The sequence below is a fragment of the Antennarius striatus genome, chromosome 4 (genome assembly GCF_040054535.1).
Source record: "Antennarius striatus isolate MH-2024 chromosome 4, ASM4005453v1, whole genome shotgun sequence".
NCBI classification, from domain to species: domain Eukaryota; kingdom Metazoa; phylum Chordata; class Actinopteri; order Lophiiformes; family Antennariidae; genus Antennarius; species Antennarius striatus.
The window spans coordinates 25,813,754-25,956,483 of NC_090779.1; the positions used below are offsets into that span (position 1 = coordinate 25,813,754).

The 142,730-nt window shown below is 48.3% G+C and overlaps 8 protein-coding genes, 1 long non-coding RNA gene and 1 other non-coding gene across 11 annotated transcripts in view; 4 read left to right on the forward strand and 6 right to left on the reverse strand.

The window, feature by feature from the left end:
• Positions 1 to 5,751: 5,751 nt before the first annotated feature.
• cav1 (caveolin 1) lies at positions 5,752 to 14,691 on the reverse strand. Its single transcript, XM_068312465.1, has 3 exons — positions 14,498 to 14,691; positions 13,316 to 13,483; positions 5,752 to 7,461 (listed from the first exon to the last, which is right to left on the reverse strand). Exons 1-3 carry the CDS (start codon positions 14,531 to 14,533, stop codon positions 7,117 to 7,119), a joined length of 549 nt encoding a protein of 182 aa, XP_068168566.1. The 5' UTR covers positions 14,534 to 14,691; the 3' UTR covers positions 5,752 to 7,116.
• Positions 14,692 to 15,839: 1,148 nt separating this feature from the next.
• On the reverse strand, positions 15,840 to 19,549 carry cav2 (caveolin 2). Its single transcript, XM_068312466.1, is given in 4 exon segments — positions 15,840 to 17,431; positions 18,021 to 18,199; positions 18,326 to 18,418; positions 18,420 to 19,549. Coding segments are annotated over 4 exon segments (480 nt in total). The 5' UTR covers positions 18,477 to 19,549; the 3' UTR covers positions 15,840 to 17,280.
• A 16,566-nt stretch (positions 19,550 to 36,115) lies between these two features.
• On the reverse strand, positions 36,116 to 43,713 carry tes (testis derived transcript (3 LIM domains)). The gene is made up of 7 exons (XM_068313790.1): positions 43,516 to 43,713; positions 41,915 to 42,000; positions 40,745 to 41,243; positions 40,272 to 40,670; positions 39,313 to 39,528; positions 39,077 to 39,235; positions 36,116 to 36,873 (listed from the first exon to the last, which is right to left on the reverse strand). The coding sequence occupies exons 1-7, from the start codon at positions 43,540 to 43,542 to the stop codon at positions 36,685 to 36,687; spliced, it is 1,575 nt and encodes a 524-aa protein (XP_068169891.1). The 5' UTR covers positions 43,543 to 43,713; the 3' UTR covers positions 36,116 to 36,684.
• A 1,959-nt stretch (positions 43,714 to 45,672) lies between these two features.
• Positions 45,673 to 49,046, forward strand: cpa5 (carboxypeptidase A5). Its single transcript, XM_068312489.1, has 11 exons — positions 45,673 to 45,738; positions 46,074 to 46,155; positions 46,231 to 46,365; positions 46,436 to 46,546; positions 46,675 to 46,776; positions 46,862 to 46,963; positions 47,037 to 47,147; positions 47,278 to 47,368; positions 47,957 to 48,156; positions 48,232 to 48,316; positions 48,548 to 49,046. The coding sequence occupies exons 1-11, from the start codon at positions 45,677 to 45,679 to the stop codon at positions 48,733 to 48,735; spliced, it is 1,269 nt and encodes a 422-aa protein (XP_068168590.1). The 5' UTR covers positions 45,673 to 45,676; the 3' UTR covers positions 48,736 to 49,046.
• A 190-nt stretch (positions 49,047 to 49,236) lies between these two features.
• On the reverse strand, positions 49,237 to 51,958 carry cep41 (centrosomal protein 41). The gene is made up of 11 exons (XM_068312488.1): positions 51,878 to 51,958; positions 51,443 to 51,506; positions 51,296 to 51,343; positions 51,128 to 51,189; positions 50,871 to 50,937; positions 50,556 to 50,700; positions 50,189 to 50,343; positions 50,039 to 50,106; positions 49,848 to 49,962; positions 49,570 to 49,773; positions 49,237 to 49,449 (listed from the first exon to the last, which is right to left on the reverse strand). The coding sequence occupies exons 1-11, from the start codon at positions 51,908 to 51,910 to the stop codon at positions 49,325 to 49,327; spliced, it is 1,086 nt and encodes a 361-aa protein (XP_068168589.1). The 5' UTR covers positions 51,911 to 51,958; the 3' UTR covers positions 49,237 to 49,324.
• Positions 51,959 to 52,484: 526 nt separating this feature from the next.
• Positions 52,485 to 72,534, forward strand: poc1b (POC1 centriolar protein B). The gene is made up of 12 exons (XM_068314084.1): positions 52,485 to 52,619; positions 52,937 to 53,021; positions 53,104 to 53,272; positions 53,387 to 53,572; positions 53,657 to 53,764; positions 54,628 to 54,743; positions 54,874 to 55,016; positions 55,102 to 55,170; positions 55,253 to 55,405; positions 55,479 to 55,919; positions 70,599 to 70,892; positions 71,018 to 72,534. Exons 1-12 carry the CDS (start codon positions 52,605 to 52,607, stop codon positions 71,174 to 71,176), a joined length of 1,938 nt encoding a protein of 645 aa, XP_068170185.1. The 5' UTR covers positions 52,485 to 52,604; the 3' UTR covers positions 71,177 to 72,534.
• Positions 54,579 to 67,501, reverse strand: LOC137594537 (uncharacterized). Of its 2 annotated transcripts, none has more exons than XR_011035260.1 (3): positions 66,891 to 67,501; positions 66,088 to 66,144; positions 54,579 to 54,709 (listed from the first exon to the last, which is right to left on the reverse strand). It is a non-coding gene; the product is annotated as an uncharacterized lncRNA (long non-coding RNA). The 2 variants fall into 2 exon arrangements; XR_011035261.1 differs by lacking the exon at positions 54,579 to 54,709 and adding an exon at positions 59,685 to 59,984.
• Positions 72,535 to 79,884: 7,350 nt separating the features above from the next.
• Positions 79,885 to 83,258, forward strand: dusp6 (dual specificity phosphatase 6). Its single transcript, XM_068313826.1, has 3 exons — positions 79,885 to 80,622; positions 80,700 to 81,134; positions 82,045 to 83,258. Exons 1-3 carry the CDS (start codon positions 80,223 to 80,225, stop codon positions 82,356 to 82,358), a joined length of 1,149 nt encoding a protein of 382 aa, XP_068169927.1. The 5' UTR covers positions 79,885 to 80,222; the 3' UTR covers positions 82,359 to 83,258.
• A 41,636-nt stretch (positions 83,259 to 124,894) lies between these two features.
• Positions 124,895 to 124,966, reverse strand: trnae-uuc (transfer RNA glutamic acid (anticodon UUC)). The gene has a single exon. It is a non-coding gene; the product is annotated as a tRNA-Glu (tRNA).
• An 11,061-nt stretch (positions 124,967 to 136,027) lies between these two features.
• The window catches only part of si:dkey-106n21.1 (solute carrier family 23 member 2), a 26,883-nt gene continuing 20,180 nt past the window's right edge, over positions 136,028 to 142,730 (forward strand). Inside the window, exons 1-2 of the mRNA XM_068312954.1 lie at positions 136,028 to 136,199; positions 141,474 to 141,623. Of these exons, the coding sequence (XP_068169055.1) occupies positions 136,128 to 136,199; positions 141,474 to 141,623 (222 nt within the window). The 5' untranslated portion in view covers positions 136,028 to 136,127. The remainder of the gene's footprint in view (positions 136,200 to 141,473; positions 141,624 to 142,730) is intronic.

Here is a 142,730-nt window from a genome sequence, read left to right on the forward strand (position 1 = left end):
ACCAGATTCAGGCCTTAACGGGTCCTGATCGGTGTCCACTTACTATTGACCAGCTGTAGATTATTAATCCCTGTCGGGTGAAACCAGGATGATCCAGGTATCACTGGAGAAGGTCTCTGCTGGTCACTGGTGGACTGAGGGAACTGACTTGTTGTGGCGCCCTCTGCTGGCGGTCAGCTGAACAGACTGCAGGCTGGTAAACAGGAAGTGAAGATATTGATCGAGGGGGGGGGGTCAAACTCATTTCCACTGAGGGCCACATCAGCATCATGGCTGTCCTCAAAGGGCCAGATGTAACTAATAAATGTAACTACTCCTTAATATTATTACTTATTCAAGTTACAAACATTACATTTGTAACATGAATCCTTTTAATCTGTCAGGTTATTAAACCCACAGAACTCCATCAATCCATCAATCAAGGATCAAACTATCAATCAATAAAGAAAAATAACATCAGACACAAGTTAGGACGTTAACTTTGTTTTTTGTCAAAGTTAAAATAGCCTTAATTAATGCATTGTGGGAAATGTAGTTTTTGGTCAAAGCACACTTTTGACCTATTTTTTGGACTCTAACCTTTTATGCTCTTGCGGGCCACATAAAATGATGTAGAGGGCCACATTTGGCCCCCGGGCCTTGGGTTTGACACATGTCCTCTAGACAGTACATAGTGGTGATCAGGGAGGGGCTGCTCTTAGTCTCGAAGGGGCTGTTTCTGTCCGGTGGGGGTTATTTATGCCCTGAAGCGTCGATACTGACCCCGGTTCACCGCTGACCAATGACAGTGAAGCTTGATTGATGCTCCGGCTGCTTCAGTCCCTAAATGGAGTTTTTACTCCTCATAGATGGAGGGGGGGTGATTAAATCAGCTGTTTGTCTCCAGAACCAGACATCGGATCATAAAGCGTCAGATTAAAGACCTCCAGCTGGTCATCCTCCAGAACATCTCCCCCTCCATCACCAGAGCTGCTGGAGGTCCAGGGTTGTTTCAGATGTTTCAGACGCTGTGAACTTCATGACCCGTGTTCATCTGGTGGAGGAGACTCAGCTGTGAAACACGTCGCTCTGCTTTCCGCCCGTCTCCAGGCAGACGTTAGCGACGCCGCCGGCGCTCCTGGTGGGATGGATGAAACCCTGAACCCCAGCCAGAAACACCCGTTTGACCTGGAGAGACACCCGTTAGAGAACCTGACCTTCAGGGGCAGGTTCGTGACCTTTCGCTGTTGTTTTTCAAACGGTGAGCTCTGATTAGCGAGGCGTGGCACGCGACTCGTGTTCACATTAGCACGACACAAACAGGAACTTCTTCCTCCAGCTTCTCATTAGTTCTCCTTTTGAAGCCTGACTGACAGTTACATTCCTCCACAGCCTGCGGTGAAGGTCCCCTGAACCTGTTGGGGGGGTCGCTGCTACGGTTTGAACCATTCAGGCGTCTTTAATCATGGTGCGTTCTCCGGCCCCGCCCACCCGGGAGCCTGTCAGGGATGATGAATGAGTCACGCTGGCAGGGCTCTAGAAACTAATTAGCACAGGTAGAACCACAGGTAACAGCACCGCCGAAGGGCTGCCGTGATTGGCTGGGAGTTGTCTGCTGACAGACTGTCAGGATCAGAACACAACCCCCCCAGAGACGCAGGTTTGGAGATTTATTTCGGTGTTAACGCTGCAGACTCCACCCGATGGTTCCCATGACGACCCCTGAGGGACGACCTCTGAGTGATGTCACCACCCTCTGGTTTGACTGACAGACGTGCGTTCTGGATGATGAGGGTCACGTGACATCATTGTTGGCGTGGTGGGCGTGTCTCCTGCTGGTATTGGTGGGTGGGGCATCAGAGCCTCCATCTCCCACCACCAATAAAAACCGTCCTCTGGAAGGGAAATCAAAAGATTATAATCTGGTCCATGACAGGAAATGGAATCAGCGACCCGCAGACCCGCACGCCGTCAGCAGGGCGGCGCCGCGGCGTCGGTATCGGCCCATCTGTTCTGACGGCGTCGGTATCGGCCCATCTGTTCTGACGGCGTCGGAAGCGGACGCTCCTCAGACGGTCCCGTTTGTCCGACGGCCGTCAGCCTCCAGCGATGAAGACGAGCTGCTGAAGCGTTCAGAAGGTCCCCTGATGAAGACGAAGTCCACAGATTCGCTATAAATAGAACCCCCCCTCTGTGTGATGTCACTTTAGCAGGATGAAGTCTCTGACCTTTGACCTTCATCACTGAGCTCCTCCCTCTCCTCGTTCCTGTTGATTCTGTTCTCGCCGCGCCGTCTCGTCTTCAAGTGTTTAGTAGAATCAAGAGCTGAGAGACGCCGAAGACCCGACGGAGTCGACTGGACCCAAGAACCAGCTCTCTACTGGTACCGCCCACATTACTCTTTACTGGTACCGGCCACATTACTCTCTACTGGTACCGCCCACATTACTCTCTACTGGTACCGCCCACATTACTCTTTACTGGTACCGGCCACATTACTCTCTACTGGTACCGCCCACATTACTCTCTACTGGTACCGCCCACATTACTCTCTACTGGTACCGCCCATATTACTCTCTACTGGTACCGCCCACATTACTCTCTACTGGTACCGCCCACATTACTCTTTACTGGTACCGCCCACATTACTCTCTACTGGTACCGCCCACAGGACACTCTACTGGTACCGCCCACAGGACACTCTACTGGTACCGCCCACAGGACACTCTACTGGTACCGCCCACATGACACTCTACTGGTACCGCCCACACGACGCTCTACTGGTACCGCCCACAGGACACTCTACTGGTACCGCCCACACGACGCTCTACTGGTACCGCCCACACGACGCTCTACTGGTACCGCCCACATTACACTCTACTGGTACCGCCCACACGACGCTCTACTGGTACCGCCCACATGACATTCTACTGGTACCGCCCACATGACACTCTACTGGTACCGCCCACATGACATTCTACTGGTACCGCCCACATGACACTCTACTGGTACCGCCCACACGACGCTCTACTGGTACCGCCCACACGACGCTCTACTGGTACCGCCCACATTACTCTCTACTGGTACCGCCCACACGACGCTCTACTGGTACCGCCCACACGACGCTCTACTGGTACCGCCCACATTACACTCTACTGGTACCGCCCACAGGACACTCTACTGGTACCTCCCACATGACACTCTACTGGTACCGCCCACAGGACACTCTACTGGTACTGCCCACATGACACTCTACTGGTACCGCCCACAGGACACTCTACTGGTACCGCCCACATTACTCTCTACTGGTACCGCCCACATGACACTCTACTGGTACCGCCCACATTACTCTCTACTGGTACCGCCCACATTACTCTCTACTGGTACCGCCCACACGATGCTCTACTGGTACCGCCCACACGACGCTCTACTGGTACCGCCCACAGGACACTCTACTGGTACCGCCCACATGACACTCTACTGGTACCGCCCACAGGACACTCTACTGGTACCGCCCACATGACACTCTACTGGTACCGCCCACAGGACACTCTACTGGTACCGCCCACATGACTCTCTACTGGTACCGCCCACATGACACTCTACTGGTACCGCCCACACGATGCTCTACTGGTACCGCCCACACGACGCTCTACTGGTACCGCCCACACGTCGCTCTACTGGTACCGCCCACACGTCGCTCTACTGGTACCGCCCACAGGACACTCTACTCCGTTGCCATGACAACAGTCCCCTGGTGAGCAGCAGAGATCATCCAGTGAGATCAGGGGGGTGACATCATGACGACAGAGGTCCCCCTCATGCCTGAAATAAACCCCCCCAGCTTTAAAAACCGGCGCCTCTAAAACACAACGGAGTGTTTTTGTCCAACAGTGAAAACAGTGAAAACACACTTAGATGAAGCACAAGAAATGGAAGCGGTCTAATGATCCGTGCTGATGGAGCTGATTGAAACAGGAAGACGTGCAGCAGCACACGGGACACGTGTGGAACACAAACCCACCGTCACGCTAACACAGAGAACACGCCGGTGTGGTGACCAGCACTCACCACCATCGTGAACAAACACACTTCAGGAGCAGAGATCTCCACAGAACATCTGGTTCCCTCCAGACCTGTCAGGATGCCGTCAGCAGAGATTATAGTGGAAACAGGATGAGGGATTATGGGATTATATGTGGGATTATACGTTAACAATGTCGGTTGATTTCACTATTTGTTCTACGATTTAGATTGGAGTCAGCACACGGATCAGGGCGTGTTCAGGAGGTGTGGTGGATCAGTGCATGGTTCTGTTCTGAAGGTGAAGCTCTCATCATGTCTGCATGTTCTACCTGCATCAGCATGTTCTCCTGTCCTCATGTTCTCCTCCTGTCTTCATGTTCTCCTCCTGTCTTCATGTTCTCCTCCTGTCGTCATGTTCTCCTCCTGTCTTCATGTTCTCCTCCTGTCGTCATGTTCTCCTCCTGTCCTCATGTTCTCCTCCTGTCTTCATGTTCTCCTCCTGTCTTCATGTTCTCATGTCTGCATGTTCTTCCTGCATTTGCAGGACCCTGCCCCCATGATCTGGAGGACCAATCATCCAGCATCCATGTCCGGTCTCAGGTAAACGTGATGTCATCCTGGAGCCAGCAGAGGAACGGCTGCTACACATTTTTACTGTTTTAAGTATTGAAAGCATGTTTGATCCTGTCACCGGAGCTCATGTGCACTTCCGCCTTTCGTCACTAGAGGGAGCTGTCGTCTCGTTCAAAAGAGCTGAATGTGTTTCAGTGTGAAATTGGGACAGGTGAAGCACTGGTGGTGTGCAGTGTTTCAGCAGAGGAACAGCTGGGGGTGGGGGCAATGGAGGCCTGAGGCCTGGAGGGAAGCCCTGCCAACGGGAGGGGGGGGGGGGGTTAGGATTATATTCAGGGTGGGGGCCAGGATTCAGATGCCCTCAGACAGGTGACATCACCCAGAGAAGCTCTGATCTAATGGCTAGCACTAACCTCTCACCATCAGGTCACCGCCATGACCTCATCAGTATGATGGTGATGATGATGATGATGATGATGATGATGATGATGATGATGATGATGATGATGTCGTCTGTGAGGACCTATCACAGCTGTCTTTGCCACAGCACTGCAACGGAATGGAAATTTCCCTGTGAGTTGTGTGTGTGTGTGTGTGTGTGTGTGTGTGTGTGTGTGTGTGTGTGTGTGTGTGTGTGTGTGTGTGTGTGTGTGTGTGTGTGTTTCAGCGTGACTGTGTTTTCCTGTCCTGTCAGACGTGTCTCCCTCTGGGTGTAGACTCCAAGCGCTCCTCAGGTTAAATCCTGACGTCTCTTTTTTAACGTCAGTATTTTATAACTAATAAAACTATAAACGTGTTTTATTTTGAAGGAAAGGTGAAAGTTCAGCATCAACAAACACATTTAAGGAAACACAACCTTCACGTTCATTTGTCCGAATACTTTTGGCCACCAGAGAGTCCAGAGCCGCCCCACCCTTCTGTTTGTTTGGTAACCATGGCGACGCCGTGCCAGCAGGACGGGCACGGGGGGGGGCTCTGACGGGCCCAGATAGGAGCGTTATTCTTTCCTCTGCTTTAGGGGGCGGGACTTCCTGTGCAGATGAATGGGGGCCACAGGCGGGCGTGGCCCCGGATCACCCGACCATCAGATCTGCTCTGATTCAACATCACAGGAGGAACAAACGGCTTCTGTTCACGAGGATCACGTGTTACACGCAATGACCACACGCCACACGGGATTATATTAACTTTAATGTGCTCAGCGTGACGTCGTACAGAAGCAGGAGGAAAATATGTCCTATAAAAACATCACCGTTAGAGGCTCAGGACCCCCCCGTCCAGAGAACAGGTGCTCAGGTGTGACCCCCCCCTGGCTGAACACAGCAGGTAAACTAAAGGTGACCGAGTCGAAGCAACACCCTCCCACCCCATCGCAGAAGCCCCACCCAACAATCTTTGGGGAGGGGGGGTATCAGCTTTCCAGCATCGTGTCCACAGTGGAGAAGTGGGGCAGCAGAACGAGCTAACGGGGGCAAATGGCAGAGGAAGAAAGGGGGGGGGGGCCAAAACTGATGAACAGAGGAGAAAACAAATGCCTCACATTGTCCAGCTCCAGTGCATTAACCCCGCGTTAGTACCCCCCACCCCCCACCCCCGGGGTAAGAGGGCGCTCAAGCACAGCAAACAGGAAGACGTCCACCTGCCCCGCCCCAACAACACTTACCCGACGGACGATGACACTTACTGCACCGGACGATGGCTGTGCCCCCCCCCCCCCCCCCCACAGCACATACAGGTGAGGTGACCCCCCCCCCATGTTAATGATGGTGTCTAAATGCAAACAATGATGACAGGGGTAATAACGAGGTGATGAAGGTGGGCGCTAACGCACAGCGTGAGGCGATGAGGCGGGCGTGGCGGTGGGGGCGTGGCAGAGGGGGCGTGGCTTTGGCGTGCGTGGTGGCAAGCTGCTGGCGAGGCTTTGGCGGGTGCATGCAGGAATGAGGGCAGGTTCAGTGTGTGAGACTGCTGGACATCCAGGTGAGGGTGGGTCGGGGGGGGCAGGCGTGTTGGGGCAGGTCGGAGGTCACGGGGGGCGAAGAGGAGCCCGTCGCCGGGCCGGTCGGCCCGTGGCGTTGTTTGGTTTTCGCTGAGTCAGATGGCATCTGGCCGAGCTCAGGCTTTCTCTGTGAATTCACCCCCCCCACACACACACACACACACACCCCTGCCCCCCCCCCTCCACCACATCCCACCCCCCTGCCCTGAATAACGGCTCCAAAACAAACACAACAAGCACCAGGAGACGGCGACACCCCCGAATCGATCGGTGTGATCGACGGCTGCACCCTGACAGTAAGGAATAACACAAAAAGGGGGGGGGACAAATCCCTGGAGAATGACCTATGACCTTGGATTTCCTGTGCCCACCCGATTGGCTACAGCGGAGAGAAACGCATTTGACGTAGAGGGCGGGGTCAGGTGCAGTGTGACCACGCCCTCTCACCTCCAACCCAGCTCCTTTGTGAAAGTCTCTGTTCACCTGTGAGCTCCGCCCCTCCCACCCCCCTCCCGGGCCCCTCCCCCTCCCCCTCGCCGCTACACCATCTCCTTGGACAGGCGGATGCGGATGTTGCCCAGGCACCGCCCCATGGCCTCGTACAGCGGGTCCAGGAAGGTGTGCACGCAGATGGAGTAGACACGCCCCACGCAGTGGATCTCGATCAGGTAGCTCTTGATGCAGGGCACCACCGCCCAGATGTGGATGAAGGACAGGATGGCGAAGAAGACCCCCCAGACCAGCGCCAGGGGGATCCCCACCAGCGCCGTCAGCAGGCGGTAGCACCAGTACTTGGTGACGGTGAAGGTGGTGAAGCTGGCTTTCCACACGCCGTCGAAGCTGTAGGTACCTGCAGGCTCAGCGATCACGTCCTCAAAGTCCACCTGGGGGGGGGGGGGGACACAAACACTCAGGACATCAGGACCAGTTCTATCAGGAGAAAACATCTGGAGAAAACATCTGGAGAAAACATGTGGAGACGCTCGTCAGGGGTGAAGGGGCACTCAATACGGAGCAGGTGGGCGGGGTCAGGTACACTGTTTACAAATAAAACAGGAAGTGACAGGGGGCGTGGCTAATGTGCTCCCAGGAAGCTGCTGTAAACACTCGCCATGTCTTCATTTGGAACGCTGCGCTCCACAGGAAGTGATGCGTTTCGTAGCCACTTTAATACAACAGTCAGCTTGATCCGACAGGAACATGTGTATGTATGTACATGTTTACATGTTTACATGTTTACATGTTTACATGTTTACATGTTTACATGTTTACATGTTTACAGTTCCAGGATCAAACACTCTCCATCTGATCAGTTAAACATGTTGGGAACTCATTTGTTTTCTCATGTCGGAAGCAGGACCCCACAGGACATTAGCTTAGCTTAGCTTAGCTTCTATAGCTTCTGGAGCTCCATTTATAGGAGGACGTGACATTAAGGGCGAATGTTTTTATATATTTTTATATAGACTAAACTAATTACAAGCTAACCCCCCCCCCCAGAAGTTTGACCTGTCATTAGATTTAACAGCAGCTTTCATGTGATGCAGTAAAGCGTCCTGATGAGACACACGAGGTCTTTAATGAAACCCACCAGAGCTCCTGCTGCTCTTCATTATGAGAGGAGATTAAATCTTTTTCCGATCCCAGACGTGTTCTTTTGGACCAGAACCCTTCAGTCGCTCCAACGTGGTTCTGTTCTTAAAGCAGCAGCTTGTAATCAGATTCCTTCACGGTGAGCCGGAGCTCTGCTGCCTCAGAATATAAACGCCACTCCGACCACAAACCAGCAAAGAGCGTCACATTTTTCCATCGCTACGAATCCTGAAGCCGACCCAGTTTCCAGAACCTTAATGGAGACTAAATGAAGGCCTTCAGAGGGATCCAACCAGAACCACAGCGGGGCTGCTCCGAGGCAGGACTAGAACCAACACCATCATCATCATCATCATCATCATCATCACCAGCTGAACACACACCATGGTGAACCCGCTGGTGAACGTCAGCTGAACAGAACATCCAGAACTTGTTCCTCCAGGGTTGATTTGAACGCTGGAGTCCCGGGGTCAGCATGTGACCGGTTGTCACGGCAACGCTATTATTGAGCAAATAAGGCGATGTGCTATTTCCAGAGCGCTATCTCCAGGCCCTCAGCGCCGCTTGAATGGACAAAGTGCCCCCCCCCCCGGAGGAGGGGTCAGAGTCCACTTCACTAATGGGCTCCTGTCGGGTGGAGGGTTTGATTCTGGACAGGCGTGTGATTGGACGACAGCCGGGAAGTTTCTGCGTGTATGAAGGGTCGTTTGCATTTGTTTCCCTCCGTATTCAAACTTTATAACAATTTGCATGACCTTTGAAAGAAAGAGGGGGGGTCCATCAAACCTCTAAATGGAAAAACATCCCAGAATGCACTGGGATGCTTGTGTGTTTGTGTGTGTGTGTGTGTGTGTGTGTGTGTGTGTGTGTGTGTGTGTGTGTGTGTGTGTGTGTGTGTGGTGGGTTGCTGGAAGGGATTCCCTTCCTGCTGGTGTTTTTTTGAAATGGGCCACACCCCCCCACACACACACACACAGACACAGACACACACACACACACACACACACACACACACTCTCCTTTGCCTCAAACGACCCCAGAGTGTCAACAGCGTGGAACCGAGGCAGACAGGAAACTGTTGACTGATGGTTCGCGGCAGGAACAGTGATGTCAGCCTGATGCAATGGGGGGGGCAGTATGTTGGGGGGTGGGGGGGGCACAGTGTTAACCTGTCTGCTAGTTAAAGTAGTTAAACACTGGTAATGAGACGTTAACGTCACAGCAAGACGTCGGTTCTCGTCTCGGGAGACAACAGAAATGGAACGCCCCCCCTGATGTCACCTACACACACTGATCCATCACACTGATCCATCACACTGATCCATCACATTGATCCATCACACTGATCCATCACACTGATCCATCACACTGATCCATCACACTGATCCATCACATGGATCCATCACACTGATCCATCACACTGATCCATCACACTGATCCATCACATGGATCCATCACACTGATCCATCACACTGATCCATCACACTGATCCATCACACTGATCCATCACATTGATCCATCACATTGATCCATCACATTGATCCATCACACTGATCCATCACACTGATCCATCACACTGATCCATCACATGGATCCATCACACTGATCCATCACACTGATCCATCACACTGATCCATCACACTGATCCATCACATTGATCCATCACACTGATCCATCACATTGATCCATCACACTGATCCATCACACTGATCCATCACACTGATCCATCACATGGATCCATCACACTGATCCATCACACTGATCCATCACATTGATCCATCACACTGATCCATCACATTGATCCATCACATTGATCCATCACATTGATCCATCACATTGATCCATCACATTGATCCATCACATTGATCCATCACATTGATCCATCACACACTCTAAGGTTTGAACTGAACCGGTTTAACTGGAGCCGTTCAGCTTCATGTGCTTCTGGTTCTCACTGAAAATCTGGAACCGTTAAAGCAGCAGTGAAATAAAGAGTTCCATTTTAACACTGTGTGTGTGTGTGTGTGTGTGTGTGTGTGTGTGTGTGTGTGTGTGTGTGTGTGTGTGTGTGTGTGTGTGTGTGTGTGTGCTTCACGAGGGTTTATGGAGGTCATTAAACTGCATTCTATTCTGACGCTGGAAGGAGATTCTGACTCAGAGCGGGGGGGGGGACGGGGGGAGGAGAATGGGAGGAGTGGGGGGGTGAAAGCAGGCGGTAGAGACGTCTGTCATCAAGAGAGGAGAGAGTCAGGGGAAAATCTGAAACTTTATGAAATCAAAATTTGGTCCTTTGCTTCAGTTTCAGTCGGTTGGATGCAGAGCAACAGGTTGGATGCAGAGCAACAGGTTGGATGCAGAGCAACAGGTTGGATGCAGAGCGACAGGTCGGATGCAGAGCGACAGGTCGGATGCAGAGCGACAGGTTGGATGCAGAGCGACAGGTCGGATGCAGAGCGACAGGTTGGATGCAGAGCGACAGGTCGGATGCAGAGCGACAGGTCGGATGCAGAGCAACAGGTCGGATGCAGAGCAACAGGTCAGATGCAGAGCAACAGGTCAGATGCAGAACAACAGGTTGGATGCAGAGCAACAGGTTGGATGCAGAGCAACAGGTTGGATGCAGAGCGACAGGTCGGATGCAGAGCGACAGGTTGGATGCAGAGCGACAGGTCGGATGCAGAGCGACAGGTCGGATGCAGAGCAACAGGTCGGATGCAGAGCAACAGGTCAGATGCAGAGCAACAGGTTGGATGCAGAACAACAGGTTGGATGCAGAGCAACAGGTTGGATGCAGAGCAACAGGTCGGATGCAGAGCAACAGGTCGGATGCAGAGCAACAGGTTGGATGCAGAGCGACAGGTTGGATGCAGAACAACAGGTTGGATGCAGAGCAATAGGTTGGATGCAGAGCGACAGGTTGGATGCAGAGCGACAGGTTGGATGCAGAGCATCTACATCTACTACTACTACAAGTATTACGACTATTACTACTACAATTTCTGCTACTACTATTATTACTACTACTACAATTATTATTACTAATACTACTGTTACCAGTACTACTAATACTACTACTATAACTATTACTACCACTACTATAACTACCACTACTATAACTACTACTACTATTACTATGACTATTACTACTACTACTATTACTATAACTATTACTACTACTACTATTACTATAACTATTACTACTACTACTATTACTATGACTATTACTACTACTACTATAACTATTACTACTACTACTACTATTACTATAACTATTACTACTACTACTATTACTAAGACTATTACTACTACTACTATTACTATAACTATTACTACTACTACTATTACTATAACAACTACTACTACTACTATTACTATAACTATTGCTACTACTAGTATTACTATTACTACTACTACTATTACTATAACTATTACTACTACTACTATTACTATAAATATTACTACTACTACTATTACTATAACTATTACTACTACTACTATTACTATGACTATTACTACTACTACTATTACTATAACTATTACTACTACTACTATTACTATAACTATTACTACTACTACTATTACTATAACTATTACTACTACTATTACTATAACTATTACTACTACTACTATTACTATAACTATTACTACTACTACTATTACTATGACTATTACTACTACTACTATTACTATAACTATTACTACTACTACTATTACTATAACTATTACTACTACTATTACTATAACTATTACTACTACTACTATTACTATAACTATTACTACTACTATTACTATAACTATTACTACTATTACTATAACTATTACTACTACTACTATTACTATAACTATTACTACTACTACTATTACTATAACTATTACTAATATTACTATAACTATTACTACTACTACTATTACTATAACTATTACTAATATTACTATAACTATTACTACTACCACTATTACTATAACTATTACTACTACTACTATTACTATAACTATTACTACTACTACTATTACTATAACTATTACTACTACTATTACTATAACTATTACTACTACTACTATTACTATAACTATTACTACTACTATTACTATAACTATTACTACTATTACTATAACTATTACTACTACTACTATTACTATAACTATTACTACTACTACTATTACTATAACTATTACTACTATTACTATAACTATTACTACTACTACTATTACTATAACTATTACTACTACTACTATTACTATAACTATTACTAATATTACTATAACTATTACTATAACTATTACTACTATTACTATAACTATTACTACTACTACTATTACTATAACTATTACTACTACTACTATTACTATAACGATTACTACTACTAAACCAGTACTGCCCATCTTTCCTGCTGCTGGTTCTTCACCACGTGGCTCCTCTCTCCCCTGATGCTCACTGCAGGCATTTAGGGAGGAGCAGGGAGGGGTGAGGGGGGGGGTGAGCGGGGGGGCATCAGGGGGGAGGCTCGGGGTGTGGTCAGGGATATCCCCTCAGACTCACCAGCTCCTGGTGTGTTTCCCTCCTGTTCCACTGAGTCCAGGCCTTCAGAGCGCTGACCCCCCCCCCCCGTCCCACGCAGTGAACCGTTTGACACGCTACCCTCTGGAGGGGGGGGGGTGTCACGCAGCTGCGCTCCCCGCGACCAGCGGACGCGTCAGGTGTCTCGCAGCGCACCACTCCTCGTTCCGCGGCCTCACCCTCCGCGGGTTCTAACCAAATAAACAGTCGGTGTGTGGTCCGAACCGGAGCCGCTCCGAACCGGAGCCTCTGTGTTCCCACAGCAGGGGGGGGGAGCGTTCCCCTGACGCGGGGCCCGCTCGGCTCCTGTTGGACCCGCAGACGCGGATCTTTTCCTAATAGGGTCACGGAGTCTCTGCAGGAAACGTCTGGATCCACGGCGCGTAAAGGCGCCGCGGTGCGCTCCTGACGCGCGTTACGCACCGCTCTGACACCGTTTGACGCACTCCGCGTGGGTTTACCGTAGAGGTGACGTCAGTCCAGACCGTCCGACAGGTACTCCCGACCCGCTGCGGAACCGCCCGACGCGGACCGAACCGACCCCCGGTAGCCCGGACGGGCTGAAGCGGACCTCGGGTCGGACTCACCTTCACCACGTCGTCGTTGATGCGCTTCGGGTCCCGGTTGACCAGGTCGATCTCCTTGGTGAGGACGTCCTCCAGCGCCTTCTCGTTCAGGCTGTCGGTCTCCATGTCCTTGTTGTTCGGTTTGTAAATGTTCCCCTGTTTCCTGATGAACGGAGAATGCAGGAACTCCTGTCGGGACCGGAGGCAGAGCAGAGCGTCAGGAGGAGTGTGTGTGGAGTGTGTGTGTGGAGTGTGTGTGCGCAGCGCGCTGCGAGCTGAGACTAGAGCTACCAGCCTGCCCCACACACACAGGGATGGGTCTAAACCAGCAGCGAGTCAAGCACCACACCCCTCCATCCAGCCGCAAGGGGTCCTCACCGCCCGGACGGAACACACACACACACACACACACACACACACACACACACACACACACACACACACACACACACACACACACACACACACACACACACACACACACACACACACACACACACACACACACACACACCCTCACATGACGCGCACCGGATTTAACGGCAGGGCGACGCTCGTTAAAACGCGTGAAGGCGCACATTCCAGACATGAACCCGTTCTCTCGTCAGGCTGGTTCCACACACGAAGAGGTTATTTTGGGCCAAACTGCAGCTTTCGGTCTATCTGTGGTCTGATCCATCAGGGCGCGTAAAACGTTCCATTTCTGTCCCAAGACTTAAAGCTGTGCGTAAACCCCCCTCCCCCCGGTTCCGGTAGTCCTCCTCTGCCCTCCGGACACTTTTCGATCTCTACTCACAAAACGGATTATTTGGCATTAAATCCAGTCCCGGGTGTCAGACTGAGACCTCCTGACTCAGACTGATGTCGATCTTCTGGGGGTTTTTGCGTAATTACGCACGGAAACATCACCAACATGGCGAGTAAATAAACGCTCCGGTGCGCGTTTCAGAGAAGTTTCGACCGGTGGAACCTCTCAGCGGTGTGCGAACGGACATTCAATGGTCCCTCACCCCCCACCCCCCCGCGTCTGCAGGAGGTGAGTGCCGCAGAAAAGGAGCGCATTGAGCATTGAGAGGCTCCGGAAGTGGAAAACATTCAGATCTCCTGAAGCTGACGCGTCACGATCGGACCGGGGCTGAAACGGGACCGGGGCTGAAACGGGACCGGGGCTGAAACGGGACCGGGGCTGAAACGGGACCGTACCTCTGGCGCGTCCCCGTCCCTCAGTCCTCCTGTCATGCTGTCCTCACGTTAGAACGGATTGACGCGGTGAAACAGACTGAATTAGAATCTAAGGAGGCGTGTGGGGGGCGTGGAGGCAGCCGGGCACTCAGGGGCCACCGTGGAGAGATAATCCCGGCCCCTCCCGTGAACGTGACTGGAATTTAATGCCGGTGCCGTGAGGGAAACCTCCGGTGTTCCCTCGGAGCCCACAGCGCGTCTGGCCGTCACCTGTGAGACCGAGACGGGGGGGGTCACCGTGGAAACCGCTCGGCAGGAGGGAATGTGACGTCATCTCCCACCAGAGACGTGTCAGAACTGGAGTGGAATGAATTTATCTGTGGGGGAATCAGAGAATAACGAGTGTTTTGTTCACTGGAGTGTGCGCGTTAACGGGGAGCGGCAAGGTGTGGCTGTTTACCGACCTGAGCCCGGTGGGGTGGGGTGGGGGTGGGGGGTTAAAACACATCAACATGTTTTTATTTATTCCACCAGAGGAATCCTGGCCCACATCACGCAGATTAAACTAATATTGACTCCTCTGGATTAACACCCGGGCTGGTGCTGGTTTTATGGGCTGGTTCGGTTTCTTGACACTCACCTCTGATGTGACTCCCCCCCCCCCCGCCCCAGCTGGCACTCAACTGTTTTCATCCACGGGATGTGATTGGAGGACTTGTTGGCTGCGTCTGGGTGCTGAAACCCACCGGGTGTCCCTCCATAAAGACTTGTTTTCACACCATTTAAAGGTGGTGTTGGGGGGAGGGGGTCACTTGATAAACCCAGGAGGTCTCCCCCCCTGCAGCACCAACCACAGGTTAATGGATTAAACCAATGGCAACTTCTTCTGTTGAGGCTGGACCATGGGTTCAGAGGTTCCACTGATGCTGAACCTCCAGGCTGCACCAACAGCTGTCAGACCCTCCATGACATCATCACTACCCCCCCACCCAGGGGAACAGACTCTTTCCGTGTAAAGCACACGTATGAGCAGCTCTGAGTGGTCACATGATGGTGATGGTTCTGAACCGGTGACAGAAACACAACCGACCAGTCAGGTGGGGTCAGGTGACATCACCTGATGACATCACAGACTGTGTGTTTAACTCCGGGGACTCTGAGCCAATAGGAATCCAGGATGACAGCAGACAGGAACGAGACGAGAAACATCCACAAGCAGCGACGAGTCAAGAAGAGCAGAATCACCTGTTCAGACAGCAACCTGTAGTAACCATAGCAACCATAGTGAAGGAGTCAGTGCCAGTGTCACTGACTCTGAGGCAGCGAGACTCCTCCCCCTGATGGAACAACACCACGCCACACGTCTGCAGAAACGTCTTTATTGAGTTCAGGACACGATCAGTTTGTACCAATCAGCGTCTAGAGATCAGTCATGTGACACGGGTCACATGACAGGAAGAAGAGTTCTGGCCTGAGCTGAAGTTTATTTACACCCCATGAATAAAGGCTTTAGCCACGCCCCTTTGATTCCTGATGGATAAAACTTTAGCCACGCCCATTCGATTCATTATGGTTAAGCTTTAGCCACGCCCCTTTGGCTCCTGACTGACGGAGGCTGAAGTCGAGCCAATCTGCACAGGACCTGATTCACACCTGCTTCCTGTCCACACGTCCCCCTCACCCCCTCCAGCAGCGTGTTCCTCTCATGTTGGAAACACTCGCCTCTAGTGCCTCACTCAGCGCCGCAGCAACAGATTCCACACGCCACCGCCGTCTTTAGTTCACTACTGGGTGTGATCACGCCTCAGCGTCACGCCTCAGCGTCACGCCTCAGCGTCACGCCTCAGCGTCACGCCTCAGCGTCACGCCTCAGCGTCACGCCTCAGCGTCACGCCTCAGCGTCACGCCTCAGCGTCACGCCTCAGCGTCACGCCTCAGCGTCACGCTTCAGTCTCTCCAAAATCATGGAGGCACCTTCAAAAAGAACCAGGTGCTAGCACAACGCTAACACCTGGACACTAACACCTGGATGCTAACACCTGGATGCTAACACCTGGATGCTAACTCCTGGACACTGACTCAGCGAGGTGGACGTGGGACGTCTCTGTAGAAACGCTCCACAACACAAACGGCTAGCCTGGAGGCTAACAGCTAATGAACCAGAGAATCGACTCAGGTGTGATGTCACTGCATAAATAACTAGGACCCTCCCCCCCGCTGGTGCTCAGCTGGTTAGTTCAGGAGCCCGTTAGCTTAGCATCATGTTAAAGCTAAAGGCCGTCACTAGTCAGCACGGCAGCACCAAAGCTGCATTTAAAAAAGTCTGTTAAATATTCATCTATGCCGACTCCGCCCACTTCGCTCAGCATCAAGTTGAATCATTTAAAATATATAAAATATATAAAAAAGCAGAAATATTACATCCTTAGCAAATCAGCAGAATTGCGTGAACAATAGCAACATGCCGCTAATCAATAAGATCGAGCTAATCAATAAGATCAAGCTAATCAATAAGATCAAGCTAATCAATAAGATCGAGCTAATCAATAAGATCAAGCTAATCAATAAGATCGGAGGGGTGACTGGTGGAGCACATGAGCTGTCCGTAAAGCCCCAGACAAGCCCCGCCCATCAGTCCGTGTGGCGGAGGTCTAATGGGTTCACCTGTTAGCGTTAGCGTTAGCTTTGCCTCATTGTTTTCTCAGCGTTCAGGCCTGTTGGTGACCTGATGACATCACTTCCTGGTTGACTTTACAAAGAGTTCATGTGCCCCCCCCTCACCCCCCGTCCTTCAGGCGTCTTCATCAGGTCTCCAGCATCTTCACGCCGATGGCGGACAGGCTCCGCCCCGCGCTGCGGTGCAGCGGCACCACCAGCTGGTCGATCAGGCCCCCCCACACCTCCCGGGCCGACCGGACCGCCATCAGGACGGACCGAACCAGCGGCGTCAGCAGCCTGGGGGAGACGGGAGGGCGTTAGTGCACGACCTGCAGGTCACATGGGCAAACAGTCTGCTCTCGACCAATCACGGTCACTGTCTGTGACATCATCAGCCTCCAGCTCCGCCCCCCGGTCATACTAAAACTGTTGATGGAAACAGAACATTTAGGCTCCGCTCTCTACTCTACCCATGAACCCCTGGGGGGTCTAGTTTGAAGACTCCTCCCCACAAAGGTGAAAGGTCACACCAACCTGCTCAGGTCAGCAAACAGCCCCCCCCCCGAAGGAATGCCAGCTATCCGGCGCAGGGCGCGGGGGGTAGCCTGTGTTCAACATTCCTGTCTGTCTTCCGTTCGGCTTCATTCCGTTCATAACGGGACCGAAGGGCTACCGGGAGAACAGCATGACGTCATTACGTCCGCCAGAGGGGGGGGTCCACAAGTGTAAACGTTATAAGGCTTCAAAGTGACGTCACAGAGTCTGGTGTGTGTGTTCAGTGTTAGACCCGGTGCCTGTGTGTGTGTGTGTGTGTGTGTGTGTGTGTGTGTGTGTGTGTGTGTGTGTGTGTGTGTGTGTGTGTGTGTGTGTGTGTGTGTGTGTTCACCACACGTGGACGCAGCTGATGACGGCGAACCCCCCCCAGCAGCAGCGCCCCCGGCCGGCCAGCAGCCGGTAGAGGCCGAACCGGAGCAGCTCGAAGGCGGCGTGGCTCGCGACCCACACCCGGTCGAAGCTGCGCGCGGACGCGGACACCGGCTCCGCGATGACGTCCTCGAAGCCCACCTGTGACGTCACACAATCACACCATCAGCCGCGACTTCCAGGAATTCACGCGCCGACAAAAGTCGTCTCACCGGATTGATGACGTCACGGCGCGGATCAATCACCGTAACAACCGACAAGCTCTACCTTCAGCAGCGCGTTCATGCCGTTCGGGTCGCGGTCCTGCGCCGCCGCGGACCCCCCCCGGTCCTTCGACCGGATGTTCTCCACGGAGAACCCGGAACTCGTCCGGGTCCATCATCACGGGGGTGTCGGTCCGCTCCTTCTCCAGACCCATGTTGTCCCGGCGGAGCGGCGGGTCACGCTGCTCTGCGCGCCGCGATGCGCCCCGCCCCGCCCCGTCCGGTGCGCGGCGCGGCGCTGGGGACACGACCCCCCCCCCCCCCCCCCGAGCGGGACGGGCGGTTCAGGAGCGGAAAACAAAAGTAATGACGCAAAAAAGTAAATAAAGTTTGAGTGGAGAGACTCGCGGGGGAAAGGCAGGAGCTGATTGGCCGACCCGAACCGGAAGTTACATCCTGCATCAAGAACCAGACAGGAAGTTGTTCTCCTCAGTCTGAGGCGTTCATGTGTGATGATGATGAAGATGATGAAGAGCATCATGAACATTACCCTGAATCAACCCCCCCCCCACACACACACCCCAAACGGAGGGAGAATGAAAAACATGTAAAGAAGGTGAAGAACAGACCTGAGGAACACCTGAGGAACACCTGAGGAACACCTGAGGATCACCTGAGGATCACCTGAGTGGCTCGCCCCCAGTTTGCATCTGATTTGTGTGTGAGGCTCAGCGTCGGCCTGCGGTAGGCCGGAGTCCAGCTGGTAGGATGATTGTAGCCCCGCCCACAGCGACAACCTCATTTGAATAACCACCAGGGTCCGGATGGAACCACGAGAAGAGAGACAGAAAACACACCAACACAACAACACACACTCCTGCATGAACACACTGTGTGAGTGTGTGTGTCCGTCTCCACAGGTGATCCACAGGTGGGACGTGACGTGGGTCTAAAGACGCCTCCAGGCTGAGTTCACGTCCCAGACGGGCTGGTCCTGAGTCTGGACCGGTTAACAGAAGGTCATGAAGAGGTCACTGGGAGATGGAAGAACCAGTGGAGCATCTGTGAGCTCAGACCCAGTTAGACCCAGTTAGACCCAGTTAGACCCAGTTAGACCCGGTTAGACCCGGTTAAACCCAGTTAGACCCGGTTAAACCCAGCTAGACCTGGTTAGACCCAGTTAGACCTGGTTAGACCCAGTTAGACCTGGTTAGACCCAGCTAGACCCAGTTAGACCCAGTTAGACCTGGTTAGACCCAGTTAGACCTGGTTAGACCCAGCTAGACCCAGTTAGACCCAGTTAGACCTGGTTAGACCCAGTTAGACCTAGTTAGACCCAGTTAGACCTGGTTAGACCCAGCTAGACCCAGTTAGACCCAGTTAGACCTGGTTAGACCCAGCTAGACCCAGTTAGACCCAGTTAGACCTGGTTAGACCCAGTTAGACCTAGTTAGACCCAGTTAGACCTGGTTAGACCCAGCTAGACCCAGTTAGACCCAGTTAGACCTGGTTAGACCCAGTTAAACCCAGTTAGACCCCATCAGATAGCTTGTCCTCTGAAGGGGTCAGAGGTCACTTCCTGTCCTCTGACCTAACAAACCTTCTGGATCCACTGCAGGATGAAGATCCTGGACCTGAACTGACCAATAGAAGCTCAGCTGCTCCTTCCTGCAGGTGGATTCAAAGCAGGTGACCAGAGCCACATTCCAGGACGTTCCAGGACGTTCCAGGACGTCCCTCCATTGAAGCGTGTGTTCCCTGGACAGGCGTGACTCATTTCATCAGCAGACCTTTGTCCAGGAGTTTCCAGGGGGAACAATGACGCCCCTGCCCCCCCACAGGGATTTCCTGCCGCACCCACAGAACTTCAGGTCTGAGACCCACATCAGCTCACGTGTGTTGCGTGTTGTGTGGCGTGTTGCATGTTGCATGTTATGTGGCGTGTAGTGTGGCGTGTTGCGTGTTGTGTGGCGTGTTGTGTGGCGTGTTGCATGTTGCATGTTATGTGGCGTGTAGTGTGGCGTGTTGCGTGTTGTGTGGCCTGTTGCGTGTTGTGTGGCGTGTTGCGTGTTGTGTGGCCTGTTGCGTGTTGTGTGGCGTGTTGCGTGTTGTGTGGCGTGTTGTGTGTTGTGTGGCATGTTGCGTGTTATGTGGCGTGTTGTGTGTTGTGTGGCGTGTTGCGTGTTGTGTGGCGTGTTGTGTGGTGTGTTGCGTGTTATGTGGCGTGTTGTGTGTTGTTTGGCGTGTTGTGTGTTGTGTGGCGTGTTGCGTGTTGTGTGGCGTGTTGTGTGTTGTTTGGCGTGTTGCGTGGTGCTGATGTGGAGATCCCGTCTCTGGACATGAGTCCAGGTTCTGACCCATGTGAACCTCAGGTGTCACCAGGGCTTCAGGTTGAGTCCCAGTTGGAACCAGATTCTGTTTTTGAACCAGTTTGGGGTTTTGGGCAGAGGGGGCGTGGCCGGCCCCGCCCAGTGGGCGTGTTCCCTCCCACTTCCATTCCTGCGGGTGACTCACTCTGAATTCTTTCCAGTCGTAACGGAGGAAGTTCTGCTCCGGGTCAGCAGCACAACCGTGGTTCTGTTAGTGTGGGTTTGGAGCCAGCAGCTCCTGCTGGGGTCAGGGGTCACACGCCGGGTCAGGGGTCAACAATGTGATTGATCTCCAGTGATGTCATTAGGTTCCAGGCGTGTTCCTTCAACACAGAACAGCATCATGTGGTCACAGAAACCTGCAGAATAAAACACACACACACACACACACACACACACACACACACACACACACACACACACACACACACACACACACACACACACACACAGGTGGAGGCTGTCCCGACAGGCCCAGCGTTCTGAAGACTGTCCCATTTGTTCAGGCAGTGGAAACATTTCTCGACACGCCTGACGTCCCCTCCAACCATTTTCCACCATCACCCCCCCCCCACCTCAGATGGTGTCAGAACGGAGGTGAGGGGGGGGTCGACCTCACGTCAAGTTCAATGTCACAAACAAGCTCATAAAGTGAAGACGCGTCAGAGTCAGGCGTCCAGAAGACGAGGAGAACCTGGACTAAAGGGGTCAAGAGACTCCGCCCTCCTGATGAGGTCAGAGACTCCGCCCACCTGATGAGGTCAAAGACTCCACCCACCTGATGAGGTCAAAGACTCCACCCACCTGACAGAACAGAGACACCAAATCAACCCAGGTGGGGGTTCACACCTGCTGTTCTGACACGAACCAATCAAATTGCTTAACACTCACTGGCTCCGCCCAGGAAGCAGGTCCGGCGCCATCAGGCCCGTTTGCTCCGTTCCATTCCAGAAGCATTCATTCAAACGGTGAGCAGGAAGGGAATGGAACCGCTGACCCCCCTTTTGGTGGGGGGGGTCATGAGCCAGGGGCATTGTGGGTAATGACTTGAGCTTCTTTCTGCAGGTTGTTTGTCGGAGTGAAGCTTCCTGAGCTAAAGGTGAACGACCCCCTCACAATGCAGGGCGGGGCCTGTGGCCGTTAATGATGATGATGATGGGTTTGTGTCCCTCCACTCATGGGGGGGATAGTGGGGGGGTCATTGTGTGGAGCTGAATGGAACCATCAACCAACCCCAGTGGAGAATCAGCACTGGAGCTTTGATCACATAGAAAACTAGTGAAGCAGGAAACGGCTGAATGGCTGTTTGATCAGCCCCCCCACCACACACACACACACACACACACACACACACACACACACACACACACACACACACACACACACACACACACCACCTCATATGTCATCGCTCTGAAGCCCAGAACCAGAACATCAGAGGTTTCTGTCCGAACCAGGAAGCCTTGTTATATAACAGGAGAAATGATTGGTCTATTGGCCGTCAGGGGGCGTGGCCTGATGCACCAGGCGTCGTCCTGCGGATGTGAACCTGGGAAATGAAATCTTCATCAAATCATTTCATGGTTGGTTGTTCATGAAGCCCTCCACCCGTCGCACCAGGGCCCGACAACAACCAGGCTCCTCCAGGTGACACAGGTGCGTTCAGGTGACCCCCGTGTGGTGGATGTTTGAGGGTGGGGTGCCTCGGCGAACGTTTCAGCATGTCGCGGCTCGCTGAACCCCCCACCAAACCGTCCAATCAGTGCCTCTTGCTGAGTGGCACGCCCCCACACGGCGCCCCCCCCCCCACTGAACACGCTGCAGGAATCGGGGGGGAACGATTCCTCAGAACACGTCAAACCTGACCAGAGAAGAACACGGAGCCCCCCCACGGGCCGCCAGCAAAACCAGGATCTAAAGGTCCGAAAGGGTTCCAGCACGTCTGAAACGTTCCCTCAGGCGCCGTTTCACGCTCCTGTCAGAGGGCAGAACGCCAGGAGGCACAGGCGCTGGTCGGTTAACAGAATACCTGGAGGCACAGGTGACTGTTGGATAACAGAATACCATGGACCTACAGATGGCGCTTCTGCTGGTTCTCCCCCTCGACCTGGACCTGACTCAGGTTCTGCTGGTTCTCCCTGGACCAGGACCTGAGTCAGGTCCTGGTCCCTGAAGGAGATCAAACCAGAGCTTCTGGTAACAAACACAGATGGAGTCTCACATTCTTCTTGTCCTGCGTCAGCTCCTCCCCCCAGAGGTAGCTCCACACCTGACACACACATGCAAGGCGTGGCCAGCCACGGAACCACCAGCCAACACACACACACACACACACACACACACACACACACACACACACACACACACACACACACACACACACACACACACACACACACACACACACACACACACACACACACCTCATGGTAGTTTTCCACACAGGCTGAATGATGCTTTCACACAGAGGAGCTTCTGGACGCCGTTCAGAATCGGCACAAAGCTTCTTTTAACGCCGGGGGGGAACCTCCGCTTTAATGATGCTGCCGAGCGGCCGGGTTTCCCCCCCCTGAAGACAGAGCATGTGGTCCGGCCCGTCTGAAACACAGCGCCGCATTGTCTGACAGGACTTTACTGCCTGTTTCAGCAGCAGAAGTTGTGAGACAGCGGCGCAGAGGCTCATCCGTGTGCAGGAATGCTGAGGTGGCGCCGGTCCAGGAACGCTCTTCACGCCGCTCACAGTAGAGAAGGAATTCCTGCACACCTTCATGTTTGCTCTCAGCAGCTCCTGGGGGGGCGGGGGTGGGGTAGGGGGGCGGGACTTAAAGGCTTTGGGAAATAAACCTCAGATCCGCGTTAGTGCTCCTCTTTCATGTCACGATTCAACGCCAAGATGGTTGATCGATTATCAGGATGAGTGATCGATGCTCGGGATGATTGATCGACGCTCTCGGGATGATTGATCGACGCTCAGTGTGACTGATCGACGCTCGGGATGATTGATCGACGCTCAGTGTGATTGATTGACACTCGGGATGATTGCTCGACGGTCTCGTGATGGTTGATTGATGCTCAGGATGATTGATTGATGTTCGCGCGATGGAAACGGACGGAAGCGTTTGATTCTTTGATCAGCTGCTACGACCATCCACCTGATCACCGATATGGATTCACCCCCCCCCGCGTCTGTCACTCAGGTTCGGTTCTGATGGCAGGACCAGAGCCTGGACCTGGTTGGATCAAAACATCCCATCTAGCGGTTGCTAAGCAGCCAACAGGCGGTTGCCATGTTGGGAAGCAACCGCAGCGCCAGTCAAACAAACATCCCTTCTATGAGTCATGCCCCCCCCCGACCCCCCTGGCACTCAGCGGTCCGTGGAGTTCCCTCGCTGAAGCGGTCCGGACTACAACCTGAAGGTTCTCCTGCTCTCATTCTTCTCTCTGCCCCCCCCAACACTGGCCACACTGTTCCCCCCCTCAGCCCTTTCCTGCCCCCCCTCCACCCCCACCCCTTCTGACAAAGCAGCTCCTGGATATTTTTAGGGGGCGGCCCCCCTCCCATTTTCCTTTTCCACCTTGTTCCACAAACGAGCACTGAGACTCAATCCCCCCACTCATGACGCCCGGAGTGGAACGCCCCCCCGCCACCGCCGGCCAGAGTCGCTGTTTGTTCAGCAGACCAGATGAAGCTCCGCCCCAGAGGGGATTCAGAACGCGGCCCCACCCGGGTTCAGGTGTCACGCGTCCACGTTACCCATCATGCATCTCTGTCATGTTTAGAACTCGCTTCAAAAATAAGGTGATCACCCTCAGAACGCACGTCAAAGGTCAGAGGTCACTCAGCCGGAGTGCCGGAGGGCGTGACTCCGCCCCCTGGGTCTCATTGTTTTGTTGAACATTCTGGAAGAACAGGAGTGTAGATACCAGACCACACACCTCCCCTGTTTGGAATGCGGCCCGGGAGGGGAGGCTCAGCTGGTGAGGTCATCAGCCCTCCTCACCGAGGGAAGGGTTCCATTCCGCTCGTCTGGAGCGCTCAGGTGGAACATCCTGGTGTTTAGTGGGACGATGGTGGAAGTCGTGTCCCACAACGTTTAACAATCACCTGCTCTGGTGACCCCCCTGACCCCCCTGACCCCCCTGACCCCTCCGGGTCCGTGTTTCGGCTGCTCCTCACGTCGCTCGTCTGTGTTGTTTGTCTTTGGACAGCGATCCGGTGTTTACCGACCACAGCCAGTAAACACCGGAAACAACCCCCCCACCAGAACATCTGGAGGTTGTCAGTTTGACTCAATCTGATGACATGAGGAACACCTTCACATGTAGTGTGTGTGTGTGTGTGTGTGTGTGTGTGTGTGTGTGTGTGTACGTCCGCCATTGAAGCATTTCTGCACCACCTGAAGCGTTCCTTGGACATTGTCTTCTGAATGTCTGCATCTCTTTTTGCAAACAGGCGTTTGTTGGGGGGTTGGTTTCCTCCCAGCAGCAGATGTGGACCCATGAAGCAGGACTTTCTTCTCCTTATATAGAGACACGCTGAGGTCTTGTCATCAGACACGTTCCACATGGAGTCTGATGTGTTTGTTTGGAGTGTCGGCTATTTTTAGATCTGCTCTTGACTAAAATGATTAAAAAATAGCCCAACGGGTCTGAACATAGAGCTCCGCCCCCACATCCACCAGAGCTGGTGAAGGAAGTCGGCCATTTTTCTGGCCAGATGAGACCACAACACTTCAGTTCCTCCATCAAAACCCAGTGAATCCCCACATTTTCAAGTTAAACAACGGGGTTCTTCCACATTCGGGTCATTTGAACGAACGAAAGTAGAACCCGGGTTGGTTTGACCTCAGGTGTTCCACAGGTTGGACTCGTCGCCGTCAGTGGAGACTAATGTGTCCTCGATGGCGACCATCAGGAGCCGCTCACCTCAGATCAACATCCTCCAGATGCGATGCAGTAATTTAAACCTCCCTGGGCAAACAGAAAAGCATTCTGGGTTCTGTCAGGGCAGACAGAACAGAGACGACCTTCATAGCCGGGGAGACTGGAGGGTGGGCATCTCTGGAACGTTCCATCCTGGATAGGAAGACCGCAGACCAGAGGTGGATGAACATTAGATGAGGAGTCGTTATAGTAACCAGAGATCAGCTCAGGCACACCTGATGAAGACCTCTGTGGAGGAGGAGGAAGTGGGAGAACCAATGAGAACCCAAGAACACCACAGCAGGTCACCTGGACCATCAGCTGGTCAACCTCTGGAACCAACATCAGAAGCTCTGATGAACTCACCAGAGAGGAATCTCACACACACACACACACACACACACACAGACACACACACACACACACACACACACACACGCACACACACACACACACACACACACACACACACACACACACACACACACACACACACACACACACACACACACACACACGTCAACATCGTGCCGGAGTGAGACAAGCCTTCCTCAACATTCCAGTCGGGAAGTGGTGTGAGGCTGATAACGAGCAAATGGGAAGGGGGGGTATAGTGAGGTGTGTGTGTGTGTGTGTGTGTGTGTGTGTGTGTGTGTGTGTGTGTGTGTGCGTGCATCAGCTGTGAAATCTTGGAGAAGCAGCAAAGCGGCGGGGCCGAGGCTGATTACAGTCATAACAAGCAGGAAGTGGATCTGAAGGTGGAACCGGCGGCGTTATCGCGGCGGCTCAGGCCCCCCGGTTGGCGTTTGTTAGAACGAAAACCTGAGGTCAAAGGTCAAAGAGTGGAAAAGCAGTTGAAGGCTGTTGGAGATGTTGGACGCTCATGTTTTCTGATGATGCTGTGGTGTTTCCAGGACCTCAAGGAGCTGACAGATCTGGAAACACCTCCAGAAAGCTCTGCAGGCTCCTGATTGGTCAGAGCTGTCAGGATGTCGTCGCTTCAAACGCTCTGAATGTCCTGCAGAGCAGCTGGCCTCACAGGAAGTGAGGTCACGCCTGTCTTCAGGCAGCTGAGCATCATAACAGTTGGATGAGAGGTGGGCGTCGCCAGCGAGACATGGGTGGGGCCAGCCGGACCTGGTGCCAGTCCAGAGGAGGCGGGCAGAGCTGGTACCGGGCGTCGATTCGACGACGCTCTGCCCCCTAGTGGCCAAAACGGAGACTGAAAGTCTTTCTGATGACAAAAACTTTTTTAATGATATAAATTCCCTGAAAATTTAAAGTCGACTGAAGTAGATGATAGAATCAGGTGCCCCCCCCCTCGCTGTGACACTCATGTAGGGGGCGGGGGGGGGCTTTTCTTTCTGTCACTCCATTAATCAGTCCATCTCTGTCTCTTCTACGCCTCGTCGCTCCTCTCTTCATCCGTCTCCTTCCTGTTCTGCCATCACCATCATCATCTTCATCACTCCTTCATTCCTCTCTCACCCGTTCACCTGGTTTTTATCTGTCTCTCCTTCCATCTTCACACCGCGTCAATGCTAACATCAGCAGACCGAGGATATTTAAGTGTGTGAAGTCCACACACATTCACACACATTCACACACACACACACGTTCTTCCCACAATCCCCTCTGCCTCTGCCTAACCGAGCGACGCAGAGTTTCCTGGCCCCGGTTCAGGAAATTGCCACTCCAAAGAAGGAGGAGGAAAAGGAGGAGGATGGAAACTTAGAGATGGCTGCTGCGCCTTGGATACAATAATAACACACACACACACACACACACACACACACACACACACACACACACACACACACACACACACACACACAGCCTGATATCTGTTATCAGGAGTCAGTGTGGGAAAATGAAGACAAATGAAAAAACATTTGAAGGTCGGCTCTAATTCTTGATCCTCTTCCATGTTTCAGTCATGTGACCTCACCCCCCCCCGACACACACACACACACACACACACACACACACACACACAATGAGCTTTGTTTTGTTTGCTTCCCTTTGGTTTTACCCACATCCCCCTCTGTGCCCCCCCCAGCCGGTGGGACACTGTTAACCTGTGATAAAGACCGGCTGAACATGAGGTGGCATCATGTGACCTCCACCCCCCACACCCTTTCCAAACCCCCCCCCCCATCCTGCTGCCTCTCCTCACCTGTCTGTTATGTAATCCTCCTTTCCTGCTTGTCTTTATTACCAGCCCCCCCCCCCTCACCCACTCTAACCCCCCCACCTCGGTGGAGGTTTTTCCTCTCCGTGTTCCTGAGCGGTGACTCAGTCTCTCCTCTGAACAACTTCTTCCTTTCTCTCCTCCTGCTCGTCTTCCTCAGGCTGAAGCCATGAAGGTCTGACCCCAGACCCAGAACATCTAAACCAGAGGGGGGGGGGGTCAGACTCATTTACACCGGGGGGGGCGGGCGGGGGGGGTCAGACTCATTTACACCGGGGGCCACATCAGCATCACAGCTGTCCTCAGAGGGCCAGATGTAACTAATAAATGTCACTAAATGCAACTTTGTTCAAAACGTTTTTATCAGTTAAAATGGGCTGAAGTAATGCATTGTGGGAAATGTAGTTAATTATTATTTATATTTATTTTTAGACACTCTGACCTTGTATGCTCTTGTGGGTCACATTAAATGATGTGCAGGGCCACATTTGGCCCCCGGGCCTTTAGTTTGACACGTATGTCAGCTGACCTGATTTGATCCAATCGCCGACGCCTGATTGGCTGAGAAGCCAAACTCATTTAATGAAGGGGGGGTGTCTGAATTTGGTGGAACACGCTAAGGCTCACACGCGTGTGCTAGAAGCTCACACACTCTCTCCTCCGGTTGTAAACCGTTGGCAGCCAGTCTCTGCGTCACCATGACGACCCTCGTGCGAGCCTTACATAACGGAACCGCGGCTCCGGGACAAACACGGACGACTCCCCATCCAAAAAAAGACCCGGTCGGAAAGAAAAGCGTCCGGGGGGGGGGGGTTAATGACTGCTCTGTGGTTTACAGCCAGGATTCAAACCAGCAACCGGCGGCGTTCAGAACAGAGGCATGATGGGAAATGTGACAGATGTAAACCGCCGGAGCGTTCAGAGGACACCCCCCGCCGTCACGTGGGGCGTTCCATTGCAGGCGTTGATGTCAGGAGGCGGGGCTTCCTCCCCCACTGGTGGAATGCTGCCCCCCCCCATTGTACTCCGCCTGTCAGAGGAAATGACATCAACGTGAAAACGACCCCCCAGAGATGATTCTCTCCTTACCCTAATAAGCCTCAGTCGGGGGCTTCCGTGGATTGTTACCACAGTGGGGGGGTGGGGGGTGTTGGTGGTGGTGGGGGGGTTCTCTTTAACCTAATCAGGTGGAAACATATCAAACCACAGCGAGGGACGCGATCCCCCCCAGGCGGAAACGACTCGGCTTTTCCTGACCTGATGGGGGGGAGGGGGTGGGGGGGCGTCACGGAATGTGACGAAAGCTCTGCTGTGATTGGCTGGGCCGTCCTCGCTCTGATTGGTCGGGCTGTGATTGGGTGAGGCCTACAGGGTTTCCTCTGGGGGGGGTCATTAGCAGATCAATGGTAGGAACACGGGGCTGTCGTCATCGGGGACACTCTTGTTTTTCTAGTGGTTATTATGGGTTACCAACGGTTTCCATGGATACGACTTAGGAAGCAGGCTGGACGAAAAATAATCTCACTTCTAATAACAGCTGAGTGTCTCTATGGCTGGGGGTGTGGGGGGGGTAGGGTTTGGGTTGGTGAAGGTCCAGCTCCATGGTGGACCATCAGAGCTGCTGGGGGGGTTAGTGTTGGGGTTGGGGCAGCTCTGAAGCTTTGGGTCCTCGAACTCGTCCCTGTGTGGGCAGGTGAGGGTTAAACATGAGGTTCAGGAGGCGGTAGGTAGGATGGGGGGGGGGGTGCCAACATGTGGCCAACCCCCCCCCCCCGGTTAGCTGGCTTCAGGCCTCGCTTTCCTATAAACTGACTTTCTGGGTTGGTTCTGTTCTGTTGGTGATCAAACTGTGGCCTCAGATGACCCCCCCAACCCCCCGCCTCCAGAACGATCTGGAGATGTTCTGGAATCAGACCTCTAGACCTCAGGTGTCCACCACAGCTAGCCATTAGCTCCCGTTAGCTTCCAGGTGAGCCTCAGCTGGTTAACCACCGTTAACGTCAGTGAACCAGCTTCCTGTGTGGGGGGGGTGTCAGACAGGTGTGACCTCAGGTGTCCCACGTGTCGGATCAGGTGTGTGACATGAAGGTCACACAGGTGAGACGGAACCGAGCAGAGGAATGCTGGGAAACACAGCTGAAACAACACGTGAACACACACACACACACACACACACACACACACACACACACACACACACACACACACACACACACACACACACACACACACACACACACACAGGAGGAGCCTTCATTCCTTCCTGGATCCTTGGTGCTGGTCTTTGTGAGCAGAAGGATTTATTAGAACCAGAGAGGCCCGAGTGCCCCCCCCCCCCTCCACACTGAACACTGAGGCTCTGTGTGTGTGTGTGTGTGTGTGTGTGTCCCTTCAAACAGAAGCGTCCATCACACACAGTCACACACACACCTCCCGTGGGAAAACCAGCAGCGTTCCACAGTTTTCCCTGAGAGACCTGATGCTAATTAATGCTAATTAATGCTAATTAATGCTAATTAATGCTAATTGTGTCTGATCCCACCTAGGGAGGGCGGGGCGATCCACCTGAGGTGCGCGGGGCGATCCCACCTGAGGTGGGCGTGAGCAGCTCCGCCTCTCCTCCACATTCCTGCTGGTCGTTCTCCAACAGCCGCTTCTCATCAGCCGTCCAGCTGACGGTAATGGTACGGCGCTCCTCGCCCCCCCGGACCCGCCCAGAACCAGGACGTGAACAGTACAGTACCACCTGGAGACGGGGGAGGAACGGGGGGCGGGGGGGGCGTGTGTGAACACATCCATTCTGTTCCTGTGAGCTGGAGATTCTCCAGCGTCAGCATTGGTCTGTTTGTAGCATGTAGCGTTACATGCTACAAACGTTAGCATACTGTACCCCCCCCCCCAACAGAGGCACCAGGATGTTTCCCGTTTGAAGCTCCTGACATTCAGATTGTTGCCTCCCCAGCGGTCCCCCCCCCCCGGGGCGTCGTTCTGACAGCGCACACGTCTGCCTGGAATCTGGATCAGGGTTAGATTTAATTAAAAGGCGCCGCCGGGGCCTCGAAGGGGGCGTGGCCCGGCGGCACGCCGCTCTGTGATTTGTGCAGCGCTCTCCATGCCTCGAGGAAGTTATGCAGCGGAGAAGCTGAAGGAGTAGAAACACGCCAGGCTCTGCCCCCCACGTCTGGATGTGTCCCGAGGATTCAGAACGACTGAACACGCTCAGAGACCAGAGGCGCCGCTCTGAACCAATCAGCTTCAGCGACGGCGTTCTGAACCAATCAGCTTCAGCGACGGCGTTCTGAACCAATCAGCTTCAGCGACGGCGTTCTGAACCAATCAGCTTCAGCGACGGCGTTCTGAACCAATCAGCTTCAGCGACGGCGTTCTGAACCAATCAGCTTCAGCACACACACCTATCAACAAAATAGATCCAATCATGATCGGTTCAGTTCAGAGCCGATAAACCGAAGCAGAAGTTTGCTGAAGGTCAAAGTTCAAAGACTCTATCTCTTCTGAGGAGAGGTTAAAGGTCAAAGCATTCCACAGGATGGACCAGTGAACTCCAACTCAGTGGAGACACACAGATAAGGTGTGAAAGGAGAGGTTCACACAGGGGGTGGTGTGGCCGATGGACCGAACCGTCCGTCTCTCCTGGACGTGTCCTCTTCCACATGTAACCACAGATGAAAACACAGACGTGAACTTTCCTACAAACACATCATCAGCCGTGGAAATGTTTCTCCAAAAGGAGACGTGTGGATTTTGGCGCTGACCGCAGATAGGAGGGTGGGTGTGGTCGGAGGTCAGAGGTCACCGAGCTGGGCTCTCCGCTCGTGGAATGTGTGAGTGTGAGGAAGGACGAAGGAATGTTTGTCTTCATCGTTATCTCTGGTTTCATATCTGCTGCTCGCTGATCCCATCAAACACTGGAGTGACTGGTTTACACACGTCCTCATGTCCACTGGAGTGACTGGTTTACAGATGTCCTCACGTCCACTGGAGTGACTGGTTCACACATGTCCTCACGTCCACTGGAGTGACTGGTTTACACATGTCCTCACGTCCACTGGAGTGACTGGTTTACACACGTCCTCACGTCCACTGGAGTGACTGGTTTACACATGTCCTCACGTCCACTGGAGTGACTGGTTTACAGACCGCAGGACGGACAAACGCTGGGAAAGTAATCTGGAGAAAAACTATCTGAAAAGCTCCCCGGCTGCAGCGTGTGAACACATCAATAAACATGAATGAACATGTGAGAAAACCACTGTTGTTACGTTTGGCTAACCTCAACCATAGGTTTAACCTAGCCTAACAGCTGACCACAGGATTAATCTAACCTAACAGCTGACCACAGGTTTAACCTAACCACAGGGTTAACCTAACCTAATCACAGAATTAACCTAACCACAGGGTTAACCTAATCACAGGTTTAACCTAACCACTGGGTTAACCTAACCTAAACACAGGGTTAACCTAACCACAGGGTTAACCTAACCTAACCACAGGTTTAACCTAACCACTGGGTTAACCTAACCTAAACACAGGGTTAACCTAACCACAGGGTTAACCTAACCTAACCACAGGTTTAACCTAACCACTGGGTTAACCTAACCTAAACACAGGGTTAACCTAACCACTGGGTTAACCTAACCTAACCACAGGTTTAACCTAACCACTGGGTTAACCTAACCTAACCACTGGGTTAACCTAACCACAGGGTTAACCTAACCACAGGGTTAACCTAACCACAGGGTTAACCGTGTTAATGAATGGAACAGTGACCTAAACTCTTCAGACCGGTAAAACCTTACAGTCTGTCTTTATGGGTATCAAACTGTTTGGCGCTCAGCGGGGGGTGGGGTGGGGGGCGTGACTTCCTGGACTGGGCTGCAGCATGAACATCCTCACAAGAACCTCCTTAGAACCCAACACGCGCCAGAGACACCTCACATGACCCAGGAAGTGAGCTGCAGGGGGTGTTTAACGTTGTTATATAACGTTGTCATGACAACGAGTGTCTAAAATATGACTGTTGAGGCAGCGGTCACTTTGTGAACGCTAAGCCTGATCGTCATGGAAACAGTTCATGGATAAAATATGCAAATGAACCCTGAGGTTTAGGTCACGGGGGTCACAGGGGTCACGATGTCATGTTCTGATGGGAGTTCTGGACGGACCTGGACTGTTTCCATCCACCAGAACACACTCATGCATTTATCAGATGTGTGTGTGTGTGTGTGTGTGTGTGTGTGTGTGTGTGTGTGTGTGTGTGTGTGTGTGTGTGCGTGCATGGCAGCAGGAAAACAATTTAAACTCCAGATGAGCGTCTTGTTTGTGGCCGGGACGGGGAACTCCTTCACCTCCTCCTCCTCCTCCTGCATCCCGCGGTTGAACAGCCTCCATCCTCACAGCGGAGAACAGACGAGTAAAAACAGAAGGAGTGGTGGATTCTCATGACCATACAAGGAAGACTCGCATTCCTGCCATGACGGACTTTTACAGGCTCCAAAACGCCGTTCCTGCTGCTGCCAGGAATTCCTCTGGAGCTGCAGGATGGGATGGAAGGAGGGATGGGAGGAGAGGAGGGAGAGAAGGAGGGATGGGAGGAGAGGAGGGAGAGAAGGAGGGATGGGAGGAGAGGAGGGAGAGAAGGAGGGATGGGAGGAGAGCAGGAGGGATGGAGTGTGTGAGAGGTTAATGAGGGAGGGGGACAGGAGGTGAAAGATGTTTGGGAGTGAAAGGCTGGAATGAGAAGCTTCCTCTGAGAGGCCGACTGGTTTGATGAGGATCTGTTACTATGGTAACACGAGGTTTGTGAACAGAACCTGGACTTAAGCCCCTGGGGGGTCGAGGGGGGGTGGATATAAATAGTCTTAGTTGGTGTTTGGATCCCTCAGATGTCATCCAGCCCACATTAAAGCATCTCTGTGGTCTTTTATTTTGAAGGGTCAGCGTCTCCTGACTCGTTCACCTGCACCTTTAATGACATCATAGATGTCATGACATCATCAGAGCAGGTCAGTGGGTTAATCCCTGTTAGTTTAGAGGGAGACACACACACACAGACAGACAGACACAGACACACACACACCACCGTCCTGCCTGGCACGGCGGCAGAACCCCCTCATTAGGAGCAGATGGAATGCAGGAGGCTCCTCTTCTGACACACACACACACACACACACACACACACACACACACACACACACACACACACACACTGCAGGAACCACAGCATTCTAGATCGCTTTAGTGTGTGTGTGTGTGTGTGTGTGTGTGTGTGTGTGTGTGTGTGTGTGTGTGTGTAGCGTGTCCCTAACGTCACCTGACATCATCAGCATCACATGAACACACACACAACCCAAACCGGAGTGTTTGAACAGGTGATCCGGTCATGTGAGGACAGGAAATGAGGATCACGTTCTGATTGGACGTCGGGCTGCTGACGGGTCGACGCTGATCCGTGATCAGACTCTGACGGAACCAGGTGGGTCTGATGGCGCTGGACCGGCTGCTCGTCCTCCTCCTGCTGGTTCTGGGTCCCTCACTGGCGTTGGGTGTCTCAAGGTTTACCTTCCATCTTGGCCCGTCTGGTACTGGGTTCTGGACCAGAAGCGGGACGCGACCCGATCAGCTGCTGCGGGGCTTGAACCCAAACCCTTCAGCCTCACATCTGAAGCAGAAACCCTTCCCAGTGGGTTCTGCAGCAACAGAACTCCAGGTGTGGGTTGCAGTGCGGACAGTGAGCTCTTCATGTCCATCAACGCATCCAGGAGTAAACATGACGAAGGTGTCCGGGCCTGTGGGGGTTGCTATGGCAACAGAAGCTTCCTGTTTGGATTCCTCAATCAGGGAATGGTCAGCTTCTGGTTCTGAGCTCCTGCCTCCGGTTCCTCCTCATCTTCCATTCCTCTCGCCGCTCCAGGTTTTCCATCTTCCTGAGATAAACTCCCTGACGTTTCCCAGAAGCGTGGATCTGAGCCCAGTGTTTTTTTAAATAAGTGAATTTTTACCTGGACGGCCCGGCGCTGGGATCACTATGTTCTCCCCTGAAAATGATTTCAGCATGAGGAACAAAGACAACCTGGATCAGGAGCCGGTATCTGGCACCTCCATCACCTCCATCACATCTGGAGGATCAGGCGTGGAATCTGATAAGCTCTGAAAACAGTTGTGTTAAACCCACGGCAGCTTTAAATCATGATCTACAACTCTGACAGCGTCTGGAAACATCTCCTGTGAGTGGAGGTAACTCCAACGCCTCCTGTTGGCCAGTGCCAGCAGATTCCTGGGCAATCCCAGATGAAGCCCCACCCCCAACAGCAACATGTGCTGACCCGTGTCACAGCATCTCAGGAGGCAGGTCTGATGGTCCCAGTGATGGTCCAACTTCTGATTGGACTCCGGGTTCGGAACCAAGAGAAAGAAGGAACAGGAAGGTGCAAACGGTGGAGGATGAAGGAAATCTAATGGTGGACGAGAAGAACCAGTGGTCTTCATCTACATCAGACGGGTGGAGACAGACAGGTGGAGACAGACGGGTGGACACTGGACATCTTCTCACAGGTAAACTGTAACTATGAATTGTGGGTAGTCTCCTGAGGACTCCACAGCTCTGGTCCACAAATGCTGTGACCTCATTTGGCGTTCTCCAGCAGGTTGGGGCGTGTTGCCGCTCCATCGTCTCCCATTGGTGCTTGGCTGGGTTGAGGTCAGGCCCCTCCTCCCAAAGATGATGACATCATCAGTTGTGCCTTACATTTTCTATCCTTGCAGTTTTGATACTAAAGCCCCCTAGTGGTCACAGGTGACTCTGCAGCAGCAGGGCGCCAGGACCAGTTCTAGGGACAGGGGGTCGGTTCTAGTCCAGCGAGGAGCGGTAGCTGGGTGTCAGTCCACCTGAGCACTGCCAACGTGCCCTTGAGCACAGAAACCACAAGCTGCTCCAGCGTCTGCTAACAAACCCTCCCACGATTCATCTGTGCTCCCAAGTGTCCTCTCTGACCCATCGAGGAGAAAGACCAGACGCTCTGGTGGATGTCGACACACACACACACACACACACACACACACACACACACACCTCCAGGCTCATGTTGATGGGTGTCATCAGAACAGCGACTCGCTCACTGGTTCTGGCAGCGTTCTGCTTCAAAGAGGGGAAATAGCAGCGCGGCGATGGGCCGCATGCCATTTCAGACAATAGGGCCCTCAGAGATGGAGCTTCCTCTCATTGTGAACCGTTTCCACCGGTGGATGAAAACACACCAGCCCACAGAGCTGGTTTTTCCATCATGGCCGGCCGGCTGCAGTGTTCCCATCGGCGTGACGGCCGGTACGTCACCGGAGAAGGAAACGCAGAACGTTCTGTAAAGTTCTGTTTATTGTTCAAAAAGGAAAATTCATTACGCAGACGGCAAAAATAGACCACAAACGTTTTCCAGTGTCGTTCCTGAAGCGATCCTCAGCCGCTGAGGCCGACCCCCCAGCGACCTGAAGTCCTCCTCAGAATGAACCTCTGAGATGAACCTCCAGACCTGCAGTCTGTCCAGTCTGTAATCCTTACCATATACCAGTGTATACCAACATACACTGGTTGATACAGGTGTACACTGGTGCATGCTGGTGTATCATGGAGTATACTGGTGTATACTGAAGTATGCAGTTATATACTGAAGTAAACTGGTTTATACTGGTAAATACTGGTACACACTGGTGCATACTGATCTTTACTGGTGCATACTGTACTCGTCCTTATGTAGGAAGCTGCAGCAGGTGGTGACATCAGTGTTTGGGGGTTAATAAAGACAATGATCTGAGGGGCAGGAAGAACTGCCCTGAAGGCTGAATGAAGCAGAGAGGAGCTGATTGATGATACCTGATCGGTTCTGATCAGGCCGCTAGTAATCAAAGGTGTCCACAGCTGGGGGCCATCTAGGTCATGGCCTTCTTGCACTCCACTGAGCAGAAGAGTCTGCCCTGCACCACCATGAAGCGCTGGCCAATCAGGGCCTTGCGGCAGGCGGCGCACCTGAAGCAGTCCTCGCTGGCATGCCAGTGGTGCTCGCCGTAGGAAACCCTCTGGACCTCGGGCTCCAGCGCCGTCTGGCAGCTCACGCAGCTCTGAGACGAGAGAGGAAACACGTTTAGCACACGGCGGCTTCGCTGAGTTAGCGTTACGGCCCCCGGTGGGGGGGGGGGGGGGGGGCTAACGATGCAACAACACAGATGTTCAGCTCAGTTGTGGACACCTGAGCCCAACAGAACCGGTTCTGGGTCTGATGGATCAGCGGGGTAAACACACGCTGGGCGGTTCACATTCTCCAGCCTGGGTGGCCGGCTTCCTTCTCCAGCTTCTATCGCGTTCACTGAGAGGTCTATTGTTCTGGGGGCAGGAGACCCCCTGACACCCCACCCACAGACACTGAGTCCAGTTCCAGGACGGAGTCGGGCTGGGACGCTTGAACCAGATTCGCTGGACAGAAATGGACAAATCTGCATTCCCAGAGTCCTGAGGGTGTCTGTCACTCCCAAAGGGACACTCCCACCTCACCAGGTGACCCAAAGCTGGGGGGCAAATCCTGGATATCAGTGTTAGAACCACAGACCTCCTGTCCAGTCAGTCGGGTTCTGAACCGCCCCAGAACATCCAGTAAACAGTCTAAGGGCAACCCGCCAAGCCCCCCCATCAGAGCAGGACCTCCCATTCACGGACTGGGGGTGGTACGTGACCCGTGTTCTCGTTTGCGTGCGTTCTTTCATCTTTCACACACGATCATCAGACAGAGTGTCTCTGGGACGTAAACTTTAAATACACTTCCATTTAACAAAAATATTCACAAGTTTTCCATTTCTTCACTTAAATTTTGAACCCGGAAATCACCGTTATGTTCTGATCTCACCTGAGACTCACCTGTGTGATTCACCTGTGTGATTCACCTGTGTGATTCACCTGTGTGATTCACCTGTGTGATTCTGTCTGATTAAAATCAACCAAACAGCAACACGAGGTCTGAGACAGGAGCTAGACTACGGTCCTGTTGGGTTTGTCTGTCTGTTAACCGCTCTGACATGTCTGCTGATGGGATTAACAGATAGACTGATAAAGACTGATTGATTGATTATTGCCATGCTTTCGAAAAAGATGCAAAAGTGATAATGAGTGTTATCCTGGAAAAAAATCAGAAGTTAACGAAGAACAGAGACAGGTATTACTACAGGTATTACGACAGGTAATTCTACAGGTATTACTGCAGGTATTACTACAGGTACTACTACAGGTATTACTGCAGGTATTACTGCAGGTATTACTACAGATATTACTACAGATATTACTACAGGTATTACTACAGGTATTACTGCAGGTATTACTGCAGGTATTACTACATGTATTACTACAGGTATTACTACAGGTATTACTGCAGGTATTACTGCAGGTATTACTACAGGTATTACTACAGGTATTACTACATTTATTACTACAGGTATTACTACAGGTATTACTACAGGTGTTACTACAGATGTTACTACAGATGTTACTTCAGATGTTACTACAGGTATTACTACAGATATTACTACAGATATTACTACAGGTATTACTACAGGTATTACTGCAGGTATTACTACAGGTATTACTACAGATATTACTACAGATATTACTACAGGTATTACTACAGGTATTACTGCAGGTATTACTGTAGGTATTACTACAGGTATTACTACAGGTATTACTACAGGTATTACTACAGGTATTACTGCAGGTATTACTGCAGGTATTACTACAGGTATTACTACAGGTATTACTACATTTATTACTACAGGTATTACTACAGGTGTTACTACAGGTGTTACTACAGATGTTACTACAGATGTTACTTCAGATGTTACTACAGGTATTACTACAGATATTACTACATGTGTGTGAAGGTTCTTGGTTCACTGTCCACAGGAGAAAATATGAATTAAAGGAAAAGAAAACTACTGAGTGAAAAGTAAAGTAAAAAAAACAAAACTGCATTACATCTTTATTTCTAAAACTTTTTTTAAATGAGGTTTTAACATTTTAATGAAACTAATGTATAATTTTACTCTTTTTCCTTTTTACCTGTACAGTTACGATGTAAATAAAAACTTTAAATTAACAGTGTGTTTAGTTTTTATATTGTACTACTGTTTAAACTCCATCCTTGCGTCTCTTCTACCGTATGTTCCGTTATTGTTTTTGGGATGCATAAACGTCGTGTTGGGATGAACACATTTATTATTATTTACTTTCTGGTGGTAACATGAAGTCTGCGTGACCCCGCCCCCACACTGAAGGCCCTACCTTGGCGTAGTTCCTCATATAGCAGGGCTTGCAGACGGGCTTGTCGTCCTCCATCACGTAGGTCTCCCCGGCGAGGACGGCGTCGCAGTCGAAGCAGCAGAAGTGCTTCAGGTGCCAGTTCTGGCCCTCAGCCTGGGTGTACTCGTTACAGAAGATCAGCTGAGGAGAGAAAGGGGGCGTGAAGATCCCTCACAGCGACACCTTCAGACACAAACCCCCCCCGGCCCCGGCGGCACCTCGTCGCAGCCCCCGCAGCGCGGCTTCTCGCTGTCGCCGTAGTGACGGCCGCAGTAGAGCCGGCCCTTCTTCCAGAAGTAGATCATGTCCACCAGCAGCTCGCAGCAGGTGCAGCACACGAAGCAGGCCGGGTGCCACAGCTTGTCGTAGCCGGCCCGCTCCGCGTACACCGCCGGCTCGCCCGCCGCCATCGGCTGCTGGCAGTGATGGCACGCCTGGAAGAGGAAGCGACAGGGAGGGTGGTTACCGGGACGACGGAGAAGCAGGAAGGCATGAAGATGAAGGCCCGAGCGATGACGCACGCCTCCCGGGTTTCCACCGAGCCCGTGTCAAACGTCACATGACTCTGTGAAGTGGTTTCTGTGGCGGTGGGGGCGGTCCGCTGGAGGTTCTTCTCCTGCTTCTTGTTTGGAGCTCAAACCTTCTTCACTTGTGAGTCAGAGGAACCAGGAATAAATCACCAGACGCCACTAAATGGATGCACATGTGGGGCTCAAAAAACTAGATCCTCACTCGGGACTCGGCACCCAATCAATCTGCAGCCGTGTTGTGGTCTGACGGCGCCCCCTTGTGTTCAGTCTGTGCAGATTAGCTTCAGTCGACATGAGTTTCAGGTTAAACAAGGCAGTCAGAGACGACATCCTGTGACATCTTCACATCTTTGTGCCTCTGGCTTCCTGAACATGTTGCTTTTTGTTTTGTGATTATATCTCATCAGGTCTCAGAGATATGTACCTAAAAATGTCTAAAAGTGAAAATTTGACCTTGACCTAGTTTTGGCAAGGTCATCATCTCATTTCCATCCCCTGTGCTGCCTGAGTCATGTGCTTTTGTTTCATCTTTCTATCTAGAACGGTTGTGAAGATATTTGTGGGATGTAATTAACTTCCTGTCCAATGAAACAGACTTCCTGTCTCCACATCGACTCATCCAATCAGAGGACAGAACAGTTACTTACATAGTTCTGCAGCGCCTGCTGAGCTCTGGGGCCCCCCAGGGCCCCAGCAGTGGTGGTGGTCCCCACAGCACCTCCTGGTCTAGCTGCACCTCTGCTGCCCCCGGCTCCAGCCCCAGATGCCCCCAGGGCCTGGACGCCGTCGCCCGGCTGCCCCCCCGCCTGGACCAGCGGCATGTCCTCCGGCAGCAGCACGTCCCCCACCCCCAGCGCCTCGCTCTTACACTTGCGGACGTACTGCTGCATCTGCTTGACCTCGGCGGGGGTCAGCTCGTGGCACCTGGAGGGGTCCTGGTCGTGTTCGGGCAGCTGGCGGGCCATCTGCTGCCGGCGGTAGGCCGCGCCCTCCGTGCCCGCGATTGGCCGCTTCTCCGGGGGGAGCAGCTCGATGTAACGCATCGCCTGGAAGAAGAACCGTCTGAGTGAAACCAGCGCTCCATCGCCCCAGTCCCATTGGTTCTGGTTCTGTTACCTACCACATGCTGATTGGCTACTGGGGGGGCCCACTCGTAGGTGACGGATCTCATTGGTGCATCTTTGGGGACCGGCACCGCGCTGGTGGAGGTGACGCTGACGGCGAGCGGGACTTTAGTCGCCTTGACAGGAGTGACGCTAGCTGGAGCTAACGGAACCGGGGGCGGGGCTGGTACTGGAGGCGGGGCCAGAACCGGACCCCTGCTGGGTGGGGGGCGTGAACCTGCATCAGCACCGGCCGGCGGCACAGAACCAGCCCCTGTAGAGAAGGGAACCACAGTGGAAGCAGCGCTGGGGGGGACAATTTGCGCCGTGGCGGGGGTGGGTAGGGTGACGGTCATCATGTTGCCCCGGTAACTGGGGACGCCGTCCTTCTTCAGCTTGGCGATGAGCCCCGTGTACTTGGTGTCCTCGAACAGACGCCCCACCTTCTTGTTCTCCTCCGAGTTCATCTGGACGTTGTGTTCCGTCAGCCCACACTTACAGTTACGGCAGATCTTCCTGCAGGCGGAGGGATACGTCAGTGAAACCGCATCTCGTTCTTTACCATGTGTTGGCGGAGGGATACGTCAGTGAGACCGGATCTCGTTCTTTACCATGTGTTGGCGGATGGATACATCAGTGAGACCGGATCTCGTTCTTTACCACGTGTTGGCGGATGGATACAACATCAGTGAGACAGGATCTCGGATTAAAGACGTAACTCGCGTGTTCTTGTGACTTTTGTGTTTCTTTTCATTCTTTAAGTAACTCATACATAATTATACTTTTTTAATATTATATTCTATAATTTAGGGGATTTGGAACTATTTTAAAATGTCAGAACAAATTATTTTATGCATTATAAAAGTTTGACTTCGGAGCTCAGTCCCAGAATGGATCAAACTCGAATTCCTGATGAACGCGTGACTTTAAACTGTGTTTTTATGTTTCTTCCTGATGCCCCTGAAGCTAGCGCTGGCGCTAACACATCAGGTGTGTGTCGTCACACGCCTCAGAGTGTTTCATGAGTGTGTGACGTGTCTGGACAGATCAGCTGCTGGAAACTTTCTCCTACATGTGTTTGTGACTCTCCTGAGGAACCAGGTTCACCGTGTCACCCTCACGTCTTCCTTCTGAACACAGAAGGTGAACGTGTCTGAGTCCCCCTGCTGGACGGAGGCGGTACTGACCTCCAGAAGTGCAGCTCGAAGCCTTCACACTTGTCTTTACATCTCAGGCAGGAAGCGCCGGCGCCAAACTCGTGACCGAGGGTCATCTGGAAACAGAGCAGAGGTGAGCAGCTGAAACCACATCCGACCATCCGACCATCCGACCAACCGACCGCCCTGCAGCGGGAGCGTAGCCCTACGAGACAATTCAAAGTTCACGTCAACATTTCGAGACGCTTTCCGTGACCTCAGATGAATTCTAGCGATTAACACGCCGTTCTTATGCACACCAACACTTCCCAGAATGCTCAGCGTGAGACCACATGACTGTGGGCTGGAGCCGTCCAGGAGGTGGCGCCGATGTGCTGCTGGCCTCTGAACATCTGTTCATGATGGTCTGCTTCAGTGTCACACACCACGCTCCCGTCCTCAAGCCGTTAGCCCAGTTTATGACCATATATGGTCGGCTGTTCGTCGCCGCCGCCGGGACTCCCCCACCACCACCACAAACCCCCCCCCCCCCCCCCCGCCAGGGATGCTTTTGATCCAACAGACACCCACGTCTGAGGAATGCAGGAGTGAAGCCAGTTTTTACCGTCATCTGTCCTACAGGCTGAAGGAATCGACCCACAATGCATCTGGAAACAGTTCGGCTCACCAGGAGTCATGTGACCAAAGAGTAGACACCAACACTATTGGATGACATCATCGGCGTTCGCTAATGTCTGATGGGTAAATATTTACGTGACGCCTGGCGAGCGCCGTCTGCCATCTTGGCTGGAGGTCACGCCTCTCTGGAACACAGCGTCATGACTCAGCACCTCCTGAACCATGAGTCAGCGTCCGCTGGAGGCCACGCCGTCGTTTCGCCCAGCAGAAGGTCAGTTCCTTTAATCGGGAGGCGGTCCCACCGACACAGCATCCTTCCCACAATGCATCTGGGTGGCGTGATGGATTCGATTAGAAACAGCAGGACAGCGGTTCTCCGCCCTCGGACCTTCATCCACGGGTCGTTAAACCAGCCAGGAGGAGCTGAAGGCATGCGGCCCATCCGTCCATCGGGCCGCATGCCAAACGATAACCCTGGTCTGACGTGGTTCTGTCTGATCCAATCAGAGATCCTCTGATCTGAGGTCACATGACTCACAAGTCACGTCTCACCCTGACTCCATCCATCAGACGTCACGTCCTCCGGCTGAACCAATCAGAAACGAGTGACACAAACATGGATTTCAGACAAACCAGGAAGTGTTCGCGTGACGTCACAGCTTCGCCACATCTTGTATTGTTTTACTGAAACGCTTCAGTAGTCTCTGACGTAATGTCTGACTGGTTCTGAAACTCCATTAACCCCTTGTTACCCTACTGGTTCTGAAGCTAACAAGCTAACGGCTAACATCGTTAGCTAGAGAACAAACAACTTATTGTCAACAGGCTGTAACTGAAAGTTCGCTAGTTTTCTGTATTATTAAATTCTGATTTTAGGAAAGCAGGAAAAACATCGTTTTTAAGACCTAAAACGACGGACAGGAACTTTATAAAGTTGCTCGGAGCTCCGGAACGTGTCTCCACCTGCTCCGCTCCGGCACACCTTCTCAGGGCGTTCCCTGAGCACCGCTTACCTTCTTCACTTCTTTCTCTATCTCCATTTCGGGGACTTTTCCCGGGGTCTTTGACTCGGTTCGGACAGGGAGAACAGGTGAGCTGAAGCTGAACCAGCTGTCAGAGCCAGAACTTCTAGAAGACGCCCCAGAGAAGCGGTACGGCAGTCCGGGTCCGGTCAGCGTCGCCTCCGAGGAGCCGCTCAGCGTCGATGGGAAGTTAGCGCAGATCAACTACAAAGCTTCCGGTATTGGCCTTCAAAATAAAATCCTTTACCTTAAGTACGGTGGTAAATGAATCAAAACAAAGCAGATAATAAAAATAATCAGAATTTGTTGGAGAAACAAAAACTACACGTGTCCTGTATTTGACTGGTGTTGGGCATAACACGCATTGAATTGATCTTGGACATATATTTATCGTTTATTACCTTTTATTGTGAAATCAAGTCTCCTTTCATCACGGAAACATGTTTAGTATTTCTCGGTCTTGACTCCGAAGGTTCCGTTGCCTTTTCATTGATTTTTCAGGGCTGTCATTCCCCTACGAAATATTGTCATATTAACCAATGGTAATTAAGAAGGCGGGTCATATACCCAAGGACAACCAATCAGAGAACACTGGAGGAACTTCCTGTCATAACAAAGGACCGTTAATATCGTCGATCCAACCTGCTGTAGCGCTCATTCTGAATTTGTTTTTCATTCAAACAGTTCAATTTTAATTTCCTATTTGATCATGTTAAAGTGTTAAAAGGTTAAAATATTATAATGTTAATATGTTGAAGTTTTAAATCACAAAATCACAGACATACTAGTAGTAGTAGTCAATTCATGGAAAATACTTTGTACACACACACACACACACACACACACACACACACACACACACACACACACACACACACACACACACAGTATTACGTTGTTGACAGGAAACGGGGAATGCAGCCACTTCCGGTGCGCTCAGAGTCACACCCTGTCATGTCAGATCCTTGTTGTCTCTCATGAACACAAAACATACAATCATGTTCTTCCGGTTTCTGGCCTCAAACTTTTCATTAAACTGTGTGTGTGTGTGTGTGTGTGTGTGTGTGTGTGTGTGTGTGTGTGTGTGTGTGTGTGTGTGTGTGTGTGTGTGTGTGTGTGTGTGTGTGTGTTTGTGTGTGTGTGTGTGTGTGTTTGTGCGTGCGCGCGGGCGTCTGTTTTAAGGAAGTGAGTCAGAGTCAGTCTGCAGTCATGACTCACAAAAATACTTGTAAAGAGAGGCTGTGTGTTGGTTACTGTTCATCATTCATCCATCATCCATCCATCCATCCATCATCCATCAATCCATTCATCCATCCATCATCCATCAATCCATTCATCCATCCATCCATCCATCCATCCATCCATCATTCATCCATCATCCATCCATCCATCATCCATCCATCATCCATCCATCCATCATCCATCCATCCAATTGGATGTTTACATTTGTTTCCACATTTAGTCCATAAACTATTTTTAATAACCTCCTGGTAAATAATCAAACTCATCTTTATTCTGTTTATTTTTTATTTCTGGTTCAGTATTAATCTGATTTATTAATCAAATCGATTTGATTAATAAACATGTATTAATCTAATTTATTATTGATTGGTTCTGTATTCATCTGATTTATTATTCACCCGACCCGTCCTTGAATGGGAAGCTTTGTGTTCCACAAACAGCTGATAAAGGTGTTGCAGAGGAAAAGTAAAGCTGATTTTGGGAAAACACCTGCTGTTTGGGGAATTATCTCCCACCTGGATTAAATCCTGAGCTCCTATTGGCCCAGCCGGGGCTTGGCTGATGTTCTCCCTCCAGCGGTGAAATGTCAGGTTTGTGTTGGATTTATTGAGCTCTAGCCGTTAAAGTCAGACTTTAATAAACCTCAGATCACTACATTCAGGTTCTGTTAATCCCAGGTTACCTGTTGAAGGATGAGTTGTGGGATTAAAACCCGTCTGCATCTCAGGTGTGCACATGCAATAACGGAACAGTCCTGACGTCACGCCGAACGGACGCGCGCGCGGGTCGGTATCTCGGTGTGAACGGGACCACCTGTGGACACGCCTCACCTTAAGCAAGTTTCGATCACGTGACCCGGCGCAGGGGCACATATAAACCCGCGCGCGCCCGCCCCCGTCCACTGATCGTCATGAGGGGGTTGATCGCGTTCACGCTGCTCGTGGCCGTTTTCGGCAGGGAGACGTTCGAGGGGTGAGTGGGTCTGTTGGGGGGGTGGGGATCCGGTACCGGACCGGTGCGGCAGAAAGTTTGGAATGACTTTAATTCTCTGGATGGATCAGAAACAGGAAGTCCCCTTTCATAATTAAAGCATCTGCTTTGGTTTGTGTTGAGACTGAAGCTCAGTGGAGTTTATCTCCTCCAGTTCCCATCATGCAAAGCGTTTTGATCAGATTCTGTTTTATTGTCTGTCTTTGAATCACGTCTGGACGTGACGATCCGATAGAACCCCCCAGCTGTTACCCAAGATGCAGTTTCTGCTGCATCTTGGGTAACAGGAAGTGAGGGCTGTGCTTCTCTGGTTGCAGACATCAGGTGCTGCGTATCGTGGGACGGGATGAGGCTCAGCTGTCTGTGGTCAGAGCGCTGGGGGGGGCGGAGGAGCTGCAGGTAAGTCCCCACGGAGTCTCTGTTTAAACGTGTGCAAAATGGGACGCGGCCTCATTCCCCTCTGCTTCCTCCCAGCTGGACTTCTGGACGGACGTGACCCAGGTGGGGTCTCCAGTGGACGTCAGGGTCCCCCCCCGCAGCCTGCAGGTGGTGAAGGATCACCTGGAGAGTCACGGCATCCAGTTCTCCGTCATGATCCGGGACCTGCAGGTGTGAACGGCACGGCCTCTGACCCCACGACCCCCCGGTGCGAGGTGTGATCGGTGTCGTTGTCCTGCAGGCGCTGGTGGAGGAGGAGCAGGAGGAGATGGACGCCGCCGCCGCCACTCGTTTCACCGAGGCGAGAAACACAGACGAGTTCGACTACACCACGTACCACACCCTCAGTGAGGTGAGAACACACACACACACACACACACACACACACACACACACACACACACACACACACACACACACACACACACACACACACACACACACACACACACACTAAAGCTCAGGCTGTTCTGGGCTCAGATCTACAGGTTCCAGGACCAGCTGGTGGCTGAGAACCCCAAACTGGTCTCCAAGCTGACGATTGGCCAGAGCTATGAGCGCCGGGACTTGAACGTCCTGAAGGTCCCTGAACGCCTCACGTCAGACATGTTCACGTGTTCATCAGAGCGCCGCTGACACGCCGTCACTCATCCGTTCTGTTCCTCAGTTCAGCACCGGGGGAACGGGCCGCCCCGCCATCTGGATCGACACCGGCATCCACTCCAGGGAGTGGGTCACCCAGGCCAGCGGCGTCTGGTTCGCCAAGAAGGTCTGGGGTGCTTCTGGGTTCAGACCCGCCCACATTGGTGACATCACTAACATGGAGGTTCTGTTTGGAGCAGATCGTGACCGACTACGGTCGTGACCCCGCCCTCACCGCCATCCTGGACAACATGGACATCTACCTGGAGACGGTGACCAACCCTGACGGCTACGCCTACACCCACAGCGCCGTGAGTGTCGCCGAGGTTTCCACGGCAACGGCAACATCAGGGTTCATCGTCTGTCCCTGTGGCCGTCGTTAAATCATCACTTCCTGCGTAAACAGGAAGTGAAAACATGACGTCATGCTGATTCTTTCAGAACCGGATGTGGCGTAAAACCAGGAAGCCCAACCCCGGGTCCCGCTGCGCGGGGGTCGACCCCAACAGGAACTGGGACGCTGGTTTTGGAGGTAAAGTGTGTGTATGTCCAAACACACACACACCCACCATCCTCAGTTTCTGCTCTGGGGCTGGTTATGAGTCCCTCCACCAGGGGGCGCTCCAGTAACATAAAAACAAAACACCTCCAGCCTGCAGAGGGTTTCATGACCCCCCGCATCAGATAAATATTTCTGGAGACATTCACAATGAGTTTTACTGTTTCCTGCTCTTTTTCCAAACCACATGTGTCAAACTGAAGGCCCGGGGGCCCAAATGTGGCCCTCCACATCATTTACTGTGGCCCACGAGAGCATAAAAGATCAGAGTGTCTAAAATCTTCTTCTTTCAGCTTTTCCCTTCAGGGTCTCCACAGCCAATCAGTGTCCTCCATCTACCCCTGTTGTCTGCATCCTCTCCTCTCACACCAACTACCTTCATTTAGTTACATTTATTAGTTACATTAAGGAGTAGTTACATTTAGTTACATTACATTTAGTTACATTACATTTAGTTACATTTATTAGTGACATCTGGTCCTTTGAGGACAAGATGCGGATGTGTATGTCCCTCAGTGAATATGACTTTGACCCCCGCGCTGTGAACCCTATGGTGTCCAGGACCCGGTGCCAGCGGGAACCCCTGCTCAGAGACCTACCGGGGCCCCGGGGCCCACTCTGAGTCTGAGGTCCGGTCCATCGTGGACTTTGTGAAGCGACACGGGAACTTCAAGGCGTTTGTCTCCATCCACTCGTACTCCCAGATGCTGCTGTACCCCTACGGCTACACCCGCACCCCCGCCAAGGACCAGGCCGAGCTGGTAAGCCCCGCCCCCGCTGTCGACTTCCCGTCTGACTTCCTGTCTCACCTGATGACGCCCCCCCTCCCCCCACAGCACAGCCTGGCGAAGAAGGCGGTGTCTGCCCTGAGCTCGCTGTACGGGACCAGCTACCGATACGGCAGCATCATCAACACCATCTGTAAGTGGCCCCGCCCACCAGGAAGTGACCTCACAGACACTCAGAGGAGCCGATCAGGGTTTATTGATCACCTGTAAGGTGTATGGCGACACACACACACACACACACACACACACACACACATCAAGCAGCAGGTGAAAACAGAACACGCACTAGTGTGTGTGTGTGTGTGTGTGTGTGTGCGTGGATCAGAACCGGGGTGTGTCCTAATGACTGACTGTACCCCCACAGACCAGGCCAGCGGGGGCACCATCGACTGGACCTACAACCAGGGCATCAAGTACTCCTACACCTTCGAGCTGAGGGACACCGGTCGCCACGGCTTCCTGCTGCCGGCCAATCAGATCGTCCCCACGGCCCAGGAGACGTGGCTGGCGCTGATGGCCATCATGGACCACACCCACAAGAACCCTTACTGAGGGGGGCGGAGCCCCACGGGGGGCGGAGCGCCACGGTCAGGATCCCCATGGCAACAAAAAACTGTCCAATAAATGAGCTGAGAAACCTGGTGTCACTTCCTCAATGACTTCATGTTCACTGTGGGTGAGGGGTCGCTGTGGGGTCACTGAGGGGTCGCCGTGGGGTCGCTGTGATGAGCAGCGATCCAGATGCGGGCGTTATCCAGGAAATACTGACTCAGTTCAACTCCAGAGGACTGGAGAGAACAGACAAGCAGCTAAACCAACGGTTCTGATTGGTTCTCATGGTTTCCGATGGGTTCTGATTGGTTCTGAGAGAAGAACCCTTTAACCCTTTAAAGCGGGTCTGGATGAAGGTTCAGGAGTGGTTCCTAGTCAGTTTAAATACTGGACGGACGTCTAGAGCGAGTCTGGACACACACACACACACATATATACACACACACTCATACAAATATATATACATACACACACACACACACACACACACACACACACTAACGCATACACACTACCCTTTATGGTCAGCTTCTTTAAATTAGTGAGGCCTTGACCGTGTGGACGGGGGGGTCTGGGGTGGGGGGGTCTCTTATTTCCAGGGCCTGCAGCTCTGGACGCGGCGCCCCCCCCCCGATGAGCAGGAACTCAGGCGGCTCTGAGCGCCCGACGCTTTGGACCGACCGCTGCTGGACGACATGCTGCTGGACACGCGACCTGCAGGGGACACGCAAAAACACCACATGACACATGTGACACGCGTGAGGCGATGACAGGGGCGTCCTCCAGGGGCCGTTCTGACCGCCGCCCCCCCCCGCTGACGCCACGTGGACTCACTGCTGGCGCTGCTGGGGGTGTAGACCTCCTCCAGCTGCTCCTGGATCTTGTTCAGCTCGTCCGGCGTGAACCTGCACCTCCTCTCCGCCGCCACCGGGGGCGCCGAGCTCCGCCTCCTCCGTGACGCCCCTGGAGACAGGCAGGAGGGGGGGAGGGAGCCCGTGGTCAGCCCCTCCGGGAACTTCTGGGCCACCACCTTCAGACCTGGAGGCAGAGGGTTTCATGTCAGAGTGGACACCCAGCAGGGGGGGTTAGGGTTAGGGTGGGGGGGTCCCCACCTCCAGACAGCAGGAACAGGTTCTCGAACCCCCGCTGACACATGGACGTGGCCACCTGGATGGCCATCCTCTCGTCCTCGTCGTACACCACGATGATTTTCCCTGCAGCGTTTTTCTGCAGGTGGGGGTTAAGGTCGATCCGGGTGGGGGTCTGGGTGGGGAACAAACAGGAAGTGACCTCTGAAGGATACGTATTGCAGGATCTCCTTGGTGTAGGGGTTCATGGTTCGGGCCAGCATGGTGATGGGGAAGCTGGAGGCTGTGGGCAGAGGGGGGGTGAGGTGGGGGGGTCAGAACCGAACACAGACCGGTTGTCATGACCGCACACTGGCGCCCCCTACCGCTGATGATATGGCAGCACTCATACTGGTCCCGGTCCCGGACGTCCAGCAGCAGGTAGGGGCAGTCGGGGTAGGGCGTGTCCCCCGGGTCCGGGCCCCTCGTCGTCTCCTGGGGGGGCCGCTGGAGGTTCAGTTCCCCGACGCCGGTGACGAGGCTGGGGGAGAGACGAGAGGCTGTTTGCACCTCTCCTCTACCTGTGTAGACCTGTGCGGCGGTGCGTTCACACGCCACCTGTGCGGCGGTGCGTTCACACGCCACCTGTGCGGCGGTGCGTTCACACGCCACCTGTGTGGCGGTGCGTTCACACGCCACCTGTGCGGCGGTGCGTTCACACGCCACCTGTGCGGCGGTGCGTTCACACGCTACCTGTGCAGTGTCGACCTGGCGGAGCGGCAGCTCTCCCGGGACTCGGCTGCCTCCTGAGGATCTGCAGGAAGCGGCGCCGGTGCTGACGTGTTGCTGCGTTCAGAGACCGACTCCAGGTCTCCTTCACACGCCACCGACACGCCGTCTGCACCAGAGAGGGACAGAGAGAAACTCTCCAGAACCTGAGCTACAACAACTATGTGAGCGATCACAGATACATTCCTTTAAAGAGCTGACGATTGATTTGAAATGAAGCTGCCAATCCATTGCATTGGTAAATATTCAACATAATATTCCCCTTGGCCGTTCCGTTACCTGCGGGGTCGACTGATTCTCCATCAATAGTCTCATTCAGGCCTGAAACAGACGTTACCTGTAGAATCTGGTGAGAAACACACACTTTAAATGATTGCACGAAAAGGCAAAGATTTCAAAAGTTCAAAGTGAATCCTGGAGTCGGTAATGGAATGTAAGAGCACGACTTTAGTGGATCAGGATTATTGCTGCGTTTGTCGAGTCGCCTCTAAACATAAAGAGAACAGCAGACATAAGAAACTCACATCAGTACTCACCAGTTGTGCAAATGTTGTGACCTTTAACCGCTTGAAGATTTCATCTTTTCTGTACCTGTAGTCTTGAAAATGGAAAATAAAGACCAACAAAACAATAATTTAATCCGTGAACAGGAGGAAGGATTCTGCTGAGTCTGGAGGGCTTGAAGCAAAAAATCCAACACTCACTTTTTTTAATGTCCTCCATTTTCTCCATGTACTTTGTGATGCTGCATCCTGTTGAATGAACAGAGAAGAGCATCGGTCAGGTTACGGAGGTGCTTTTCTACAGGTGTAACGAGCACATCTGTCACGTGACGTGGAGGTCACGTGTACCTGTGTCCAGCTTCGTCTTCACGTGTTCATACTTTGCGTTTCTCGGTGTCCATTTCGTCATGTACTGGGGAGACAACCGTTAGCGTCAGTCAGCTGCACACAGCACAGGCTAACAGGCTAGCCCGGCTAGCCTCCTATTGGGGTCTGTTAATCAGGAGCTAGCAGCTAACGCAGCTAACGCAGCTAACGCTGCTAACGCTGTGAGGCTTCACGCGAGTTGATTCGGTATCGTTAACGGACCGGTGACACTGCTAACGGCTAGCTGTTAGCTACAGTTTGCTAACACTTACAGACAGTCGGTAGTTTTTTCCCCGACCCGACCTGCCCTAACAGTTTGTGACGTTATCGATTAAAAAATAATAAGAATTAAAGAAAATATCGATAACTCAATTTGAGCATTTGGAGAGTAAATTAATGAAATAAACTATTATTTACCTCCGCGCTGCCGATGCCCCGATACAGCGACATCTTTTACCCCGAATCCAAACATTACCGTTCAGTCCTAATGAGCTGAACGCTGATTTGTCACAAATGTTCATCGACCAATCAGAGAGGCGGACACTGGGGAGCTTCTCCTACAGCGATTGGCTTGCTAGTTGCTTAGCAGCGGAAGACGCTACAACGGCTGGGGTGTGTTACATTTAAGGACAACATGGTAAACAGGAACTTTTAAAATAATAACGTTACAAAGTGGTGTTAGAGTAAAATTCAAGGTTGCGTGTGTGTCTGTGTGTATGCATTTTTAATAATCATTATCATTCGAAGGTAAGTCGTCATTATTTGTTAAGTATGTTAACAAATAATGAATTAAAACATCTTTCCGGTGGTCCTTCTTCCTTGTTTCCGTATATTTGTGAATATATCAGCTTCATTCGGTACAGGTGGCGATGGAAGTGATTAACAGGAAGCAGAAATAGCGGTTGTCAATAAATTAATCATTGAAACACAGACACCATTTCTAAAATCAGGTCATGTGATTGCGAGTGTGGAAGATTACGCTGCTGGAACGTGTCCCTGAACGCTGCTTATCTGTGCTCGACTGCTCAGGCCTGAGACGGTTACTAAAGGCGCTCAGTTTGACAGCCATGGAGGAGCCGTTCTGACGGAGGACCGTTCCGGATCGGTTTCCCCTCTAAGGACGCTTATTCCAGCTAGAACCGCCATGGCGTCTGTATTGGTGAGCATAATGCTAAAGCGTTAGCATTTGTGTGTGTGTGTTAGCTTCAGCTACAGTTAGCTGAGTTGTCCCGAGTTTGTTAGCATTAGCCGCTCCTGAGCTAAGAGGATTTAACTCACCTGTCCTCCTCTCACGGCTCCCTTCACGTCCTGAGCGTCACTTAAAGTCACTTCCTCCCTAAGGTTCCTGCTCGTGGTTTCCTGGACACACCTGTGTTCAGTCAGGAGTCCCCCCCCCCCCCGTCAGCCGTCTCAGGTGGATTTCCACTCACCGGTTCAGGTGTTCACGTTGAAAGCGGCCGTTTCTTTCTGTTTCAGGACGATCCGGTTCTGGAGAGACAGTTCCGGGGTCACACGGATGCGGTCACGTGTCTGGACTTCAGCCCGAACCGGAAACAGCTGGGTAACCCCCCCATCTTCACAAACCCACGCGTGATTCCACACATTAATGTCCGATATGATCATCTTCCTCCACCCCCCCCCAGCCTCGGGCTCCATGGACAGGAGCCTGATGATGTGGAATCTGACCACCAAGTCTCACGGTTTCCGTTTGCTGGGCCACCATGACGCCGTCACGGGGGTGGAGTTCTCCCCCTCCGGTCACATGGTGGCCTCTTCCTCCAGGGACAGAACTCTGAGGCTGTGGACGCCCGGGTAGGGTCGGGTCACTGGGGCGGGGGTCAGACGTGGGCAGGTCCAGGCTTCACGTGTGTGTGTGTGTGTGTGTGTGTGTGTGTGTGTGTGTGTGTGTGTGTGCACGTTCCACAGGAAGGGGGAGTCGTCCACGTCCACGCTGAAGGCCCACACCGGCGCCGTGGAGAGCGTGGCGTTCTCCTCTGACGGCCAGCGGCTGGTGTCGGCGTCGGCCGACAAGACGGTCAAGGTGTGGAGCGTCAACAGGAGGGTGTCCCTCTACTCCCTCAACCAGCACACCAACTGGGTGCGCTGCGCCAGGTACGCAGATCCCCCCCCCCCCAGAGGACAGTGAGGGGTTGCGATCCCGGTAACCGTGGGTTACCGTCTCTTCCTTTCGGGCAGGTTCTCTCCAGAGGGGCAGCTGGTGGCGTCCTGTGGAGACGATGGGACGGTCCGTCTGTGGGACACGTCCACCAGACGCTGCATCAACTGCTTCAGTAACAGTGGGGGGTAAGTCATGGAACACCCCCCCCCACCTGATGTTTGATCTGCTGTGAGCATAGATCAAACATCAGGCAGCTGCGAGCATAGATCAGGGGGGTCACAGTTAACTCATTTTCACATCAGCATCATGAGTCCTCAAAGGGCCAGATGTAACTAATAAATGTAACTAAATGTAACTCAGTGTAATGTAACTAAATGTAACTACTCCTTAATGTAACTAATAAATGTAACTAAATGTAACTCAGTGTAATGTAACTAAATGTAACTACTCCTTAATGTAACTAATAAATGTAACTAAATGTAACTCAGTGTAATGTAACTAAATGTAACTACTCCTTAATGTAACTAATAAATGTAACTAAATGTAACTCAGTGTAATGTAACTAAATGTAACTACTCCTTAATGTAACTAATAAATGTAACTAAATGTAACTCAGTGTAATGTAACTAAATGTAACTACTCCTTAATGTAACTAATAAATGTAACTAAATGTAACTCAGTGTAATGTAACTAAATGTAACTACTCCTTAATGTAACTAATAAATGTAACTAAATGTAACTCAGTGTAATGTAACTAAATGTAACTACTCCTTAATGTTAAATAACTGAATTTATTAACTTTGTTCACAACGTTTCTGTCAGAGTTAAAATGGGCTGAACTACTGCATTGTGGGAAATGTAGTTTATTATTTTTATTTTTAGACACTTATTTTTTAAACCTTTAATTCTCTCGCGGGCTGCACTAAATGATGTGGAGGGCCACATTTGGCCCCTGGGCCTTGAGTTTGACACATGTGGCATAGATCAAACATCAGACACACCAGATGGGGGGGTCGTTGGTTCTACCCAGTGTGTTTCTTCTGTTCAGGGATGTCACCTGTGTGAGGTTTAACTCCAGTGGAACCTGCGTCGCCGCCTCGTCCACCGACTGCTCCCTGAAAGTCTGGGACCTTCGGACCAATGAGATCGTCCAGCATTACAACTGTACGTCCGTTACCGTGGGAACAGATGTCAACACATCAGCTTCTGTGATTTCTTTCTATCATGTCTGGTTATGTGCAAATTTTTTTTCCAAAAGTTGACATTTGACCTCTGACCCTTGGGTGTGGTTCAGTCTACAGGTCAGGGATCAACGGCTTCTCCTTCCACCCGTCCAACAACTTCCTGATCGCCGGCTGCACCGACGGCACCGTCAAGCTGCTGGACCTGCTGGAGGGACGCGTGACCTATAACCTCCATGGACAGAAGGTGGCGCCGGTCCGTGCCCAACCAGACCGTCTGAGAGTGGGGGGGGGTCCGTTGGGTGGATCTGCTGGTTTTCATTGGCTCCTCTTCCCTGCAGGGTGATGTCAATGCTGTGGTGTTCTCTCGGGCTGGAGATTTCTTTGCCTCGGGGGGGTTTGATGCTCAGGTGTGTGTTTTGTGTGTGCGATCGATAGCTTGGGTCGTTCATCGGGTCTGTAGCCGCTGACACGGACTCCTCCGTCCACCAGGTGATGGTGTGGAGGACGAACTTTGACACCAAGCCCTACCGGGATGTCCTGCAGGAGCTCAGCCGGAGGACGACCCCCGACCCCCCGCCCCATGTGACCGACGTGTACCCCAGGACGGCCCACCTCCATCATCCGCAGGCTACGGGTATCAAGGTGGGTTCTGGGGGGGTGGAGGGGGTGACGTGTTGTGAAGGAGGACAGCTGGACAGACTCCGTCTCTCCACAGATCACCTCGTCAGTGGCGAGCATCTGCTCCATCAGCCCCACCCGCTCAGGGCGGGTCGTCTCCACCAGCCCCACCCGCTCAGGGCGGGTCGTCTCCACCAGCCCCACCCGCTCAGGGCGGGTCGTCTCCACCAGCCCCACCCGCTCGGGGCGGGTCGTCTCCACCAGCCCCACCCGCTCGGGGCGGGTCGTCTCCACCAGCCCCACCCGCTCGGGGCGGGTCGTCTCCACCAGCCCCACCCGCTCGGGGCGGGTCGTCTCCACCAGCCCCACCCGCTCAGGGCGGGTCGTCTCCACCAGCCCCACCCGCTCAGGGCGGGTCGTCTCCACCAGCCCCACCCGCTCAGGGCGGGTCGTCTCCACCAGCCCCACCCGGTTAGGGCGGGTCGTCTCCACCAGCCCCACCCGGTTAGGGCCGGCCCAGGCCGTCCAGAGCGCCCCGGTGAGTCCAAACCCCCCCACATTAGCATGAGTTTCAGGCTGAAATGAGAAGTTATCTGGTGTGAAATGAGTTGAAATGAAGCGACTGGCTGCTCTAGTGTGTGGTGACCACCAGGTGGCGCCAGGGTCCCAGCAGAGGGTCCTCCAGGAGCTCAGCAGGAAGCTTCACTGTGTGTGAACTGTGTGTGTGTGAGAACAGCTTTATGGGCCTGAGTGGGCCTGCATCCACATGTGACAGGGGCGTGTCTCTGTGGGCGTGGCTGGAGTTTCTAGAATGAGATGCATTATTTAAATGTCCTTTATGTCTTCTCTTGGCTTTGATGTCTCTGTCCAGGTGACTGTTGTCAGCATCCTGACGCTCTGTAGCGCCTATGGAATGTGTCGTGACTCTTTGAGCAGCGTTTGACTCCTGGTCTTTGACTCCTGGTCTTTGACTCCTGGTCTTTGACTCCTGGTCTTTGACTCCTGGTCTTTGACTCGTCGCCTTTGACTCGTGGTCTTTGACTCCTCGTCCCGGTGGAAGTCCTTCCCTTTCGGGCCCCGCCCTACTTGTGTTAGTGTGGGAGGAAACAGAGTGGGCGGTCTTTAGGATGAACAGGTTGCTGCAAACTGGTGGGCGGAGCTAGGGACCAGGTGGGCGGTGGCGTGGGGAGACGTGTGGACCATGATGGTCCACTGGGGCCTGAACCCAGTGGGTTCTGCAGGTTCTGGTCCATCTGGTCTGAAGAAACTTAACCTTCATTGTTGAGACGCGATGAAGACGAGAGAAACCAGACAAACTGGACCTCAGAGAAGAACGTCACACGGGGGGGGTTAGTGTAGACTCAGACTGCTGCTCTTCATCCTCCTCCTCCTCTGCTCTTCATCCTCTGTGAATGGCCTCGGTGATGCTGAATGAAAACGCAGCACTCGGTTCCTGTGAGAGATCAGACAGGTTGTGTGTGTGTGTGTGTGTGTGTGTGTGTGTGTGTGTCGGGGGGGCAGGAATCCACGTGCCGATACCGGGGAGCAGCCGCAGCTCTAAGAATAGACTGGAGTTCTGCCTGTTTGACTCGCTGCACACAGTCACACGGTTACACACACACACACACCACGCTCCTGCAGCTCATTACAGTGTGTGTGTGTGTGTGTGTCATGTCCAGGATGGGTTTGAGTAGCTGGTCTTGCTCCAGCCATTCACCACTTCGCCATGGGTGAAGTAAATTCCCGATTGGCTACCAGGTTTCTAGCCTGTGTAGCCTCAGTGCCGTTCTTATTTTTACGGAAAAAAGGCTAAAACTTAAAATTTTGTCGCTCGCTTTTTCCGCTAGCGAACGGCGCTAGCGCCACTATTTCGGCATGCCGACGGAAATAGCCGAAGTGACCCGAACGCTCCCGATCATTAAATATGCACTGGGGTCATGACCTCCTCTCGTCCAATGAACAACAAATAGATTGTTTTTTTACAAGCTGAACCCGTGAATTGGTGTAAGACAAGGTGAGGACCATCGATCAAAAGAATCCAGTGTTTTCTAGTAGAGTTTGTGTTAAAGTCCTCATTAATAAACAAATGGTGAATGCTGAGGGGGGGGGGGAGTGGAGACAGACCGATCAGAAGGTCAATGAAAGATATTATCAATACTTGTTTGTAGTCTTAGACTTTTGTTCCCTCTGACCAGCAGGAACTAAACTCTGTCATACCAATGGTGATGGTGGTGGTCAAAGTTAAAATGTCTCCTAGTCTCAGTAAACTACCAGTAAACACTGAGTAATATTTAGTCTGACTGTATCTTCAGAGTGAATGAAGTTTTCAATGGTTGAATCTCACATTCATTCCTGCATCAAGTAGGACAGAAATAAAGAGAGTTCAGCTCCAGCTGCTGGCTTTAGGGGGTTTTTGGAGGGAAACTGAACACAAGATTTTGTCCTCAGAATGCAGGAAAACAACCCCATTTTCAAAAACACCCCCCTGGACTCCCCCGGGGGGGGGTGTGCCCCCCACGCCCCCCACAACGAGCGTTGGTGGTCAGCGCTGCACCCCTGTCTTGGACAGGGTCTTTCTGTGGTTCACTCAGTTCTCTCACACTGAGCTGCAGTGGTTAGTCACCAGCTCCTGGTGCTAGACCAGAGTAGGGACCCCCCCCGTACTACTCCTCCTGTCGGTTCACATTTTCATTAGTGACCCCCCCCCCATCCATGTCCCTCCTCCTCCTGTTGTATTCCCCCCAGCATCAGAGCCCCCCCCCCCAATGATGGGAGTGTAGGTGGGAGGGGAGGGACGGGGGGTGCTACTGTCCTGAGGTGGGATGGGGTCCCCCCCCCATCCTAGTGACCGTCCTGTTCTAAATTTAGCTCCAGCTCTTCTCTTCCTGTTTCCTCATTGGCTGGAAACATGACGCTGTTAAAGGTGGGCGTCGCCCGTGGGCGGGGAGGAGAGGCACCTGGCCCCGCCCCCATTAGGGAGGAGGTTGTTGGTTCTACAGTGGTCATGTGTTCAGAGTGGAGTCAGGCGGGGGCTAAGTGTGTGGGTCTTTAAGGGGGGGTTAGGTAGCAGAATGTTAGATTGGGTTTCCTGCTCCATCTCTGGTGTCCCCACAGACGTCCACTGTGACGTGTGTGTGTGTGTGTGTGTGTGTGTGTGTCTGTGTGTGTGTGTGTGTGTCTGTGTGTGTGTGTGTGTGTGTGTGTCTGTGTGTGTGTGTCTGTGTGTGTGTGTCTGTGTGTGTGTGTGTGTCTTGGCATTGCATATCCAGTTTGACGGTTGGACCAAGTATTCCTGTTGGCTACACACACACACACACACACACACACACACACACACACACACACACACACACACACACACACACACACACACACTCTCCATCTTCCTGTGCAGGAAGTTGAGGATTGGATGGCCGGAGGTGTAGATTCCAGATTTAAGAGCTGAACACGAGTGACACGACGGAAACGGGCTAAAGATAGCAGCCACTGGGGGTGGGAGGGGGGTGGGGGCACTTTCACCAGGACAAGGACTCCCAGAGGCTGCATAACACACACACACACACACACACACACACACACACAAGAGTCCGTTACACACCAGTGAACATGCTTGAGCGCCGTCACTGAAAGAGATTCTGACACATGTATTTATAGCAACACACACACACACACACACACACACACACACATATTTTCAGGCTCTTATTTCTATACATTGTGTGTCATACAGGTCAGTCGTGTCGGGAGTCGTCATGGAAACCACACACATCCCATAATGCTGTTTCCCCTTCAGTGTCCTTGACGGCGGTAAACGTTCACAAACCTGATCTTCCTCATCAAAAATGGAGCAGGGGCAAACCTCATCACTAATGCACCAGGATTCTGCCCCCCCCCACCCCTCCTGTCACCCCTGTAACTCCGCCCTCACCTCCACCTGATGTAACCCTCACCTGTCTGACCGGGGGAAGGGGTGGGGGGGACACACGACCTGGTTAGATGTGATGGTTTAGATTCTCTAAATGTAGGAATAAATAATAAATACTAGTAGCAGACATCACCTGGAACACAGGTGGGGGCTTCCAGGTTCAGCATTCCACTGGCGGCTCCAGGTTCAACCTCCTCAGGTGTGTCCCCCCCGTCCCCCCCCAGGAACACCTGAGGGACACTCCAGGACGCGCTGTGTCCTCCTCTGCTTCCTGTCGTCCCCCCCGGCGGTGAGAACGTGTCTGATGGAGGGCGGGGGGGTTGTGTGAGGAACCCGTCACTGGGGGGGTTCAGTGGTTCCTCACCTGGGTGCCTGGTAGTGAACTTGTTACTGTGGTGACGGCTCGTCATGTGACTTCTTAAATTTTAACCCCTTCACACTGACTGTCGAGCAAAGAAAAGAATTGATCAGAAACGGGTTGAGTGTGGATCACACGTGTGAGATCGTCACATGTATGTGTCAGTGGCATGACAAGGGGTTCTAGTCTCAGGGAGCACCTGGAGCTACTTGGAGGGGGGGTTCAGCACCGCCAACAAGGTGAAGATCCGCTGCTTGACTTCTAGCATCTACCGACTGAAGACGCTTTAGTCACTACTGTAGTTACTGTAGACAGTGTCCCTGAGGAAAAGACAGGAGACAGAGCTGGAGGTAGCAGAGATGAAGATGCTGAGGTTCTCTCTGGGAGTGACCAGGATGGATAGGATCAGGAATGAGTCCATCAGAGGGACAGCACATGTTAGAGGTTCTGGAGATAAAGTCAGAGAGGCCAGACTGAGATGGTTTGGACATGTCCAGAGGAGAGATAGTGAATATATTGGTAGAAGGATGCTGAGTTCTGAACTGCCAGGCAGGAGGCCTAGAGGAAGACCAAAGAGGAGGTTTATGGATGTAGTGAAAGAGGACATGAAGGTAGTTGGTGTGAGAGAAGAGGATGAGAAGACAGGGCTAGATGGAGGACACTGATTGGTTGTGGAGACCCTGAAGGGAAAAGCCGAAAGGAAAAGATGGTAGTTAGATTAGTTGGTCTAACAGTAGTTACTATGGTTACATTAGTTACTATGGTTACATTAGTTACTATGGTTGCATTAGTTACTATGGTTACAGTAGTTACTGTGGTTACAGTAGTTAGTTGGTCTAACAGTAGTTACTATGGCTACAGTAGTTACTATGGCTACAGTAGTTACTATGGCTACAGTAGTTACTATGGTTACAGTAGTTACTATGGTTACAGTAGTTAGTTGGTCTAACAGTAGTTAGTTGGTCTAACAGTAGTTAGTTGGTCTAACAGTAGTTAGTTGGTCTAACAGTAGTTACTATGGTTACATTAGTTACCATGGTTACATTAGTTAGTTGGTCTAACAGTAGTTACTATGGTTACAGTAGTTATCTGGACTAGCTGCAGTGAGGTTGAGCGTCCGTATCAATCCGATCCTCCAGAATGGCTGCCAGTGTTTGCGGCGCTGCTATTTCCTGCCTGCGGGGGCAGCGTGAGCGCGTCCTGTGAACCGCGGGGGCGGATCCGACGCCTCGCCGCTCCGCTGCTGGTCGGCCTGGTTTCAGCTTCCACTAGTTATTGATGTTTGGAGCGTCTACCTGCAAACCTCCAGCGGCTGGAGCTGAACGTCCTCCAGCATCTTCAGGAGCGGATCTGTGAGACGCTGCTTTTAGCCGGCTGGTGGGCGGGGGGGGGGTCAGGTGTCGACACCCAAATTTACATTGTGGTCTAAATCAGTCCTGCTGCTGCGGTGCTCAGAGAGGATTAAAGGAGAAGCGATCCACTTCCTGTGAGCTGAGAGCGGCGCGGGGTCGCGGCTCCTCTCCGGAGGTGCAGCTGTAACCCAACACCTCCAGGGGGCAGGTTCAGGCTGCCCCCCCTCTGCAGGCCCCCGCCTGCTAAGCCTCTAATCCACCTGTAAGGAAGCCATTCATCTCCCTGTTCCCTGTAGACGTATCTCTGGACCCCCCGCCCCCCCAGCTGATGGACGGCTCTAACAGACTTTTATTCCATCCCTCTTCACAGCGGTGGCGTGTTGTCATGTCAGTGTTGGTGTGTCCGTCCGTCACCGTCCGTCCGTCCGTCACCGTCCGTCCACCAAACGTCTCCACAACCGTTCAGACAGATGAAGCTAAAGCACATGACTCGGGCAGGGGAGGGAGGAAGATGAGATGACCTTGACCTGGAGAAAACTAGGTCAAGGTCAAATTTCAACTTTTGTTACACTCAGGAACCACAAAAGATAGGAAGACGATGAAGGCCAGTGTGAGTAAGACCATAGATCAAGGCTAGTGCTTTGATCAATGACAGTAAGTCAGAGCACTAGCTTTGACCTTTGACCTATGCAAGTAGGTCAGGGTAACATGTTGAATTCATGGGAAAGCAGACTTGAGGATTGTGTTTCCATGTCAGGGATGTTTTCGTCTGACGACTTGGGTTCTAGTTGTCTGACGTGTCCGCCCCCTTCCTGCCGTCTGTTTTTATCGCTTCACTCCTCTTTTAACCCAAATGTTCGTTTTTCTTCCTGAATGGCAGAAATGCGTTGCGTCAATATGTAGGACTTCAGATTGTACTTCAGCACGCTTTCTAATCTCATCTAATATAAAAACAGCACTTTGTCAGGTTCCTTCTTCTGTTTTGCTGGTTTTCTGGTTAGATTTTGCTGACGCGTTGCTCGGTGGGGGGGCCGTGGGCCCAGCTATGTGCTGGAAACACGGTTCCATAGGGAGATCAGGACAAGCCTTGAGTTCTCATTTTCTTACTGCGCGACTATTAGCAGTTAGCAGCGGGTTGCTCTGAATGGAAGAGAGTTTCCCACAGGTGCTTTGCAGTACTTTTGGTTTTAGCATAAGTGCTGAAGCTGATTAGCAGGAATTTGAGCAGCAATGCAGCTCAATCTAATCTCCCTTCTGGACACCAGCTTGTCTTGGCCAGCTTCTGAGTCCCAGTGGAAAAAGTGAGTTTCATGTTTGCTAGCTTGACTGTATTTAGTGGCCATAAATCCTCTGAGCCGTTCAAACATTTTTAAGGTCTACCTTTTTGTACTTTTACTTCTCGTGAGTTTTTGAACCAGAACATTTTCAAAACCCAACATTTGCAGTCAGCCTTGAAGTGTCCTGAGGTGTTTACTCGTCTGCTAATCTCAAATCTGTGAAAGGATGTGAGTCATGCTTGCGTTTGTCTGTGTGTCAAGATTACACGCACAGATTGCCCTCCCTGCTGTCCCTCATACACCCAAAGCTTCAGAGGGCTCCACCTGCCTCCCCCCAAGAGACAGTTCAGCTTTAGAACCAATGACAGAGTTTTTAAGAGTCAGAGGTCACTGTGATCACGTCTCATGTCACCCCATGAACAGAGTATCTGATGGCTGAAGGCTCTTTCATCACAGAAGCACTAAACCCAAGAACCCTTGTGTTCCACATCTGGATGATGATAAATTTTATTTAAATGACAAGACCTGCATGTAATACCTTTAAGTCCTTCACAGAGAAGAAAGTATGTTATCTGAGCCTGGAGAGGCCGTCAAGTCCAGCTGTTCAGGGTTAAACTCTGTGCGTTATGCTTAGTTCCTTAAGGTCGCAGCTCCTGCAGTTTGTATGTCTTAATGTTTTACTGTCGTGGTTGAAACGCTCATTAAAGGAGGTCGTTCTTTTTGAAGTTTTCCACATTTTTGGTTTTCTTCACATGAACTCATTTTTTGCTCATTTTCATTGCACTGATATTATTGACTGGACAGCAGTGGTTTTTGACAGCTCCATCAGTCAGCTGTGCACCTGCGTTCTCCACCTGGACGGGTTGGAGAACCCGCTATGAGCTGCCGGTCTCTTGTCACTCTGCAGTTCATTAGTTCATGGAAGTCCCTCTGCTGCTGTCTTAAATTAGCCAGATGTGGACCACCAGGGCCACCTTATCCAGAGACCTCATTTCATCTGGTGCTGCCCAGCAGGAAGCGGTGTGTGTGTGTGTGTGGGGTGTGTGTGTGTGTGTGTTTGGGGCGGCTCATGTGAATGCAGTTGACAACCAACACATGGATGTCCTTGACTTTTTAACACGGACCGATTGGATCGGCTCTCAGCCAATCAAGTCTTCTGTTGTTCTTTGAAACCATGTTGTGGTATGTAGGTGGTACACTAGTCTACGTATAGACCATCAGACTATAGTCTACATATAGACTAGCAAACTATGGTCTGCAGACTGTAGTCAACATAGAGACCACACCTGCACATGACGGCGGTGCAGCGGTTCAACTTCCTGACTGATGCGGGGTGAAAACCAAACACACCCTTGGAGGTTGTGTCGGGACAAAGCAGGGATCCTCCTGCTGCTCCTTCAGTTCAGCGTCCGGTCGTCACACCTCTCTCCTCCCAAACACTCATCCTCTTTGTGGTTCCTTCCACTCCTCGAGCACAATAGCCCTCATGTCTGAATGCGCCCCGGAGGAAACCCCGTCTGTTGGTCCACCTGTTTCAGGACAGACGTTTCTTGTTCAAACCCTGGCCCTGGTGGAGGTGGACCACAAACCACAAGGACTCCACTGTTGGAGGCATTTCCTCCTCTCAGATGATCCCTTGTTCCCTCGGTAACGCGAACCCAGCAGGGTGCCTGAAGGTCGCCAGCGTGTCTTTAGGAATTGTTCATGTATGTAGTTACGTGTTCCCACACGTACAGTTTACACGTATACGCAAGTGTGTTTGAATTAACCTAAACTAGACTGAATGTCAGTTTACATCTGATCCTGTGAGAACGGAACCTGAACCTGTAAGTTTGGTTGAACGGGTTGAGGTTCTGTTGCTCTGCCTGCGTGTTGACCAAGTTCTGCCACTAGAAATGGGCCAAAAATGTTTCTCATCAGGAGTAATTAGCTTGGATGAAAAACTAAATTGCTAATCCTTTTTTTTGGGGGCGGTGTTGTGAAGCTTGTAGACAGGACGTCATTCAGAACTACAGACAAACCTATTAGGACAGAAATCCTCTCATCTAAACAGCAGCCAGAAGCTGGACAGGAACGGATTTGAGTCACGTTTTGTTCTGAAAACAGTTTGACATGACTATATACTGTATGTACAGAATCTAATTTTTAAAATAGTTTAAGTGAAGGCTGGTCTGATGCAGGGAGGACAGCTGTCAGCAGGTTTCTGTGTGTTTAAGCTCAGATGGCAGAATTCACAGGAGGATTAGGGTGCCCTTCAAAGTAAAGAGATGTGCAGGAAGCTGGATGGAGCGGTGAAGACACCCGCCTCACATGATCACGTAAAACAGACGGCTGAGACAGGATCTGGTGTTACAGAGACGGTGACGGACCACAAAGCCCCCATACCGTGCCTCTGCCTCTGTACTGTGAAGGGCAGAGGCACTGCATGACCTCCGACCCCCCGTGGCTCTGGCTGCCAGTCAAACAGCCCTGTGATGCTCCTCAGCGGTGGTAGTGCTGCTGCTTCTTTCAGGTGGTCTCACAATCACCTGGCCTTTCATTCACTCGCCTCCTATCAGTGTTTCCCGCTGTTCGGCATTTGGTAGCGGGTCCAGAATGGATTGCTGTTGACATTTCACTCAGAAAACCCAATATGGAATAGTCAGAGTTGAAAGATGCACTCATGTAAGTGCTGTAAAGTTGCTCATTATACTCCTATCTGCAGGAGGATGGAGGAAGGTGAACCAGTTTTAAAGACATCTCTATATGGACGTGAAGCCGTTGCTGAAGTCCCAGTAGTCGCCTTGTATTTACACTCTTGTGAGTTCAATGAACCTTGAAACTTCTTCTCCCGCGTTAAGCCTTGTGTGGATTTTGTTTTGAGCCAGCATGTGTGTGAGTGGGTGGGAATGTCCATTAAAATGTGAGTAATGTGACTAAATCTTACTAGGGGCTTTAAAATGGGCTAATCCCTCGCAAAGCCACAATGACGCTCAATCACTTCCTCGGGTTCGCCTCCGGTTGAGATGTTGGTGGGAAAGAAAGTGAGGAAAACCTCCGACAGGGATGTGAGGAACTTAACGTCTCAGCAAAATCCCCATTTCCTCTGGAACAAGAGACTTTCTTAGGAAGCTCTGCTTAATGATGTCAATCCAGTCAAAGCTCATTTGAAACAATACGACTCACATAGATCTTAAACATTAGCAGTGCTCAGATTAGACACAGAGAGGTTTCCTGTTTGTCCTTCACGTTTAGCTCGTGTTTCGTTCAGAGTTGTTCTGATTTCCTTTCATGACGGCGAGGACCCACTCGTCGTTTCTCCTGAGCAGAAACTGAACGACTTTGACGCCTTTCCCCTACAGGTCGCAAGGTCATAACATAGAAAGACGACCATTCAGGCTTTCTGTTCTCATGAATGGCTTTGGTCTGTTTGTAGCTCCATTAAGACCAAGACTCCAAATACACATTCAGGTACAGCCAGTCTCACAAACGCAGCCTTTTCAGACATCATAAAGTGTGACCGCCATTTTATCAGGTGACAAAGGATGAGAGAGGAGAGAAAGGAATGGAAGAGGAATTGGTGGACGACTGACTCATGAGATGCACAAAGAAAGGAACTGAGTCCTCAGGTGTCTTCCTTGACCTAAATTGTAGTTACGTTTGCACCACAAATCAAGCTTTACCCCCGAGGATGTCTGTTTGTTCACATTTCAGATAAGAAGTCAGACTTTATTTTTACCCACATGCATAATGTGACTATCAAGCAAAGCCAAAGTTCATCTCCCAATGACAGCAGAGATTCCAGGGAACAATACCTTCATACAGTAGACTTAAGGGTACTCTTCTTCTGCTGGCTTTGATGTCTGATATCCCTGTAGAGCAATTACAAGATATTATCTCATTACCTGGTTACTAAATACTCCAAAAAATATTTTTTCACCAAAATGAGAAATTTTCTGTTGGGCTGAAAAACGGCCTTGAAGAGGAGGGCGTTATCTTCACAACATTAGATAGCTCATAAAATCTGATTATTTACAGTACAGGTAGTCCTCAACCTACAAACACAACTGGTTCAGAGACGTTGTTCATGAGATGAATTGTTCATAATTCACTAAATTTCAATCTACAATCTCCATTTGAGGTAATTTACACGTAATTAATACTAAAGTTCTATTCCCTCAGACTGACCAGAAGCAATTACAGGACATTAAAACTACACAGAATAAATACAATACAGGTTCAGGTTGCTCAGTTGTTCTGATTATACATTGGTTTTCAATAAAATCATTCAGAAAAATAAAATCAAGTTTAGGTCGTTTCACTGGACAAATACTGGACTCTAAAATCACAATAAAACCGTTAAAAGCTCATTTAATCATGTTACTGTACAATAAATCAGAATAAGAACGTAATCATAGTAAAATACGTACGTGTAGTACCACTAAGTGTCACTTGTGATTCACATAATTTTAATCCAGATTACTTTACGTTAAACTTTAATCCTGATAATTTAATCCTTGAAAAGAAGAAAACAATTCAAGAAATTCTCCACCAGTTAATATCAACAGTCAAAGTCACTGTTGTTGATCCATTGCAGCTACTGTAGCATGGACCTTACCCTTGAGTGAAGAGTGTTGGGGCTGCGTGAACACAGCAGTGCTGCCCCTGGGGAGTTGTGGCAGGAAGGGGAACTATGGTGAAGAAAAGCTGTCTGTATCTCTGAATGTTTCAAATGTCTTCATCTTTTTCACCAACAGAAGAACTTTTAAGAAGCTGGATCTGGCAAACGTTTGACGTTTTTGCTTGAAATCGATTGAAACAAATAAACAAGCAAATTAACATTTAGTTACTTGCAGCTCTAATGTGCTGTCATGGAGCATCTGTGGTCGTAATCCTCGTCCAGCGCTAATCAGACCTTAACTGGTCCTTTTTGGACGATGGAGTACTTCTAAATCCGTTGGTGGAAGCGGCTGGAGCTGTTTGGATGCTCGGTTATTTCTCCCAGTGAGTCAGTGTTTCCCCAGCCAGAAACATTTCCAAAAGGCGTTTTCTTTGCTGACAGAAATGCTGCAGAATTGTCTTTAAGTCTTTTCTTTCGTCTGTTTTGTTTCTTTCCTCTGCTGCTGGGCCAAAGCAGCAAAAGCGTGACACAACTTTCCTTTCCTTGCATTTCCATCACAGGAATAATGTCAAACCAAGTTCTTCCGTCTCAATTACTGGTCTCCAGAAAGTCCCTGCTCTGGGTTAGTACCGCTGCTGATCCACGGATAATTGTGTAGAACATTGTGGGTCGAATCCAGCTTGAGGGCAACTTCATTCAGGCCTGCAGGAAGTGCTGGATTTTATGACCCACTTAATTGCCTTGTTTTGGTCTTGATTTGTTACCCTTATGTAGAATTCATCCTTTCTTCTGCCTTTCTTCTGCCCTTATGGCCGTGAATCAGGTGGGTGATATTTACTGTCCGTAAGACACCTTTGACCTTTTCTTTGACTGCTTTTTTTTGAGCTTTGACTGGTTTTAGGTAAAATGATCATCAGGTATTTTTGTCTTTGACTTAATCCGATGTGTTTGTTTCTCAATACCTTTTGACATTGATTTCAACTCAAAGCAGCACAAAGAGGGGACACGTGTGTCTCATTGTCATCATTGATTATTGGAGTTAAATGGTGTGGGCACTCGACTGGCTTGCCTGAAATCCAGCCCCTCCCCATTATTATGCCACATTATGGAGAACCAAATGTGAGCCATGGGAACCCTCAGGCTGATGATCAAGACAAGTCATGTGTCGAGCTAGAATGAGAAAGAATTGCCCTCAAAGTTCAACGAGCTGGGGTCTATTTATTGGTCATTTGTAGTTTATAGTTTATAGGTCATTTAGTTTCTGTATAGTTATCTATAGTGTATAGTATTTACTTTATAGTTTATGTGCAGCCGTGGAAAGTTTGAATTTTCCTTGAACTGTCGTGATAAGCAGGTGATCAGTTTAGTATTGTTACTGTAGGGGTTTGACCAGAGTCCTTAACCTGGTTACCAACCAATCAGCAGTCACATCTTTTCACTAGTTACTAGTGATCTCAGTATTTTTTCAACCCGTATTCTGAAGACGTGTTCACGCCCGTCAGGCAGAGTGAAGGACGACTCCGTCACATGTGGTCCTGGTGGTCCTGGTGGTCCCTGCTGCCCTCAGCAGAATGTATGGACCCGCTGCTGGAGTCCTAATCTAATACCACGAGGAGGGCAGGAACACAACACTCACAGGCAGGCAGATCTAATTTCCTGCCCCGTGTTGCTCTGGTAATGCCACGTTAATGACTTCCTGTTTTCATGCATTGCTGCCGTGCTGTCACACACACTCGTTTGTTTCCACCAGTGTGTTACATGACTGCCCTGTGTCTCACACAGCTGTGGTCACGGGTTCATCGCCCGTCCTCTGGTCCTCCCAAACAGCTTTAGTGTCGACTCCGTAGCTCAGGTGATGAGTCATAAAAACATGTCTGATTGGTTGTTATGAGCTTGAAGCTCATTGGATGCCATAACATCATGTTTACTTTAAAATGATTAAGAATTCACCAGGAACGTAAGGATTTCTGCCGACAGTCGTTGACTGAGGGTCAAAGGTCAAGTGTGTATTGGTTTGGGGCTGATAAGGAGTCAAATAGTCTTTATTCTGATTGGTTTTCTGTCTCATATTCTGAAAGCGTCGTATTTCCTTGTTCTCGGCGTCCACATGTTGTTTCTATGGTAACCCAGAGAGGACAGCAGACGGTTCCACACAGGTGACCCCCCCAACCCCCCTCCTCCTGCTCTGTTCAACACGTCTTGATGATCCGTGTGCCTGTCTCACCTCCGTCCTCCCTGATGGCGCCGCACTGTGGCATCATGGGTAAACAGTTGTTTGAACAGATGGCTGATGCTAACGGTGCGTCGATCAGCTGACTGATCAGCTGACTGATCAGCTGACTGCCTGAGGCGCCGCACGACTCGCTGAATGTGACCAAGGGAACGTGACGCGTTCAAGGCGTGAGTGTGAGTCTGGGTGTGATTAGTGGCCACGATGGAGGCCAGGTGGTGGAGGACCAGATCCAACAGGCGGGAACGGAGTCTCTGCAGGAAGGAAGGAACGGTTTGGAGACAGGGGTGATGGAGGGATTGGAGACAGGGGTGATGGAGGGATCGGAGACAGGGGTGATGGAGGGATTGGAGACAGGGGTGATGGAGGGATCGGAGACAGGGGTGATGGAGGGATCGGAGACAGGGGTGATGGAGGGATCGGAGACAGGGGTGATGGAGGGATCGGAGACAGGGGTGATGGAGGGGTTGGGGGCAGAGGTGATGGAGGGATTGGAGACAGGGGTGATGGAGGGGACTAGAGACAGTGGTGACATTGATCTGGGACCAGATCCGTCTGGATGGTTCTGTCTGGCTTTATATCGTTATTGGGGGGCCCTCCTGTCTGGGGGGGGCTCCTGTGTTCTGAGTTGTTGTCTCCGTGTTCCGCTCTGATCACATGTCCTGCTTCCTGCCGGGGCTCATGGGTAATGTCTCGGCGTGTTTTACAGCAGCATCTGAGGTGCCCCGCCTGTTAAATGTTTGATTGCATCTGAACTTCCTGTTGAGGGGGCGAGGGGGGGGCGTCTCCATCTGCTGAGCGTCAATGAGCTGAACAGATGTTGGCCAGATGTGGCCACCGGGGGGGGGGGGGGGGGGGCAGCAGCATCGATAGCAGGAGATACTCCATCTCCACACTGATGTCTTTGTTCACGTGGACTCACCAGTCAGGACGCCCCCCCCACCACCACCCCCCCCATCCTTCCTTCCTCCTCGTTCTCTTTGAAGTGGAGACGACGCAGGAAGCGAGCCGGAATCGATTGCCCCGTGCATTAGACCCGGAATGTGCCCCCCCCCACTACCCTGGTCTGTCTTCCCCCAGCCTCTGAACACATCCCTCATTTATCCCCCCCCCCCCCACCTTCGTGCACCACCTGCCCCCTTCCTGCTGGAGCCAAACAGACAGCCTGGATCGTTCCCTGAGTTCAGTCTGACAGGAGGAACTGGGTCAGAGCCGCTGCCTGACGCTCCAGAGACAGAGAGGATGCTGGGTAATGCGCCACGCTAGCTAGGCTAATGAAAACCCCCAGTTTGATTCCAGGCAGCAGTTTGAGTCCTTCCTGTTTTACCCCAAAATTCCGGCGCCGTCTGACATCACTTCCTGGTTCACGGTGCCTAGTTCCTGTGCTGACGTGTGTGTGTGTGTGTGTGTGTGTGTGTGTGTGTGTGTGTGTGTGTGTGTGTGTGTGTGTGTGTGTGTGTCGTTTCCACGTCCAGCTTCTGAACCGTCTGACACGCAACACGTCGCCGCTCAGCCGCAGCTGGAGTCACATGACCAGCTCACGGCCGGAGGGATGGGGCGGAGACAGAGGCTCAAGATCAGAAGGATGGGGGGGTGCAGCTGCCGGGGGTCAGAGTCACACCGACGCGAAACGGACAGGAAGGAGGGAGGAAGGGGAGCGGGGGCAGATCAACCTGCCCCCCCTGCTGGGGCAGTTGGACATGCTGGGGCAGGTGGATATGGTATCTACCCTCCTGTACGTCGTCCAGCAGCTGGACATCCTGACGCAGGTCAGTGTGAACACACACACACACACACACACACACAGACACACACACACACACACACACACACACACACACACACACACACACACACACACACACTCTGTCTGGCCTGTCCCCCCCCCACACAGACCGTCTCGGTGCTGGAGGAGCGTCTCAGCCTGACGGAGGAAAAGATGAAGGAGTGTCTCCTCCACCAATCACAGGCCCAGAAGGAGGCGGGCCCATCAGAGGAGCCGCCGGCGCCGGACAGCGATTGGCCCAACGGCTCGCCCAGCGGTCTGCCATGACCGCCCCCCCCCCCCCCCACACACACACACCTGCAGGATGCAGTGTGTGTGTGTACCATTATGAATGTCCACTTTGGTGGTTTCTCTCTCTCAGGGGTCAGAAGGTTAACTGTGTGTGTGTGTGTGTGTGTGTGTGTGTGTGTTCCGTTGAACTGGTCACATGAACAGAACCTCTGAATAAATGTTTGCACTCATCCATTGGTTCTGATTGTGATGCTTTAACTCACATGTGTCAAACTTGGGGCCTGGGGGCCAAATGTGGCCCTCTACATCATTTAATATGGCCCCCGAGAGCATAAAAGGTCAGTGTCTAAAAATAAGTAGGTCATAAGTGTGGTTTGACCAAAACTACATTTCCCACAAATTAAAACGATTTGTTACATGGAGCTGGTTGTCATGGAGACCAGAGCTGTTGTTGTTGCTCCAGCAGGAAACAGGAAGCGGTAAACGACTCGCACCAAGATGGAGCTTTTAGTGGTTCTCCAGACTCCGCCCCTCCGGCTACCCCCCCCCCCCACACACACACCTGAACGTGGACTCCAGGCCTCTGACCGTGTGAACCGTTTGGACCGGACCTCATCGCCTGACCTCACTGGGCAGGAATGTTCCCTCTGCCTGTTGCCGTGGCGACAGGACCACAACAAACACGTCTGGATCAGAAAGTCTTTGTTTATAGGAGGGACCCCCCCCCCCACACCGGATTCACCGTCAACATCAGAACTGTCCCCCGTTGTCCTCCAGGGGGCGGAGCTTCATTCATTCTGATGCTTCCTGCCTGAAACAGGAGGATCGTCTCTCCTGAAACTTCCCCGTTTCCCCCTTCAGGGGGGGGGGGGGTAGACAAGGAACAAAGGATAGTGGGAGTGGATCCCTACACCCACGCCGATTGAGTTACGGGCCCTCCCTCTGGACCCAGGACAAGGGGGCGAGGCTTCGCACCACGGCACAGGTGCACACCTGTGGACACACACCTGTGGACACACACACCTGTGGACACACACACCGGCTGGTTGTCTGCAGGAGGCAGAGGACACGGGATGGGGCGTGGTGATGTGACCACACGCCATCACAGGTGTGGTCACATGATGGTGTGTAGACGCTCAGCTGACGGCGGTTCCGTGTCGGCGGAGGCGTGAACGGTTCCGTTCACCTGCAGACACCTGATGTTGACTCGGTGTGTGTCACACGGCGTTCAGGCGTGTGTTCCGCACACATCCGTGTTCCGTTCTGAAAACGAGCCGTGTGGCTCTGAGCAGCAGCACAGCATGCTGGGAGATTGCTGCCGACAGGTCTCAGCTGAAACGCTCGTGGCGTGTTTTTACAAGGCTTAGCGTGTTGAAAGCTTATCTCCGGTGAAAAGGGTGGGGGAGTAGGGAAAAGCTGACTTCCGCGGGGGGGGGGGGGGACTTCAAAGGCCTCGCCGGCGCCTGTTGGTGGTCATGTGATCTGGGGGGGTTTCCCTCCTCTTCCTGCAGGGATGTGACCCAAAGCCTCTGCTGTCAGGAGCGCCGCTTCCTTCCTCTGGGGGCCCATGGGGGGAGGGGGGGCTCAAACCGGACTCCTCATGCAGGAGGATACTAACCGCTAAGGGTGATGCTAGCAGAGGGAGGGTGGCTCCGCCCTCGGAGGCGGGGTGACAGCTGAAGGTCATGACCTCCTGTTCTCTCTAACAGCACCTGAATGCATCAGTCACCCCCCCCCCCGAAGGCCACGCATTTCCTTTTGGGGGCGGGGCCCTTCCTCAGGATGTAATGGACTTCCTGGACTCGTGGTGCCTTATTGGTCAGAACCGTTCAGGTCAGAGGTGATTCTGGAGAATCACATCCGTCCGTCGTCCTGTAGACACGTTACGTCACGTTTTTGGTTCGTCTGGTTTACGGTCGGTCGCTGCAGAACGTGACTAGTTCAGTGACTAGTTCAGTGACTAGTTCAGTGACTAGTTCAGTGACTAGTTCAGTGACTAGTTCAGATAATTAGTCATTGAACTAACGAGGTTTTAAATTAACTCAATAGATTTTTAACAAATTACAGTATTTTCTGCACCATAAAGTGGACCTAAAAACCTTTAATGTTCTCAAAAACTCCCAGTGTGTTTTATAATCCAGTGGACCTTGTAATCCAGTGCACTTTATAATCCAGTGGACCTTGTAATCCAGTGCGCTTTATAATCCAGTGCGCTTTCAATATAAAAAAAGCTTTAGAATAGGTTATTGACGGTGCAGAAAATACTGTAGTTTCTAAATTAAGTAGGTTTTGAATTATTTAACGTAAACTTTGTGTTTATGTGTTATTATATTTACACTTTCATACCTCTTCTGCTGTTTGTGCTTTCAATTGCCCCTAGGGGACTAATAAAGATTTTTGAATTTGAATTTGAAACCACAGACACGCCGGCGCTTCACGTGGCGTGACGGTCCGTCAGGAAACACATCCGTATTCTGTGATGCGTGTCCCAGCACACACACATGACCTCGGTGGCTCCGTCACGCCTCCTGCGTGTGTTTCCGTTAGGTTAGTGCAGCTTTAATGTTTTACGGCGGTTACACAACCGAGAACACACAACCTCAGGATGACGCAACGTCCCGGCACGCGTGAGGCCGCGTCCGTGGAAACGTTTGAGTCACAGGTGTGTGTGTGTGTGTGTGTGTGTGTGTTTCTCCTCCTGTGGCTTCATTAATAAATGTTTGCTTTTCAAAAACGATGATGTGTTTTTTATTTGCTCGTCTTGTGTAGCCAGATCAAAGAGCAGGAACACGTGACCCGGGTGGTGGGGGTGGGGTGGGGAGGATTGCGTGTTGCACAGCACACGCCTGCAGACCCGTGTTCAAACCCTCCTGATGTGAAACCAGTGGATTTGTTTTGTGAGATCTTCATTCTAACATCACCTTTGTGTCCCCGGGTCACGTTGGGGTCGCCGTGGGCTGGAGGTCGTGATGTGTTCACTGCTTCCTGTTATTTTATTGATCGGCTGGTCGATCAATAATTCACTCGTCAATCAGAAGAAACCACTGGACTCAGCCTGATTCACGTAACCGCTTTCGCCCCGGCGACAGACACTTGAGGAGCTTTAACCAGTGAGGTGAACACGCTCACAGCTCTCAGATTGCATGCTGGGACATGTAGGCCCGGTGCCAAAGCAAACACAACTCACTCTCCTGATGAATGGAACGTTTCTGACTGAGAGGCACCTGGGCATCGACCAATCACACACAGCGTGACCCCCCCTAACCCCCATAACCCCCATGACAGGAAGTGTGTCATCCCTTCATCTGCCCCCCCCCTCCCAGCCTCCATGTGTTTGTTCAGTCGTGTGTCTGGATCCAGACTCCAGGATTCCCTCCTGCTTAATGGTTTTTATCTAATCCTGATCCTCGTTCAGGACAGAAGGTTCACGCCTGGCTTCACACGAGGACCTCAGACACACCTGAAGGCCAGGTAGACCTCTGGTTCACACCTGAAGGCGGGGTAGACCTCTGGTTCACACCTGAAGGCCAGGTAGACCTCTGGTTCACACCTGAAGGCGGGGTAGACCTCTGGTTCACACCTGAAGGCGGGGTAGACGTCTGGTTCACACCTGAAGGCCAGGTAGACCTCTGGTTCACACCTGAAGGCGGGGTAGACCTCTGGTTCACACCTGAAGGCCAGGTAGACCTCTGGTTCACACCTGAAGGCGGGGTAGACCTCTGGTTCACACCTGTACAGCACAGGGTCCGATTCCGTCCCTTCGATCTGAGGAGAACCTGGTGAGGTTGGGTTTCGTTAAGCCGGGTTTAGTTCGGGTTTGGGTTTGTTAACGGGACTGAAGCTCTGGGGGGGGGGGTGCTTTTAGTTCCACACTAAGCCAAACGTCCCTGTTCAGCATTTTTGTGCCTGTGGGTCAACTCCCACAATGCACCTCTGCTCCCTGACGTGACGACAGAGCTCGGCCTGATCCCTCGTTCCTGATCCTCCCATCCTGCTTTGCTCTGATTGGATTGACAGGACACCACCTGCTGCCCCCGCCCCCCCTTCTGAGGGAGGAAGATTCCACTTTCTAGAAAGCAAACATGGGGGGGGTCACCTTTGTTCTACAAGTCACCCGTAGAGTCTCCTCAAACATTCAGCTCCTGTCAGACCCCCGGGGGTCCTGAGATTAGACCCCCTCCCTCAGGAGGTCCTGTAGCTAATAGCAGTTAGCTGCTAACAGGAAGTGAAGCTGCTGGATGTCTAAAGGAGACTTTTAAGAAGTCTTCAAAGATTGAGGCTACACCCCACCCGCTGCGCCGCCTCAGACGACCCCCACGTCTCCTTCCTGTTTTGGAAAAGCTAGACTTCCCCCTCCGTCACTCCAAACCCCCAATCCCCCCCAAATCCTGGCAAAACAGGAGAAAACAGCCCCCACCCCTCCCCCCCAGCCGGTCTGCTCGCTCTAATCCCCACCAGGTGTGGAAAAACTCAACCCCCACCTTCCACCCCCCCCATTCCGGGAACCAGACATCTCTTCATTTCTCTTCATTCTCCACGCCCTCACCCCCCCAGGATCCGTCTGTCGCCATGCCTGTTCTCAGAAAGAGGGGGGGGGCGGGAGCAGGAAGGAGATGACAGACAAGACAAAGCCGTAAGAGTGGCCAAAGGGCCCCCCCTGAGACACCCGCCCTCTTCCTCCTCGCATGACGGATGGGGGCTCAGGAAGTGGACGATCCGGGTCATGTGACCCCGGCACCATCTTGGTTCTGGTTCAGCCTGTTTGAAGTTCTGACGGGTCTCGTCCCCCCCAGGCCTGACGGGTCTCCAGGAGCTTCAGGCTGGGTTTCACACGCCATCCATCCTGACCTGTGAGCCAATAGGATTCCTTTGTTGTGGACATCAAAGAGCCCCCCCCCCAGACTCCCGATCAGTCAGCGATTGATCAGTCAGCCCCCCCAGAACGCTGTCAATACCACGACTAAAGGAGGGGATTCCTCGTGGCTGAACTGATCGATTGGTTCAGCCTCTGATTGATCAGGTCAAGCGTGTGGAGAGATCTTCATGTTGACCCTCTTTGCTGAACAGGATGTGACCTTTGACCTCTAGCCGGTCTTCCTGAACAGGAGGGAAACGGGATTCAGGCGCAGGGAAGTCCGTTGTTCACCTCAACCAATGAGTGAAGAGAACTGAGTCCACAGAAATTACCCTAAACTAACCCCTATTAACCCTAACCCTAAACTAACCCCAACCCTAAACAACCCTAACCCTAAACTAACCCCTGTTAACCCTAAACTAACCCCTGTTAACCCTAAACTAACCCCTGTTAACCCTAAACTAACCCCTGTTAACCCTAAACTAACCCCTGTTAACCCTAACTCTAACCCTTATTACCCGAATTTCCCCTTGGGATTATTAAAGTGTATGTCTGTCTAACTATTAACCCTAAACAGTTGGGTTTAGGGTTGGGTTAGGGGTTAACATTTCATTGACATACATGATACGTCGATGAAACCTCAGGTTAGGTTTCGGTTTACTGGGGGGTCTAATCGTGACCCCCCAGCCCTAATCCCACCTCCCATCATGTCATATGTTAGATTCTCGTCTTAGTTCTGGTGACTTTCAGGGAATATTTTCATAATAGTTCATGTTATTCATTGATGGGGGCGGGGCTTTGGGTTTTTCCCCCAGGATTCCCTCGTAGGTCATCTTGGGGTGGGGGGGTGGCTTCAGAGTTCTGATCAGTAGCCGTCCACAAGGCGCTGGCGTTTGATCTCTGGGGGGGCGGAGCCACCACTGACGTGCTTTAGTGGGATTATCACCAGGAGATCCTTTAAGACGCCGCTGCACGAGACCCACGGGCAGCTGGCGCCCCGGGGGCTGATGGGATTGGAGGTACCAGGGCGGGTGAGAGGCACTGGGGCTGAGATCAGATGGGGATAGGGGAGGGGGGGACGATTTGGCATAGCCAACTTGACATGGTTCAAATCCCTGAGACAGCTTCACCGTGTTTCCTACACTGTTTCCATGGTAACACCGTTTCCATGTTTGTTGCTAACAGGCTCTTCAGGGCGACCAGCAAACCCATCATGACCCTCATCCCACTCCCCATCCCGTGTTCTCCAGGTCTGGGGGGGTTGTCACCCATACTGCTTGAACCCCCCCCCCAGTAGTTCCTGCATTCCAACCATACCTCAGGGTGTCTGGGACTCAAACAGCTGTCGGGGGGAAGAACTGCCCCGACATGTTAGAACCAAATTATTTCCTGATGTCTGGGGGGGGGCAGGAATGCATTCCACAGAAAGAGGAATCTGACATAAACAGGAAGTCATAAAAACACCCAAAACAAAGAGCGTTAATCTCCAACAGGAAGTGTGGGTGCCAGCTGACTGGAGGGGGGGGGGTCAGAATGGACACCACCCACACAGACATCAGGGGTCACAACTGCAAAAAAAAAATAATGAAATGGGCGTGAAAACGGTTTGGTTTAAAAGGTTTCTGTATGACAGGAAGCTGTGTGCTCAAACAGGAAGTAGAAAGAAACAAAGACTTTTATTGTGAAATGAGAGGCAGTGAATTTTTATTTGATATGAATTTATCATCTGTGCCCCCCCCCAGCCCCCCAGCATCACCAGTGTCACAGGGACGTGACCCAACATGAAGCCATCAGGAGTTTCTCTTTCCTCCGTTTGTTTCCTGTCGCCCTTTCCCCACTTCCTGTTTTTGTCTTTCTGAATACCCTCCACACACACACACACACACACACACACACACACACACACACACACACACACACACACACACACACCTCCATTAGTGCTTCCTGTTTTCTTGGAGCGTGTCCTCGTCTGTTCACAGACCGGCCCTCAGAGGACGCCGCTCAGCCTGACTTCCTGTTTTCACACCAACCACAGGAATTCGTCACGTCAGCAGAAACAGCACACCTTGACCTCTGACCTCCACATCTGTGCTGGTCGCTAGCTGCTAGGCGTTAGCGGTTACCTTGGAGTTTATCCTGACACACAATTAAAGGTTTAGCTGCAGGCTAACCGCTAACACCCCCCCACCCACAACAGAAGATCCTCTCTGTTGTCATAACACACACACACACACACACACACACACACACACACACACACACACACACACACACACACACACACACACACACACACACACACATACATCCTGGCGCCGGCGGCTTCAGCTGGAGGAGGTGTGACAGACAGGCCACGCCCATTGGAGACGCCCACAGCACACAGGTAATACAGCAGTGTGTGTGTGTCTGTGTGTGTGTGTGTGTGTGTGTGTGTGTGTGTGTGTGTGTGTGTGTGTGTGTACAACATAAACATTTCAGTTGACACAACACACCTGTCAGACAGTAGAAACATTGGAATCATGAGGAGCAGCAGAGGTGCCCAATCAGAGATGAGGCCCCGCCCCCCACCTTTAACTACAGGAAGTGTGTGTGTGTGTCTATGTGTGTGTGTGAGTGTGTGTGTGTGTGTGTGTGTGTGTGTGTGTGTGTGTGTGAGTGTATCTGTGTCTTTGTCTGCAGACAAAGGAGCCCCCCCCTCCGTCTGAGACGAGCCGGGGGCAAACAGGAGGGAGCAGATTGGGAAGCGGCCGCGGGGGGGGGGGGGGGGGGGGGCTTGGAAAGGGGTCCTCGATGCCCTCAGCAGGTGCTGGGGGGTTAAAGGAGGCGGGGCCTTTTGTCACCTGGTGGCTGTCACCTGGTCCATCTTCAGTCTGACTCCGCCCACTGGGAGACGCGGACCAATGGAAACACAGATGGGGAAGGGAGGGGCAGAAGCTGTTTAGCATTCAGCTGGATGCTTTTGGGAGAGGGCAATGAGGGCAGTTAGAGGGTTGGGGGGCATCGAGGGCAGTTGGGGCGGGGGGGGGCGGAGAGGGGGGGGGGGGTCCGGCAGCCGATCGTCCCGTTAACGTGAAACACGTGACTGACTCTCGTGGACACGTGACCAGGAACTGTTTACCGGGTGAATCATGACTTCTTGTGGGGGGGGGGGGATCAAAACGAACAGGATCCGTTACCGGTGAGTCATCACGGCGGGGGGGTGCGACCCAAAACCTGCGAAGAACTCAGGTGAACCGGATACACCTGTGGGGAGGTGTCTTTCCTCTGGCCCCGCCCCTCCCCCGCAGCAACACCCGTGACCAGCGTGACGGGCTGGTGTGTGTGTGTAGGGGGGGTCATGCGTGTGGATCAATGTTCACCACCCCGTCAGAACCCGCTGAACCAGAGCCAGGAGAACCCCCCACCCCCCCGGAGCGAACAGCGTTCTGAATGATTCCTGAATTTATTTATTTCTGAATGAAGCGGGAACCCCCGGTGTCGGTTCGGTGTCGGTTCGACCCACGGACCCGCATCACGCAAGTCCGTTTGTACCGACAAACACGACCCCCCCCCCCGCTGTTTTCATTCGTTCATGTTTTTATTGGAGCCTGAATGAATGGTTTCTGAGCGGTCTGTGGGTGAAGCCCGCCCCTTGCCCCCCCTCAAACCCCCCCTGCCCCCTCCCTCACTGCCCCCCCCCCTTCCTTCCTCTGCTCCTCTGTTTGTTCCTCTCTTGATCCGGAGCGGAAATTCCTGTCCCGTTTTTTGTGAATGACAAACTCATTAACTATTCACCAGCGCGCGCCGCTCCATCCGGCCCCCGTTTCCATGGCGACCGCCGCTCGGACGGCTCTGATTGGTTGGGGGCGGCTCTCACGTCTCCGGTGAAGCGCCTCCCCGGTCGTTGCCATTCACAGCCCGGCGCAGCGGAGCGCACATCCAACCGGAGCGCACATCCAACCGGAGCGCACATCCAACCGGAGCGCACATCCAACCGGAGAGCGACCGACCGGAACCCGGTACCACCGGAGCCGCTCGGAGGACGTCAATCCAGGGACGACCGTTTGGAGTTACCGGTGCCGGTGTTGAGGACCGGACGCATGAATGACGGCGCGCGCGGCCCACAGTCGGTGAATCTGTGACGGACACGCGCACCGGAGCTGAATGACTTTCGGGTTTCTATTTTAACGCATTACCGGGAGCCCCCCCTCCTCCAGCTTCTTTTTGCCCCCCTCCCGCCTATAAATGCTCGACAAGCTGAAGCCCGTCGTCCCGGTGGAGTCGGTCATGGCGGTCGGTAAGTCGGTGTTGTGGCTGCGGGAGCAGCTGCGGACCCGCACCGGGCTGCTGCTGATGGACTGCCGGGCCCACGAGCTCTACGAGTCGGCCCACGTCGAGTCTGCGATCAGCGTGGCGCTACCGGGACTCATGCTCCGCCGCCTCCGGAGGGGCAACCTGCCGGTGCGCGCGCTGCTGTCCGACCGGGACGACCGGGACGAGTTCGTGCGGAGGTGCGAGACCGACACGATCGTCCTGTACGACGAGGCGAGCCGCGAGTGGAACGAGAACGTGGATGGGGGGTCGGTGCTGGGGCTGCTGCTGCGCCGCATGAAGGACGAGGGCTACCGGGCCTTCTACCTGGAGGGTGAGTCCGGGACCGGCCCGGGACCGGCACGTTTTACCGTCATGTTCCATATTGACCCCCCTTCTGTCTTCTTCCAGGGGGGTTCAGTAGATTCCAGGCTGAGTTCCCCTCCCTCTGCGAAACCAACCTGGACGGCTCCAGCAGCAGCTCCCCCCCCGCGGCGCAGGTGCTCGGCCTGGGGGGGCTGCGCATCAGCTCCGACTCGTCCGACATCGAGTCGGACCTGGACCGGGACCCGGTGAGCGCCACCGACTCGGACGGCTCCCCGCTGGCCAACCCGCCGCCGTCCTTCCCGGTGGAGATCCTGCCGCACCTGTACCTGGGCTGCGCGCGCGACGCGACCAATCAGGACGCGCTGGAGGAGTTCGGCATCAAGTACATCCTGAACGTCACCCCCAACCTGCCCAACCTGTTCGAGCACGCGGGGGGGTTCAAGTACAAGCAGATCCCCATCTCCGACCACTGGAGCCAGAACCTGTCCCAGTTCTTCCCGGAGGCCATCGGCTTCATCGGTGAGTCCGGTACCGGGCCGCGTGACGTCAGCGCGTTGTTGTGGCTCAGCGTGTTCAATTAGGGCAGAACCCTGAAGGGGCAGGGGTATTTAGGGGCATTTAGAGCAGAACCCTGAAGGGGCAGGGGTATTTAGGGGCATTTAGAGCAGAACCTGAAGGGGCATTGGTATTTAGGAGCATTTAGAGCAGAACCCTGAAGGGGCATTGGTATTTAGGGGTATTTAGAGCTGCAGGGGTATTTAGAGGCATTTAGAGCTGGAGGGGCAGGAAGTGGTTGTTGGGACGTTCTGGTGTCCAGATGCCATCAGTCGTTCATGCAGGAACAAGCAGACAGATTGAGGTCATTGTGTGGGGGCAGAACACCCCCCCCAATTGCCCCGTGTACAAAGAGCCGCCCTCAATGGAGGCATCCTGCCCCCTCTGCCGTCCCGGGTCTGGAGTAATTGCAGCACAAAGGGCGACACTGAAACAGGAGAAGGGGGAGAGTGAACAGGGGGGGTAATTTGAGCACAACAGGAAGGAAGTGGCATTGAAAGTAATCTAGGACGTGGCGCTGCCCCCTCCCTCCTCCCCCCGCATTACAAAAGCAGCCATTTACTGCCTTGTTGACATCCTGTTGCCCCTGATGGGGGGTTGGGGGGGCTTGTGACTCCGGCGCCGACACGCCCAAGCGGCGCCGCTGTCAGAGGAACCCCCGGCGAGCGGAAGAGCGCTCTGATTGGCCGCCATCGCCCTTTTTTCCCGGCATTTGAGTTCGGTTCCGTCGTCGTGGCGACGGTCGCTTGGACGATCCCGTCGGGGCGGCGCCCGCGAGGCGAAACAAGCGCCCTAAAAACGCCGTCGGTCCTGTTGTAGAGTTTGTTTGGTGAACTGCCCGCTCCCTCTCTAACTGCCCCTGTTCCCCCCACAGATGAGGCCCGGGGGCAGGAGTGCGGCGTCCTGGTGCACTGCCTGGCGGGCATCAGCCGCTCGGTGACGGTGACGGTGGCGTACCTGATGCACAAGCTGCACCTGTCCATGAACGACGCCTACGACATCGTGAGGACCAAGAAGGCCAACGTGTCGCCCAACTTCAACTTCCTGGGGCAACTGCTGGACTTCGAGCGCACCCTGGGGCTCAACAGCCCCTGTGACAACCGCGTGGCCCCCCCCGGCCCGCAGCTCTACTTCACCACCCCCACCAACCACAACGTGTTCCAGCTGGACCCGCTGGAGTCCACGTGATGCCCCCCCCCGTCACACACTTCCTGTTGCCGGGGGCTGTTACCGGGGGGCGTGACCGCCCCCTGAGGAAACGTCTTTGATGCGTCGCCCGACGCGGGACTGCGCCGCCACGCCAGCACTGGACATGGTTACTGAGGGGGGGCAGCTGCTGCTGCTGACACAACCTCGTTGGACTTGGGGGGGTCTTCTCTCTTCTTAGGCTCCGCCCCTCCGGGGGCGTGGCGTGCCAAAGAGTCGAGGTCGACCCACCGGACTGAGACCCTTTTTAAAAGCTCGTATTGGGGGGGGCTGACCCCCGAGACTCCGGTGCTCGTTCTCCTTCGTCTTCAGTGAAGACTTACCTGTGGGGGGGTTGAGCCCCCCCAGCTTTAACCTGGACTCATTTGACCTTTTGTGGAGTCTTTTCACACATTTCTACGTGGAGGACCTTGACAGGAGTGACCTCTGGGGGGCGCTGACGAGTCTTTCCGTCATATTTACATTTATGTCCGCAGGAAATTTGCATATTGATCCGTTTGTTGAATTGATTACGCCAAAAATCACGTGTTTTTTCTCTGATCCTGTACATGTGTAAATATATTTAACTTCACGTGTGAATTCAGCTGACTGGCCTTGTTTTTGCACCCCCACCCCCCCTAAAATCAGTCACTGGGGTTGTTTGCCTTACTTTGCACCGGACAGACATTCAGCATGAAGTTTTGAATCCGCCGCTCTGGAACTCGCGTGTGTTAAAGGTTAAAGGGTAAAGGTTTGTTCACATCTTCAGGAAAAACTGAGAAACGCAGTTTTTATTTGTTAAGATGAGAGAATAATAATGCCCCCCCCCACTGAAGGTATCCCTGCAAACCCCTCCCACACGAATGTAAAGAATAAGTTATTAATAAATTGATATTTTGTCTACGTTTGGCTGCGTTTTGTGCTTCCTGACAGATGGAGTGGCGTTCTGCTCTGTTGCCGCGGTAACGCAGCCTCACCTGCGGAGCGGTCCGGACTGGACCGACTCACCACCGCCGTGAATCACGAGGCGTCTGGAGCTGATCATTAATCACTTCCTGCCGGCGGCGTCCTGTCACATGATGTTTGTGGAACATTCTGTCCTGATCGTCCACCAATCAGACGACAGCTTCTCCATTCCAGTCATGGGGGGGGGGACACTTACCCGACCGGATTTTCCAGGCTCTGCCTCGAGGCGAGGGCGTCGAGTTCACGCAAACATCGCCTTCGGCACTTCCTGTGGGCAGGGCTTCGGCACAGGCCATCAAAGGGACCGGAGTGTTACCTGATCAGTCACACCTGTAGGGAGCAGGGGGAGGGGCGTCGCTCTCACGCGAGCAGCAACACGCCCCCGGGTTCACCTGAAGGTCAAAGGTCACAGATAAACACTGTTATCTGGCCCTTCAGCCACTTGAACATCCTCCCGCCAGCGGGGGCGGGGGGCAGCAGTATTCTTAGATCGGGCCTCCGTGATGTCACAGCGGCACTCTGACTGACGGGTGGGGGCGGCGGCATGCGTGGCACGTCCAGCGGGGGGTGGGGGGTGCTTCCTGTCTGCGGTGTGACCTTTAGCAGTTTTAAGCCACAGGAAACGACCCCCGCTCGTTTTAGAACAGCCTGGGCAAAGCAGCATACTGGGAGCTGGGGGTGGGGTCAGGGGTCATGTGGTTACAGGTGTAGGACGGGGGGGGGGTTCTCCTGCGGCTGCTTTTATTCCAGGAGAGATATTTCAGGTCCGACTGAAAATGTTTGAAAGGAGAGAACAAAAGAGAAGAACCGACCAATCAGGAGCCAGATCCAGGGTCACAAGACTGCAGCTCCGGTTGGGATCGTGACTCCCCCCGCTTCATGATGAGATGCGGGTGTGTGGGAGGTGTCAGCTTCACAGCAGAACTCCAACCAAAAACCGACCAGGGGGGGGGTTCTGGATGGGTTCTGGATGGGCTCTGGATGGGGGGGCTAAACTCGGGGGGGCTCCTGCTAATCCTCTGCTAACGGCTCTGGTCCCGATTCGCTTGAAGCGACAGCGTGTTGACAGCCCCCCCATCAACCCCCAACCACCTGTCTCATGTCACCCCCCCTCCACATCTATTTCCTGTAGCCCTCACAGATCGAGTTGCAAGTTCCAGAACTGAAAACACACACACACACACACACACACACACACACACACACACACACACACACACACACATACACGCATACATACACACACATACACACACACACACACACACACACACACACACATACACACACACACACACACACACACACACACACACACACACACACACACACACACACACACACACACATACACACACACACACACACACACACACACACACACACACATACACACACACACACACACACACACACACACACACATACACGCACACACACACACACACACACACACACACACACACACACACACACACACACACACACACATACACACACACACACACACACACACAGTGTGATAATTAAAACTGATATCAGAGCTTCTCGTTTTAAAACAATGCAGACAAACTGGTGTGAGAGACGTTGATGAACACGTGAAGCACACGCCTGGTCCCGTGTGTGTGTGTGTGTGTGTGTGTGTGTGTGTGACTGGAGTTGATCCTGGTGTCAGGTTTAACTCCTCAGGATGTCTCATCTGAGCAGAACTCAATCTGCTCAGAGGTCACTCAGGGTCATCATCAGCCAGGTTCACCACGTTAGGGTGAGGGGCGGGGCTTAGACCATGTGACCCATGTCTGCACTGTGGTGTGTTTTACAGTGACAAGCAAAGTAGGACAGAAGTGCAGAGCATCAGCGGATTGAAGCAGCAGGGCTGTGAACCCATGATGAACAGGCTGATGACATCAGAGGCTGATGACATCAGAGGCTGATGACATCAGAGGCTGATGACATCAGAGGCTGATGACATCACAGCCCCCACAGATTGACTCTAATTAATGACTGTGCTGCTGGGATGTGTTCTAACGATCTTCATCAGGTTTCTAAAATAAAACAGGAGCTGTTTATTCTAAACGAGATGATGATGATGATGATGATGATGATGATGATGATGGCGATGATGATGATGATGATGGCGATGATGATGATGATGATGATGATGATGATGATGATGATGATGGCGATGATGGTGGCAATAATGATGATGATGATGGTGATGATGATTATGGCGATGATGATGATGGTGATGATGATGACGGTGATGATGATGATGATGGTGATGGTGATGATGATGATGATGATGGCGATGATGATGATGATGGCGATGATGGTGGCGATAATGATGATGATGATGGTGATGATGATTATGGCGATGATGATGATGGTGATGATGATGATGGTGATGACGGTGATGATGATGGTAATGATGATAACGATGATGACGGTGATGATGATGATGATGGTGATGATGATGATGGCGATGGTGATGATGATGATGGTGATGATGATGGTGATGATGATGATGATGGTGATGATGATGATGATGGTGATGATGATAATGATGATGATGGTGCTGATGATGATGGCGATGATGATGATGAGGCTGATGATGATGATGGTGATGATGATGGCGATGGCGATGATGATGATGATGACGATGGTGATGATGATGATGACGACGATGATGATGACGGTGATGATGGTGATGATGATGATGATGATGATGATGGTGATGATGATGACGACGATGATGATGGTGATGATGATGGCGATTATGATGATGATAATGATGATGATGGTGATGATGTTGATGATGATGACGTCGATGATGGTGATGATGATGATGATGGTGATGAAGATGTTATGGTGGTGATGATGCTCTCAGCCAATCAGCTCCAAATGGCAGTTGAAGGAGGTGGAGCTTGAGAGGCTGCAGGTACACGGCAGCGCCGGGTGTCGGCACACATCTGACCTTTGACCCCCCCCTCTGGTGCTGCTGTGGGTGAAGTTTGGTCTCCCGTCAGGAGGAGTTTGTTTCTGTGACCTGATTGGCCGGCGTGTTTCTGCTCATGGTGAGTCAGCCTGCAGGCTTATGAAACCTTTCCATCTCAAACTATCTTTAGCATCTTTATAAACCTTGAGTCAACGCGTCCTCCCGCCCACACAGTCTCTACCTGATGCGACTGTGGGCTCTGCTATAATTGCCCTGCTGAAGAGGGGGGGGCAGATAGAGAGACAGCCACACAGAACAGACAAACCAGCCTCATGGTCTTCATGGAGGTCAGGCAGCGACGCTCCAGAGGAATAAATAGTCCTGATTACATAAAAGCTGCTTCAAAAACCCAAAAGAGGGACGGAGGCAAGCAAACATGGCACCCGCCCCCGCAGACAGGCCTGCTGGTGGGGGCTCTGAACCCACGCTGAGCTCTCTTTGTCTAAGCTGCCTGGTTTACACACACTGTCACCCATTAGGTGTCGTAGGAGCGTGATGGAAACAGGTCCTGCTGCAAGGGATGATGGGAAATGAAGAGGATACTTTTTTTTTGAATACATTAGGTGCAGGAGAAAGGATGAGCATATCAGTGAAGTAATTTTATCACTTATTAGATTGTGTCTGTCTTCCCCCTTAATTTAACCCTAACCCTAAACCTGAGCCCTAATACTAACTCTAATTCTAATAGTAACCCAACCTAAGCCCTAATTCTAACCCCAACCCTAAGCAACTTCTGTTTCTTATTTCCATCTTCTGTCCATATTTTATTTACTTAATATTATTATTCTTTCCTGAATTCTTAATTAATTTTATCAATTTACTTTTAATTTATTTCGTATAATAATAATAAATAAATAATAATAATAATTATTACTATTATTTATTATAACCCTCTCATCCCTAAACCTTTTTCCTCATTCTCCCTTACACCTAAGTTATATCTTTCCATCTCCCATTCCAGTCTACCCCCTTGATGGTGTAGAGGTAAGACAAAACCGGCCAACTGGAAAAATTTTCTTTAGGCCAAAAGATCAGTTGACCAAAATAAAATACATTTTTTTTGGACCGACCGGCTGACCACAAAAAAATAAAAATTTCCAACCGACCGACCGAATGAAAACACATTTTTTGTAGATCAAACCTGTCGACCGGAATACATTTTTTAGACCAATCGACCAACCAACTGACCGACCCAAAACTTTTTTTTTTTTTTTGTAGACCGGCCGGTCAAAATATTTTTTTTTTCTTCTTCAGACCAGGGACCAATGAGCACCTCCAAATCTGAGACCATGGTCCTCAGTCGGAAAAGGGTGGAGTGCCCTCTCCAGGTTGGGGATGAAATCCTGCCCCAAGTGTAGGAGTTCAAGTATCTCGGGGTCCTGTTCACGAGTGAGGGTACAATGGAACGGGAGACCGACAGGCGGATCGGTGCAGCGTCTGCAGTGATGCGGACTCTGTATCGGTCCGTCGTGGTGAAGAAGGAGCTGAGCCGAAAGGCAAAGCTCTCCATTTAGTGGTCGATGTACGTTCCTGCCATCACCTATGGTCACGAGCTGTGGGTTGTGACCCGCTAATCCAAAAAAAAATTTTTTTTTTGACCCGCTGGTCTAACAAAGAAAAAGTATGTTTAGGGGTTTCAACCCCTGGTCTGAAGACAAAACAGTATTTTGACCCGCCGATCAACAAAAAAAAATTTGACATGCTAATCTCAAAAAAAGTTCTTGACCCGCGGGTCAACAAAAAAAAATTTTTTTCACCCGCCATTCTAAGAAAGAAAAAGTATGTTTAGGGGTTTTGAATCCCTGATCTGACTAAAAAACAATATTTTGACACGCTGGTCAACAAAATTTCTTTTGACATGCTAGTCTCAAAAAAAGTTCTTTACCCGCCGGTCAACAAAAACTTTTTTTTTTAACCGCCGTTCTAAAAAAGAAAAAGTATGTTTCAGGGTTTTGAATCCCTGGTCTGAAGACAAAACAATATTTTGACCTTCCGATCAACAAAAAAAAAATTGACATGCTAGTCTCAAAAAAACGTCTTCACCCGCGGGTCAACAAAAAATTTTTTTTTTTGACCCGCCGTTCTAAGAAAGAAAAAGTATGTTTAGGGGTTTTGAACCCCTGGTCTGAAGACAAAACAATATTTTGACCCGCCGATCAACAAAAAAAATTTGACATGCTAATCTCAAAAAAAGTTCTTGACCCGCGGGTCAACAAAAAAATTTTTTTTTCACCCGCCGTTCTAAGAACGAAAAAGTATGTTTAGGGGTTTTGAATCCCTGATCTGACTAAAAAACAATATTTTGACACCTTGGTAAACAAATTTTTTTGACATGCTAATCTCAAAAAAAATTCTTGACCCGCCGTCAACAAAAACTTTTTTTTTGACCCGCCGTTCTAAGACAGAAAAAGTATGTTTAGGGGTTTTGCACCCTTGGTCTGAAGACAAAACAATATTTTGACCCGCCGATCAACAAAAAAAAATTTGACATGCTAATCTCAAAAAAATTCTTGACCCGCCGATCAACAAAAATTTTTTTTTGACATGCTAGTCTCAAAAAAATCCTTGACCCGCTGGTTGACAAAAATTTTTTTTTTTGCCCGCCGTTCCAAGAAAGAAAAAGTATATTTCAGGGTTTTGAATCCCTGGTCTGAAGACAAAACAATATTTTGACCTGCCGATCAACAAAAAAAAATTTGACATGCTAGTCTCAAAAAAAATTCTTGACCCGCCGGTCAACAAAAACTTTTTTTTTTGAGCCGCCGTTCTAAGAAAGAAAAAGTATGTTTAGGGGTTTTGCACCCCTGGTCTGAAGACAAAACAGTATTTTGACCCGCCGATCAACAAAAAAAAATTTGACATACTAATCTCAAAAAAAGTTCTTGACCCGCCGGTCAACAAAAACTTTTTTTTTGACCCGCCGTTCTAAGAAAGAAAAAGTATGTTTAGGGGTTTTGCACCCCTGGTCTGAAGACAAAACAGTATTTTGACCCGCCGATCAACAAAAAAAAATTTGACATGCTAATCTCAAAAAAAGTTCTTGACCCGCGGGTCAACAAAAAAAAGTTTTTTTCACCCGCCATTCTAAGAAAGAAAAAGTATGTTTAGGGGTTTTGTATCCCTGATCTGACTAAAAAACAATATTTTGACCCGCCGGTCAACAAAAACTTTTTTTTTTTAACCGCCGTTCTAAAAAAGAAAAAGTATGTTTCAGGGTTTTGAATCCCTGGTCTGAAGACAAAACAATATTTTGACCTTCCGATCAACAAAAAAAAAATTGACATGCTAGTCTCAAAAAAACGTCTTGACCCGCGGGTCAACAAAAACTTTTTTTTTTGACCCGCCGTTCTAAGAAAGAAAAAGTATGTTTAGGGGTTTTGCACCCCTGGTCTGAAGACAAAACAGTATTTTGACCCGCCGATCAACAAAAAAAAATTTGACATACTAATCTCAAAAAAAGTTCTTGACCCGCCGGTCAACAAAAACTTTTTTTTTGACCCGCCGTTCTAAGAAAGAAAAAGTATGTTTAGGGGTTTTGCACCCCTGGTCTGAAGACAAAACAGTATTTTGACCCGCCGATCAACAAAAAAAAATTTGACATGCTAATCTCAAAAAAAGTTCTTGACCCGCGGGTCAACAAAAAAAAGTTTTTTTCACCCGCCATTCTAAGAAAGAAAAAGTATGTTTAGGGGTTTTGTATCCCTGATCTGACTAAAAAACAATATTTTGACCCGCCGGTCAACAAAAACTTTTTTTTTTTAACCGCCGTTCTAAAAAAGAAAAAGTATGTTTCAGGGTTTTGAATCCCTGGTCTGAAGACAAAACAATATTTTGACCTTCCGATCAACAAAAAAAAAATTGACATGCTAGTCTCAAAAAAACGTCTTGACCCGCGGGTCAACAAAAACTTTTTTTTTTGACCCGCCGTTCTAAGAATGAAAAAGAATGTTTAGGGGTTTTGAATCCCTGATCTGACTAAAAAACAATATTTTGACACGTTGGTCAACAAAATTTTTTTTGACATGCTAGTCTCAAAAAAAGTTCTTGACCCGCCGGTCAACAAAAAATTTTTTTTTGACCTGCCGTTCTAAGAAAGAAATAGTTAGTTTAGGGGTTTGTAACCTCTGGTCTGAAGACAAAACAATATTTTGACCCGCGGATCAACAAAAAAAAATTTGACATGCTAATCTCAAAAAAAATCTTGGCCCGCGGGTCAACAAAATCTTTTTTTTTTGACCCGCCGTTCTAAAAAGAAAAAGTATGTTTCAGGGTTTTGAATCCCCGGTCTGAAGACAAAACAATATTTTGACCTGCCGATCAACAAAAAAAAAATTGACATGCTAGTCTCAAAAAAACGTCTTGACCCGCGGGTCAACAAAAAATTTCTTTTTTGACCCGCCATTCTAAGAGAGAAAAAGTATGTTTAGGGGTTTTGAATCCCTGATCTGACTAACAAACAATATTTTGACACGCTGGTCAACAAAAACATTTTTTTGACCTGCCGTTCTAAGAAAGAAAAAGTATGTTTAGGGGTTTTGCACCCCTGGTCTGAAGACAAAACAGTATTTTGACCCGCCGATCAACAAAAAGAAATTTGACATGCCAATCTAAAAAAAAGTTCTTGACCCGCGGGTCAACAAAAAAAATTTTCTTTCACCCGCCATACTAAGAAAGAAAAAGTATGTGTAGGGGATTTGAATCCCTGATCTGACTAAAAAACAATATTTTGACCCGCCGATCAACAAAAAAAAATTTGACATGCCAATCTCAAAAAAAGTTCTTGACCCGCGGGTCAACAAAAAATTTTTTTTTTTGACCTGCCGTTCTAAGAAAGAAATAGTATGTTTAGGGGTTTTTAACCTCTGGTCTGAAGACAAAACAATATTTTGACCCGCCGATGAACAAAAAAAAATTTGACATCCTAATCTCAAAAATTTCTTGACCCGCCGGTCAACAAAAAAAATTTTTTTTGACCCACCGTTCTAAGAAAGAAAAAGTATGTGTAGGGGATTTGAATCCCTGATCTGGCTAAAAAACAATATTTTGACCCGCCGATCAACAAAAAAATATTTGTCATGCTAATCTCAAAAAAAGTTCTTGACCCGCGGGTCAACAAAAAAAATTTTTTTTTGACCCGCCGTTCTAAGAAAGAAAAGGTATGTATAGGAGTTTTGAACCCCTGGTCTGAACTCGATGAACATGAAAAAACACTTTTTTAGACATTCGTAGATAATCAGTCCTTTAAAAGTTTCTTTTAAGTTTGCTGTTCCACAAACGTACTTAGTGTAGTGGATTGGGACAGGTTTAATAGTCAGGAGGTTGGGGTTCAATTCCCAGCCTGGGTGGTTTGGTGTTGTCCCTATTTTTGTTCAGTTACTTCTTTTACTTTCCCTCATTCTGGGAACCAGAATTTTATTCCCTTCTTGTAATGTAATGTAATTTCCCGGAGGGGATGAATAAAGTACATCTCCTTCTTCTTCTTGGTGTTGTTAAAATTCTTCTTGTACCGTAATAATTAAAGATATGACTATTTTCCTTTTCTTTACCACTCAGCCAGCATAGCTCACTGGAACCCTGGTGGGCTGCCACACAAGAGACCTTGGTTCAAATCCCGTTGAAGACTTGTGATTTTGCTCTGACAGAACCTCCCATTTGAATGTCACAGGCTTTGTAACCTTTTACTCTGCAAGAAAAAAAACTGTTGCTCAGCAAGTGAATTGCTGGACTGTAAATCATAACCCTTGCTGTGAAGACAAAACAATATTTTGACCCGCGGATCAACAAAAAAAAATTTGACATGCTAATCTCAAAAAAAATCTTGACCCGCCGGTCAACAAAAATTTTTTTTTTTGACCCGCCGTTCTAAGAAAGAAATAGTATGTTTAGGGGTTTTGAACCCCTGGTCTGAAGACAAAACAATATTTTGACCCGCCGATCAACAAAAAAAAATTGACATGCTAATCTCAAAAAAAGTTCTTGACCCGCGGGTCAACAAAAAAAATTTTTTTTTCACCCGCCATTCTAAGAGAGAAAAAGTATGTTTAGGGGTTTTGAATCCCTGATCTGACTAAAAAACAATATTTTGACACGCTGGTCAACAAAAACATTTTTTTTGACCTGCCGTTCTAAGAAAGAAAAAGTATGTTTAGGGGTTTTGCACCCCTGGTCGGAAGACAAAACAGTATTGTGACCCGCCGATCAACAAAAAAAAATTTGACATGCCAATCTCAAAAAAAGTTCTTGACCCGCGGGTCAACAAAAAAAATTTTCTTTCACCCGCCATACTAAGAAAGAAAAAGTATGTGTAGGGGATTTGAATCCCTGATCTGACTAAAAAACAATATTTTGACCCGCCGATCAACAAAAAAAAATTTGACATGCCAATCTCAAAAAAAGTTCTTGACCCGCGGGTCAACAAAAAAAAATTTTTTTCACCCGCCATTCTAAGAAACAGTATGTTTAGGGGTTTTGAATCCCTGATCTGACTAAAAAACAATATTTTGACACGCTGGTCAACAATTTTTTTTTTGAAATGCTAGTCTCAAAAAAAGTTCTTGACCCGCCGGTCAACAAAAAATTTTTTTTTTGACCTGCCGTTCTAAGAAAGAAATAGTATGTTTAGGGGTTTTTAACCTCTGGTCTGAAGACAAAACAATATTTTGACACGCTGGTCAACAATTTTTTTTTTGAAATGCTAGTCTCAAAAAAAGTTCTTGACCCGCCGGTCAACAAAAAATTTTTTTTTTGACCTGCCGTTCTAAGAAAGAAACAGTATGTTTAGGGGTTTTGAATCCCTGAACTGACTAAAAAACAATATTTTGACACGCTGGTCAACAATTTTTTTTTTGAAATGCTAGTCTCAAAAAAAGTTCTTGACCCGCCGGTCAACAAAAAATTTTTTTTTTGACCTGCCGTTCTAAGAAAGAAATAGTATGTTTAGGGGTTTTTAACCTCTGGTCTGAAGACAAAACAATATTTTGACCCGCCGATGAACAAAAAAAAATTTGACATCCTAATCTCAAAAAATTTCTTGACCCGCCGGTCAACAAAAAAAATTTTTTTTCACCCGCCGTTCTAAGAAAGAAAAAGTATGTGTAGGGGATTTGAATCCCTGATCTGGCTAAAAAACAATATTTTGACCCGCCGATCAACAAAAAAATCTTTGTCATGCTAATCTCAAAAAAAGTTCTTGACCCGCGGGTCAACAAAAAAAATTTTTTTTTGACCCGCCGTTCTAAGAAAGAAAAGGTATGTATAGGAGTTTTGAACCCCTGGTCTGAACTCGATGAACATGAAAAAACACTTTTTTAGACATTCGTAGATAATCAGTCCTTTAAAAGTTTCTTTTAAGTTTGCTGTTCCACAAACGTACTTAGTGTAGTGGATTGGGACAGGTTTAATAGTCAGGAGGTTGGGGTTCAATTCCCAGCCTGGGTGGTTTGGTGTTGTCCCTATTTTTGTTCAGTTACTTCTTTTACTTTCCCTCATTCTGGGAACCAGAATTTTATTCCCTTCTTGTAATGTAATGTAATTTCCCGGAGGGGATGAATAAAGTACATCTCCTTCTTCTTCTTGGTGTTGTTAAAATTCTTCTTGTACCGTAATAATTAAAGATATGACTATTTTCCTTTTCTTTACCACTCAGCCAGCATAGCTCACTGGAACCCTGGTGGGCTGCCACACAAGAGACCTTGGTTCAAATCCCGTTGAAGACTTGTGATTTTGCTCTGACAGAACCTCCCATTTGAATGTCACAGGCTTTGTAACCTTTTACTCTGCAAGAAAAAAAACTGTTGCTCAGCAAGTGAATTGCTGGACTGTAAATCATAACCCTTGCTGTGAAGACAAAACAATATTTTGACCCGCGGATCAACAAAAAAAAATTTGACATGCTAATCTCAAAAAAAATCTTGACCCGCCGGTCAACAAAATCTTTTTTTTTTGACCCGCCGTTCTAAAAAGAAAAAGTATGTTTCAGGGTTTTGAATCCCTGGTCTGAAGACAAAACAATATTTTGACCCGCCGATCAACAAAAAAAAATTGACATGCTAGTCTCAAAAAAACGTCTTGACCCGCGGGTCAACAAAAATTTTTTTTTTTGACCCGCCGTTCTAAGAAAGAAATAGTATGTTTAGGGGTTTTGAACCCCTGGTCTGAAGACAAAGCAATATTTTGACCCGCCGATCAACAAAAAAAAATTGACATGCTAATCTCAAAAAAAGTTCTTGACCCGCGGGTCAACAAAAAAATATTTTTTTTGACCTGCCGTTCTAAGAAAGAAAAAGTATGTGTAGGCGTTTTTAACCTCTGGTCTGAAGACAAAACAATATTTTGACCCGCCGATGAACAAAAAAAAATTTGATATCCTAATCTCAAAAAATTTCTTGACCCGCCGGTCAACAAAAAAAATTTTTTTTCACCCGCCGTTCTAAGAAAGAAAAAGTATGTGTAGGGGATTTGAATCCCTGATCTGGCTAAAAAACAATATTTTGACCCGCCGATCAACAAAAAAATATTTGTCATGCTAATCTCAAAAAAAGTTCTTGACCCGCGGGTCAACAAAAAAAATTTGACATGCTAATCTCAAAAAAAATCTTGACCCGCGGGTCAACAAAAAAAAATTTTTTTTCACCCGCCATTCTAAGAGAGAAAAAGTATGTTTAGGGGTTTTGAATCCCTGATCTGACTAAAAAACAATATTTTGACACGCTGGTCAACAAAAACATTTTTTTTGACCTGCCGTTCTAAGAAAGAAAAAGTATGTTTAGGGGTTTTGCACCCCTGGTCTGAAGACAAAACAGTATTTTGACCCGCCGATCAACAAAAAAAATTTGACATGCTAATCTCAAAAAAAGTTCTTGACCCGCGGGTCAACAAAAAAAATTTTTTTTTTGACCCGCCATTCTAAGAGAGAAAAAGTATGTTTAGGGGTTTTGAATCCCTGATTTGACTAAAAAACAATATTTTGATACGCTGGTCAACAAAAACTTTTTTTTTGACCTGCCGTTCTAAGAAAGAAAAAGTATGTTTAGGGGTTTTGTACCCCTGGTCTGAAGACAAAACAGTATTGTGACCCGCCGATCAACAAAAAAAAATTTGACATGCCAATCTCAAAAAAAGTTCTTGACCCGCGGGTCAACAAAAAAAATTTTCTTTCACCCGCCATACTAAGAAAGAAAAAGTATGTGTATGGGATTTGAATCCCTGATCTGACTAAAAAACAATATTTTGACCCGCCGATCAACAAAAAAAAAATTGACATGCTAGTCTCAAAAAAAGTTCTTGACCCGCGGGTCAACAAAAAAAATTTTTTTTTCACCCGCCATTCTAAGAGAGAAAAAGTATGTTTAGGGGTTTTGAATCCCTGATCTGACTAAAAAACAATATTTTGACACGCTGGTCAACAAAAACATTTTTTTTGACCTGCCGTTCTAAGAAAGAAAAAGTATGTTTAGGGGTTTTGCACCCCTGGTCTGAAGACAAAACAGTATTGTGACCCGCCGATCAACAAAAAAAAATTTGACATGCCAATCTCAAAAAAAGTTCTTGACCCGCGGGTCAACAAAAAAAATTTTCTTTCACCCGCCATACTAAGAAAGAAAAAGTATGTGTAGGGGATTTGAATCCCTGATCTGACTAAAAAACAATATTTTGACCCGCCGATCAACAAAAAAAAATTTGACATGCCAATCTCAAAAAAAGTTCTTGACCCGCGGGTCAACAAAAAAAAATTTTTTTCACCCGCCATTCTAAGAAAGAAACAGTATGTTTAGGGGTTTTGAATCCCTGATCTGACTAAAAAACAATATTTTGACACGCTGGTCAACAATTTTTTTTTTGAAATGCTAGTCTCAAAAAAAGTTCTTGACCCGCCGGTCAACAAAAAATTTTTTTTTTGACCTGCCGTTCTAAGAAAGAAATAGTATGTTTAGGGGTTTTTAACCTCTGGTCTGAAGACAAAACAATATTTTGACCCGCCGATGAACAAAAAAAAATTTGACATCCTAATCTCAAAAAATTTCTTGACCCGCCGGTCAACAAAAAAAATTTTTTTTCACCCGCCGTTCTAAGAAAGAAAAAGTATGTGTAGGGGATTTGAATCCCTGATCTGGCTAAAAAACAATATTTTGACCCGCCGATCAACAAAAAAATATTTGTCATGCTAATCTCAAAAAAAGTTCTTGACCCGCGGGTCAACAAAAAAATTTTTTTTTTGACCCGCCGTTCTAAGAAAGAAAAGGTATGTATAGGAGTTTTGAACCCCTGGTCTGAACTCGATGAACATGAAAAAACACTTTTTTGACATTCGTAGATAATCAGTCCTTTAAAAGTTTCTTTTAAGTTTGCTGTTTCACAAACGAACTTAGTGTAGTGGATTGGGACAGGTTTAATAGTCAGGAGGTTGGGGTTCAATTCCCAGCCTGGGTGGTTTGGTGTTGTCCCTATTTTTGTTCAGTTACTTCTTTTACTTTCCCTCATTCTGGGAACCAGAATTTTATTCCCTTCTTGTAATGTAATGTAATTTCCCGGAGGGGATGAATAAAGTATATCTCCTTCTTCTTCTTGGTGTTGTTAAAATTCTTCTTGTACCGTAATAATTAAAGATATGACTATTTTCCTTTTCTTTACCACTCAGCCAGCATAGCTCACTGGAACCCTGGTGGGCTGCCACACAAGAGACCTTGGTTCAAATCCCGTTGAAGACTTGTGATTTTGCTCTGACAGAACCTCCCATTTGAATGTCACAGGCTTTGTAACCTTTTACTCTGCAAGAAAAAAAACTGTTGCTCAGCAAGTGAATTGCTGGACTGTAAATCATAACCCTTGCTGTGAAGACAAAACAATATTTTGACCCGCGGATCAACAAAAAAAAATTTGACATGCTAATCTCAAAAAAAATCTTGACCCGCCGGTCAACAAAATCTTTTTTTTTTGACCCGCCGTTCTAAAAAGAAAAAGTATGTTTCAGGGTTTTGAATCCCTGGTCTGAAGACAAAACAATATTTTGACCTGCCGATCAACAAAAAAAAAATTGACATGCTAGTCTCAAAAAAACGTCTTGACCCGCGGGTCAACAAAAATTTTTTTTTTTGACCCGCCGTTCTAAGAAAGAAATAGTATGTTTAGGGGTTTTGAACCCCTGGTCTGAAGACAAAGCAATATTTTGACCCGCCGATCAACAAAAAAAAATTGACATGCTAATCTCAAAAAAAGTTCTTGACCCGCGGGTCAACAAAAAAAATTTTTTTTTCACCCGCCATTCTAAGAGAGAAAAAGTATGTTTAGGGGTTTTGAATCCCTGATCTGACTAAAAAACAATATTTTGACACGCTGGTCAACAAAAACATTTTTTTTGACCTGCCGTTCTAAGAAAGAAAAAGTATGTTTAGGGGTTTTGCACCCCTGGTCTGAAGACAAAACAGTATTTTGACCCGCCGATGAACAAAAAAAAATTTGACATCCTAATCTCAAAAAATTTCTTGACCCGCCGGTCAACAAAAAAAATTTTTTTTGACCCGCCGTTCTAAGAAAGAAAAAGTATGTGTAGGGGATTTGAATCCCTGATCTGGCTAAAAAACAATATTTTGACCCGCCGATCAACAAAAAAATATTTGTCATGCTAATCTCAAAAAAACTTCTTGACCCGCGGGTCAACAAAAAATTTTTTTTTTTGACCTGCCGTTCTAAGAAAGAAATAGTATGTTTAGGGGTTTTTAACCTCTGGTCTGAAGACAAAACAATATTTTGACCCGCCGATGAACAAAAAAAAATTTGACATCCTAATCTCAAAAAATTTCTTGACCCGCCGGTCAACAAAAAAAATTTTTTTTCACCCACCGTTCTAAGAAAGAAAAAGTATGTGTAGGGGATTTGAATCCCTGATCTGGCTAAAAAACAATATTTTGACCCGCCGATCAACAAAAAAATATTTGTCATGCTAATCTCAAAAAAAGTTCTTGACCCGCGGGTCAACAAAAAAAATTTGACATGCTAATCTCAAAAAAAGTTCTTGACCCGCGGGTCAACAAAAAAAATTTGCTTTCACCCGCCATACTAAGAAAGAAAAAGTATGTTTAGGGGTTTTGAATCCCTGATCTGACTAAAAAACAATATTTTGACACGCTGGTCAACAAAAACATTTTTTTTGACCTGCCGTTCTAAGAAAGAAAAAGTATGTTTAGGGGTTTTGAATCCCTGATCTGACTAAAAAACAATATTTTGACACGCTGGTCAACAAAAACATTTTTTTTGACCTGCCGTTCTAAGAAAGAAAAAGTATGTTTAGGGGTTTTGAATCCCTGATCTGACTAAAAAACAATATTTTGACACGCTGGTCAACAATTTTTTTTTGAAATGCTAGTCTCAAAAAAAGTTCTTGACCCGCCGGTCAACAAAAAATTTTTTTTTGACCTGCCGTTCTAAGAAAGAAAAAGTATGTGTAGGGGTTTTGAACCCCTGGTCTGAAGACAAAACAATATTTTGACCCGCCGATCAACCAAAAAAATTTGACATGCTAATCTAAAAAAAAATCTTGACCCGCCGGTCAACAAAATCTTTTTTTTTTGACCCGCCATTCTAAGAAAGAAAAAGTATGTTTAGGGGTTTTGAATCCCTGATCTGAATAAAAAACAATATTTTGACCTGCCGATCAAAAAAAAAAAAATTAATATGCTAGTCTCAAAAAAACGTCTTGACCCGCGGGTCAACAAAAATTTTTTTTTTTGACCCGCCGTTCTAAGAAAGAAAAAGTATGTTTAGGGGTTTTGAACCCCTGGTCTGAAGACAAAACAATATTTTGACCCGCCGATCAACAAAAAAAAATTTGACATGCCAATCTCAAAAAAAGTTCTTGACCCGCGGGTCAACAAAAAAAATTTTTTTTTCACCCGCCATTCTAAGAGAGAAAAAGTATGTTTAGGGGTTTTGAATCCCTGATCTGACTAAAAAACAATATTTTGACCCGCCGATCAACAAAAAAATATTTGTCATGCTAATCTCAAAAAAAGTTCTTGACCCGCGGGTCAAAAAAAAAATTTTTTTTGACCCGCCGTTCTAAGAAAGAAAAAGTATGTTTAGGGGTTTTGAATCCCTGATCTGTCTAAAAACAATATTTTGACACGCTGGTCAACAAAAATTTTTTTTAAAATGCTAGTCTCAAAAAAAATTCTTGACCCGCCGGTCAACAAAAAAGAATTTTACATCCTAATCTCAAAAAATTTCTTGATCCGCCGGTCAACAAAAAAAATTTCTTTTTTTGATCCGCCGTTCTAAAAAGAAAAAGTATGTTTCAGGGTTTTAAATCCCTGGTCTGAAGACAAAACAATATTTTGACCTGCCGATCGACAACAAAAAAATTGACATGCTAGTCTAAAAAAAACGTCTTGACCCGCGGGTCAACAAAAAAAATTTTTTTTTTGACCTGCCGTTCTAAGAAAGAAAAAGTATGTGTAGGGGTTTTGAACCCCTGGTCTGAAGACAAAACAATATTTTGACCCGCCGATCAACCAAAAAAATTTGACATGCTAATCTAAAAAAAAATCTTGACCCGCCGGTCAACAAAATCTTTTTTTTTTGACCCGCCATTCTAAGAAAGAAAAAGTATGTTTAGGGGTTTTGAATCCCTGATCTGAATAAAAAACAATATTTTGACCTGCCGATCAAAAAAAAAAAAATTAATATGCTAGTCTCAAAAAAACGTCTTGACCCGCGGGTCAACAAAAATTTTTTTTTTGACCCGCCGTTCTAAGAAAGAAAAAGTATGTTTAGGGGTTTTGAACCCCTGGTCTGAAGACAAAACAATATTTTGACCCGCCGATCAACAAAAAAAAATTTGACATGCCAATCTCAAAAAAAGTTCTTGACCCGCGGGTCAACAAAAAAAATTTTTTTTTCACCCGCCATTCTAAGAGAGAAAAAGTATGTTTAGGGGTTTTGAATCCCTGATCTGACTAAAAAACAATATTTTGACACGCTGGTCAACAAAAACATTTTTTTTGACCTGCCGTTCTAAGAAAGAAAAAGTATGTTTAGGGGTTTTGCACCCCTGGTCTGAAGACAAAACAGTATTTTGACCCGCCGATGAACAAAAAAAAATTTGACATCCTAATCTCAAAAAATTTCTTGACCCGCCGGTCAACAAAAAAAATTTTTTTTGACCCGCCGTTCTAAGAAAGAAAAAGTATGTGTAGGGGATTTGAATCCCTGATCTGGCTAAAAAACAATATTTTGACCCGCCGATCAACAAAAAAATATTTGTCATGCTAATCTCAAAAAAACTTCTTGACCCGCGGGTCAACAAAAAATTTTTTTTTTTGACCTGCCGTTCTAAGAAAGAAATAGTATGTTTAGGGGTTTTTAACCTCTGGTCTGAAGACAAAACAATATTTTGACCCGCCGATGAACAAAAAAAAATTTGACATCCTAATCTCAAAAAATTTCTTGACCCGCCGGTCAACAAAAAAAATTTTTTTTCACCCGCCGTTCTAAGAAAGAAAAAGTATGTGTAGGGGATTTGAATCCCTGATCTGGCTAAAAAACAATATTTTGACCCGCCGATCAACAAAAAAATATTTGTCATGCTAATCTCAAAAAAAGTTCTTGACCCGCGGGTCAACAAAAAAAATTTGACATGCTAATCTCAAAAAAAGTTCTTGACCCGCGGGTCAACAAAAAAAATTTGCTTTCACCCGCCATACTAAGAAAGAAAAAGTATGTTTAGGGGTTTTGAATCCCTGATCTGACTAAAAAACAATATTTTGACACGCTGGTCAACAAAAACATTTTTTTTGACCTGCCGTTCTAAGAAAGAAAAAGTATGTTTAGGGGTTTTGAATCCCTGATCTGACTAAAAAACAATATTTTGACACGCTGGTCAACAAAAACATTTTTTTTGACCTGCCGTTCTAAGAAAGAAAAAGTATGTTTAGGGGTTTTGAATCCCTGATCTGACTAAAAAACAATATTTTGACACGCTGGTCAACAATTTTTTTTTTGAAATGCTAGTCTCAAAAAAAGTTCTTGACCCGCCGGTCAACAAAAAATTTTTTTTTTGACCTGCCGTTCTAAGAAAGAAAAAGTATGTGTAGGGGTTTTGAACCCCTGGTCTGAAGACAAAACAATATTTTGACCCGCCGATCAACCAAAAAAATTTGACATGCTAATCTAAAAAAAAATCTTGACCCGCCGGTCAACAAAATCTTTTTTTTTTGACCCGCCATTCTAAGAAAGAAAAAGTATGTTTAGGGGTTTTGAATCCCTGATCTGAATAAAAAACAATATTTTGACCTGCCGATCAAAAAAAAAAAAATTAATATGCTAGTCTCAAAAAAACGTCTTGACCCGCGGGTCAACAAAAATTTTTTTTTTTGACCCGCCGTTCTAAGAAAGAAAAAGTATGTTTAGGGGTTTTGAACCCCTGGTCTGAAGACAAAACAATATTTTGACCCGCCGATCAACAAAAAAAAATTTGACATGCCAATCTCAAAAAAAGTTCTTGACCCGCGGGTCAACAAAAAAAATTTTTTTTTCACCCGCCATTCTAAGAGAGAAAAAGTATGTTTAGGGGTTTTGAATCCCTGATCTGACTAAAAAACAATATTTTGACCCGCCGATCAACAAAAAAATATTTGTCATGCTAATCTCAAAAAAAGTTCTTGACCCGCGGGTCAAAAAAAAAATTTTTTTTGACCCGCCGTTCTAAGAAAGAAAAAGTATGTTTAGGGGTTTTGAATCCCTGATCTGTCTAAAAACAATATTTTGACACGCTGGTCAACAAAAATTTTTTTTAACATGCTAGTCTCAAAAAAAATTCTTGACCCGCCGGTCAACAAAAAAGAATTTTACATCCTAATCTCAAAAAATTTCTTGATCCGCCGGTCAACAAAAAAAATTTCTTTTTTTGATCCGCCGTTCTAAAAAGAAAAAGTATGTTTCAGGGTTTTAAATCCCTGGTCTGAAGACAAAACAATATTTTGACCTGCCGATCGACAACAAAAAAATTGACATGCTAGTCTAAAAAAAACGTCTTGACCCGCGGGTCAACAAAAAAAATTTTTTTTTTGACCTGCCGTTCTAAGAAAGAAAAAGTATGTGTAGGGGTTTTGAACCCCTGGTCTGAAGACAAAACAATATTTTGACCCGCCGATCAACCAAAAAAATTTGACATGCTAATCTAAAAAAAAATCTTGACCCGCCGGTCAACAAAATCTTTTTTTTTTGACCCGCCATTCTAAGAAAGAAAAAGTATGTTTAGGGGTTTTGAATCCCTGATCTGAATAAAAAACAATATTTTGACCTGCCGATCAAAAAAAAAAAAATTAATATGCTAGTCTCAAAAAAACGTCTTGACCCGCGGGTCAACAAAAATTTTTTTTTTTGACCCGCCGTTCTAAGAAAGAAAAAGTATGTTTAGGGGTTTTGAACCCCTGGTCTGAAGACAAAACAATATTTTGACCCGCCGATCAACAAAAAAAAATTTGACATGCCAATCTCAAAAAAAGTTCTTGACCCGCGGGTCAACAAAAAAAATTTTTTTTTCACCCGCCATTCTAAGAGAGAAAAAGTATGTTTAGGGGTTTTGAATCCCTGATCTGACTAAAAAACAATATTTTGACACGCTGGTCAACAATTTTTTTTTTGAAATGCTAGTCTCAAAAAAAGTTCTTGACCCGCCGGTCAACAAAAACTTTTTTTTTTTGACCTGCCGTTCTAAGAAAGAAATAGTATGTTTAGGGGTTTTTAACCTCTGGTCTGAAGACAAAACAATATTTTGACCCGCCGATGAACAAAAAAAAATTTGACATCCTAAACTCAAAAAATTTCTTGACCCGCCGGTCAACAAAAAAAATTTTTTTTGACCCGCCGTTCTAAGAAAGAAAAAGTATGTGTAGGGGATTTGAATCCCTGATCTGACTAAAAAACAATATTTTGACCCGCCGATCAACAAAAAAATATTTGTCATGGTAATCTCAAAAAAAGTTCTTGACCCGCGGGTCAACAAAAAAATTTTTTTTTGACCCGCCGTTCTAAGAAAGAAAAAGTATGTTTAGGGGTTTTGAATCCCTGATCTGTCTAAAAAACAATATTTTGACACGCTGGTCAACAAAAATTTTTTTTAACATGCTAGTCTCAAAAAAAATTCTTGACCCGCCGGTCAACAAAAAAGAATTTTACATCCTAATCTCAAAAAATTTCTTGATCCGCCGGTCAACAAAAAAAATTTCTTTTTTTGATCCGCCGTTCTAAAAAGAAAAAGTATGTTTCAGGGTTTTAAATCCCTGGTCTGAAGACAAAACAATATTTTGACCTGCCGATCGACAACAAAAAAATTGACATGCTAGTCTAAAAAAAACGTCTTGACCCGCGGGTCAACAAAAAAAATTTTTTTTTTGACCTGCCGTTCTAAGAAAGAAAAAGTTTGTTTAGGGGTTTTGAACCCCTGGTCTGAAGACAAAACAATATTTTGACCTGCCGATCAACAAAAAAAAATTGACATGCTAATCTCAAAAAAAGTTGTTGACCCGCGGGTGAACAAAAATTGTTTTTTTTGACCCGCCGTTCTAAGAAAGAAAAAGTTTGTTTAGGGGTTTTGAACCCCTGGTCTGAAGACAAAACAATATTTTTACCTGCCGATCAACAAAAAAAAATTGACATGCTAATCTCAAAAAAAGTTGTTGACCCGCGGGTCAACAAAAATTTTTTTTTTTGACCCGCCGTTCTAAGAATGAAAAAGTATGTTTAGGGGTTTTGAACCCCTGGTCTGAAGACAAAACAATATTTTGACCCGCCGATCAACAAAAAAAATTTGACAAGCTAATCTCAAAAAAAGTTCTTGACCCGCGGGTCAACAAAAAACATTTTTTTTTCACCCGCCGTTCTAAGAAAGAAAAAGTATGTTTAGGGGTTTTGAATCCCTGATCTGAACACAAAAGGATATATTGACCTGCCGATCAACAAAAAAAAATTGACATGCTAATCTCAAAAAAAGTTGTTGACCCGCGGGTCAACAAAAAATTTTTTTTTTGACCCGCCGTTCTAAGAAAGAAAAAGTATGTTTAGGGGTTTTGAACCCCTGGTCTGAAGACAAAACAATATTTTGACCCGCCGATCAACAAAAAAAATTTTGACATGCTAATCTCAAAAAAATCCTTGACCCGCCGGTCAACAAAAAAATTTTTTTTTTGACCCGCCGTTCTAAAAAGAAAAAGTATGTTTCAGGGTTTTGAATCCCTGATCTGACTAAAAAACAATATTTTGACACGCTGGTCAACAAAATTTTTTTTTGACATGCTAATCTCAAAAAGAATTCTTGACCCGCCGGTCAAAAAAACTTTTTTTTTGACCCGCCGTTCTAAGAAAGAAAAAGTATGTTTAGGGGTTTTGCACCCCTGGTCTGAAGACAAAACAGTATTTTGACCCGCCGATCAACAAAAAAAAATTTGACATGCCAATCTCAAAAAAAGTTCTTGACCCGCGGGTCAACAAAAAAAAATTTCTTTCACCCGCCATACTAAGAAAGAAAAAGTATGTTTAGGGGTTTTGAATCCCTGATCTGACTAAAAAACAATATTTTGACACGCTGGTCAACAATTTTTTTTCTGACATGCTAGTCTCAAAAAAAGTTCTTGACCCGCCGGTCAACAAAAATTTTTTTTTTTTGACCTGCCGTTCTAAGAAAGAAATAGTATGTTTAGGGGTTTTTAACCTCTGGTCTGAAGACAAAACAATATTTTGACACGCCGATGAACAAAAAAAAATTTGACATCCTAATCTTGAAAACATTTTTTGACCCGCCGGTCAACAAAAAAAATTTTTTTTGACCCGCTGTTCTAAGAAAGAAAAAGTATGTTTAGGGGTTTTGAATCCCTGATCTCACTAAAAAACAATATTTTGAAACGCTGGTCAACAAAAATTTTTTTTGACATGCTAGTCTCAAAAAAAATTCTTGACCCGCCGGTCAAGAAAAACCTTTTTTTTTGACCCGCCGTTCTAAGAAAGAAAAAGTATGTTTAGGGGTTTTGAATCCCTGATCTGACTAAAAAACAATATTTTGACACGTGGGTCAACAAAAATTTTTTTTGACATGCTAGTCTCAAAAAAAGTTCTTGACCCGCCGGTCAACAAAAATTTTTTTTTTTTGACCTGCCGTTCTAAGAAAGAAATAGTATGTTTAGGGGTTTTTAACCCCTGGTCTGAAGACAAAACAATATTTTGACCTGCCGATCAACAAAAAAAAAATTGACATGCTAATCTCAAAAAAAGTTGTTGACCCGGGGGTCAACAAAAAATTTTTTTTTTTGACCCACCGTTCTAAGAAAGAAAAAGTATGTTTAGGGGTTTTGAACCCCTGGTCTGAAGACAAAACAATATTTTGACCCGCCGATGAACAAAAAAAATTTGACATGCTAATCTCAAAAAACGTTCTTGACCCGCGGGTCAACAAAAAAAATTTTTTTTTCACCTGCCATTCTAAGAAAGAAAAAGTATGTTTAGGGGTTTTGAATCCCTGATCTGACTAAAAAACAATATTTTGACACGCTGGTTAACAAAAATTATTTTTGACATGCTAGTCTCAAAAAAAATTCTTGACCCGCCGGTCAACAAAAACTTTTTTTTTTGACCCGCCGTTCTAAGAAAGAAAAAGTATGTTTAGGGGTTTTGCAGCCCTGGTCTGAAGACAAAACAATATTTTGACCCGCCGATCAACAAAAAAAAATTTGACATCCTAATCTCAAAAAAATTCTTGACCCGCTGGTCAACAACAAAAAATTTTTTTGACCCGCCGTTCTAAGAAAGAAAAAGTATGTTTACGGGATTTGAATCCCTGATCTGACTAAAAAACAATATTTTGACACGCTGGTCAACAAAAATTTTTTGTGACATGCTAGTCTCAAAAAAAATTCTTGACCCGTCGGTCAAGAAAAACCTTTTTTTTTGACCCGCCGTTCTAAGAAAGAAAAAGTATGTTTAGGGGTTTTGAATCCCTGATCTGACTAAAAAACAATATTTTGACACACTGGTCAACAAAATTTTTTTTGACATGCTAGTCTCAAAAAAAATTCTTGACCCGCCGGTCAAAAAAAATTTTTTTTTTTGACCCGCCATTCTAAGAAAGAAAAAGTATGTTTAGGGGTTTTGAACCCCTGGTCTGAAGACAAAACAATATTTTGACCTGCCGATCAACAGAAAAAAAATTGACATGCTAATCTCAAAAAAAGTTGTTGACCCGCGGGTCAACAAAAATTTTTTTTTTGTACCTGCTGTTCTAAGAAAGAAAAAGTATATTTCAGGGATTTGAATCCCTGGTCTGAAGCCAAAACAATATTTTGACCTGCCGATCAACAAAAAAAAAATTGACATGCTAATCTCAAAAAAAGTTGTTGACCCGCCGGTGAACAAAAAAAATTTTTTTTTTGACCCGCCGTTCTAAGAAAGAAAAAGTATGTTTAGGGGTTTTGAACCCCTGGTCTGAAGACAAAACAATATTTTGACCCGCCGATGAACAAAAAAAATTTGACATGCTAATCTCAAAAAAAGTTCTTGACCCGTGGGTCAACAAAAAAAATTTTTTTTTCACCCGCCATTCTAAGAAAGAAAAAGTATGTTTAGGGGTTTTGAATCCCTGATCTGACTAAAAAACAATATTTTGACACGCTGGTTAACAAAAATTATTTTTGACATGCTAGTCTCAAAAAAAATTCTTGACCCGCCGGTCAACAAAAACTTTTTTTTTTGACCCGCCGTTCTAAGAAAGAAAAAGTATGTTTAGGGGTTTTGCAGCCCTGGTCTGAAGACAAAACAATATTTTGACCCGCCGATCAACAAAAAAAAATTTGACATCCTAATCTCAAAAAAATTCTTGACCCGCCGGTCAACAACAAAAATTTTTTTTGACCCGCCGTTCTAAGAAAGAAAAAGTATGTTTACGGGATTTGAATCCCTGATCTGACTAAAAAACAATATTTTGACACGCTGGTCAACAAAAATTTTTTGTGACATGCTAGTCTCAAAAAAAATTCTTGACCCGCCGGTCAAGAAAAACCTTTTTTTTTGACCCGCCGTTCTAAGAAAGAAAAAGTATGTTTAGGGGTTTTGAATCCCTGATCTGACTAAAAAACAATATTTTGACACACTGGTCAACAAAATTTTTTTTGACATGCTAGTCTCAAAAAAACTTCTTGACCCGCCGGTCAACAAAAACTTTTTTTTTTGACCTGCCGTTCTAAGAAAGAAATAGTATGTTTAGGGGTTTTTAACCTCTGGTCTGAAGACAAAACCATATTTTGACCTGCCGATGAACAAAAAAAAATTTCACATCCTAATCTCAAAAAAATTCTTGACCCGCCGGTCAACAAAAAAAATTTTTTTTTTTGACCCGCCGTTCTAAGAAAGAAAAAGTATGTTTAGGGGTTTTGAACCCCTGGTCTGAAGACAAAACAATATTTTGACCTGCCGATCAACAGAAAAAAAATTGACATGCTAATCTCAAAAAAAGTTTTTGACCCGAGGGTCAACAAAAAATTTTTTTTTGTACCTGCTGTTCTAAGAAAGAAAAAGTATGTTTCAGGGTTTTGAATCCCTGGTCTGAAGACAAAACAATATTTTGACCCGCCGATGAACAAAAAAAATTTGACATGCTAATCTCAAAAAAAGTTCTTGACCCGTGGGTCAACAAAAAAAATTTTTTTTTCACCCGCCATTCTAAGAAAGAAAAAGTATGTTTAGGGGTTTTGAATCCCTGATCTGACTAAAAAACAATATTTTGACACGCTGGTTAACAAAAATTATTTTTGACATGCTAGTCTCAAAAAAAATTCTTGACCCGCCGGTCAACAAAAACTTTTTTTTTTGACCCGCCGTTCTAAGAAAGAAAAAGTATGTTTAGGGGTTTTGCAGCCCTGGTCTGAAGACAAAACAATATTTTGACCCGCCGATCAACAAAAAAAAATTTGACATCCTAATCTCAAAAAAATTCTTGACCCGCCGGTCAACAACAAAAATTTTTTTTGACCCGCCGTTCTAAGAAAGAAAAAGTATGTTTACGGGATTTGAATCCCTGATCTGACTAAAAAACAATATTTTGACACGCTGGTCAACAAAAATTTTTTGTGACATGCTAGTCTCAAAAAAAATTCTTGACCCGCCGGTCAAGAAAAACCTTTTTTTTTGACCCGCCGTTCTAAGAAAGAAAAAGTATGTTTAGGGGTTTTGAATCCCTGATCTGACTAAAAAACAATATTTTGACACACTGGTCAACAAAATTTTTTTTGACATGCTAGTCTCAAAAAAACTTCTTGACCCGCCGGTCAACAAAAAATTTTTTTTTTGACCCGCCGTTCTAAGAAAGAAAAAGTATGTTTAGGGGTTTTGAACCCCTGGTCTGAAGACAAAACAATATTTTGACCCGCCGATGAACAAAAAAAATTTGACATGCTAATCTCAAAAAAAGTTCTTGACCCGTGGGTCAACAAAAAAAATTTTTTTTTCACCCGCCATTCTAAGAAAGAAAAAGTATGTTTAGGGGTTTTGAATCCCTGATCTGACTAAAAAACAATATTTTGACACGCTGGTTAACAAAAATTATTTTTGACATGCTAGTCTCAAAAAAAATTCTTGACCCGCCGGTCAACAAAAACTTTTTTTTTTGACCCGCCGTTCTAAGAAAGAAAAAGTATGTTTAGGGGTTTTGCAGCCCTGGTCTGAAGACAAAACAATATTTTGACCCGCCGATCAACAAAAAAAAATTTGACATCCTAATCTCAAAAAAATTCTTGACCCGCCGGTCAACAACAAAAATTTTTTTTGACCCGCCGTTCTAAGAAAGAAAAAGTATGTTTACGGGATTTGAATCCCTGATCTGACTAAAAAACAATATTTTGACACGCTGGTCAACAAAAATTTTTTGTGACATGCTAGTCTCAAAAAAAATTCTTGACCCGCCGGTCAAGAAAAACCTTTTTTTTTGACCCGCCGTTCTAAGAAAGAAAAAGTATGTTTAGGGGTTTTGAATCCCTGATCTGACTAAAAAACAATATTTTGACACACTGGTCAACAAAATTTTTTTTGACATGCTAGTCTCAAAAAAACTTCTTGACCCGCCGGTCAACAAAAACTTTTTTTTTTGACCTGCCGTTCTAAGAAAGAAATAGTATGTTTAGGGGTTTTTAACCTCTGGTCTGAAGACAAAACCATATTTTGACCTGCCGATGAACAAAAAAAAATTTCACATCCTAATCTCAAAAAAATTCTTGACCCGCCGGTCAACAAAAAAAATTTTTTTTTTTGACCCGCCGTTCTAAGAAAGAAAAAGTATGTTTAGGGGTTTTGAACCCCTGGTCTGAAGACAAAACAATATTTTGACCTGCCGATCAACAGAAAAAAAATTGACATGCTAATCTCAAAAAAAGTTTTTGACCCGAGGGTCAACAAAAAATTTTTTTTTGTACCTGCTGTTCTAAGAAAGAAAAAGTATGTTTCAGGGTTTTGAATCCCTGGTCTGAAGACAAAACAATATTTTGACCTGCCGATCAACAAAAAAAAAATTGACATGCTAATCTCAAAAAAACTTCTTGACCCGCGGGTCAACAAAAATTTTTTTTTATTGACCCGCCGTTCTAAGACAGAAAAAGTATGTTTAGGGGTTTTGAACCCCTGGTCTGAACACAAAAGGATATATTGACCTGCCGATCAACAAAAAAAAATTGACATGCTAATCTCAAAAAAAGTTGTTGACCCGTGGGTCAACAAAAATTTTTTTTTTTGACCCGCCGTTCCAAGAAAGAAATAGTATGTTTAGGGGTTTTGAACCCCTGGTCTGAAGACAAAACAATATTTTGACCCGCCGATGAACAAAAAAAAATTTGACATCCTAATCTCAAAAAAATACTTGACCCGCCAGTCAACAAAAAAATTTTTTTTTGACCCGCCGTTCTAAGAAAGAAAAAGTATGTTTAGGGGATTTGAATCCCTGATCTGACTAAAAAACAGTATTTTGACACGCTGGTCAACAAAATTTTTGTGAACATTCTAGTCTCAAAAAAGATTCTTGACCCGCCGCTCAAGAAAAACTTTTTTTTTTGACCCGCCGTTCTAAGAAAGAAAAAGTATGTTTAGGGGATTTGAATCCCTGATCTGACTAAAAAACAGTATTTTGACACGCTGGTCAACAAAATTTTTTTTGACATTCTAGTCTCAAAAAAGATTCTTGACCCGCCGCTCAAGAAAAACTTTTTTTTTTGACCCGCCGTTCTAAGAAAGAAAAAGTATGTTTAGGGGTTTTGAATCCCTGATCTGACTAAAAAACAATATTTTGACACGCTGGTTAACAACAATTATTTTTGACATGCTAGTCTCAAAAAAAATTCTTGACCCGCCGGTCAACAAAAACTTTTTTTTTTGACCCGCCGTTCTAAGAAAGAAAAAGTATGTTTAGGGGTTTTGCAGCCCTGGTCTGAAGACAAAACAATATTTTGACCCGCCGATCAACAAAAAAAAATTTGACATCCTAATCTCAAAAAAATTCTTGACCCGCCGGTCAACAACAAAAAATTTTTTTGACCCGCCGTTCTAAGAAAGAAAAAGTATGTTTACGGGATTTGAATCCCTGATCTGACTAAAAAACAATATTTTGACACGCTGGTCAACAAAAATTTTTTGTGACATGCTAGTCTCAAAAAAAATTCTTGACCCGCCGGTCAAGAAAAACCTTTTTTTTTGACCCGCCGTTCTAAGAAAGAAAAAGTATGTTTAGGGGTTTTGAATCCCTGATCTGACTAAAAAACAATATTTTGACACACTGGTCAACAAAATTTTTTTTGACATGCTAGTCTCAAAAAAAATTCTTGACCCGCCGGTCAAAAAAAATTTTTTTTTTTGACCCGCCATTCTAAGAAAGAAAAAGTATGTTTAGGGGTTTTGAACCCCTGGTCTGAAGCCAAAACAATATTTTGACCTGCCGATCAACAGAAAAAAAATTGACATGCTAATCTCAAAAAAAGTTGTTGACCCGCCGGTGAACAAAAAAAATTTTTTTTTTGACCCGCCGTTCTAAGAAAGAAAAAGTATGTTTAGGGGTTTTGAACCCCTGGTCTGAAGACAAAACAATATTTTGACCCGCCGATGAACAAAAAAAATTTGACATGCTAATCTCAAAAAAAGTTCTTGACCCGCGGGTCAACAAAAAAAATTTTTTTTTCACCCGCCATTCTAAGAAAGAAAAAGTATGTTTAGGGGTTTTGAATCCCTGATCTGACTAAAAAACAATATTTTGACACGCTGGTTAACAAAAATTATTTTTGACATGCTAGTCTCAAAAAAAATTCTTGACCCGCCGGTCAACAAAAACTTTTTTTTTTGACCCGCCGTTCTAAGAAAGAAAAAGTATGTTTAGGGGTTTTGCAGCCCTGGTCTGAAGACAAAACAATATTTTGACCCGCCGATCAACAAAAAAAAATTTGACATCCTAATCTCAAAAAAATTCTTGACCCGCCGGTCAACAACAAAAATTTTTTTTGACCCGCCGTTCTAAGAAAGAAAAAGTATGTTTACGGGATTTGAATCCCTGATCTGACTAAAAAACAATATTTTGACACGCTGGTCAACAAAAATTTTTTGTGACATGCTAGTCTCAAAAAAAATTCTTGACCCGCCGGTCAAGAAAAACCTTTTTTTTTGACCCGCCGTTCTAAGAAAGAAAAAGTATGTTTAGGGGTTTTGAATCCCTGATCTGACTAAAAAACAATATTTTGACACACTGGTCAACAAAATTTTTTTTGACATGCTAGTCTCAAAAAAACTTCTTGACCCGCCGGTCAACAAAAACTTTTTTTTTTGACCTGCCGTTCTAAGAAAGAAATAGTATGTTTAGGGGTTTTTAACCTCTGGTCTGAAGACAAAACCATATTTTGACCTGCCGATGAACAAAAAAAAATTTCACATCCTAATCTCAAAAAAATTCTTGACCCGCCGGTCAACAAAAAAAATTTTTTTTTTTGACCCGCCGTTCTAAGAAAGAAAAAGTATGTTTAGGGGTTTTGAACCCCTGGTCTGAAGACAAAACAATATTTTGACCTGCCGATCAACAGAAAAAAAATTGACATGCTAATCTCAAAAAAAGTTTTTGACCCGAGGGTCAACAAAAAATTTTTTTTTGTACCTGCTGTTCTAAGAAAGAAAAAGTATGTTTCAGGGTTTTGAATCCCTGGTCTGAAGACAAAACAATATTTTGACCTGCCGATCAACAAAAAAAAAATTGACATGCTAATCTCAAAAAAACTTCTTGACCCGCGGGTCAACAAAAATTTTTTTTTATTGACCCGCCGTTCTAAGACAGAAAAAGTATGTTTAGGGGTTTTGAACCCCTGGTCTGAACACAAAAGGATATATTGACCTGCCGATCAACAAAAAAAAATTGACATGCTAATCTCAAAAAAAGTTGTTGACCCGTGGGTCAACAAAAATTTTTTTTTTTGACCCGCCGTTCCAAGAAAGAAATAGTATGTTTAGGGGTTTTGAACCCCTGGTCTGAAGACAAAACAATATTTTGACCCGCCGATGAACAAAAAAAAATTTGACATCCTAATCTCAAAAAAATACTTGACCCGCCAGTCAACAAAAAAATTTTTTTTTGACCCGCCGTTCTAAGAAAGAAAAAGTATGTTTAGGGGATTTGAATCCCTGATCTGACTAAAAAACAGTATTTTGACACGCTGGTCAACAAAATTTTTGTGAACATTCTAGTCTCAAAAAAGATTCTTGACCCGCCGCTCAAGAAAAACTTTTTTTTTTGACCCGCCGTTCTAAGAAAGAAAAAGTATGTTTAGGGGATTTGAATCCCTGATCTGACTAAAAAACAGTATTTTGACACGCTGGTCAACAAAATTTTTTTTGACATTCTAGTCTCAAAAAAGATTCTTGACCCGCCGCTCAAGAAAAACTTTTTTTTTTGACCCGCCGTTCTAAGAAAGAAAAAGTATGTTTAGGGGTTTTGAATCCCTGATCTGACTAAAAAACAATATTTTGACACGCTGGTCAACAAAAAAATTTTTTGACATGCTAGTCTCAAAAAAAGTTCTTGACCCGCCGGTCAACAAAAACTTTTTTTTTTTGACCTGCCGTTCTAAGAAAGAAATAGTATGTTTAGGGGTTTTTAACCTCTGGTCTGAAGACAAAACAATATTTTGACCCGCCGATCAACAAAAAAAAATTTGACATGCTGATCTCAAAAAAAGTTCTTGACCCGCGTGTCAACAAAAAAAATTTTTGTTCACCCGCCATTCTAAGAAAGAAAAAGTATGTTCAGGGGTTTTGAATGCCTGATCTGATTAAAAAAAGTTCTTGACAAAACAATATTTTTACACGCTGGACAAAAAAAAAAATTTGACATGCTAATCTCAAAAAAAGTTCTTGACAAAACAATATTTTTACACGCTGGACAAAAAAAAAAATTTGACATGCTAATCTCAAAAAAATTTCTTGACTCGCCGATCAACAAAAAAAAATTTGACATGCTGATCTCAAAAAAAGTTCTTGACCCGCGGGTCAACAAAAAAAAATTTTTGTTCACCCGCCATTCTAAGAAAGAAAAAGTATGTTCAGGGGTTTTGAATGCCTGATCTGATTAAAAAAAGTTCTTGACAAAACAATATTTTTACACGCTGGACAAAAAAAAAAAATTTGACATGCTAATCTCAAAATAAGTTCTTGACAAAACAATATTTTTACACGCTGGACAAAAAAAAAAAATTTGACATGCTAATCTCAAAATAAGTTCTTGACAAAACAATATTTTTACACGCTGGACAAAAAAAAAATTTGACATGCTAATCTCAAAAAAATTTCTTGACTCGCCGGTCAATAAAAAAATTTTTTTTTTGACCCGCCGTTCTAAGACAGTAAAAGTATGTGTAGGAGTTTTGAATTCCTGGTCTGACCGAAACCCGCTGGTCAACAGAAAACGTTTTTTTTGACCCGCTGGTGTAAAAAAAAATTCTTGACCCGACGGTCAACAAAATTTTTTTTTTTTTGACCTGCCGTTCTAAGAAAGAAAAAGTATGTTTCGGAGCTTTGAACCCCTGCTCTGACGGAAAAAAAATGTTTTGACCCGCCGGTCAACAGAAAAGGTTTTTGTGAGACGCCGGTGTAAAAAAAAATCCTTGACCCGCTGGTCAACAAAAATTTTTGTGTGATACGCCGGTCAACAAAAAGTCTTTTTTTTACCAAGCGGTCTAAAAATATTTATTTCAGTCTGTCAAGAAGTTTTTTTTTCGTTTGGTAGGTTGGATTTTTTTTTGTTGTCATTTTGTTTTATTTTTTCGACCGATGGACAGAGAAACAGACGGATAGAAAGACAGAAGGACCAACGGACAGATGGAGGGACATCTGTCTGTGGGATGGATGGACAGGCGGACAGATGGACAGAAGATGTGTGGCGAAAAGGATTTAATCGTCAATATGGTCCACAATAATAGTAAAACCTTTGGGGGGTGGAGCTCAGTCTGGTAGGGCTAGGACCGTGTCACGGTCTGGCTTTGAACCTTGCAGTCTCTGGTTTGTGAGACCTGATCATTATCTCTGAGCCACTTCTCCTGTAATGGTTCAGGGTTTGGGGGGGTGAGGTTGGGAGGAGGGCTGGGCTACAGGAGGTAAAGGAGCAGGGAGTGGGACTTGAACCCAGCTCTCCGGACTGATGCTTTAAACCTCTGAGCTCTGGAGAAACAAAGAGGGGGTGTCAGAACGTGATTAAAGGATGTCGTCAGGTCGGGGTTTGAACCTTTAACCTTCGGGTTGGAGGTCCTGGATCTTACCCCTACACCATCAAGGGGGTGGGCAGGAAAAGAAATGGAAACATCAATCTGTTGTAGACATTGTGCAGGTGTGACGGTGACGTCGTCACCCGGTCGTTACCGGCGGGCTCGCACCTCTGATGATTTTAATGAAAAGCGCAAACGGATCAGAAATAATTTAACGGCTGTTCTGGTCTGAACGCACAGGAAACGCACCGGTCACGTGTTCAGGTGACCTCATTCACGTCCGCAGGTCTTTGTGGTCACGGAGATCCGGGACGCTGTTTTTAACGGGGGTCTAACGGGACCCAAACCGGAAGAACTCCAGAGTCCACCGGTGATCTGTCCCGGTGCAAAGTGTGTGTGTGTGTGTGTGTGTGTGTGTGTGTGTGTGTGTGTGTGTGTGTGTGTGAGTGTGTGTGTGTGTGTGTGTGTGTGTGTGTGTGTGAGTGCGTGTGCGTGTGCGTGTGCGTGTGCGTGTGCGTGAGTGTGTGTGTGTGTGTGTGTGTGTGTGTGTGTGTGTGTGAGTGCGTGTGCGTGTGCGTGTGCGTGTGAGTGCGTGTGCGTGTGCGTGTGCGTGTGCGTGAGTGTGTGTGTGTGTGTGTGTGTGTGTGTGTGTGTGTGAGTGTGTGTGTGTGTGTGTGTGTGTGTGTGTGTGTGTGTGTGTGTGTGTGTGTGTGTGTGAGTGCGTGTGCGTGTGCGTGTGCGTGTGCGTGAGTGTGTGTGTGTGTGTGTGTGTGTGTGTGTGTGTGTGTGTGTGTGTGTGAGTGCGTGTGCGTGTGCGTGTGCGTGTGCGTGTGCGTGTGCGTGTGCGTGAGTGTGTGTGTGTGTGGGTGTGTGTGTGAGTGTGTGTGTGTGTGTGTGTGTGTGTGTGTGAGTGCGTGTGCGTGTGCGTGTGCGTGTGCGTGTGCGTGTGAGTGCGTGTGCGTGTGCGTGTGCGTGTGCGTGAGTGTGTGTGTGTGTGTGTGAGTGTGTGTGTGTGTGTGTGTGTGTGTGTGAGTGCGTGTGCGTGTGCGTGTGCGTGTGCGTGAGTGTGTGTGTGTGTGTGTGTGTGTGTGTGTGTGTGTGTGAGTGCGTGTGCGTGTGCGTGTGCGTGTGCGTGAGTGTGTGTGTGTGTGTGTGTGTGTGTGTGTGTGTGAGTGCGTGTGCGTGTGCGTGTGCGTGTGCGTGTGCGTGAGTGTGTGTGTGTGTGTGTGTGTGTGTGTGTGTGTGTGTGTGTGAGTGCGTGTGCGTGTGCGTGTGCGTGCGAGTGCGTGTGCGTGTGCGTGAGCGTGTGCGTGTGTGTGTGTGTGAGTGTGTGTGTGTGTGTGTGTGTGTGTGTGTGTGTGTCCGTTTATGTTGATAAAGGACTGTGACTCGACTCATGGTTGTCCTGCTCTGCTTAGCCCTCTCCACACGCGTGACATGGACATACGTCACAGAACGTCACAGACACGTCAAAAGAAGATTAGTTTTCTTCTTTTGAATAATTTTTTTGAATTCTAACTGCATGCTTTTTGTTTGCATTTTATTTTATTTTGTTCTATTTTATTTATTATCTTTTTCTCATATGAATATCACCTAACCAGAACACTTGGATGAGACTGATAACAACTCCTTATAATTCATACCACTTTTAAAGTTGTTCTTTCACTTTAAGGGAACTTAAACCTAATTCAAGCAAAAATGTATTTATTAAAATTATTATTATTATTGTTATTATTTATTTTTCCCCCACCTGCACGCTGTTTGCATCCTGATGACATCACACACCCCACCCCCCCCGGTGCATCAGCTGCTGTCATTTCAGTGCCGTCAGGAGAAAAGGCCTCGTCTCCTTCGTTTTTCTGCTTCTACAAACTTTCTGCCTGGAGAGCCAATCAGAATGGTTCCTGCGTGCGGTGAACTCATTTCTTCTTGGTGGGGGTGTGCGCTGACGTCTCCCGGTCTTCCCCTGCTCTATTATTAAACGTGAACGTTCTCCCGGTGAAGCATTCCCTCCTGTTTCTGATTGGTCCGTGTTGTTTCCGTCATCGGCCTCCGCCCACGGCGGCTCGCTTCACGTCGAGGAACAGGAAGTGGAAGGGGGTGATTAAGGCAGAGCTGCGCCTGCCCCCCCCCAGTTGATCCGGCCCAGGAATGAGTAACGCTGCTGACACAACTGGGCCGCTTCAGCAAAACCGAGGAAAGAGCTGTAATCAGGGAGCGAGTGGGAGGAAACTCTAGGGCTCCACCAGAGCTCCACAGGGAACGACCAGAATAGACACGACATAGAGCTCTACATGATGCTACGTAGACACGACACAGAGCTCTACATGATGCTACGTAGACACGACACAGAGCTCTAAATGATGCTACGTAGACACGACACAGAGCTCTACATGTTGCTACATAGACACGACACAGAGCTCTACATGATGCTACACAGACACGACATAGAGCTCTACATGATGCTACGTAGACACGACACAGAGCTCTACATGATGCTACGTAGACACGACACAGAGCTCTACATGATGCTACTCAGACACGACGCAGAGCTCTACTTGATGCTACATAGACATGACATAGAGCTCTACATCACGCTACATAGACACGACATAGAGCTCATACACGATACTAACATGCATCATATTCTACCGCTAGCAGCAGAGGACCCAATGCTAACCCAAACCAGGTCGTCGGTCTGGACCCACACTCATCTGAGGCTAACCAAAGAGGCTAACGGAATGTGCTAATATCTGATGTGTGAAGTGAGATTCTTCAGACATAAATACGTTCAGTTTATTCTCCAAATATCTTGAGTGTCGGCGTCTTCAGACATTTCATTTTTAATGTATTTTATTCATTCTTAAAATAAATCACTTGAAAATGGAAGTATGTCTGCAGGAAAGTAAGACTCCCTGAGCGAGTTGAGACGTTCGTTATCGTCCTGATGAAACACAAAACGTTGAACGTCTCCATCCAGTCATTAAACCGTCTTTGATCGACGGGAGGTCTCACACATTCAGCCGCTTTCCTTCACCTTAACGGTGAATCGATCGATCGTAAATCAACGGATTTCATCTTTTCAGTTGAACATTCTTTCACAACATTCACACTAAACTATTAATAACGGGGCGTCAGCGGCTGATTGTTCAGCTGCGCTCAAAGCTTCACACCTCAGGAAACACTTAGCAGCCGCTGAGGCGGCCCAAGATCTGCCTGTTTACACCTAAAAATACCAGGACCTGTCACAGCGTCTAAAGAGTCTCACATTTTTCTCCTCAGTTCCTCCAAACAAACGTCCAGAACCTGAAGACCAACCGGTCGTTGGGCTCCTGAAACACCCCCGACCCGCTGCTGCTGAAACAGGCTTAATGTGCAGAAGGAGGAAGTCCATTAACACACAGCGGGGGGGCCCGGGGGGGCAGAGGCTCTTAATGAAGGCTGCAGGTCGAAGAGCCGACGGAGGCTCCTGAATATTTCAGTGCGTCTAATGTAATGTTTTCCCCACAGACACTCGACACCCCCGTCTCGTTTCAGAACATATGACCAGTGATTCCCAAAGGTCAGAGGTCAGAGTCAGACGGCCACAGGACACTCTGGATGTGGTCGTGATAGAGCGTGAACCCGATACTGAAGCTGTGCAGGTGAAAACAGGAAGTACCTGAAGCGGGACAGGAAGTAGAGGATTGAAGTCAGAATCGTCTGCAGATGTTTGTTCATGTGACCCCCCCCAGGAGCCGCTTGAAGGACTTCCTCTGGCGAGTCGTTGCTACCCAGACAACCCGGATCCAAACCTCTGTTTGACCGTTTGTCTCTGTTGCTATGGTGACGTTTGACCCCCCCACCCCCGCTGGACTGAAGTGAAAAGTAAGAAGAGGACGCGTCCTGAGATCAGTATCCTGTGTGGACGCCCCGCCTCCTGAGCGACGGGGGGGTAGGCTGGTGTTAGATCACAACCTGGGGGGGTTAGCCTCACCTAACAGCTAACAGCTGACGCTAGTGTTTTCAGGAGGCAGACATTAAGGGGTCACACCTGTTCAGGCGATCCTGGGCCACGCCCACACTTCCCAGAATCCCCTGCTCTCCTCGGCCTGGATGACAGACAGCTGAGAGCGACAGCTGCACTTTAACTGCCCCAGGAGGGGGCAAGAAGTGGGAAGGACTGATGGAAGGGGGGGGGCCGCGAAAAGGAAAGAAGGAAGTGAAAGATCAGGGGGGGCACACCTCACCTGTGAAGTCACCCCCCCTCCATGGGGGAGGAGGTGAGGAGAGCAGGAGGGAGTTAATTGGAGGGTGTGCAGAAGGGGGCGGGGCCTCCACACCACCTCTGGGTTTAACCCAGACGACCCCCCCCCATCAGTCAGGGAGGTGCACTCTGGTTAACCCACGACGGGGGCCCAAAAGGGGGCGGAGCCATGGAGAATGGATGAAAGCAGGAGGGAAGGAGGGGGGGCTGGTGTGACAGACAAGACCCCCCCCTCCAGTGAAAGGAAGATTTCATGCCGTCTAACTGCCCCAGTGTGGAAGCCCTGGAGGTCATGGGCGGGGGGGTCAGCGCTGTGGGGGGGGAGGCTGTGGGTGTGTGTGACCCTGAGTATGGGGGGTTCTGGGGGTGTGACCATGAGCGTGTGGGGGGGTTCTGGGGGTGTGACCATGAGCGTGTGGGGGGGTTCTGGGGGTGTGACCCTGAAGGGGGGGTGAGGGGGTTGTGGAGGTGCTGACAGGCATCAGAAGTTTCTGTGTGGGGCAGAGGAGGGATTAGTGGTGGGACAATGCCTCGGGGGGGGCTAATCCCTGCTCCTCCAAACCCCCCCCCGTTCAGGTTCTTTTTCTTCTCGCATCCAAACTGTGAGAAAAAGTTCTGTCACAATGAGGGAGAACCAACGGACTGGAGGGGGGGGCCATTTAAATTATAAGACGCTCAGACAAAAGCAAACGATCCAGAGCGTGTGCACAGGTTTGCTTTTGTGTGTATTTGTGTGTATTTGTGTGTATTTGTGTGTACTTGTGTGTATTTGCATGTATTTGTGTGTACTGGTGTGAAGGCCAGGGGCTTCCTGTGGGCGGGGGGGGCAGTGTGCCATTGACTTTAAATTAACGACAGACGGCGGTGGGGTCGGAGGTCAGGGGCCAAACAGCAGCGTGGATTCTGTTCAGAGCGCCACCTGGAGCTGGAGGACATCACACTTCAGACACGATCCGATTGGCTCGTCACCACGACCACCTCCAAGCACCGGAGAGGCTGGGGGGGACCCAGAGGGGTCCAGAAGATGTTCTGGAATACGTCGGAGTCGTCTCCTCTCATTCTACCCCGGTGGGGGGTGGGGGGTACTTCCAGGTGGTTCTATCAGGATGCTCTCATGTGGTTTGGTATCAGCTGAGCCCTGAGAGAACATCCAGGCAGCAGCGGGGCAGCAGCGGGGCAGCAGCGGGGCAGCAGCGGGGCAGCAGCGGGGCAGCAGCGGGGCAGCAGCGGGGCAGCAGCGGGGCAGCAGCCGCGTCCACACAGCTATAAATACCCCACATTCATGTGGGCAGCCCCACATCATTATTACCCTGGTGCCCCAACAGGAAGAGGCTCCAGGCCTCTGGAGGACCAGAGGTGAGGGACAAACTGCAGGATGTGTGTCTGCAGGTGGTGCCAGCTGGTGGTGACCATCATACCCCGACCCGGGGGTCATCGCCGGGGCAAAGGTGAGGAACCCATGGTGACCCCCCCAGCAGGTGAAGAACCCACGGTGACCCCCCAGCAGAGGAGAGGGTGAGGAACCCACGGTGACCCGACACTGAGGTGTGATTGGGCTCACCTGGGTGACAGGTGAGGGAAGCGTTCTATTGGTTACTGTATGAAGCTATAAAATGTGCCGTTAGCATGACGGTGTTACATGTTCTGTTAACGTGTAGCTCGTCTCTGACGTGAACTTTATTCCACACGTTATCTTCCATGACACAAAAAACACTTCCTGTTGAAAGTGTTTTATACCTGAACCGACACCAGAGGCACTGGGTGGGACCTCTTCAACCAGCTCATGTCTGCGTTCAACGGGGTCGGTTCTGGTCCGGTCCGGTCTGGTCTGGTCCGGTCTGGTCCAGTCTGGTCTGGTCTGTTCTGGTCCGGTCTGGTCTGGTCTGGTCTGGTCCGGTCCGGTCTGGTCTGGTCTGGTCTGTTCTGGTCCGGTCTGGTCTGGTCTGGTCTGATCTGGTCTGGTCCGGTCTGGTCTGGTCTGATCTGGTCTGGTCCGGTCTGGTCTGGTCTGGTCTGGTCTGGTCCGGTCCGGTCTGGTCTGTTCTGGTCCGGTCCGGTCTGGTCTGGTCTGGTCTGGTCTGTTCTGGTCCGGTCTGGTCTGGTCTGGTCTGGTCCGGTCCGGTCTGTTCTGGTCTGTTCTGGTCCGGTTCCGGTCCGGTCCGGTCCGGTCCGTTTTGGTCTGGTCTGTTCTAGTCCGGTCCGGTCCGGTCCGGTCTGGTCTGGTGTGGTCTGGTCTGTTCTGGTCTGGTCCGGTCTGTTCTGGTCCAGTCTGGCGCTGATCTCCCTCACTGACCTCCACCTGATCTGGAACAAACCAGAGCCGTAATGAGGAACGAATGTTTTACTGCATCTGACAGGAAGTCCCTAAAGGGGGGGTTATGACCCCCCAGCTGAAGGACGGAGCGTTGAGGTTCACTCTGGGTTCTTCTCCTTTGTCACATGACAGCGACATTCCTCTCCAGACGGTGAACCGAACACGCTTCACACGTGTAGAACAGAACGATCACAGATTCACGTTGATGGACTCTGATTGGCTGAAGGGAGAAACGCCCCCCCCGCCGGGGTCTTAATGAGGTGGGGGTGTGTGTGGAGGGTCTCGGTTCAGGGGGGGTTCAGGCCAATAAAGCCACCAGCAGACATCTCATTAGAGACAGGAAGTGCTGCCGCTACGCTAGCATGCTAGCCTGCTAATGAAGAGGCTCTGGCGCAGCAGATGGGAGGCGGCTTAATGGCGACTTCAAAGGAACAACTGAGGACGGCCTCGGAGAACACCTTCACATCGACGACTCGTCACATGTCCGACCTGTGGACACACGTGTTCAGCTGGATCAGGCTCCTGATTGGCTGAGAGGCAGACAGGGGTCAGGGGGTTCATTCAGGGCGTGAACGGTTCCTCCAGCTCTGAGTTGAAAGCAGGACGCGTTCTCTCCTCCGTCAGCGCTGGACTCGTGTAACGGGATGAGTGTGTGATCGTGACCCACATGACCACACACACATTAGTGCCTCCATCTGCTCCGGATGCGTGAACGAGCACACGGTTCACGCCGGACGGCGGCGAGCGTCAATATATGGATCTCCTCTGCGCTCCAGCATGGGATGCTGTTACCGGGTGAACCGGCGGCGCTCAGACCGCCTGTCCTCACAGGATGTCATGGGATCCGGACAGGAAGCCAGAATTAACCGCGACGGTTCACATGATCGCCCAACAAACGGCGCTATTCAGGATCCGGCGTTCCAGCGTGCAGCCTCCTCACAAACACGTCTTCCAGGATATTGAATTTTCCTGGCAGAGAACGGTTGCATAACCGAATTCTATTTTCTCTTTGACATTTGCAAGATTTCCCCCGAAGAGAGGAGGTGTTCTTCAGCTCGATGCTGGAAAGAAGGAAGAGATGCTACGATGAAACGCCTTCAAGTGCGATTCAGCATCAAGAAGAATTACATCTGAAAACACTTTGAGTAGAATTAATGGATCATTTATTTTAATTTATTTGTTTTTATTTATTTATATTTTTATTTATTACGCCTCTTTTTCACCGAGGAGTCCCACAAAGGTGTGCCTGAACCCAAACAGGAAGTCAAAGGTAAAGACAGGAAATGCTAATTTGACATTTTATCAATCTAGAGCAGAGAGGAGGAGCAGAGACAGGAAGTCAAGATTCCTGCCTTTTCATTGGCTGTTCCCTCCATCACCTGAGGATGAAGATGAGTCATCGTGACATCAGCGTCCTCACGCTGGTGTTCCTTGTGTTCCTCACAGCCGTCATCGTAAATGCTTTTCAGACGCCTTGGCCCCGCCTCTCAGCCCGTAGTCAGCTGGGATTGGCTGCAGCAACACCTGTGACCCGCGAGACGGTTCCAATCGTCTGGTCTCGGTGTCAGACAACGGCCCCCCCTGTCCTCCACACAACAACACAACCAGTCAGTTCAGGAAACGCTCGCCGTGGCCACGCCCACCTGACGGAGAGCAGCCGCCACCGGGATGCTAACGGGGCGGGGCGAGGGGAACCATCAGGAGAGGGCGGAACAGGAAGTTGTACTCCTGAAACAAAAGAACTCCCCCCCCCCGTAGCGTCCACGAAGACTGTCTGGACCACCAGGGGCACGAGGTGCTCTAACACTGATGGGCGCTGTAAAGCTGTGTTTACCTGACCCGTGACCCCCCCCCCCGGGGTCAGCAGCTCGCCACCTCTAGGCAGGGGCCTGGGGGGGGCAGTGTTCATTTGAAGTGGGACACTTGTGGAATTCCCAGCAGACCTTTCATGTTGTAAAAATTCCTGCGTATCCTGGTCTGACCCCACCCCGGCAGGAAGTTCAAAAGGTCGCCAGAGAATGGGGGGGCGGAGCCTTCTCACACAGCACTGATAAGAGGCCGATAACAGGCTGGTCACACCGGGAAGGTGTCAGCGCCCCCTAGAGGCCAACACAACAAGCTCAGCCTTCACACCTGGAGGTTTTCTCTCTGTCGGACGTAGAACGTCTCCATCCTGCCTCCACGGACCGGTTTAAGCCCCGCCCCCCCAGAATGACCTCAGACTGCCTGAGTGGAACATCTGACTCAACTCAGCGTTAGCGCTGAGCGGAAACGGGCTGAAATATTGATTGATAGATGACTCTGATCAGACAGTAAACAAACACCAGTTTAAAGATAAACAACCCAACATCACACACAGGTGTGAACGGGACAGGTGAGTCACTTCCTTCTTTAGGAATTACACTGAACACACACCCAGTGTGTGTGTGTGTGTGTGTGTGTGTGTGTGTGCAGCTCCTACTCCAGGATTAGAGCTGCTCTGCACCCCCCCACAGCACACACACGGATTATAATCCAGATTAAGGCGATGGTTTGTTTTGAGGTGTGAAGTCATCTGGAGCGTCTGGAGGACGAGGACCAGATGGAGGATTCTCAGGCCGGGTTACGTCAGACGTTAGTCATCACCCCCCACCTCCCCCTGCACGCCCCCCCCCTTACATAACGGCGCTCTGGGCTGATGGACTGAATGAAGGAAGGAGGGATTCTGAATGAATCAGCCTCCATTCTTAATCTGGAACGAGCTCTTCATCGTTCCTCCATCCCCATCATCATCAGGATGAAGGCTCCATCTTCTTCCTCCCTTCATCAGCCCATCATCATCATCATCATCATCATCAGGATGAAGGCTGTTGCCGTGCAGATTTAAGTGCAGTCATCCTGAGGAACAGGAAGTGGCGGCGGTGCTGGAGGTTGGACCATCACGACCAACACGAGCGCACGCCATCATCCACTCAGTGGGCGTGGCCTCTAAACATACATCAATGGAAACTGGGTCAGCAGAACCGTCCACCCCACACACACGGTCACAGTCAGTACACACCAGTGTGTGTGTGTGTGTGTGTGTGTGTGTGTGTGTCCATTAATTGATTGGTCCTAATGGTCAACAAATACACAGGGTGAAAGACGGATCAATAAATGTAGATCAATGACTGCAATTGTGCCAAAACACGTTACACTTAATACACACACACACCACGCCCACCCGGGGTCACGTGTGTTTTTATCCTGAGTGGGTTTCCAGTGTGACACCCCCCCCCACTAAAACATATGTTCCCACACCGGGAGTCGAACCCGGGCCGCCTGGGTGAAAACCAGGAATCCTAACCGCTAGACCATATGGGAGGCCGGACGGCAGGGGGCGGGAACGGGACCCAGAGGTGTGTGTGTGTGTGTGTGTGTGTGTGTGTGTGTGTGTGTGTGTGTGTGTCTGTGTGTGTTCACGGCTCCACGTGTTCCTGGTTCTGTCCATCAGAATTATCTCAAACCCCTGAACACACACACACACACACACACACACACACACACACACACACACACACACACACACACACACACACACACACACACACACACACACACACACAGTTGTGTGCTGACCTTCCATCCATTCTTAGGTTATACCTCCATCTAGTGGACAGTCTAGAGGCTATCACCAAAGCTTCTCCTTATTAACTCGGTGAATTTTAAAGGTCCCATATTGTGTGTTTTTAACTTGATGTCATTCAGCTGCCAGACGTCCAACTAGACTGTATTCCAAATATTTTGACCTAAAGTGATCTGTAGTCCTAAATATCAGCTTTTCAAAATCGCTCATCTGAGCTCCTCACAAAACACTTTGTTTCAGGCCTCCGGCTGTAGTATGTTAATGAGCTCCGCTGGTCAATAAACTCAAATGACCTTTACCATGTTTCTCACTGTAGGTTAGGAGCCGTCTGCAGGTTGATGAGGTTCCGTGCATGACTCAACATCCTGGGTTCCAGCCTGTGTGCCTAAACGTGTACACCCTACAAACGGCCGGTCACGTACTGAGGGCCGAGTGTGGCCCTTCAGTCTGAGACCAATACATCGGTAAGTCATTCTTTGAAAAACGTAGGAATAAAAACTAGTTATGTCTTATTTTGCTTCATTAGACATTCCTTCATTAATGCAGTAACATGACATATACAGTATAGGTACAACAAAGTCTACTTTATTGTATTTGCGACACCTTGATTTTTATCTTATTAATAGACATGTTGAACATCTTTTGGTATTCACAATCCATTTATGTTAACATATACAAGCATTTCTTTACATAAAACAATACATCCAATAATAATAATGAGAACACAGGGCCATCCTGTCAGGAGATCAACAACAGTTGTAATACTCAGGATTGAAAACATTGTGAAATAAATAGTTTTGTGTCCTCCTTCTGTAGACGGTGCAGACATCTGGCCTATGGCCCCTTTGTTGGCTGGTGCTGGGGCTACTTAGGACACAGAATCCGGGTCGTCATTCCAGCCTGTGTGGTCCTTCACATACGCCAGGAGTTTCCTGAAGACGAAGGCCACTACGCTGGATTTAGACCGAGTCTTGGTTGACCCTGGTCATGTAGCTGGCAATGACCTCCTCCTTGTCAGGACGCTCACACTGGGCAGACAGATTCTCGGGGAGAGGAATGGACAACATCTCAGGTGTGTATGGCACGGGGTCCACCAAGACTTTGTCACATATGAGGTCCAACATGTCAGCTACAAAACCTGTTCAATAAAACACAAAGATAGATCTTTACTGTTATTGATATTGTTTGATTCATTTCTCTGTTTAGAAAATTGTGTTCAAAATACATCCTGGTACTTGCTACTAATTTATTTATTTGTATGGTTACTTTTTACTGTGTTTTATTGTGAACAATTACCAGCAGAATTTTACAACATGTTTGTTTGAAATATTAAAATATTACAACACTAACAGAATGTTGTCTCTGTCTGGTGAGGTTCGACTCTGCATCGTCCCTTCAAAAGCCTTTGGAAAGTGGATCTTGTAGAGGGGTACACCAAACGTAACGACATAAGGAGCCAAAACAATACATGACATTCATGAATCTGTCTCAAGAAATTTATACTAAAGTCTTCACTTCACCTACTGTCTTGCTGGAACATTCTAATACACAACACTCTTATTTTTTACTGAACTACTATCAACACATGTGCATTCACTAACACCTATAGACAACTGTATTTAGAAAATTAGTGTATTTAACCAATTTTATTAAAACATTGTATAAAATATGACTTGTACATACCTTTACTTCAATAGTGGGAATGAAGAGTCCTGCAGGACAGCTGTGTACCAACAGGATGAGTGTCCACTGGGTCAGTTTGGCCCCCCACGTCCCTTCAAGCTGTGGGCTGAAAGGATGCACAAGGAAGAGGGACACTAATGTCAGGACACCAATGTTCTGATTCTGGATAAGGAGGACAGAACTGTGAGCGTTGTTGCTATGACGACCAGCAAGCAATCGAGTCTAACACGTGCGCGCGCACAATACGAAACAAAGCACAACTCCCTACTTAGCCTAGCATTAGCTGACTTTATTTATGCTGACAGGTAATAGGAAAGAAAATATGAGACCAACTTACTGTGTTTTAGTTTTATACTGTAGGTCCAGCACGCACACACACACACACACACACACACACACACACACACACACACACACAACACGCAAACGCGAAACAAAGCAGACCTCCCTACTTAGCCTAGCATAGCATGACTTCATTCATGCTAACCGACAAAAAGAAAACAGATCAAATGTGAGCCCAACTCTGGTGAGATGTACCTACAGTAGGTACTGTAGGTTTAGCACACACACGTTGTACCTACAGTAGGTACTGTAGGTTTAGCACACACAGGTTGTACCTACAGTAGGTACTGTAGGTTTAGCACACACACGTTGTACCTACAGTAGGTACTGTAGGTTTAGCACACACACACGTTGTACCTACAGTAGGTACTGTAGGTTTAGCACACACACACGTTGTACCTACAGTAGGTACTGTAGGTTTAGCACACACACGTTGTACCTACAGTAGGTACTGTAGGTTTAGCACACACACGTTGTACCTACAGTAGGTACTGTAGGTTTAGCACACACACACGTTGTACCTACAGTAGGTACTGTAGGTTTAGCACACACACGTTGTACCTACAGTAGGTACTGTAGGTTTAGCACACACACGTTGTACCTACAGTAGGTACTGTAGGTTTAGCACACACACGTTGTACCTACAGTAGGTACTGTAGGTTTAGCACACACACACGTTGTACCTACAGTAGGTACTGTAGGTTTAGCACACACACGTTGTACCTACAGTAGGTACTGTAGGTTTAGCACACACACGTTGTACCTACAGTAGGTACTGTAGGTTTAGCACACACAGGTTGTACCTACAGTAGGTACTGTAGGTTTAGCACACACACGTTGTACCTACAGTAGGTACTGTAGGTTTAGCACACACACACGTTGTACCTACAGTAGGTACTGTAGGTTTAGCACACACACACGTTGTACCTACAGTAGGTACTGTAGGTTTAGCACACACACGTTGTACCTACAGTAGGTACTGTAGGTTTAGCACACACACGTTGTACCTACAGTAGGTACTGTAGGTTTAGCACACACACACGTTGTACCTACAGTAGGTACTGTAGGTTTAGCACACACACGTTGTACCTACAGTAGGTACTGTAGGTTTAGCACACACACGTTGTACCTACAGTAGGTACTGTAGGTTTAGCACACACACACGTTGTACCTACAGTAGGTACTGTAGGTTTAGCACACACACACGTTGTACCTACAGTAGGTACTGTAGGTTTAGCACACACACGTTGTACCTACAGTAGGTACTGTAGGTTTAGCACACACACGTTGTACCTACAGTAGGTACTGTAGGTTTAGCACACACACACGTTGTACCTACAGTAGGTACTGTAGGTTTAGCACACACACGTTGTACCTACAGTAGGTACTGTAGGTTTAGCACACACACGTTGTACCTACAGTAGGTACTGTAGGTTTAGCACACACACGTTGTACCTACAGTAGGTACTGTAGGTTTAGCACACACAGGTTGTACCTACAGTAGGTACTGTAGGTTTAGCACACACACGTTGTACCTACAGTAGGTACTGTAGGTTTAGCACACACACGTTGTACCTACAGTAGGTACTGTAGGTTTAACACACACACGTTGTACCTACAGTAGGTACTGTAGGTTCAGCACACACACGTTGTACCTACAGTAGGTACTGTAGGTTTAGCACACACACGTTGTACCTACAGTAGGTACTGTAGGTTTAGCACACACAGGTTGTACCTACAGTAGGTACTGTAGGTTTAGCACACACAGGTTGTACCTACAGTAGGTACTGTAGGTTTAGCACACACATGTTGTACCTACAGTAGGTACTGTAGGTTTAGCACACACACGTTGTACCTACAGTAGGTACTGTAGGTTTAACACACGCACGTTGTACCTACAGTAGGTACTGTAGGTTCAGCACACGCACGTTGTACCTACAGTAGGTACTGTAGGTTCAGCACACACACGTTGTACCTACAGTAGGTACTGTAGGTTCAGCACACACACGTTGTAGCCACACACACAAACACCAAACAAAGCAGCACCACCTAATTAGCCAAATAGCACTGATCACTCATGCTAACAGACAACTGCTAAAGATAAATGTGGTCAGACTTACCTTAACCAGGTGCAGGTCCTTGGTCCTTGGTCCAGGGTGCAGGTCCTTGGTCCTTGGTCCAGGGTGCAGGTCCTTGGTCCTTGGTCCAGGGTGCAGGTCCTTGGTCCAGGGTGCAGGTCCTTGGTCCAGGGTGCAGGTCCTTGTCCCTATGGTGGGGAGTGATCCTGAATGAGGACCAGTCTCAGACAAAGCCCCGTCTGGACTGACCCTCGTTGCTAACACAGGCTGGAGTGAAGTGGTTCACACACAAACTAACGAGCAGGAGATGTAGCTGCACAGAGACATTAAACATGAAATGTAACCACGGTCTGTTCTGTTCTTCATTGATGGGATTAAAAATAAACGCTGGTGTTGATTTGTACAATCAACACCTGAACAACTATCATGTCTCCCTGTGACGGACGCCATTCCAACAGACTGCTGCCTCACCTCCGACTTGGGGATGGCCACGCCCTTGGGCGTGTCAATCAGTCCATATCGTCCACGCCCCTGAGCATGTCCACCAATCAGTATCGTCCAATACTCTGTCCAATAGCAGAGTGCAAAGTCTGAGGTCAAGAATACCTATTCTAGCGCTTTGTGGTGGAATCCAGTCGTTCAGAGCCGTGACTTCCTAAAAGTCCAAATATCTATTGATGCAGGAAGTGTTTGTTTACCAGGTTCTAGGAGTTGGTCGGGTTAGGGAGGACCACTATGTATATGTAGAGACCTGGAGAAGTGTGATTTTCAGAATAGGGCCCCTTTAACTTATTTGTATTGGATTTAATTTGACGTCATCTGTTTTCTGCCTTTGAAGTTTTTATTTCGTCACTGTTGAGTTGTCATGATAAACAAACAAACAGACAAACAAACAGAGTACATTTCGTCCACACAGACTGTATTCCTGCTCCGACTCTGCCCCTGTGTTTCTGCCCCTCCTGGGGCAGGAAGGGTGGCTAAAGTAAAGCTAATTGGTTCTGCTCTGCCCGTTACTAATGTCCCCTCACTAATGCCCCCTCAGGCAGTCACACACTTTTGAGTACTTCTAGAAGATCTCTTTCAGTCAGTTTAGTGGAAGCCAAGCTGTGGCCCAGTGTTTGTTTGTGATGTTGGGTTTCCAGGACGTCACCCTGATGCCAAAAAGGACCCAGATACAGAAACACCCCCTGTTCATCTTTGTTGGTACTTGGTTAAAATACACATAAAACGCTCCCATCCAGCACCGACACCTCATCTGGTGAGTCCCAACACCTCAACCTGTGTTGGGGAGTTCAATCAATCAATCAATCAAGTTTTATTGATATATCTCTTAATCACACCAGCAGACATTTCAAAGCGCTTTAACAGACAGAAACCCAACTGAACCCTCCAGAGCATCAGAGACAGTGGAGGGAAAAACTCCCTCATTGAGGAAGAAACTCCGGTCAGGACCCAGACTCTTTTGGGGGCCATCCGCCTCGACCGGTTGGGTGGAAAAGAAATAAAAGGAAGATAAGGAAGAAATAAAAGGAAGATACTGGTGGGCTTGGAGGAGAAGGTCCATCGCAGATGGGTGGATGAGGGGTGAACCTGAGAAAACCTAAAAGGACAGAGAGCACAGAGACTCCAGGGAAGAGGTTGAGTTAGTAAAAGTGTGATTGGAGACTTGGAGAGTGAGATCAGAGAGGAGGAGGAGTAACAGAGATGGTTGGAGAGAAGGGGGAGGAGAGAGGAACTCAGTGAGTCTGGATGTTGAGTCTCCAGCAGTGTAGGTCTAGAAGAAAAAACGTAGCAGCCTAAGACGCCTTGATTGGTGGTGAACCCGAGGCTTTCGCCTGCCACTTTGTTTCCCCCGAAGTCACCCACTGCTCCTGCTCGGGGGCTGCTGGAGGACGGCTAACCTGAGCTGGGGAGTGGCTAGCGTGAGCTGGTCGGTCCGCCTCAGCTAAAACTACCTGACCAGGTGACACAGCTATGTTTTCAGATAAGGAGCTGTTGGCAAGAAAGTTGTTTCTGATTGGTCGGTGTCTTCGGAGCATCGCTCCAGACATCATCACAACCCTTCTTCCATGTTGGGCTGTAAATAGAATGCGTGTACGGTATCACATGACTACCTACTAAAAATCTGCGATGCAATGAAGTCTTGAGGCGCGAACAAGCGAGGGGTTACTGTATTTTGTTCCGTCTTGGGGGGCAGGTTGTGCTGTTTAGTGACTACAGGATGAACTTTAAAGGTTTCCTAGAAACCGTCAGAGGACGATGAGACGTCTCCTCTGGAATCTTTGACACCTGATTACCTGATGGGAACATGGTTGCGCTATCAGACCCTAGCCTCATTTAGCCCGTCTGTCTGACGGGAACGCCAGGACTCGTGATGATAGTCGTGCAGATTAGTGTGTGAGCTCCATTCGCTCAGATCGTCACAGTGTCACAAGAATCCACGGTTAGTCAAAGCTTGGAAATTAAACGCTGATCCGTTCTTCTCCACGATAATCTCCTCACAAGTTCCATGAGACACCAGTCCTCTGACTCAGAACGGCACCGAGGTCGACTTTCTCAGGAACGAAACGCTTTCACCCTCTTGGTTTTATCATGTGAAAGATTCAACAGTACGGTGGTGAACGGCGAGAGGCAGAGGGTACAAAGAGGCTTTTCATGTCGCGCTGCCGTGTTAAATCCCTTCAGAAACCTGCTGGTTCAAACTCTGAAAGAAATGTTTAAGATGTGAAAAGAGAATCAGACTGATAAATGAATTATTTCTTCCTACATTAACATTTCAATGACCTCAGGAAAATCAGAATATTATCGAAGAGCATCGGTGAAGTCAAGCATCAGAAATGAAGATCGACCAAAGACGTGGACAGACGCTCCAGAACGACCCCAAACCAAATGTTTCTAAGCCAATCATGGGATGCACACCTTTGAGGCTCCCATAATGCATCTGTGAAATTCCACTGAGAATCCGTTTGAGGTAAGAGTGACCCGACCCGCCGTTTTTAATCAGGGTGTAAAGAAAAGGGGCGACAAAACATTTTATGACATAAAAGTTACCTTCAACTTAAACCCTCACATCTAATCCGCCACGCCCCCTCATGACATCACGACCTGTCCTGAACTTTGTCTCTTTCTAGTTCGATGGAGGTCGCCTCAGCAGGCTGGACGTTTAGACTCGTGATGACACTTCCTGTGACCCAGCTGGGCAGGTTCAAAACGTCATAATGTCACAAGAGTCCACGCTTCATCAACGAGCCTCCGAAAAAATGTCTCACGAGTTTGATAGGACACCGTCCACAGACACGTGTGATTGGTCAAATCACTTGTTGGAAAGAAGTGGATAAAAGTTTTGGCGTCGACACGAAGTGTTAATGAGACACAGCGAAAACGAACCCCCCCCCGCCGAGGCGGCTCTGCGTTCCATTAGCGGCGCCATGAGACGTGAAAAACGAGCCCGGAACCGGAGACCACATCAGAATCATAGCTGGTCCTGGAGTGAGACAAGAAACCATCAGGATTCAGGTCCTGGGGGGGCGCTGAATGGACCCAGTGTGGCTGGTCAGCCCCTTCAAGACAGGAAGTGACACGAATACAACCGACATGAACATTACCTGACCTTCAACGTTCTTCATGTCATTAGAAGACAGAGAACTACAGTAGAAATCCACTCCTGCTCTTATAAATAAAGTTTGGACCCGTGGATGGAGAAGCTAAGCGGTCGAGACCCGTTCCAAAGCCGGATGATTACTTTAAAAGTCTGGTCCAGTCAGCTGAGGGAACTTCCTCCTTTATTCCTTTTTTTTAGTTTAATTATTAAAGTCAGTGAAAAAAGGTCAAAGAACAACATTCAAATTTAACAAAGCAGTCAGAGAGGGAACATCCCGCGACACCCCTGAATTCAACATTTTAGCCTGACCTGCATAGGTGAAAGCACTCAGTTCCTGAGTGTAACAAAAGTTGAAATTTGACCTTGACCTAGTTTTCTCCAGGTCAAGGTCATCATCTCATCTTCCTCCCCTTTGCAGACTGAGTCATGTTTTGTCTCATCGTTCTGTCTGAACGGTTGTGGAGACGTTTGGTGGACGGACGGACGAACACACCGACACTGACATCACAACACGTCACCGCCTCGAAGAGGGACGGGAAAATCAAAAGGAAATGTTCACGTGTGGGTCAGTGTGATGAAGCAGAAACCTCCACCTGGACAGGAAGTGATTCTCTCTCCGTTCCTGAAGTTTAGAAACATGAAGAAACACCTTCGACTGTCAATCAGGTCTAATGTTAACACAGCTGAAGGGTTACGTAACTCCATGTGAAACATCTCCTGGTCTTTCGTGCCTGTGGAGTCTGAACTTATGACTATCTACATCCAATTGGCATTTTCCAACTACCAAGCTTGGCTAAAGCATCCAACCTCAGATGGTCGGACTCAGGAGAACCGACCCTCAGCAAACCAACGTCCTAAAATAATCCGTGACCTGGAAATGAATGGATCCTGTTCCCTTGAGCATTTGACCTGCGGGGCGTGAACGTCACCCCCCTGTTGACCTGGACCTGGAGCGCCTTCGTGTGGTCAGAGGAAGTTTGTGTTTTGGAAGAGCGACCTGAACCCAGCGACACACGGGAGCGGGGGGTGGGGGTGGGGGTGGGGTGGCAGGAGGGTTGATTTTGGTGGAACTCGCTAATTGAGAAGTTGGCTGGCGTGACCGCGGGGCAGGAGGGGGCGATGGATGGCAGAACGGTTCCTGGCTGGAACCACTGATTGAGCTGGAAGATTACAGGTGGGGAAGGGCGGAGCTACCCGGCAGGTGTGAGATGGCCTGGTGGAGCTCAGTGGAGATTACAGAAGATACCAGCTAAACAAACACTCTGGTCCCTGGGTGGATGGGTGGAGGATGGCCAATCAGAAGGCTCCAGATCCAGGAGCAGGAAGTGTCAGGGTGCTACCTCTAGTTTCAAATGTTGGTTTATTCTGCAGGACGTCATCCAGCTAAAGGAACGTCCAGCTTTGGGGAACCTGATGAAATCAGAAGCTCCAAAAGAGACGGCAGACATGCCAACATTTCCAAAACCACCAATATTCAAAATCCACAATGGATTCCGTGATGAAAAAGCATCACATCCTGATTTTATTGTTGGTGATCGTCATTCATTGTTCGGTTATAGAGACAGGAAGGAGGAACCAGATGGCATCAGATGTTTGCAGAACTCATCAGAACTGTGACATTTTAGCCACGTTCTCCAAACCCAGTGTAAAACGGATGATCTGGAACATCAAGTCACACTGAACATGTAGGTGGTGTGGAAAAGTATTCGATCCACACATGATTCCACTATTTTTGTTCTGAAGGCATCAGTTCAAACCGAATTCAACATTAAATTAAAGCTGTTCTTATTCTAATCCCCTACTGTTTTCACCTTCGTCTCTATTTCTAATGTTTTACCTGTGTCTCTGTTTCCAATGTTTTCACCTATATCTCTAATACTAATGTTTTCACCTGCGTCTCTATTTCTAATATTTTTTACCTTTTTGTCTAATGTTTCTGCCTGTGTTTTAATTTTTGTGTATGTGTATATTTCTTTTTATTCTACTATTAAAAGAACTATTTTTATTAATTTTTTTCTTGTCAACCCACATTTACATGAAGCGGTCAAACTGTGAAGCTGAGTTCCTGACAGATGCTGACTAAATCATTCATTTCAATTAAACACATTTGACATTAAATGGTGGGAAAATATCAGTGGGTACTCTGGTGTGATAAACTTAACTGAAAGTAAAAATGTTAACATCCACAAGGATCTCACTAAGAACAATGCTGCGTCAGCTGAAGAATGGGCTGCTCGAGAACAGCTGGACGAACCACAGCAGGATCTCCACCAGAACGAAGGGGCTCCCTTCAGAGCAGATTAAACAATGGTGAAATACGATCAACAAGGTATGACCAGAAATAAAAACTCTCTAACTACAGCACAGCAGAAAATTACCATCTCTGTCCACAACAAGTTTCACACAGAACAGCTCAAGAAAAGCATCATCATCACAGGGTCACACACCTGGATCGAACTGACTGCATGGTTACAGATTAATTCTATAGTTAACAGGTTAATATGGTCATTAAATCCTTGTCCTGACAGTCAGATCACTGGAAGGTCTGCTTCCTGTTTTGAACAACTATAATACTGACAAACTGCTGGTCCTATGGAGAATGTCACGGTGACCAGGCTCTGGGTCACATGTGGGACCAGGACCGATGTCTGGACGTCTGTTAGGTCTGAATGGACAGTTTGAAACAGCAGCGTGGACAATGACTGTCATTTAAAGTTAATGCATGAATTGATTGAAAACATTTTGTGATGAGAGACGTGTTTGAATTGAACTCTGGGGACGGGGGCAGGGGCGACATAAGCCAAACGGTTTCTACCCATCAACCCTTTTTTGTCAGATGAAAATTGTTAAAATAAAATAAATACATCAATAAACGTGACATCTGTCGGTAAAGTGTTCCATTTCAACACAAAAACGACCCGTACTGGCCGCGGGTGACGGCTTTAGAGCATCTACAGCAGTAGAACAGATGGAGGACTGACGTGACGAATCTCCTCTGGTGTCCGTCCACACACAACGACAAGCACATGACCACCAGCCAGACTAAATAAAACGTAGGAGCTGGTCCACGGCCACAAACGCTCCAGCACAGCGAGGAGACGGCGGCTCCACCGGCAGGTTTCTGGAGACAGCGGTCCGCGTCCACCCGGGGGGTCAGGGGGCCCAGGATTCCTTCAGGACCTCGTTCCCATCAGGATGCGTCTGGATGCAGAGGAGAAGGTGGAGGTGGGGCTGATGGAGCGTGGGGCGGTCGACCCTGAGTTTGGGGTGAGTTTTGTTGTTTTTAGATGGGTAAAAAGTTTGAGGCGGTTTTATTCCCAGACGAAGGGGGACGTGTTCCTGCAGCGGGTCGGACCACAGCCTCTGGGGAGTGTTAACGGCTTACACGCCACCGCTCCGCAGGACGGAACGGGTCCAAAGCCAGGCTGGAGAAATAGGTCCACGTGCAGTTTGTGTCGGGTTCGAAGGCCGGGCTCGACGGGGGCACGCAGCTAAGCCGGGGCGAGGCCCCCCCTTCTTCTCCCCATCATTCATTCATTAAACAGTGTCATTTATTAGCCTTATCCCTTCATTGTACAGTCTCTGACAGCCCCACTAAAGGCCTGGGGAGGGACTTTGCAGCCACGATGAACCCAAACTGGGATTGATACATGTAATCAATCACCTGCGTTTGCCGACTGCGGCGTCAGATTAAGTCCCCCAGAATTCCCTCACATAAAGGACCTTTTGATGCGTGTGCAGCTGCAGCTCCGGCTGTTTGCTCAGGAACGCGGTCGCCATAGAACCGGGACGCTTTTTCTTGTTGGTGACATTACGTTAAGACTTTCTGCAGTGTTCAAAGGTTAAAGGTTGTGGTGGGGGTTTCGTTTCTCTTAAGGACAGGAGACAGTGTGTTAAACACAAGATATTTATTTTGTCAATTCAAATCAAGTTTAGGTTGAGTAGCAGTACAATAATATCATCAATAGGTTGAGTATGAGTCCAATAACATCATCGATGATACTGACAGACAGACAAGTTCAACAAATATTTATCTAAGCATGATGAGAGCTCTGGAGACGATGAAGAAGTCCTCCGGTGTGTTGTTACAGAATATTCTGGGTACAGGAAAAAACTTCAAGTACAAACTAGGAAATGGATCACATGTCTTTTTATACCCTAAAGGTGTGACTAGGGGGAGGTATTAACCTGGGCCCATCTGCTTTCAACCAGTTCTTTACGGCTCTCAGTTGGTACGTCATGACCTCCAGACGTTACCAGAAATATCAAGTCGACAGTTTCACAAAACTATTTGATGACATAACATAATCAGTCACGTGACCCCTGTGAGGATCTGCTGCAGACATTCTCTGGATGACCCTGTGCAGAAACATACATTCTAATTTCAGGTACAGTGTATGAAATGATCTGGCTAGCTGCTTCTGTCAGTGTCTAACTTCTTCAAGGAGACCCACAGTCATGCAAGCATTTCCAAATATGGTCAAACAGGAATTATCTTCATGCAGCATCTTCATGACCTGGAGACATCCTGGGGCCACCTTCACAAGAGCTGAATAATATGACACACACAACAGTCCAGATCTCTGGTTCACTTAGATGATGTTATTTTGTTATATTATTGTATTATTTTGTTATATTACAAACTTTCCACCACAAGGTGAACATTTTTAATGTTTGGTTGAAAAAAAGTAAAGAACTACAAAGAATGTGATGCTTTCAAAGAGAAACAAATCAGACCAACGAGTTACCCCCCACCTCTGATAGTACGACAGTCTCTTTGGAGCAAATGGCCAAACTCAGGTCTCATGCAGTCTCAAAGGATGTAGGAACATAAACCCCCCCATCTTCATCCCTCCTTCTGGATGGACTCCTACACCGATAGTAACGCTGCACCTGATTTCCTGCCTTTAGCTGCTGCTGCTTTTGATTGATCGTCTACAATCAATAGAGTGAATGTGCTTCAGTTTGGGAGGAAGTCTTCCGTCCTGATGGGTTCGTAACGCTGACATGAAACGGTTCAGGAGGTTTTATTTCTGTCATGCTGCTCTAACCTGGAGTTAAGCTAGTTTAGATTTATTACAGACGCTGCTGTTCTGCACATTTGTGCACATTTTCTGTTACAGACGGGTTTCCTCAGGACTGACTTTCACTTTTAATGGATGTTCAATAAATCAGCACCTCGTGCTCATCGCTGAGGGTTTCTCATTATAGAGCAGAGATCTCATGCTTCAAGTCATGTTTGACCCCCAGGACGATGTCCTCAGACGCTCCCAGGCGTTTGTCAAGTAAAGAAATAGATAGAAGTCCACTTGTGTTCTAAGAACATGAATGAAGATGGAAACAGCCCACAGTGTTCCTCTGGTTCTGAAACACTATTATCATCACCATCATCATTATTATTATTATCATCATTATTAATATCACCATTATCATTATCATCATTATCATTAATATTATCATCATCATCTATCATTATCATTGTCACTATTATTGTCATCACCATTTTCATGTTCATCATTATAATCATTATTATCATTATTATTACCGTTATCACTAATATTATTATTATCATTATCATTATCATTTTCATGTTCATCATTATCATCATCTTCGTCATGGCTGCTGTTGTTGTGACAGTCAGTGGGTGGGCTGTAAGGCGTGTCCATGGTGTCATGTATGTGTCATGTGTCATGTGCAGAGACGCCTGTTACATTCTATTATGTGAAGGAGTGAGTTTGATGGTGATGATGATGATGGTGATGGTGATGATGATGATGATGATGGTGATGATGATGATGTGATGGTGATGATGATGATGATGATGGTGATGATGATGATGATGATGTGATGGTGATGGTGATGATGATGGTGATGGTGATGATGATGATGATGATGATGGTGATGATGATGGTGATGGTAATGGTGATGATGATGGTGATGGTGATGGTGATAGTGATGATGATGGTGTTGATGGTGATGACAGTGATGATGATGATGGTGATGATAGTGATGATGATGATGATGATGGTGATGGTGATGATGATGGTGATGATGATGGTGATGATGGTGATGATGGTGGTGATGGTGATGATGATGATGATGATGACGGTGATGGTGATGATGATGGTGATGTTAATGGTGATGATGTTGGTGATGATGATAGTGATGATGATGATGGTGTTGATGGTGATGATAGTGATGATGATGATGGTGATGACAGTGATGATGATGATGGTGATGATATTGATGATGATGATGATGATGATGATGATGATGGTGATGGTGATGATGATGGTGATGGTGGTGATGATGATGGTTATGATGGTGATGATCACCATCATAACGTCACCACCATCATCATCACGATGGTGGTGATGATGGTGATGGGGATGATGGTGATGATGATGATGATGATGATGATGATGATGGTGATGATGGTGATGATGATGGTGATGGTGATGATGATGGTGATGGTGATGATGATGATGATGGTGATGATGATGATGATGATGATGATGATGATGATAGTGATGATGATGGTGATGGTGATGATGATGATGATGATGGTGATGGTGATGATGGTGATGATAGTGATGGTGATGATGGTGATGATGGTGATGACAGTGATAATGATAGTGATGATGGTGATGGTGATGATGGTGATGATGATGATGGTGATGGTGATGATGGTGATGATGATAGTGATGATGGTGATGGTGATGATGGTGATGGTGATGGTGATGATGATGATGTTATCCTAATACAATCTAAAAGTGAATCGATATCGTCCCTGCCTTGTCCCGTGTAAATGTTGATTTTCTGCAGATGTGATTCGTGGTTGGGTGGGTCTGGTCGCCATGGTAACACATCTTCTCTACTGTGGTTTCTGGGATATAGATAACAAGATGGAAGCGCACGCAGGTCGTGTCGACGAAGCAGCTGTCTGTGGAAATACACCCCAGCGTGGACGGTTCCCCCCCGCTTCAAAATACCTGAACCCACGGGTCGCCCCCGCCGGGCGGTACCTGTGTGGCTCCTCCTACCCTCAGAACTCAGGTTTCAGCAGCAGTTTGAGTTGATTTATGAAAGGCTCAAACGGTCATTCATCAAAACCTTCCAGGTCATAAATCAGCTCCAGACGTGGACACCTGGACTTCAAGGACAACCACCAGGAGGATCTCCAGAGGGAAGAACAACCGTAAATCAACGTGATGATCGCCCCGTGTAACACACGCCATTACACACAAAGAACACGACATTATGAGCCAACCTGAAGACCAGAGGATCTGACCTGAAGACCAGAGGATCTGACCTGAAGACCAGAGGATCTGACCTGAAGACCAGAGGATCTGACCTGAAGACCAGAGGATCTGACCTGAAGACCAGAGGATCTGACCTGAAGACCAGAGGATCTGACCTTTACATCTCAAATAACTGCAGACAGACAGAATTTCCTCACAGGACATGATTGCTGATTGGTGGAGGGTTATCTCCTCTGAGTTAAACCCCACTGTGGAGTCCAGACACTGGTGGTGGGGGTGGCTGATGGCTCTGCAGAGGCTGAGGCCGGTGGTGATAGAGGCCCTGTGTGCCCAGCTGATACTGATCGACACCCCGATCAATGACAGCAGGAAGCTGATGCCGTGTGACTCGTGGGAACCAGACTATTTCCTGAGCTCCAAATAAATAACGGCTGTCAATGAAGACGTTTGGCAGCTGCGCCATGAAAGAGTCGTCTGTTCGCCGCCTGCAAACCATTAAAGTTAATGTACAGCAATTATCAATCATTTGCATAACTGCAAAACCAATTATCAAACCAATGATGTCATCAACGCCGAGCAGAACTTTGAGGTCCGTGTGAATGTTTGTGGCCCCCCGGTGCAGAATGAAGTGTTTCAGCTGTTCAAACATTCCCACCCCACTTCTTTATGTAAATTAAACGCTGCTACCTTGAAAAACACGCGGTGGTCATACGTGTCAGTAAAAAGACGAAGACCACCAGAGCTCCTTCATCAGGGCTGCTGTGGTTCCACACGCTCCGAGAACACGTCGACGCCACAAACTGAACCGACCAACAGCTGCTGTTATTACCATATTATTGTTATTACTATTATCTGTTATTATATTATAATTATTGCTATTATCTATTATTATACTAAATATAGAGTAGCATTATATCATAATACGTACACATATATGTACTTGAGTGAGTGTGAAGTGTAAAAAGAATTTCCCCAAGAGGGATTAATAAAGTACAGATTATTATTATTATTATTAATAGGAGTAACAATAATATAATAGATAATTGCAATGATAATAGTAGCTTTATAATAATAATAATAGCAATACTAATAATATAATAATAGAAATAATTTAATTACTATAATATTATCATTATTGGTATGTAATAATAATATTAATTATATATATATAATTATTATTATAATAATTATTATTATTACTATAATCTATTATTATATTATTATTATTGCTGTTTGATATGACCTATTATCTATAACGGGTGTTTGTGTGCCCTCTTAGGGTAAAGGCGACGAGACGCCGCGGCTGAGGCTGGAGGCGGGGCCGACACGCCGTCAGACCCAGGAAGGGGCCGCAGACGGGGGCGTGGACCTGGTCTACTCCATCAACGACCGGCCGCCGTGGTACCTGTGCGTCCTGCTGGGCCTGCAGGTAGAGTAGTGTGGGGCCCCCAGACGCCCTGGGGGCCACACTGGACCCCTGGAGTCTGACCTGACTCCAGTATTTAGTTCTGCGTAGCCTGGAGGACGAACCGTCACACACGTGTCCTGATCAATAACTGCATTGACCTCCTGGTTTCCTGTCTTCATTCATTCATTTCTGTGAACTGGTCACACATCTGGAACCAGTCATCTCATTGTGGGGATTAAGAGCAGCAACGGAAGTCCTTTAGTTCAAGTTATTCATTATCTTATCGATGTTAGTTTTGATCTCAGTCTGAGAATCTAACCAGAGAAAATAATAATGGATCAAAGCTTCTGTGTGGTCCAGAATGAACGTTTAGACGTTCTCCTCCAGCCGTGTGTCTGCAGACCTCAGGCCTGATGAAGGAATTCATCATCTGAGATCTCCACAAACACAAGATTTAAAGAATTACGGCCCGGCTGGCTCGGGTCCAGACGTGGACTACCTAACCACAGAACATCTGTTCTAACTCCACCTGAGGAATAAGGATGAACATGAACGTTCTCCACACACGACCAGGATGAGTTCAGGCCCCACAGCTCTGAAAGATGTCTTCCCTTTCTTCCTCATAATAATTCTGGGTCGCGACCCCCTGACAACAACCTGGTTCATGTACAGGAAAGCTCTTTGTTCTAACTGTTAGTGAGAAGGAGGAGGAGGTTCACAGCTCAGGTGACGTCCTTCAGCTGTGGAGCAGATCCTCCATCACTTGAGACCAGAGCTTTGAGGTGTCCTTCAGCCTGATGTGGACCTGAAGGTCTCCCCTGACATATTAACACCCTGAAACACCACTCACACACCTGGAGCCACCACACACACACACAAACACACACACACACACACACACACACACACACACACACACACACACACACACACACACACACACACACACACACACACACACACACACACACACACACACACACACACACACACACACACACACACACGCGTGACTCAGACAGGACAACAGGAAGTTGCTATTGGGTTTGTCTGCTGTGAAACCGTGACCTTCTAAAAGTGGCCTCCAGGCTGGAATCTGTAGAAAATGCATTGGTGTCATGTGAACGA

Bases quoted from the DNA above. Each gene is read 5' to 3' on its own strand.
- cav1 (XM_068312465.1), bottom strand. From the start codon at position 14,533: ATGACAGGAGGACTGAGGGACGGGGACGCGCCAGAG. The intron at 13,484-14,497 runs GTACGGTCCCGT...CGGTCCCGACAG, and splicing joins GGGACGGGGACGCGCCAGAG to GAGTTCCTGCATTCTCCGTT. The intron at 7,462-13,315 runs GTGAGTCCGACC...CCCCCCCCCCAG, and splicing joins TCAACGACGACGTGGTGAAG to GTGGACTTTGAGGACGTGAT.
- cpa5 (XM_068312489.1), top strand. From the start codon at position 45,677: ATGAGGGGGTTGATCGCGTTCACGCTGCTCGTGGCCGTTTTCGGCAGG. The intron at 46,964-47,036 runs GTCTGGGGTGCT...TGTTTGGAGCAG, and splicing joins GCGTCTGGTTCGCCAAGAAG to ATCGTGACCGACTACGGTCG. The intron at 47,148-47,277 runs GTGAGTGTCGCC...TGATTCTTTCAG, and splicing joins ACGCCTACACCCACAGCGCC to AACCGGATGTGGCGTAAAAC.
- tes (XM_068313790.1), bottom strand. From the start codon at position 43,542: ATGGAGATAGAGAAAGAAGTGAAGAAG. The intron at 39,529-40,271 runs GTAAGTAACTGT...TTCCTCTTCCAG, and splicing joins AGCAGGCGCTGCAGAACTAT to GCGTGCCATCACTGCCAGCA. The intron at 36,874-39,076 runs GTAGGGCCTTCA...CTCTCGTCTCAG, and splicing joins ATATGAGGAACTACGCCAAG to AGCTGCGTGAGCTGCCAGAC.
- dusp6 (XM_068313826.1), top strand. From the start codon at position 80,223: ATGCTCGACAAGCTGAAGCCCGTCGTCCCGGTGGAGTCGGTCATGGCG. The intron at 80,623-80,699 runs GTGAGTCCGGGA...GTCTTCTTCCAG, and splicing joins CCGGGCCTTCTACCTGGAGG to GGGGGTTCAGTAGATTCCAG. The intron at 81,135-82,044 runs GTGAGTCCGGTA...TTCCCCCCACAG, and splicing joins GGAGGCCATCGGCTTCATCG to ATGAGGCCCGGGGGCAGGAG.
- cep41 (XM_068312488.1), bottom strand. From the start codon at position 51,910: ATGTCGCTGTATCGGGGCATCGGCAGCGCGGAG. The intron at 51,190-51,295 runs GTGAGTGTTGGA...TCCATTTTCAAG, and splicing joins AATGGAGGACATTAAAAAAA to ACTACAGGTACAGAAAAGAT. The intron at 50,107-50,188 runs GTAGGGGGCGCC...CTCTGCCCACAG, and splicing joins GTGCTGCCATATCATCAGCG to CCTCCAGCTTCCCCATCACC.
- poc1b (XM_068314084.1), top strand. The intron at 53,022-53,103 runs GTAACCCCCCCA...ACCCCCCCCCAG, and splicing joins CCCGAACCGGAAACAGCTGG to CCTCGGGCTCCATGGACAGG. The intron at 70,893-71,017 runs GTCAGTGTGAAC...CCCCCCACACAG, and splicing joins AGCTGGACATCCTGACGCAG to ACCGTCTCGGTGCTGGAGGA.